This window comes from Centropristis striata, chromosome 7 (assembly GCF_030273125.1).
Source record: "Centropristis striata isolate RG_2023a ecotype Rhode Island chromosome 7, C.striata_1.0, whole genome shotgun sequence".
Classification (NCBI taxonomy): Eukaryota; Metazoa; Chordata; class Actinopteri; order Perciformes; family Serranidae; genus Centropristis; species Centropristis striata.
The window spans coordinates 18,768,275-18,912,453 of NC_081523.1; the positions used below are offsets into that span (position 1 = coordinate 18,768,275).

At 38.6% G+C, this 144,179-nt stretch overlaps 6 protein-coding genes across 6 annotated transcripts in view; 3 read left to right on the forward strand and 3 right to left on the reverse strand.

Annotated features, from left to right (window-relative positions):
• Positions 1-10,649: 10,649 nt before the first annotated feature.
• On the reverse strand, positions 10,650-70,824 carry stpg2 (sperm-tail PG-rich repeat containing 2). Its single transcript, XM_059336651.1, has 14 exons — positions 70,582-70,824; positions 70,046-70,149; positions 69,582-69,749; positions 67,425-67,586; positions 62,562-62,677; positions 61,031-61,142; positions 57,215-57,322; positions 52,196-52,355; positions 50,206-50,369; positions 49,999-50,085; positions 28,824-28,989; positions 23,094-23,209; positions 11,536-11,736; positions 10,650-10,854 (listed from the first exon to the last, which is right to left on the reverse strand). Exons 1-13 carry the CDS (start codon positions 70,685-70,687, stop codon positions 11,569-11,571), a joined length of 1,737 nt encoding a protein of 578 aa, XP_059192634.1. The 5' UTR covers positions 70,688-70,824; the 3' UTR covers positions 10,650-10,854; positions 11,536-11,568.
• Positions 70,825-73,260: 2,436 nt separating this feature from the next.
• Positions 73,261-79,234, forward strand: bri3bp (bri3 binding protein). Its single transcript, XM_059336657.1, has 3 exons — positions 73,261-73,591; positions 75,303-75,405; positions 75,503-79,234. The coding sequence occupies exons 1-3, from the start codon at positions 73,415-73,417 to the stop codon at positions 75,922-75,924; spliced, it is 702 nt and encodes a 233-aa protein (XP_059192640.1). The 5' UTR covers positions 73,261-73,414; the 3' UTR covers positions 75,925-79,234.
• A 782-nt stretch (positions 79,235-80,016) lies between these two features.
• On the reverse strand, positions 80,017-90,057 carry wdr31 (WD repeat domain 31). Its single transcript, XM_059336656.1, has 10 exons — positions 89,745-90,057; positions 88,875-88,945; positions 88,442-88,574; positions 87,891-87,965; positions 87,645-87,789; positions 87,430-87,530; positions 87,212-87,279; positions 85,581-85,722; positions 84,483-84,645; positions 80,017-82,910 (listed from the first exon to the last, which is right to left on the reverse strand). Exons 2-10 carry the CDS (start codon positions 88,919-88,921, stop codon positions 82,708-82,710), a joined length of 1,077 nt encoding a protein of 358 aa, XP_059192639.1. The 5' UTR covers positions 88,922-88,945; positions 89,745-90,057; the 3' UTR covers positions 80,017-82,707.
• A 3,307-nt stretch (positions 90,058-93,364) lies between these two features.
• LOC131974371 (guanine nucleotide-binding protein G(q) subunit alpha) lies at positions 93,365-117,174 on the forward strand. The gene is made up of 7 exons (XM_059336655.1): positions 93,365-94,453; positions 104,634-104,818; positions 107,759-107,913; positions 108,952-109,080; positions 109,878-110,007; positions 110,764-110,917; positions 112,426-117,174. Exons 1-7 carry the CDS (start codon positions 94,318-94,320, stop codon positions 112,614-112,616), a joined length of 1,080 nt encoding a protein of 359 aa, XP_059192638.1. The 5' UTR covers positions 93,365-94,317; the 3' UTR covers positions 112,617-117,174.
• A 1,503-nt stretch (positions 117,175-118,677) lies between these two features.
• Positions 118,678-128,613, forward strand: LOC131974374 (guanine nucleotide-binding protein subunit alpha-14-like). The gene is made up of 7 exons (XM_059336658.1): positions 118,678-118,807; positions 124,223-124,407; positions 124,496-124,650; positions 126,054-126,182; positions 126,313-126,442; positions 126,531-126,684; positions 127,771-128,613. Exons 1-7 carry the CDS (start codon positions 118,687-118,689, stop codon positions 127,959-127,961), a joined length of 1,065 nt encoding a protein of 354 aa, XP_059192641.1. The 5' UTR covers positions 118,678-118,686; the 3' UTR covers positions 127,962-128,613.
• A 95-nt stretch (positions 128,614-128,708) lies between these two features.
• The window catches only part of vps13a (vacuolar protein sorting 13 homolog A), a 40,249-nt gene continuing 24,778 nt past the window's right edge, over positions 128,709-144,179 (reverse strand). The window contains exons 55-76 of the mRNA XM_059336649.1: positions 143,013-143,081; positions 141,661-141,793; positions 140,573-140,630; positions 140,121-140,292; positions 139,700-139,853; positions 139,358-139,504; positions 139,107-139,188; positions 138,925-138,994; positions 138,399-138,513; positions 137,904-138,017; positions 137,499-137,644; positions 137,311-137,392; positions 137,056-137,169; positions 136,627-136,702; positions 134,711-134,874; positions 134,536-134,581; positions 134,197-134,320; positions 133,682-133,796; positions 130,694-130,779; positions 130,207-130,330; positions 129,684-129,758; positions 128,709-129,567 (exon numbers count right to left, since the gene is read on the reverse strand). Of these exons, the coding sequence (XP_059192632.1) occupies positions 129,517-129,567; positions 129,684-129,758; positions 130,207-130,330; positions 130,694-130,779; positions 133,682-133,796; positions 134,197-134,320; positions 134,536-134,581; positions 134,711-134,874; positions 136,627-136,702; positions 137,056-137,169; positions 137,311-137,392; positions 137,499-137,644; positions 137,904-138,017; positions 138,399-138,513; positions 138,925-138,994; positions 139,107-139,188; positions 139,358-139,504; positions 139,700-139,853; positions 140,121-140,292; positions 140,573-140,630; positions 141,661-141,793; positions 143,013-143,081 (2,317 nt within the window). The 3' untranslated portion in view covers positions 128,709-129,516. The remainder of the gene's footprint in view (positions 129,568-129,683; positions 129,759-130,206; positions 130,331-130,693; positions 130,780-133,681; positions 133,797-134,196; positions 134,321-134,535; positions 134,582-134,710; positions 134,875-136,626; positions 136,703-137,055; positions 137,170-137,310; positions 137,393-137,498; positions 137,645-137,903; positions 138,018-138,398; positions 138,514-138,924; positions 138,995-139,106; positions 139,189-139,357; positions 139,505-139,699; positions 139,854-140,120; positions 140,293-140,572; positions 140,631-141,660; positions 141,794-143,012; positions 143,082-144,179) is intronic.

The following is a 144,179-nucleotide window of genomic DNA, read 5'->3' on the forward strand; positions in this document are numbered from 1 at the left end:
CGCACAAAATGTTGGCTAGGTTTTCGCTAAGCTAAGCTGACTGGTTAGCTAGCATACAATTTACACTAAATATACGTAAATAAAGTGAAATTTCCTATTAATTAATTAAAATACTCAAATAGTAACTTGTTTGGTAATGACGCCTAATAAACATACGCTCAGATCAGGATGATCAGGATGTATAAAACATCAAATTACTTACATATGTGGGCATCAAAAAATCAGGCTACTGCCTCATGTCTGGGAATCGTCCTCTGGAGCATCTAATTTGCATGCAACAATGTAAGTAACTTTTTGTAAAAACTTTATTGCTCTCTAAAATGTTGAGTGTGATGGTAATGACAGATGTATGAGGGACAGTGATATTTAACTATAAATAAATTGTAAATTGAATAAATATATATTATATGAATTTAAAAAATGTCTTTTTAAGTTGTTATGAGGAAATACAAAGTAAAGTTTTAATGAATTTAGCACTTTTTATTGCTTTATTGAAGAGGGGATGTCAAAAAGTCTGGGTTGGGGACAAGCCCAAAACAGTGAAATTCCTGCCCATTTCAATTTTCAAACACTGAAAAAGTATTAAAATGTCATCATTGAGACACAGTTATTTTTTTCATAGCTACTACAACGTAACCTTAACAAATACAATAATTGTTTTTCCTAAAAAACATTTTTTTCTTGAAAATCTACCCTGGGGACAGAAAAACTCCCTTAATTGAAGAATCACCCAGTTGCAGCTTCTCACATGGGAGAGCTGCTTTAGTCTGTTCTATATCTTTTGAACTGAATATGTTTCAGTTTTGGAGTATTGGACAGAAAAACAAGGAATTTAAAGATGTCACCTTAAACTCTAAAATGTGCTAAATCTCATCACCATTTTAAATGATTTATTAATTAATCAAAAAATTAAAAAAGAAATCCGGATTTTATGTGAGAACATATAATAAATGCTAAACCCCACCACCATTTCTGGGCTGCAAACAAGAAGAGAGATGGACCTGTTACACTAATTATAATTTATTATCATTTTCAAGCAACATTAACCATTTCCTGCTTTTGGGCTGATAACAACACACTGGGCTCTGGGAAACTGCAGTGAGAATGTTTCAATATTTTCTGAAGCAGCATGGACAATTAAGTCGATATTAATGGATTATTTAAACACCAGATTATTAATGATTGACATAATCATCCGTTTGCTAATAAAACTTAACACCTAGAGATCAACACATATCCTTATTTTACATGTATCTTGTAAATACTTTGTCCTGAGGGATTTACTGTAGAAGATGCATCTTATAAAGTGAAGCATAATTCCCTGAAAAATATTAAACAGGTCCAGAACAAAACTCTACTATACAGTTAATTGAACTGATGATGAATAGTAATGCCAAAGGGGTTGAAAAGAACTGAAATACTTAGGGTAAAAGTAGACAAAGAGATTATGTAAACATATATTCTACAAAACAATATGAAAAATTACTTCTATTATGGAGAGGGGTACTAATCTAGTCATCAACAACTTTTAATATATTACAGTTTACAGTAATGCCCTGAGCCCTGACTCATAATGATAATAGTGAGAGCAGCAGATTTTATAATCATGTAGATTTGTTTGTATTTTGTTTTGCTGCAATCTCAACCCTACACCTACAAACAGAATCTCTCTCCAATGATTCACTACTTTGCATGATTTGCCATGATACAACGTCCTGCCATCAGTTTGAGAATGAGCCCTGATAATGACACTGAGATGAACGCAGCAAAATGTGGAAATGAAATCAGACATCTATTCTTGAACTACAATGCCCTGATGGGGAAAGACAGGGGGGGAGAGGGGGAAAGGGAGAAGGAGAGAGTGCACAGGTAAATTAGATTGAAAGGGAGAGAGAAGGACGGGCTGGGGAAGGAATAGAAATAAATCAAAAGTGTGAAAAAAAATGATATACTGTGGTAAGATGGGAAAAAGAGAGAAGCAGGGGGATGCAGCAGGGGAGGGAGGGTGGTGAGGGAGCTCTGAAGAGGAAATCAGCTGCTTTCTAATGGGCGCTGATTACATCTCCTCCTAAATGTCAAGTACATTTCCATTTAAAGTGCCTTGCTACTTAAAAAGGCATGAAGAGAGGCACACCCAGACCACACACACACATATATGTGGGCTGATACATATAGTCACACAGTCCACAGATGCACAAACACACAGGAAAGCAAACATGTGGGAGCAAATCACACACAGTTGACTTAATATCTGAACACAGACTGTGACTGTGTGCAAGCGTCATTTCTTCAAAATGTCCCTCTGTGTACGTGCATGAATCATACCAAAGTGACACAGTATCCGGAGTGCACCTTAGTATCATCAATAAAAAAAACCTGCTCGCACACACACACTTCTTTATCCTTCATTTCAACCCGCCCTCAAATCTGCTCTGAACCAATGAGGCGTGTCCTCCCACCGGGGTTCGGTAATGGCTGCCAATCAGGATCACCGTAGCTGTGCCCAACAGCAAAGACCAGGAAGATAGATGAGTAGCCCCCAGGCCCCCGCTGCACTGGAGCGGACAGAGCTTAGGGATAGATTCAATATGTCACAATAACATACACATGCTCCAGCACTCCCACACACACATGGATGAAGCCTGGTGTGTGCAGATGGACACAGAAGAACACATTCACACAGTGCCGCCAACATGCAAAACCAGAGAAAGACATTTTTCTTGCATCTTCACTCTCAGATATGCACAAAAGCTCACATGCATTCATGAATATGAATATTTACATAACAATTGCACAAATACTAGAAAGACCAGTTTTAAATAAAGCATGCGTTTGTGGGGACATCTGTTTTTTATAGTTATAGTTAAATAACTCTAACTGGAGAGGCTCATAAGCCAAGTCACACATGTCTCAAGAAAAATGAATTGGCATTTCACTGCGGTGCAAACCATACAATGTTAATATTATAGTTAACATTGTTAACAAATTGATGGATGATGGGTTCCTTTTTAAATAACTTACTTTTTTATCTTCTTAGACTTAGGGGAAGATATTTCAAAGTCAAAAGACTCAAGTCATTGGCGTTGAGGTCCAAGTCGAGTTCCAAGGTTCTTTGTTATTTTGTTAAGTGTATTGTCTGACTGGAATTCAGGTCATGTGACACTGTTTTTCACATCACACATCAACTGCACATATCATACATGCATGCATGGTTTACAGATGTTTCTTTTGCATTTTCTTAGCATACATGAATATAAACCACACAACAATGCTTATACTCTAGAGGGAAGACTGTACTGAATGCTAAGAGGACTGAACACATTTACAGATGTAAAAGGTTGATCAATGCATGTATCAGATACATGACTTACACACTCATATTTGCCTATCATACAAAAGAAGGCCTGTTTTACATTAGCGCAAACCTCACTTTAGAGCACAACTTAAATAATACGAATAAAAAACTCTAACAAGCAACAAGCAGACCTGCACAAGGTAATTTACAAATCACACAGTCAACAGGTGACTGCACAACCAATAAATGCAACATCTAAGAAACTCCAAATGTGTGTAGACAGTAGCTATAACACCACAGATCAGCGGCAGGTACAATACAGATACAGACATACATGCATCTGCAAAGAAACCAGCGAACCAAGACTGTATTGATAAGTTAACCAGACCGACCGAACGTTTCACATTAAAAGAAGCTCTTTGGAGAGAAATTTAATGAAAACTTGCTCTGACTCACGTTGTTTGACGTCCAAGTCCATTTCCTTTGGACTTGTTGAGATGAAGAAATGGTCCATTTGAAGATGATATAGATATATAGACATAGTCCATCATATTCCACTTCACATGTTGTTTGTTTGCACTCATTTCCTGTTTATCTTGCTAGCTTAAATCTGTCACATAGCTGTTACTATTAGCAACGTTGGAAAAACAAGCTAGCTCATGGGGTTTTCTTAAATAATTACTTTTTTTATTGTTTTTGTTGGAAGCGGGAGTGTGGCTGGCTTCAAAATAATTGAAGTTGGTGTTTCTTTATCAGAGTCCTTTCACAATTTCCAGCTGTGTCACCTCCTGCGTCAAACCATTTGATAATCAGCCAGGTATGTTTTCGTCAGTCTAAGGTTTTAATCAACATAAGGCAGTTTCACCTGGTGCCTTTTGGGTTGACGTCGGTAAGGCTGCAGTACCGTACTTGACCACATGCACTGGCTTAAATGGAATACCCGTTAGAACCCAGTGAGGCGCTGTTTCCTACTTCCTCTAGATAGATCTAATGTCAGACATTTTGGTAATTAACAAAAATAATAATGTTGAGCTAGAATAGTGAATAGTGAATATGTCACATGATAAATGTATATAACTCACAGTACTTTTTAAGATGTTTACAGATGCTTTATACACATAAGGATGTGGCATAAGAGCTCTGCCACAATCGCTCAGAGCAACTCGAGTTACAACACATTGATACTGATTTGATAATAATTTAAATAATCACCTCACTGGAGACATAGCACATTATTGTGGTGTTAGATCCAACATGAGATAACTTGGCACATCTGTTGACATGCTGCAAAAAGCTCACACCTTGAAGGTGCAGGCGATAAAAAAAAGAGAGGCACACATTAGAAATCTACTGAAATGTCTGATATTGAAGATCACAGAATAGACAAGAAAGGGCAGGTCCAGGACCATCACATTAAAACATGCTTTTATTACAGGCTTCATTATAAAGTTTACTAGCTTAAATTCATTGGCTTTATTTTCAGGACAAGTTGTAAAAGTATGAGCAAGGATAATAAATGAATTAACCATGTCCTCTCCCTGAGCGACCACTGTGTCTGGAACAGTCCCCAAGCAATCCAGCAAAGCCTCACAGTGGCCATCTGGGGTCAGACGATGGTAGTTGTTCTAGTTGAGCCGTTGCAGTATGATAGCCATAGTTAGCTTTTCCTGGAGAATATACAGGAAACAGCACACACAAGCGGTATTGGGCTGTAAACCCTTATTGCCAATAACTAAATGAAAAGATACTTCCTCACTGTAGTAACTGAAGTATTTTAGAGGAATCTTTAAAAAAATACTGTTCCTGTCTTTTTCAATTACTACTCTCCGTTTCTGAGGTCAGCAGGCAAAATGTACTGGAGACGAGTTAAAAACTTCCAAATGAGGGACACAGTTTGTCAAGACAAGAGTTTAATAATTTATCAGTAACTTGCAGCTATGGTGGAGAGTGGAGAGAGAGGGGGAGATGTGGGGAGGCAGAGTATGTGTGAAAGCAAATGAGAAAAATATTTTTGATGAAATGATTCAGAGATAATGTGTGTGTGTGTGTGTGTGTGTGTGTGTGTGTGTGTGTGTGTGTGTGTGTGTGTGTGTGTGTGTGTGTGTGTGTGTGTGTGTGTGTGTGTGTGTGTGTGTGAAAGAGAGGAAAGCCAAGTGAATAAAATAGATTTATTTTTTAGTTGAGATTTTTGGCCAGCTTGTGTTTGGCAGTGTGTGAAATATATGTAGATTTTTAACTTTTAATCATAAGATTGTTCCATGTACCTGCAATAACAACAAGCCGACAAAGTATTACAAGATTCATACAGTAGTTGATGGTGCAGAATGAAAGGTAACACAAGTAGTAATAAAACGCCTGAATCAAACAAGGAGCCAGAAACTTCATAGAAACTAAAGAAAAATATTATCTGTGTACAGAAATGTTCCTATTACAGAACCATCTTCAATTCAGGAGTTAAAGTGCAGCATGCAAATCTGGAGAAAGATAGTTGATTACTGAGTCACGTTCCCAGGTTGTCAAATACCGACACTTTGTGTTGACGTTCCTTCCCTATTAACAACCCAAAGCATCAGTATTTGACGACCTGAGATAGAGACTCAACAATTAACTATCTTCCTTGTCCTAAATGTGAAATAACTGCCAAAATGTACAGCATAACTTGATAGGTCTGTATGAAAATATCAATCAAGACGGGATCTTAGGACTTGATTCTGTATTAGAAAGCCAAGGTTTTTCCTATCTTGAAACTTAAGATAGAAAAAAACAGTTTGGATATTTTTCTGTAATGAGGCCCCAAGACATAACAGTAACATAAAAAAGTGACAGAGAAGAAGTCATCACACATCTTTACCCATTTGTGCCCAAAGACTATAAAAAGATTAAAGAAAAATGTCACAACATTTGTCCTGATAAGTATTGAAATCTGGTCGAGTGCAACTTTTACATTTTTAGATATATATTACATGGAATATGTGTGCACCTTTGATCTTAGCTTCCTGTGAGTTCATAGATACCAAATACTTACTTGTGCTCCTTGTAGTTTCTGAAGTACAGAAATGGTCTTATCATGATTTTTTTAGTCTTTGGGATCAAGGGACTACTATTTTTTTCCTTAAATATAAAAAATAAACAATATATAAAAGTTTTTAAAAATCCTGTGGGCCCAAAGGCTGAATACAATACAATAAGAAAAATGATTCAGCCAAAACACTTCCATCTAAATAAATTCAAATTTTCAGTTGTGGGTAAAAATGTGTTAAATTACATTCCATGCTATATACAACAAACCTGCATGTATTTTAAAACCTTTACTCTCAAGATTTAGAGTAATAATTTGATAAATCTCATTTCTGCAAAAGCCTCAAACAGCTGCCTGACAGGCTCCAAAACATGAAATACCCATAATACCCCTGTTCACTACAATAAGTAGAGAATTATCCACAGTCATGGATAATAGAGGTGGATGGATACAGGGAGTTCAGCAGTGACTGCCCCTGATTGTAACCCTGCCTGGCTCTTCTCACTGTATCTAAATGAAGCCTCACTGTCTCTTCTGCCCTTGTCAGCACTTGTTAACCTTCACATTGATTCTTCTGCACTACTGTACATCTTCTTTAATTAAAGACACCGGCTAATCTGGCTTTCACCAAGCTGTGTTTGCGAGCGTGAAGCTGTCATCTCAAGATGATTGTGGCTAAATATAGCACTTTACATTTACATGTATTGACTAAATGAGTTATAAAGGTCAGCAGAAGATTGATTAAACTAGTCTGACCTCTGGTGAGTTTCACCAATGACTTCTCTACGTTCACATACATGTGCAGAGAAATATTGTAGTTTGCAATAACTCATTCACATTAGAACCAAAGTGCTAAACAATCCACAGATTTGTTAACTCCACTGTCCCTCTACATGCTGCACCAAAAATAAATATATAATACTGCTTCCATCTCAATCTCTGATATGGTGTGGCACATTAGAGCAACTGCCTCCAGCATGTAAAGTATCTTTAAAAGTCTGTTGAAATCAATAGAAACGTGGGATGAAATGGACAAAATGTCATGGAGCAACACGTCATACTGATTTTATGTTAAAACTAGTCTTACTGAAACAAAATTCAATTAAATGTGAGATTTTAACTTTTTAACTTGTGCAAAAGAATAACACCATACTCTTTACATAATAATACTTATCTAAAGACCATTCTGATGTACTTAAGACTTTAAGACTCTACTTTAAAGGTAAACACAAGCTTAAACCTTAAACCTGCATTATTTCTAATGGCCAGCAGGGGGCGACTCCACTGGCTGCAAAAACAAGTCAGATCAATGAAAAATAAATGACTCTACTTCTAACTTGATTTATTGCCTTGGTGAACATTTTTCTAATGACTTTGTGTTCTTAACCGCAAAGTACAATTTGAAATAAATGCAAACTAGTACGAACAATCCCCTGAAACCTTATCTTACTGGGAATAAAACCATCAAGGAGAAATACAGCAATGCTCTCACAAAATCAAATTAACCACAACAAACATTGACATGTAATCTGTGGTTTGTCATTTAACAGTTAAAATGTTGAAATCCCTTCAAAAACAATGGTTATTATGGAATTTGAATACTAATTTCATGCTTGGTTTGGCTAAAAAAAATATACATTTGCTAACAACATATTTGGACAACATATGCCCAAACAATTATCCAGCAGAAGCCGTTATTTTCTGGAAAGAAAATGACGCTTTAGCAGCTGCTATTGTTTGCATGGTTTTCATGTATTAGAGTCCCTCTCAAACCGATAAAAACACTGATCAACTTACCTCTGTTTTACAATTATCAAGAGATCTCTCAGGGACAGCTTCAAGGTTTGGCAGAGCTAATTAGATTTAATAATGGCTCAACGGCAGAGACAGAGTGCTTTAGCGAATGAGGTAATAAAAATGCCTTTTGGATGCCTGGGCACAAAGACAATGAAAATAGCCATCATGAGGGGACAGTGTAAGGACACAGTGCAATATGTCTTCATCCCACACAAGACATCTGTAAGTGACGGCGCTTGGTGCTGCGTGAGAGATGAGAACAGAACAGAAAAAGAAGCCCATTTGAGCATCGATCACTTTTATGCCCCTGGTCTGTTTGCATATTTTAGACCTATAAACAACATGAATGATGTGCCGTGTAATGCACCATAATCGAGATTTATTCAATCTCGGGTGGAGAGGGTAGGGGGAGGAGATGTTCACAATCCTAGAATCAGAAGGGGCTGTTGTGTGTGTGCGCACTTGTGTGTATGTGCGCTGTGATTTATTTGATTTAATTAGATCGCCGATGTAAAACAGCTCGTGGGGGGAAAAAAAGGTAAAGACGAGCGCCAAGGGAGGCATAAATAACACCAGGCTCTTGCGCATTCCTCCTTGCCTCTTTTTCCTCCTCTGCCTCTCGTTTTCTTTCAACTCTCTGATCTTTTCCCTGCCCATATACAATCTCTAATTTTTCCTCCATTTTCCACTTGCCTCTTCCATTCACTCCCTTTTTTCTTCCCTTTCTTCTGTCTCCTTTTCGCTCTATATCTTACCCTCCTTTCTCTTCCCCCTCCTGTCCCTCTTCTTCTCTCTCCCCCCCCCTGTCTCTCTCTGCTCCACTCCCAGCTGAATAATGATAGGGGGTAAACACCTCATTAGGCTAAAAGGCCCACAGGAACAATCAGAGACATGGTGCTCTGTCGAACCTGTTACTGTGGACGCTCACAGAGACATTTTGAACACAGCAGGACAAGAAAGGATCCAACAGAGGAAGTAAGGAGGGGGGTGAGGAAATAATTCAATTGGAAAGGTTATTTCCAATCAGATGTGACTAACAACAACAAGATCTACCTGCAGTACCATCTCTGCATCTTCTGCTGATGCTTACACATTTCCTGTTTTTTCTTTCTTTGTCTCTTAGGGCTAAGAACACACACATTCATACACGGCCATGAATAGCTGATTTACAGTGAGTGATCAACAGAGAAGAGGAGCATAAATCTACACTCTCCAGTGGTTACCGCCAGTAAAACTGGTTTATCTGACACTTTGAACCGCCCGCATCACCCGGTCACAGCTAGCCATCTCTGCCTCCCTCATACCAGATGGACAAGGTCAGCGAGAGCTGAATAAAATATGATAATCAAAAAGACATTTCTTGTATTGTAACAGCTGTGTTTCTGTTCCATTGTCAAGTGAATTTTCAGCATACTTTCGAAATGTAGAAAAAAGAAATTAAGGCATTTCCATCAGCTGGTTTTGAGCGAAAACTTACCTGTAAAACTGACAAGTAATGGTTTTGTATAGGGTACTGATTCATGTGTTGGACTCTCTCTTGGCTGGCTGCTGTCGTCACTGTTTGGTTGTCAGGCAATCAGCAATGACTCACCCCAGTTGGCTGCTGGTTGAAGCTGTATATTTAACAGCCATATGAGATATGTTGATTAGACCTTCTCTCCCATCTATCGGCGAGAAAGCAAATAAGTGTTTTTCCCAAAATGTCAAACTGTTCCTTTAAGGCATATTTTCCTCCATTCCTGCTCTGAAAAACTTCTCTCACTCCTCTTCTTGACTCTCCAGCCTCTCTCCTCTTACAGGTGCGTCAGACCTCTTAATATTTCATGCTGTGGTCACACATCAGCTCTCTCCACTGCATGCTCAGTTAAAACCAAGTCTAAAGCACCAGATAATGCCACTGGCTCTTGCACCTAAAATCCATGTTTCTATTTATGAGCAGAATGTTCTTTCACATGTAGTCTGGTTTGGATGTGTGCTACTGTATGTTGTGCAGCATGTAAGTGTATGAAGCTAAAAGTGAGGTTTAATTTGATTAATGGGCAAAGCAAATGAGTGGACAACAAAACTGGAACACAAGTCATCAGTCTTCTATATGACTTTCACATCTGTTTCTCTGGTAGTCAGCATAAATATATATATCATGAATGGCCTCATGATTTATGCATGCTAAGCAATAATGTATAGCGATTAAACTTTTTCTAATTCTAATAGTATTTTTGATGCACTGATCCGTTGTCATTAAATAAAACATGATTTCTGACAGTCCTGCCCTCTGGAAGTAAAGACGCAGATGATGTGAGTTCAAATCAAGCTTCAGGCATGTGCTCCTGTGCCACCGTGTACACAGCGTTCCTGTCATTAGCCCATGAGCAGCACAGTAAAATCCATAAAGCAAAACCTTCCCATAATTTTCAATCTCTGTCTTATTTATGTCGGATTGGATCTTTTGATTGCTGCCTTAAGAAAACAAAGTGCCTTATGGACGAGACTTCCTTTTTAAGTGAAACATACTTTCCAAAGACCTCAGGCAACATTCATACTAATAGCTTTTTAATTGTTATTGATTAACAAAGTGGTCATGCAGGGGGAACTGATCCACAAAAACAGCTGAATCAGTGTGTCAAGCTTGTCATTACTGTGAGTAAAGAATGAGGGAACCATCAGCTGTAGATTCAGTGTCTGTTGTCGTTATTTCACTTTGCAACATTGAATAAAAAGCAGTCATCCTCCTCCAAACTGCTGCCTGAAACAATATCAAAGAAAAGAAGTTAATCAGTCAGTGGTTTGCTCCGATAAATTTTAGGTTTAAAAAAGTCACAAGTTATTAGCTGCTCTAATTTGTAAATTAACTGTGAAATTAACTGTGAGGGCAATTTCAAAAAAATAATACTGAAGACTATTACCAAAACAACAGCTCTGGGGATCTACTGTGTGTTGTCATATGATAGCAAATTTTGGGCTTAGAAACACTCAGACACACACACTTACACACACACGTACACACACACACACACACACACACACACAGCAGAAAAAACAGATTGGACAGACTGCTTCAGTAAGCTTTCAACAGTGGCAGAGAGTAGAAATATCAAACAGAGAAAGACACTAAAATGAGCGATAAAGTGCTTCAATGATAATTATCGCAATTTATCTAAAAACAGATTGTTAAGAAAACCTCAAATCTATTATCTTGAATTGCAATACATATTACAATTGTGATATCTGAATCTCTCTACATTTCTGTTAATTTAATAAAAAGCCTACAAAAGTTACAGTTCAATAATTGAAAATAAGCTCACTCATTATCTATTATACATTCAACAGAAATGGTTAGAACCATAAATATTCATGAAAAATCAGCTTTCCAAGGAATATGAATTGAAATGGGACGACCTTAAGATTGACCTTTTACCCCACTCACCTTTCACCTCTAAACTTTGACCCACAAAGAGCTCTAAGAAGTGCTGCTGGTGATGGAGGTGTTGGGAGCGACAGTGTTAATGGTCTTCTGGGCCGTGAAATGGCCAGGGGCCACACGGGGGGAACAGCAGGGACCCAGAGGGTTGTTGAGGGTCACATTGAAGGTGCCCTTCAGTACAGTGTTCATTAGGCCTGGACTCAACTGTAGGGACAAAAATAGAACATATGACGGATGATAAGAGGTGATTGGAGAGGTTAAATAAGAGCAATACAGTGTGTTTATGTAAAACATCTTAAACACTGAAAATGCAGTTTTTTGTGTTTTGATGTGGCATTATAGAGGACATGCTATGCTCATTTTCAGGTTAATACTTGTGTTTTGGACTTTAATACAATATGCTTAATGTTAAAAAAGCACTTTATTTTTCTCATTATGTCTGTCTGAATATACCTGTATTCACCCTCCTTATTCAACACACTGTTTAAGCGCCAGTCTGCTCTGATTGGCTTGGCAACTTTGCAAAATACTCAAATGTATGAGAAATATTAATATACAATTGAGGAAAAGGTGTAAACTCAAACGTGTTGTTTTCACAGGACATACTCCGTGGCATTAAGACTTAATGAATGGAGGCCAGCATGATGAAGTGAGGAGTAATGGCTGGCTGTCCTTTGACTTTACAACAGAAGTAATCAACAGTTCTTGGCATTTTCCACCAATCACCCTGTTTTTTACTGCATTTAACCGTCTAATAAAACTTCACATAAACTGTACATGAACCTGTTTACTAAAGCCAGCTGCCTCATATGGAACAGCTTTACAGTGTCTTCCAAGAAATGGACAAGCCACAAAAAGATAGAACTTTGTGAAGAATGCAGCCTTGCAGTATTTGAAGCAGGTATGGGAGTCATTTTGTGGGTTTTTTTTCGTGGGCTCATGTGGTTTGCACCCTTATTATTACAACCCCAGTTTAAAAAAATAGTTGGGGAGTTGACTAAAACATAGATAAAACACAATGCCATTATTTTCTAATCCTTTTTTTAATTTTTTTTTTACATATATTAACCTTAACACTTTTTTGTTAATATATACTCAGATTTTTTTATTTTATACATTCTGTTTTATTCATATTTAACACAGCGTCCCACCTTTTTAGGAATTGTGTATATTAAGCATTTGGTGGTTACTCACAAAAATGTATTTATTTATTTATTTTTTTTAAATCTTGACATGAGCTGGTTGAACTGAGGAGTTGTCTCTGACTTAATGTCTCACAAAGGATACATAAATGCTGTGAAGCACACATTATTTTCAACTAAGAATCGGCAGTGATTTTTTTTTCTTGGTCTTCTTTCTCTGGTATTTGTACAGCTCTTGATACTGTTGGGTGTTTGTAGAGTCAGCTGAAAAGGTTATGGGACTGGTACTTTCAGACTATTTATTGATTGCATTACAACCTAAAGTTTAAAGCCAACTCACAGCCAAACAAGGACGCATTTCTTTCTGCCAAACTTTAAGAGAAAATGGTCATTAAGGTTGAATTCACAAACTGTAACACGTTACTAACACATGCAAATCATTAGTCAGATCTACAAAAGAGGAACATGAGAAAAACGGTACCAAAAAACAAAAAAAGACAAGCGCTTTAAAGTTTGACCTTAAATTCACTCACCAAACAAATGTCAAACACAAAAGAAATTCTTTCCATCTCTCTTACACACAATCATCACACAGGCTAAGATGCAGACATACATGCATACATATGCTGTATGCACACACACTTAATCCGTCATCCCTCCCACCCAGGTACTGCCTGAGGAATCTACCTCTTCCATGTAACAAAAGCTGTCTCTTTTTCTCCCTTTCTTTCTCCCCCCAGCTCCTCCCCTAACCTCACAGCACACACACACATCAGTATGCCAGAGGTGCCACAGTAGGATTTAGGCGCATTGGCGGGGCCGCTCAGATCTCAGTATTGATCCTAATGGGAAAAGGGTTGCAGGTTCAACTCCAGGTCACCCTCAGGGTTGCCCAGGAGGTCGGGGAGATGGGGAAGAGCCCTTGGAAGTGACGACACCACCGGCATAGCAATAATGAAGGAGATTATGGGATGTTTTACTAGGTCATAGAGGGGAGATGGAAAAGGGGATCTGTTGGTTGGAGTTGGTGATTATGTTATTCGGTATGTATGTAGACGTGTAGACAAGTGCTGGATGCAAAGTCTTTCCCACAACACACATACAGTACACAGCACAAGAACAGAAGCTTCATCCCGTACATGCATACACACAAAGGATGCAAATTCTCTGTTGGAGCATACAGATATTTGTACATTCACCACATAAAAGTAGATGCCATTATTTTGCCACACATGCTCAAATCACTAGACAGCAACAGAGAGTCCTCATATACTGCAATCCTTAACAAACTAGGTGGTTCATCAGTGTGTCTGATCTGCCACCTCTAAGGTTAAGTTTTGGTTTAACAAAAGCATTGAAAACTACTTGATTAGCAAAAGATTGTGGTGATTATGAACCAAAAAATCCTACCTCAGTTTTACATATATTCACCTTAACACTTTTTTGTTAATATATACTCTGATTTTTTGATTTGATAGATTCTGTTTTTATTCATATTTAATAGTGTCCCACCTTTTTAGGAATTGTGTATGTTAAGCTGTTGGTGGTTACTGCACCAAAAAATCCTACCTCAGTTCTTATTTCCCCGAAAGGACATTCATGAGGTCGCCTGCCAGGAACATGTTAACATCAACTAATGCAGTATTTCTGGGAAACCACCATCAGAGAATGATCATGATGATTTTAGAAACAGATGGCTGGATTTTTTTTTTTTTTGTTAGCCATTTTCATGCTTTATTTGATAAGGACAGAGAGAATGGAAGGGGGAGACAGAGGGGAAGACATGCAGCACAGGAACCTGGGGCTGGATTTGAACACAAGAGCTTTTGCCAGATTTTACCTATGATTCCTAGTTGGGCAAAGTCTGCACCAGTTGCACTAGTTGGGGACAGTTGGCATGGCTAGTTGGCACAAAAATCTGTTTGAGGGGAACAGACATGACCCGCCTTCGGTCGCAGTCAATCAAACATGTTTGAATTTTTTTTTAGCCGAATCTGGACGCAATTGAGTAGTGTGAACTGATTACCGGCCCAACTGCAGAGATGGGTTGCCAACAGTCAATGAAAAATAGAGGTTGGGCAGGAAATAACGGCAGAAGACAAAGGGCGGGAAGTAGCTGGACTATACTGACCCAAACTCCATTTTTTATTATTATTACTTTTTTTTTTTTTTCTGAGCAGATAGCTGCGCAGACAACAGCAGCAGCGAGACGACTGTCGTCCATATTTGTTTACTTCTTGCTCCTCTTCTTCTTCTCCTTAAAGTTTTATTGGTGGTTGGCAAACAACAAACTGGTGAATTACGGCCACAAAATGGTATGTTCGTTTACCATTTGAACCGTCGCCTTCGCAAGAGTTTGATGTGTTCAGTTGGCTTTAGTCGGTTTAACAAATCATGTAGTCTGTGATCCCTCATCAGGCGCAGTTGTTAAGTATGTGATCCCCAGTCTTTCAGTTGTCATATAAAAATCTACTGAAACCAGTCATGTAGTGTGTGTACACCAAGTCTTTTAAAATCTGTGAAGGCTGTGAAGTATGTCCCCAGCTTTAGTGGTATGTGCTCTACCAGAGAGCCCTAGATGGCTTGATTTCATCAGCAGTTCGGCCAACGCATAAAGACATGAAGTCCTTGAAAGTTTGTACATTTGAGGAACAAAATTAAGGCCTTGAAAATGTTTGAAAAGATACATAAATAGACATGGGTCATTTAAATACCTCAAATTTATAATTTTTTTGCAAGAATAGAAATTGAAGTACTGTTGGTCAGCGACTAAGATATTTTGCAAGGATCAACGTGTATTATAATTCTCAGAATCATTTTCTCACTCTCATGCACACACGCACACACACACACACTCTCTCTCACACACACACACACACACACACACACACACACCTGAATAAATGCTAAGATATTACCTCACTTGCCTCATCAGAAAAATATGATGAGAACATGATGAGATGGAATTAGGTGGCAGTGAATTAAAAGTAGAACTATAAAAAATCTCACATGGAGGAAGCACATGTAGAGACAAAAAGCGCACACCCTGAGGAAGGTTTGATGAAATGTCAGCTGTGTTAAGGCCGCCTTCTGTTCTAACTCATAATGAACACCACATTAACCTGAGCTTATTTTTTTGGCTCAGTATTTGCTTTGCACTCCGCAGATATATATATACAGTCATGGCCAAAAATATTGGCACCCCTGCACTTCTGTCAGATAATGCACCATTTCTCCCAGAAAATTGTTGCAATTGCAAATGCTTTGTTATTCACATGTTTATTTCTTTTGTTTGCATTGGAACAACACAAGAAAAGCAGAGAAAAAAAAGCCAAATCTGATCATTCCACACAGAACTTCAAAAATGGACTGGACAAAATTATTGGCACCCTCATCTTAATATTTGGTAGCACATCCTTTGGAAAAAATAACTGAAATCAATCATTTCCTGTAACCATCAATGAGTTTCTTACACCTTTCTACTGGAATTTTGGACCACTCTTCTTTTGCCAACTGCTCCAGGTCTCAGATTTGAAGGGTGCCTTCTCCCTCTTCTGCTGTTTTAAGATCTCTCCACAGGTCTTCTATGAGATTTAGATCTGGACTCATTGCTGGACACTTCAGAACCCTCCAGTGCTTATCTTCAACCATTTCTGGGTGCTTTTGAAGTGTGCTTTGTGTCATTGTCCTGCTGGAAGAGCCATGACCTCTGATGGAGACCCAGCTTTCTGACACTGGGCCCTACATTGCACCCCAAAATTCTCTGGTAGTCTTCAGATTTCATGATGCCATGCACACAGTCAAGGCATCCAGTGCCAGAAGCAGCAAAGCAACCCCAAAACATCTGTGAACCTCCACCATGTTTGACCGTAGGGACCGTGTTCTTTTCTTTGAAGGCCTCATCTTTTCATTTTCTGTAAACAGTACAATGATGTGCTTTACCAAAAAGCTCTACTTTGGTCTTATCTGTCCACAGGACGTTCTCCCAGAATGACAAACAAAAGCAATAAACATGTGAACACCAAAGCATTTGTAATTGCAACAATTGTCTGGGAGAAGCGGTGCATTATCTGGCAGAAGTGCAGGGGTGCCAATATTTTTGGCCATGACTGTATATATATATATATATATATATATATATATCTGCAAAGATCACAACATCTAATTAATATTGGTTTCTGCTTGACATCTGTTTTCATATCCCCGTGTTCCATCCACTCACTGTTAAATTAAGCCCAACCAATAAGAGCAGTGCTGTGCATGAGAAAGGTAATCGAGTCTACTTTCCACAAGTAGGTGCCTCACATTGTGCATTTAATGGAAACACTAAATGAGCCTTCATGTGACCTGATGCTGCTCAAGTAGCTTTGTGGCATCACACGCACATGTATGCATGGACGATATACGAACACACTGATGCTGAAATAGCTGCCATTCCATTACGTGGCCGTCTGCTTCAGATTTTCGGTCCTCAGAACACATTTTCAGCTGTTGAATCACCCTCTTCAGCGGTTCCATTTGCTGCTGTCTGTCTCCCTGCTTCTCTTCCTCCACACGTTTCCTCCACATTTTCATCACTTTCTCACCTCTGTCTGTCTCTCCTTTCTCTCACCCCTCCCTTCCTCCCTCTCTCATAGCTCTCATACCGCCCTCTCTGCCTGCTTGTCTTTAACACTCTCTAACCTCTCTCTCTTTTCGCCGCAGTTCACACCATCTTTAACTCTGTATGGCTTATGATGTCGTATAGATTCACAGCTGCACAGCCAATTACTGAGATGAGAGCTCAGATATGCATTCCACTGTGAAGAAAGCGAACTGAACCTCCTAAAGCTAAATTGAGCCATGAAATACCACACAATGCAAGACATCAGTCTCTATCTGGTATCATATAGATATAGATATCACAAAATGCCTTTATACATATGTATGAACTCGATATAAACATCAAGTCAAGTCACAGAAAGGTTGAAAAAGAAAAGTGAAGGCTTGATCATTTGTCGTATTTCGGCTGGCAGGTTGCACAAGTTACATGAAGTAAAGCCCGACAGATTTATCGGTTGACAGATATTATCGGCTGACAGATATTATTGGCCGATATTGGCCTATCAAAGGCCTATCAATATCTGTGTATATGCTGTACAGAAAATGCTGCTTGGCGTGATTTAGAAATGGTGTTAGCTATTACTTTTTTATGACTTTTTTTAAATAGTCAGCAATTGACTGACACTGAACAGTAATGATGTTTATTTAGCCATTTATTTCATTGTTATTTATTATACATTGTTTGTATAATGTATAACAATGTAAATATGTCAGAGAAAATAGCTCTCTGGATACATTTTCCAGAGTGGTGAAAAAACAGTGCACAGTCCACATAATAAAAGATCTATTTTCATTCCAGCTCCAAATTAAAATATCTATTTTAAATATAATATTTAAAATATCAGCCGCAATATCAGTTATCGATAAATTTAACCCTGTAAAATCAATATCAGGATCGGTCTGAAAAATCCCATGTCAGTAGGCTCTAATATAGAGCAATGTGATTGTGAGGGTTGAGGTTCCTTGAAAAGGACTGAAAATGTCACAAAATGTAAAAAGGACATTGTTTGGATGAAGAGAATGTGCATTTGTGTTGTGCATTCATGAAGAGCACCACTTAGCCTAGAAAACAGCTGTATAATGTCTTCAGTGGCTCTGGAGGGAGCTTTTCAAAGTTTGAAAAAAATACCCAGATGATGTCATACACAACATTTGCTGCGCTTCCGCTTATCACCCACACCAATCTAGACTTTTAAAAATGTTGCTGAATCTGTTTTAATTTGAAAACTACAGAATTGCTTTCGATATTCGAAAACAACAGATAATGCGCTTGCTTCCTGACTGAGTCTTATCAGTCACCACATGATCTCCCCTGATTCGTTACACCCCTATCATATGAATCTTTCCAGAACAAAACAAACAAATCACAATCATGCCACTACTGCCTGCATGCACAGGAGGCAAGCTGTTATCAAAGCGATGTGTGACAATTCCCTTGTCGAACTGCATTATCAGCCACATGAGCGCCGGTCATGTGGTCCACATTTTCAGGCATGCAAGTACGGATGGAGGATGTGTCTGAAACAGTGTTGAAATGCATGTGTGGATGGAGATCCTTTCTTTTTAATTTGCAATTTAGAACTTAAATGGTATTAGTCTGGATGCAGGCGTAAAATGTTAAACAGAAAGTGATTGATACAAACCATGTAGAGTTTGAAAGTAAATTATGTATATCAAAGTGAAATAAACTATCATGTTGCATAAAGTCAAAATTGGATCCAGGGGATTCTGGGGCATCATTCATAATAGGGGCTAGTTGTAAAATTTGGCCTCAGCTGCTTCGAGATTTTAAAAAGGCTGTTTCTCAGAATCTCTTTGAGATTTAATTTGCAAATACATGGTTGCTCATAAAGTTTGAATAAAGTATATATTTTTTAATCTCTTTCCATGAAATGATTGTGACTATGTGATTTACTCTTGACAGATAAAGTGTATATCTTCTCAAAACTTTATTAATCAATCTCTGCCAAAGTGATTTCGGATGCATTTAAATAGGAATAAACAGAGGACTGTGTCTGAAAATAAAATCATTCCAACTTTATGGGCAACAATGTACATTTGTGCTGCCATTTGTATGTAAAAACTTTCATTTTACTACTCAGATGTATGGTGGGTTTTGCAGGATATGTTTCTCCATCCAACCATTATCTACAGAATACACACTTATTCTGTTGTGGGCTACTGGAGTCTCTTCAAGCTCACACTGGGCAGGCTTGACAGGTAGCCAGTCTATCAAAGGGCTGTAACATCGAACAACAACCATTCACAACTACAAGCAATTTCCAATTCACCACACTTATACGTCTTTGTACTGCGGGAGAAAACTGGAGCACCCAGATGAAACCCATCTAAGGACGGGAGGAACATGCAACTCTACCCAACCAGCCCCGGGCCAGTCAGTTCACTTCTACAGTAGATTGCATTGCTATTAGCGTAATTCTATAAACCAACCCATTTTTACTTTGAGCCAATTATCTCCCAACATTAACTCTACTCTCTTTCTTTTCTGAAGAGGATGCTGACAAACACTTGACAAGCCAAAATGGGGGATTTTAATTTCACTTCTAATTTAATGCCTTACTTGACTTTTTTGTGTGTGTGCTTTTACCTTCAGATGCCCTGGGAGAGGGGAGGAGAGGAGAGGAGAGGAGAGGAGAGGAGAGGAGAGGAGAGGAGAGGAGAGGACGGTATGAGATACTTGACCAGCTTTATTAGCTACAGTCATTGGAAAAATTCCCGCAGCTACAGTTTCCCCTTAAAACAGAGAGAAATGGAGCAGAGAAACAGAGTGAGACAAGGGAGGGATGTGTAGAGCAGATAAAGGGAGGAAAAAACACAGCATATGGTGATGAAAGAACAACCACAAGCATACATCTACATAGGAAGATAGAGGTTTTAAAAATGTATGTGGGAAAAATATGTACAGCATTCTGCCTACATTACTGAGGCTTAGTACTTACAAAGTGATACACATCGCCACACTCACACACTGGGACTGATGTTTAATGTTAAAGTAACTGAAAGCTAAACTAGGCATGTACTGTATATAACATAAGGACAACTGGCACGGATTATCATGCACAGAATTTGTTGTCTTAAACAGAAATATCTCACTTCCCTGTACCAAAACAGAAAAGGGTGACTATATTCAACATTTAAAAAAAAATATTTGCACAGAAAAGACAAAGAAAAGGAGAAAATATGCATGATTCAGATGAGATGGTGGATGGAGAGATGCAAGAAATGAGGACCGTAAGATCTGCAGAAGAGCGAGCTGCAGAGGAATGAACTTCATAAGAGTGAGGTGAATTTCAGGTGAGCTGTGGCTCTGTGCTGAAACCTGATGAACTGGAATAGAGGATGGGGGTCAGGCTGAGCTATGATGTGGCTCGAGCCTCAACTGCTTTGTTCATGCTTTTAAATCAAATCCTGCATAAACCCAAATTCTCACGTGTTCCTGTACCATTGACATCCATCAAAAACAGATTGCCTTGCTAATTTATGATACAATTTACATAGTAAAGAAAGAAAATGGATTAGAGAGACAGGCTCTAGATTCTGAGGAGAGAACTGCAAATAGGTAAACTTTATAAGTGGAGGTGAATTTCAAGTGAGCTGTTGCTCCGTGCTGAAACATAATGAGGTAGAAAGGAGCATAGTGAACGGAGCAATTAAAGGAGCAGTGTGTCGGATTTAGCCTCCTTAATGTCCTCCTCTTGGTCCTCTTCTGCCGAGCCTGCCATGTTTCTATGATATTAGAACATACAACTGACTCTAGAAAGGGCCTTTCGTGTTTTTACATTACCTGAAGGCCACCATAGGTTCTATACACGGTTACAATGTGAGGGGTAAGGGAAGGGGCATTTAGTCTAAGACCTCAAAGCCAGATGTGATTTAAACCTACTCTCGTCACCTTTGAGTCATGCTTGCATCATCTGACTCATTCGTTAGCAGTTTGGCTACAACCTTACTGGTAATGTCCAGTCATATTTATGTAGGTTTACAGCATTGCTATTACAGCATCTCATACATTGGGCAAATATGATGATAAATACTGTCAATATAAAAATTGTATATCGTTATATTTTATTATATATCATTTCTACCATGAGGTTGGAAATGTGTTACAGCAATAATTACATAATTTGAGAACAAAACGGAAACAAGCTATAAGATGCAGTTTTGCTATCCGAGGCAAATTGGGTTACTGACCAGGTGTAGGCCTATCACACGATGGGGTGGAGCTCCCCTAAAAGGCGTCCAGTCAGAAACAGTGCAATGCTGCAATACGTCCTACGTAAATAATGATATTTGAAAAATCTTCAAAATTGAGGATGCACACCTTTGTGCCATGTGCAAGCCACATACGAAATCTTAGGTCAGTCTGACTAACAGTCAGGGAGATATGCCCTAGACACACACACACACACACACACTCACACACACACACACACACACTTGTTGCTTTTATAGATAGATATTATCTGTCCACTGTCAACACCAACTAACCCAAATTGGTTTTATCGCCCAACCATGTTTATAATTAGGCTAATCATCATATGGCGTGTACCCGGCTATACGTACTGTAATCCAACAGCTGCAAGTTTTTCACTAAATAGCCAAAAATAATCTGGTAGAGTGAGAGAAAAGGACCCAGAGATGGAACCAGGCAAAGGCAGTGAGAAGAGAGACAGATACAGTGAAGCGCAGAAGAGAGAAGGGGAAAAAGTTGAGGAGATAAATCCACACAGAGAGACAGCAGACAGATTGGAGACAGGCAGACAGAGAAGAGAAGAAAGAGCCCTGTGATAACATTACACCCATGGACATGAACATGATGATGAACTCTGTAGCAAGGTTTAAATCAAAGTCAGTGGTTTTGTCTTTGATGTTCACCACTCAAAGTCAGCAGGGACTGGAAGCTACATTAGCTCTTTCAATCATCTCTCTAACACACACACACACAGGTCCTTGTACTTCTATCATTGTGAGGACCCGTCACTGACATCTATCCTTAACCATCACAACTCAACCAAACTTAACTTAATTTCTATCGTGAACTGAACCTTACAACCACATCCTAACCCTCAAATTTGTTCAAGTCCTCACTATGTAGGAAGTACAAGAACACACACACACACACACATCAGCAGATGTAATCCAAAACTGTAATTCCTATTAAAACATGTTGAATTGGAGCAGGAAGAGATTAGGATCTGGTTAGGTTTCATTACAACTGTATTATGCTTTAACCACAAAGTGCATTTGTCTCTGTCAGCAGTCTGAGGTTGCTGCATTAAACAACATTACACTTAATAAAAATGCACTCACTTTTCCCCGTTTAATGTAACCAGGCAGGTCAATTAAGAACAATTCTCCCACAAAGTGAAAAGCTGCCTTGAGCAGGAAACTGCATCATTTGGCCTCGTGTTGCATCAGTAGAGATTGGTCGGAACCACAGAATTTTATTGAAGTTTGGATTTTTCTTACAAAGCAATCAATTCCTTCCGCTCAGCTCAAGGTCAGAGAGAGAAATTTGATAGATTCTCTGAGGATCAAAACATGAAATAATGTCAGGCATATATTTGTGGTCTCTCATTTGAGACACACAAACAGTCTATATACACACACACTCAAGTCCCATCATGCTCTCGCTGTTATTAGTACAGAGTCACATAAAAATCCAAGGACAAACACCAAGACCTATGTCAGTGCATCCTTATTGAATGTTGGTATTTCAAGGAGTCACATAGACTGGGAGTGCGTTTGGAGGTTAAGAATGTTGAACCAGAGTAAAACTTTTAACAGCTTGTTTACCTGATAAGCGCCTGGTCCGGGGTTGGTGTCCATGGAGACTTTGAATCGATCTTCTCTGGAGGAGATCAGAGCCATTTGAGGGAAGGATTTCACTCGGGGGCTGTACTGGCCAGGGCCTGATGAGCACATGCACACATAATCCACACATAAATACATAATTTCACATGCAGCTGCTTCAACAGAGGCAGGAAAGTACTGTACTTCAGACACCCATGTACTTTATAGGAGCACATACCGTGACCTTCAGTGTGTGCAAGAAATCAGAGGTTTTAGCATCACTCCCTACAAAAGTATATTTTTCATGATATTACTATTTTTCGTCTAATACATAAGTTCCACCACAGCTTCAGTATGCATTCAATGTTACATTTGGATGGTGAGGTTGGTTAAAAAATCTGGTTTGAGTTGAAATCTCTGAGGGGCTTGGACACTTGTAGTTCGGCTCATTTTAGTTCTGGTCCAGTTACTTTTCACACTGAAATTTTACAAACAATCCAACAATCCAAGCTGTCAAACGTGTGTGTGTGTGTGTGTGTGTGTGTGTGTGTGTGTGTGTGTGTGTGTTTCACATTTGTTGGCCCAAGTAAGACAAAGGTTTTTTGAGTTTGGTGATAAACCTTAAAGGTTACTTGCCCGCCAGTTAAGACAGTCTCAGGCATCGCGGTCCATACATTCTATCAAGACGAATGATGGGACCCATGTGACGGATCCTGAAAAAATTAATGAATGTTTTGATAATTTTTATGAAAAGGTCTATCAGTCCCAGGGTGGATGTGATCTGGGGACTATGGAGGATTTTTTTGAGAATCTGGGACTGCCCGGATTGTCGAGTGAGTCTTCCTCCTCACTGGATCAGTGAGACATCAATTTGAGTGAGATAAAAGAAGTGATTTCCTCTCTCCCTAACAATAAGGCAGCAGGACCAGATGGCTTTTTATATTGAATTTTTCAAGGTATTTAGCCAGAAACTTTCCCCACTCATATTACGAATGCTGAATCGCTCATTGGTGATCTCTGGGTTGCCTCCCACTCTATATAAGGCCAATATTTCACTTATACCCAAACCTGGCCGTGATCCTGACCTGGTCTCTTCATATCGTCCTATCTCCCTGCTACCTATCAAAACCAAAATTCTTGGGAAAGTCTTAGCCAATAGATTAAAGGAGCACATTTGTTCTATTATCCATCCTGACCAAACAGGGTTCATGCCAGGCAGACATATGTACTTTAATCTGTGCCGGTTGTTCCATATTTTGTATACAGAACATACTGAAGAGACAGTAATAATCTCTTTAGATGCACAGCGTGCCTTTGATCAAGTGGAATGGCCCTATATGTTGTTTACACTTAAAAAACTTGGTTTTGGACCCTCCTTTATTAAGTGGATTGAGCTTATCTATTCACATCCAACTGCCTCTAATGCCCTTTTGCAATCAGTCGTGGAACCCGTCAGGGATGTCCCCTCTCCCCTTTCTTGTTCTCAATTATTATTGAACCGCTGGGAGTCAGTATTAGACAAAGTCATCTAATTTCTCCTATCAACATTTATGGACAAAAGCACCATATTTCACTGTACGCGGATGATACTGTTTTATTCATTACACATCCTCAAGCTTCAATACCTCATCTTTTGACTTTAATTAGCAACTTTGGCAGGCTCTCCGGATTTTCTGTTAATTGGGACAAAAGTGAGTTAATGCCTATTTCTAACAAAGTTTATATGACATATATACAGTCTACTCCTTTCAAAAAAGCTTTCAAAGACTTTTCGTATCTTCGTATAACTGTGACTAAAGACCCTGAGGACCTTTTACAGAAGAATTGGCATAATAAAATTGAGCAACTTAAACAAAGTATACATTTTTGGAAGACTCTTCCTATTTCTCTTGTAGGTAAGATTAATGCAATTAAGATGATTGCACTGCCACATTTCCTGCATCTCTTCCAGTCTCTTCCATGTTACATTGCCCAGTATTACTTTAAACAATAAGATTCAATTATTGTACCTTTTATCTGGAACTACAAAGCCGTCAGGATCTCCAAAAAACATCTATGTAAATCGAAAAATGCTGGAGGCTTTGCCTTACCAAATTTTAAAATGTATTACTGGGCAGCTCATCTGTCTATACTTGCTTGGTGGAGGAAAGGCCCCCTGTCCTCTTCATATTCCTGCCCTGCTTGGCTATGCATATAACGATTGTTTTTTAACAAGAAATCCTTGCTAGCATTGCTCAACAGCCCCACCAAAGTTAGGAAGTCACATTATAGTAGCAGCTTTATAATCAATGGCACATGGGAGCAGATAAAATTTCATATCAAGGCCCCAAGTTTATATACTGATGCTCCAATTTGTGAAAATCATGCTTTCATATCTGGCCTAAATGATATTGCTGTCTCTGTTTGGAAACAGAAAGGTATCAATAACATAGACGATTTGTATATTGGGGGAAAATTTGCCTCATTTACACAATTACAAGCCAAATATAGAATATCTGCCTCAAGTTTTTTCATATTTGCAGATTAGAGACTTTGTTAGAAAAAATATACCAAACGTTGAAGTTCTGAATAAACATGATACTCTTGAGGCAGTTAACAGATTTGACCCGGGCTCCCGGGGGGGCGATCTCCGTTTTTTATCGAATGCCTTATGATTAAGTTCTGATGAATACGGAGGTGTATAAACAGGCATGGGCAGATGAGTTGAATATGGAATTAAATTATGAAATATGGGAAGAATGTCTACGTAACGTGCAAAAGTGTTCAGTTAACACCAGACACAACCTAATACAGTTTAAAACGCTCCACAGACTCCATTATTCGCAGGAAAAGCTGCAGAAATGTTATCCTGATATTTCACCAGAATGTAACCGATGTAAATCGACGATAGCTACTCTAGCGCATTCATTCTGGACATGTAGTAAACTTCAGTCATATTGGAAGTGTATTTCAGTGTTTTTCTGAGGCTTTTGGTAAGAATCCCAGCCCCCTGGTGGCCATCCTGGGGTCCCTTTCTTCGGTCAATAAATTTGAAAGAAGAGCTATTTAGTTTGCGATGGTGATTGCAAAACAGCTGATTTTACATGTGTGGAAGATGAACTTTGTGCCTACATATAATTTGTGGCTGGGAGAATTGTCAAACACTTTACATCTGGAGAGACTGAGATTCTATAACGAAAGTAGAGGAGATAAGTTTGATAAAACATGGGACATGGGAATTATCTTAAAAATGTGATCTTATAGACTGGCTATTGTATAAAACCTCACAGTGCAAATGAGTATGTGATTTTGTATATGTCGAATTAACATAATAAACAAAAAAGCTACCCTGATGTTTTGCACTTTCACATGCATAGTGTACAAAAAGTCAGTGTGGGTGTATTGTACAGTATAAATCTGAACTCAGTTGCCAGGGTATGCTTTTTTTCATGGGCTGCAGTTTAATGTAGCTGGAACTGTCTGAACTATGATCAAAGCTCAGTCTAGTAGAATACTGAACCGCCCTGCTGTCCAGCACCAAGACATGGTATACAGTACAGAAGATCCTTTCTGTACAGCTCCATCTAAATCTCTGCAGGCATTAGACATTCTTTTTGTGCTTTTGAAATAAAAAGTGTCCATGCTATGAATATATTATGAGACAAACATACAAGCAGGTGTACAGAGATCCATCTACATTCACACACATGCTGATGTCAGTACTAACAAGCAAAGATGCACTGACAAAAAAACAACAACTACCACACACACACACACATGTTCACAGTGTTGCAAGTAAAAACAAACCTCGTACAAAGCCATTTTCATTCAGAGAAGACACATTCACACTGAATTCTAAAAAATGAAAACTGTTCTCAAAATGAAGAAGCTAAGCCTCAGGGGTTTATCCATTACACAACAATGTTTCCATAAACCTTTTTTATTTAAAACCTCAACTACCAACTTTTCATGAATTATAGAAACATCTTTTACAACCGATTTTGAAATGGTTTAATGGACCCCAGGGCTACAGATTGTATTCAGTGCATTAAGAGTTATGATGAAGAAAATAAGGGAAAGAATCCATCACTGGTACAACATGGTTTTACAGTAAGAAAGCAGTAGGTCTGATTTCACTGCACACTACAGCTCATGATTACATGAACATAGAGGGATTTTTAAAGCTACATAAAGAACAACAAAATGTGTGCATTAAAAACACCTTGAACCCACTGCTAATGTCACAGACCATTATATGGAACACTGTTATTCTGTAGGGACTTGTATGTGTGTGTGTGTGTGTGTGTGTGCGTATGAGGGATATTTTATACCAGCGACCTATACTATAACGCCTTAACCGAGTTGCCTTGCCTGCATAAAGACTGATGAATAGGCGTGCACACAGGCATGCGTATTGCGAGTACACCAGACAATGAAGGGGTGACGGGTGAAAAGTGTCATGCCATGTGCGAACGTAGCGGACGCCTGTGCGCACGCTCGTCTCAATGTAAAAACAATCATTTATTTTATGATGACACATTTTGAGTTTAACAGCCACTTCGCTTCACAATTAAAGCGGTCCATGTATTACCAAGAGAGACCAATGAGACAGTTTAGGCTATTTCAAGTCTACATGTACACACGTTAAGGCGTCTGAAGCGTTGCCTTTAAGACAATAACACACACACATGTCACGCGTGTACCCCTATAACAGTATATCAGGACTGGACCATTGCTCAGGCGCCAAACTGAGGAAGAGGCTGTGCGCATTTACGCACGAGGTCCACTGGATGATCAGGACCTGACGGTTATTCATTATCTATGTTCTGCAGCATTTCTACACAGATCAGCTGTTACACAGAGTCTCAGCTTCATACAGGATTGTTTATAAGAATGTAGAACTTATAGATGAACTCCAAACCCCAACAGAGCTGTCAGGATATTTTTATTTTCTGGCCCGTTTTTATTTTCTTGATAACAAAATAACTCTCTCTCTCTCTCTCTCTCTCTCTCTCTCTAGGTTAGAGGTTTGATGTCATCGCATAGGCGCTGTACACGCGTTTTAGTATAGTTCGCTGGCATAACATACCCCTCATAGCGTGCGTGCGTGCGTGCGTGTGTTTCAAAACTGTTGAATAGTTAAATGGTCTTACATTATGAGAAATATGATCACAGGGGACCCTTATGATGAGGAATATAATATTCCATAATGTTCCAGCAGACCTATTCATAAATGCAAATTCAATAATGGGCAAAATTATTGTATGTGTGTGTTGCTATGTGCATATTAATGTATGTCTGTGAGTCTGTACTTCATGTGCGCATGAGTGTCCATATGCTTGTGTCTGCATATCTGCTCCAGTGTGTATGTGTGTGTGTGTGGCACTGTGTGTACGAAGAAGAAACACTACCGCAAACAGTCCAAATCTATTTATATGCAAATTGGATTTTGGTTAAACGGTTTGGGGTGCCTCATGGGTTGAGTCCCTTGGTGAAATGGGGCTAGTCATAAATTATCCAAGTAAGTCATGAATCTATCAATTTTGAAACAACATTTTTCAATGGTAGTGTAATTGAGGTAAATATTAGGTTAGAAGCCAATAGTAATGGAGCTAATTGGACTGCATGATGGTGAAAGGGTGGAGCTGTATAGTTTTCAAATAGATGGATTGATTGATAGATCTGTTTCTCTTTATTCAATGCTGTTCAGAATGTGTTTGAGTGTGTGTGTGTGTGTGTGTGTGTGTGTGTTACCTGGTACAGCAGGGTCACATTGGAGGAAGAAATTATCCCGCGGTGCAGCAGAGAGGAAGCAGCTCTGTCGTTTCTTAGCTCCTTCGTTTCGGGGTTCTAAGTAAGAGCGGCCATTAGCCTTCTCAAATATGTGACTCACATTGTAACTGTTGGGTGCAGGGGAATCCTGAGAGGAGAGGAGAAAAAAAAGTTATCCATTGATTCACAGATCTCTTTCTCAATGTAAGCCTATAGGAAAAAGGTGCTAAAATTTGCTAATAATCCCTCAACAAAAAATACAGCTGAAAACAGTGGAACTATCCTTAATTTTACAGGCACCTGGTCACAAACCAAAGTATTTGACAAAGTTATTTTTTGTCAACCAAAGTAATTACTAGGGATGGGTGTTTGGAAGAAAGCTGCTAACTTGTTTATCTATAAGGTTAACAATCAAATAATCAATTAATCAATTAATCGCTTCATGCATACTTGGGCAAAATAAAAGATATATATACAGTACTATGCAAAAGCCTGTTTTGATAACCGACGCTTTCATTTTGAAAGGACGAAAAGAGACTTGATCCTGTAAATCGTAAAAGTAACTCAACTGAGATTATACTGTAAAGATAACTTCAAGGAGTTCAATGCATGTGTTTTACCACCCCCTGAAGAGGTATGGGGTGGTTAGTTTTCACAGTAATCTTGCATATTTAAATGTGTTTTGTGTTTAAACAGGTTTTGGATAAAATTAAACCTAGTAATTCATGCTCGCAAGGTTTGATACAGTATGCTAGTTTTGCTGAAAAAAATAATACTCTTGTATTTATGTGTGTTTTATAATTGTTACTGCAACTTTCAATGTGCAATCTGAAGCTTTATCCAACTAAATTCTCAGCTCATTGGCTTATTCACGTACGGCCGCAGAACTGAACGCTCGGCCTTGTTTCAGTTCAGTGAGTACTGATACGCAGTCACAGATAAAATTTAAATAAAAAAATACACAAATCGATTAAAAATTCCACGTGATGGACCAAATTCTTAACAACCATTAATCGATCATGGATTAATTATTCCCCTCCCTAGTAATTACAATACAGCTACCAAAATTACTCTGCCAAAAATGAACACATGAATTGCACATCATTTCTATATATGAAGAAAAAACACTACATGAGGATGAAGGAAACAAAAGGTTGAGTCAGAGTGTCACCTTACACTGGGAAATGTCTGACAATGTAACACACAGTGGTACACTCAACCCTTATTAGATTACACACGTGACAGGTCAACAGTATAACGGACACACACTCATTATAAATAACAAATGACCCATTCACCCATCTGTTATCAGAACACACTGCCAGACTTGCTACAATAACACCCACATATACACACACACACACACACTCATGCATGAATATCAGCGTGCAGACACAAGGACATGCCGTACATGTCCCATCATCTACATGCAAATGCAGACAAACACACACACACACACACACACACACACACACACACAAATGAGTGGTTGTTTCACAGCTGTCATTATGCTGCTTCTCCACCAAGGGAGGAATAATGAAAGAACTTATCACAGGAAATTTCAGATAAATAGCCTCCATAATAAAGACTTAACATTTTTAGTTGTTAATTAATTGCAAATAAATTAAGAGCTAATTGATGGAGGCACTCTTGTGGATGTTAACATGAGACGGATTGAAGAAATTGGGTTCTGAAAAGGGAACTTGGTGAATCATGTCACCTGGTTAGAAACTTGCTTTACCACCGCTGCAGAGGAATCTCAGTTACAGGGGATTTGTCTTGTCGGTGGGTCTTTGAATAATTGATGGCGAAGGCTGAATATAGCTGCACGATCCATTTATCCTAAACATAGCAGAGCTGTCATTTACCTCAAACTGTCATTTCCCGACCGCTGTTTTCTCCGTCTCCTCCTAGGTAGCCGTCCACCTTTAATCATTGCTAACCCAGGCCATTTAGCTTTTCATTATAGGCACAGTGGGAGGAAAAAAGAGGCAAGCACAACATGTGCACGACAACACAACCTCACACACACGATTCTGTGTTATGTTGAAAGTAATTGTGGAATTGCTGGAAAATAAGATGAATTGAATCATGGTGATGAAAATTTGTGTTGTTTCTGTTTCCGATGGTTTGATTTGGAGTGTGTCTCATTGTGGATTTGATACACACACACACACACACACACACACACACACACACACACACACACACAGAAACACACAGGCACCTGTAGGCACACATCTGTCACCGATCTATCTAACAGTGCAGAGCAATCATCCTACAACCTCTGCCACATAATGTGCACACATGCACACACGCACGCACATACACACACCTGTCGAGGGACCCTATTGTCTGTAATTATACCTGAACATGGGGCAAACCACTGTTCCCAGTAGCAGTCATCACATATTGACAGCACTCAGGTTGACTTTAATTACACACCCTCAACATTTGGACAGCTCAATGCTTATCTTGCTTCATACACACAGAGACACACAAACACACCTTTTCTTAACGATTCTGTCACATTGCCCTTGACTGTCTGAAAAATATCTCAGAGTGCATACAGTATACTGTAGATGCCAGATACACATTTGTGGCAGGCAGGCAGGCAGTGACACAGAATAACTGAAATTGAATATTGATGTGAAGCTACCACCAAGACGGGTTGTCAGACCTGACAGTATTCCTTAATAAAAGTAAAAGCAAGAGAAAAATTTAATAATAAAAAAAACCACAACCTTCTGTTTTTGATGAAGACAAGCTCTTCAATTGTTATGAACTTGAAGTTGTAGTTGTAGTTCATCAAATCAAGATTTAAAAAAAAAAGAACTACCAAACAAGCATACTGTGAGAGGAAATCATTAAGTCATGAAGTAAAATACTAAATAAACTAACAGGCAAACACTAAATTAAGTAAAAGTGTACAATGCAGTAAAAAGTCTATCCATGGACTGTAAGCAATATGCTCTAAATGTGTTGCCTTCAATACAATGTAAAGAGGCACACTGTGCATCAGTGTTGAATTCAGTGGAGATTGTTGATTTCTGGTTTTGCCAGTCCATACAGTGTACAAACCTTAACCAGTATGATTCCATGCAAACCAGCTGAACCAACATTTGTCATTATGACACATTCTGGCAAATTAGTATAAGTAGTATAACAACCTGATTAACACTAAATGGACTAACGGATCAACAAGAGACTAACAGGCAACAAACAGATTTGGGCAATGTGAAGGAGTTACTAGAAAGTTCATGTGTTTTTGGAGTGACAACACAACATCAAAGGTAAACCCTCTGCTTCCTCTTTTGTTTTTTTGCAGTCAACAAACCAGCTTAGATGTGCATTACTGCCTCCAAGTGGACTGGAGTCTCATTCATGGGCTCTCTCAGTCTCATTATGCTCCAAGTGGGAGCAGCTGCTGAGTCAAGTGCTATACCTAGTGGTAAAATCCGGCATATAGGTCCAGTCAAGTGCTTGGCTTAATATCAAACTGGTCTTTTACACTGGCCCAAACCTATAATTCTGCCAAAAAGCACTTTAAAACAGAGGCATGAGAGACTCTTATAAATCATAGATATGACTATACACGACTGTAGTCAAAAAAATGGTCGGCTTGATCTCTAAAATGCCACCTATCCATACAAAATAAACAACAAAACTACATATTCTTCTCCCTGAAGGTTTACAAAGCATAGCTGGAGGAATAGTTGTGCTTCTCAGGTTCAGTATTCATGGGTTGGATCTGACATTGTTGAGAGACTTTGAAAAACATGGACATGACAGATTCGTATAAATCCTAGATATGGCTATACACAAGACTGTTGTCAAAGAATTGACCTGCTTGATCTCTAAAATGCCACCTATCCAAACAAAATAAACAAAACTGATCATATTGTTGTCCTTGAAGGTTTACAAAGCACAACTGGATGAATAGATGTGCTTCTCAGATTCAGTTTTTGTGGGTTGGATCTGACATTGTTGAAGGACTTTTCTAAAACAATGTCAATCTGCGGGGTTCCCTGAGCAGTAAACAAACCAAAGTCAAATATCTCCTTCAAGAGTTTGTTCATGGAAAGTGTATACAACACAGCCGTTACCTTGGCCAAGCACAATGAATTTGCAGGAAACCATTTGTTATTGTTTGTTTAAAAAAGGTTCTGTTGTTAATATTTACCACGTGTTTCTTGATGTACTTTTCATTGTGTAAAGGTGATAAGTATTGTCAGATGCTGATACCTGTTGGACATTTTACGATTCATTAGGAAAGTCCTATTTAACACATCTTGTGTCCTTCAAAATAACTACTAAAATGTTTTTGAGATCAGATTTTCAGCCTTATATTTGTATTATTAACATCTTATCTAATAATCTTCTATTTCTGATTGAAATTCAAATTCAAATCACCACAAATAGATTCCAAAATAATGAGCCATTTTTGTAATGTATGGCCATTTATGTGCATAAGCCAGTGTACAATCAAGGAAAAAGAAAATTTCTACATGAACATGTTCCACTGTATTGTTCTCTATATCCGACACAAAGCATATTTTCATTAAATAGACCGTCTCATTAGAGTTAAAAGAAAACTAAATGCAAACACAAAGTCAGATGTTACTAGTTATCACCTTATGGAATTCCTTCCACACAAGTTCCCTGACACTAATGGCCACTCAAGAACCTGACAACCGCCATACTAATGATTTGGCTTAGTATGTACAGTGACAGCTTTGACTAATGACCAAGCGTAACACACAATGTGTGTCTATGTGTATGTGTGTGTGTGAGAGAGTGTGTGCAACCACCACATCTCATCCTTCATCCCCTCATTACTCTTAAAACCTTTCATTCTTCCTCGCAGAGCAGAATGCTATTCTCAGACTCTGTATTTCCATATTTCAGATCAGTGTACTATAGATTATATATTCCAACCGTGTCTGTGTGCCAGTGCATTGCATGTCAGTGTGTTTGTGCATGTTTGGACGTATGTATTTTTTGACACGACACTATGTACTGTTCACATGACGCCCATGACATGCTCACATATCCATTAAAAAACTCACAGCTGTGCTCAATCATTGATGTCTCAGAATTATTTTTATATTTCATCTCATCATTTTTTATTTTATCTTCTTGGGTTGAAAATACATTTTGTAATTGTTATGTGTTGGGAAATATTATTATTACTACTTCTACTGCTACTCAATTAGAATTCTTCTTGGGAACTACTTTGTACTTGTCCTCTCGCTTGCATAATATGCAGATAATGAACAGGTTGGATATGCCCATTTAGTCTAATAAATAATAATGGTTACTTAGGCTTTGCCTATTAACTTCAGCATCACATGAGTGTGCACTAATACTGCCCAATGAACCAAACTTGTGGTTACAACTTGGTGTCCCATGCAACTAAATATACATATGTTGGGATATCTATTAATATTCTCTTGATTTCAGTTCATAATTTTAGCCTTATTTGTGGTCCTGTAAACGTTGCTTCTTCTTTTAAAATGTTTGACCTCAACAAAGATAAAAGCCACTAACTATATGTCAAAATATGCCAATTGATGAAGACATATTGGGAAAAAACAGAAGAGCACCTTGTGTTGTGTCAATAAGGCTGGGTCTCAGTACTGGATACCTTTAGGTAATAACCCAGTATCAAGTAGTATTGGAACTACTCCGTGCAAATAATAACTGCATTCAATCAAAAAGACTATTTGTATAATTTTGCTCACAGCCAATCACCACAAGCATCCTACGATTTCATGTCACATGTGATTGGTCCACAACCGCAACTGGAATCGGTAGTACTATTATTTATTTTTTTAAACGATACTCAGCTCTATCTATCAATACCAATATCACTATAATTACTTATCCTTTTTTAATTCTTAGGAATTAACTACTGGGCCAGGCAATAGTTACTGAACATACTGTATTGAAAGCATGTATAGCATATATAAAGCATATATTTTGTAATTAAGCATTTTTTATGTTTGTGTGTTTCTTCATGTTATGTAACAAAATAGAATGCGAGTATATAAATGAAAAGTGAATACTGCATTTGTTTGCTTGTTTTCCTCCCAGAATAAACTATCTATGTCATTCTGTGTCATAAGCACAGCTGGTGTCTCATCATAGAGCTTGATAACCATCTGTCTGATTTTAGTAGTGGAGGTGTCAGAAGGCCTTAATGAGGTTTTAGACAGGTCTTCAATACAGATGGAATGACAGAGGGAAACCATATGGGTCCCATTTGCTTCCTATTCACACTTTATAGACCGCAGTTATTCCAACAATTTGCTGACAGCTACAGTTTTCTGCTGTGTTTTGTAGTCTTGTATATCTTGCTTTCTCCTTCATTTTATGTTACCCTTGCCTTATATGCTTATTATCACCTTGTCTCTCTTTTTGTCTTTCTTGTTCCCTATTTTCTTTCATCATCCTTGATGCCTCCTGCTCCACTGTGTTCTCTTTTTTCAACTCACACTTCTTCCAATGCTTTAAAAACTTAATCATCCCTCATGTCTATTATATCAACTGTATCTTTGCCGTCTCGTCTTTTTAGAGTAATCTCTCTTCGTCTCACAATTGCTGTATTCGTCTGCTTAAATCGAACATTTCTCTCATTTCCCCATGACTCATTTCTTATGCAGAGCTGATCTGATTTTGAGTCGAAGAATTGGATTCCAGTTTAGAACTGAATCAGCATGAATTTAAACCCATAAAGTTGAAATAATTTTGTCTTCAGACACAATCCTCATTTTCATTTTCATTGTGATGTGTTTGGAAGTGAATGACTAATACAATTTTGAGAAGATATATATATATCTATCAAGAATAAATCACATTGTCACAATCATTTCATGGAAAGAGGTCAAAAATATTTCATTCCAACTTTATGAGAAACTGTCTATATAAAAACGAGATGTTGGCTGCAATATCGGTCATTAAACCTCGCCCCCTCCATGACATGCCAAACTGAATCAAAGTACATACAAAGTGATACAATTCTTATCACACTGATGTTTGATCAAGTGTTCATTTTTCTGAGTTTAGTTATTAGTTATAATTATAGTTATAATTAGTTATTTGCTGCTATAAAATGGGGGTGTAACATCGTGATTGACAGCTGTGATTTACTTGCAAATGATCGGGCAGATGTATGGGCGGCACAGCCCTGCAAGCCCATCACTAATGCGCAAACTCCAGCTTCAGGGGCAATGGCTATAGGATATTCTGGCTTTACTTTTGTACAGTGGGAGGAAATGGAGAAGTGCCATCCATCTTTATATACAACCTATGATTTAAGACCCTTTTAAGCCTCGGCTTACTGTAACTGTCTTCCTGTGAGTGATTTATATACAGTAGTAATCAGTAAGCTGTCTGTGGAGTCTGGCAGGTTTAGAGTCGTGTATAAACACTGACACCCACAGCTGGGTCTCTCCTAAACCGCCAGCCATCCAGCTGAGGTCCAGAAGGCCTGGTTGTGTCAACGCCCAGCCCAGGCCACCTTACATCTTATTGGTCATAGCTTTCCCCATCGTCCCCTGCTTGGCTCCTAAAATCATCACCTGCTACCAAACAGCTGTCCGTAACCAAACACACAAAACACACAGCTGCTGCATAAAATGGGTACGTGCCCACACCTGCACATGGGCGCGCGCGCACACACACGCACACACACGCACACACACAATGCACTATTAACACAGCTGCTGGCCACAGCTGGAGCCCGTATGTTGGACAGAGAAATGAACATGTAGGCATGCACATGCAAACAGCAGAGACAACACAAGGAGAGGGTTAAGAGAAAGAAAGACAGAGAGAGATTAACTAACTTACACAGATAAACAAAATAAATGTATCCAGCAAAATCACAAGAAAAAGGCAGAAAATATAGAGACAACAAATAAGAAGTATAATTGGATGAAGGGGGGGAAGAGAAACATTGGCAAGGTAAAAATAATAGTAATATAAATGAAACTGAGGAAATTGACAGCAGAAGTAAAACTCAAGCCTGATAGAGTATCAAATTAAAGGACCAGGCCTGGTCACATTTCTCTTCCACTAATCTAATTTAAAAGGGGAAAATAAGTTTTTAATTTGTTTAAATACTGATCTCTATTCTGGGCAGTGTCACAGGTCCGCAGGCATCCGCTGACGATTCCATTATTCTCAGATAAATAAATTCAAATGGGATCCAATCTCTCACATGCTACAGAAGATTTTCAAAAGCAGGTCGATACAAATGAAATTTAAAAGACGGAGCACGTGGCTGCTCCTGACACTAGACAGAAAAGGTGCATCTGAAAGGCTTCATTTATCAGAATGATGCGATTTTATATCAGCTACTATATAAAAACTGCTACCTGAGTATATGTATACAATGAGTCTGTTTGTGCTTATCTGTTTCCTTGAACATGAGACTGAATTTAAAACAGAGTTACAGACACCACACGAAAGAAGAAATGATCTCCTTTGTTTATGCACCAGCTTTTTTAAGACACGGAGAGAGAAAAAAATAACAAAGCAGTTTAACTTACTTAAAACAATAAACTGAGTTTGCGCTGACCCAGATGTGGTTTTGCTTTTTTATGTGGTACTTTTGCAAGACTTTCTTCCTTTTGACTTCATCTTTGCTTGTGTTGAATTATCTCTCAAATGTACATCGCTTTGGATAAAAGCGTCTGCTAAATGACATTGTAGAATTGTAGAATTGTAGGACAGCAGTCGGTGCTTGTTTGATCAATTAAAACAGTCTAAGTGTCTTCTTTGAAAACAGTTTCACAGAAAGAAGTGCATGCAAACAATGTATGCTTGTCTTGTTGCCACCCCTCTCCTACCAACAGTTAACTTCACGACGACCGGTCAGAGGTCCAAACACACTGCTGCATACGCTGTTCGGTAGACACGAGCTAACATTAGCTAACGTTTAAAGTTGTTTTAATCAAACTAAACTGTGACTAACTGTTTTGAATAACTTCCTGCCGCTAAACGCATACAGCTTTCAAAATAAGAGCACAGTGTGTTAACAGAATCAACCACAGAATCGACAAGAAGACTGTCGAAATAAGATGCTTTCAATAAAATAAACAAGAACCCTTTTTCTCCTTTAAAATAATTCTTAAAAAAAGCAATCATTAAGATTAGTGTATATGATGGAATAGTAGCATTAGAATGTGTGAGAGGCCACCAAATTTGGGCTTTTATGGAAAAAAAAATGGCAGGGTATGCCCCCCGGACCCCCCGAGCCAGCTATGTTTCCACACTGGCTGTCTATTCCATGTCCTAGTGGAAAGCCTGTTGCCAGCAAGTAAAAAATGACACAGTAGGATAACAAAGATTTTATAATACAGTATCTCCCCACTGTGAAAAATGTCACGTGAGGTGTTTGCTCTCATTTAGCTCTCAAAGTGAATGATGCATTTTACTTATAAATGTAAACATTTTCTCCCAGGGGGGGGCATGCCCCGGACCCCCTAGAAGGATCCGTTGGCCCCCCCCCCCCCGACTCAATCATAAAATCCTGTAGGAAACACTGTTATGAAAGTTTTTTTATCGCCTAAACTTAAAGGTGCCGTGTGAGTATTTGTGTAAACAAGTAAAGGCTATGTTTACATTCAGTGTTTCTGGCCGTATCGATGCATTGTGTGTGTCTTTGGGGTCTAGTAAATGTGTTGAGAGCTCTTTCTTCCTCATTAAACACAATATTTTGTATCCTGCATTGCTCCACAAAGGCTTCCTCTGGAGTTGTGTGAATGTGAAGAGAAATCATGTAGCGTTTATCCACCTTCACTTGTAAAATTTCTTTTATTTTGAGTCGGGCTGTTTTTGAGGAAGGGCTGTTTTTCAGTTCACTTGTTTTATAACAGCAAGACAGCAGGGAGGTAACAATAACCAGGACTTCACAGCAAGAAGGGAAGACAGGGAAAGAGAGAAAAAGAATTTCACCGAGCGTATGTGATCTTTTCCTCCAAGCAATAACTTAGAGAGCATCCACAGATCATAAAATCTGAAAGTGCTACACAGACAAGTTCTCCATCTGTGCCCTATCACACATTTTAAGACTCACTTGTTCAGCTCTCTCCTTTCTCCGTCTTTTCCTCTGTTGCTCATGCATGCATCTGCAATTTCCACATTTATTCCAGTCGCTGAAGTTCTCCTTTTACTGTCTACGTGGTTATCTACTTTCACTTATCTTTTACTTTACCGCCCTTCCCTCTCCCCATGGTGTCGTTGTAAATCAGGACAGAGTTGAAACTATGTACTAGCTTTATTAAAAGATGATAACACTGTATTTTCATTAGTTATGAATCACTTAATGTGTATCCATCCCACTAAAGGCAGGAAATTAAACTTGCCATAACTCAATTACAGGACAGATGAGGTCAGAAGTCAGTCTGTTTAGCAAGTGAAGAAATTAAAAATCTTGTGAAGATTAATACTCAAACTATATATTAGATTACAGTTTTTACTTATACTGACAGTTCACAATAACATTAAGTTCCAAAACCTGGAATATCTACATGGGGTTTTTTTGTGTTTACTTTTGTTTTTCTCCTTAGCAAGATTACAATGTCCTGACAATATACACAGTTGCCCATAAAGTTGGAATAATGTTGTTTTCAGACACTCTATTAATTGTGGTTTCATTTTCATTGTGATATGTTTGGAAGAGATTGATTAATAAAGTTTTGAGAAATATACACTTTATCTGTCAAGAATAAATCACATTGTCACAATCATTTCACGGAAAGAGGTAAAAAAGTTATTCCAACTTTGTGAGTGACCGTGTAGTTATTAACATCTTATCAGCCTCTATCATTTCCTCCCAGCTCCCAAAATGCAAAATAGCAGATAGCAAAATAGTGAATATCAAAGGCGGGGTAGGTAGCGTCACTAACTACGTCCGCCACAGCTGATGGTGGGATGTAAACAACTACAAATATGGTGCATGAAAACTCCACTTAAACCCACAACACGGATGACAGAACCGTGACACGAGATTGTGGAAGTTTTACGGCTTCCGAATCGTTATACCACTACAAACTTGTTAACATTAATGTTTCCATTGACATTTTTTGGTGACTCCCTGACACTTTTTTTTGGCTTCACCAGCAAGCAAACATTTCTGTTTTGTAAACAACAAATATAAATCTCTCATGGGAAGACTGCCATGAAATTAACTGAGCACATTCGTTCATAGACAAATGATGTTTTAGGGCATTTACTGAAACAACTGAGCTGTTGCTGTTTTTGCAAGGACGGCCTCCAAATTACTGTAAAATTTGTTGAGAATATTCAAGCTCCTTGTGGGATAATCTGCTTTAAATTTGAACGACCCCGTGGCTTCTGAGCACCATTATGAGGACAAAGATTAATTAACAGAAGAAAAATCATGTGTTTTTATTTGTCGTGTGCAATTCTTTAGTATTGTGAGAGGTCAATGCAGCCTCTAGTCAGTGGCAGAACTCCAAACTTTTAGTCCTGTCCTTTTTATCTTTCATCATCTATCAAAGTCTTTTTCTATTCATCTGTAAGCTGATCTGGCCATTATATGATCTGAGAATCAAACCTCACTTAGACCCAGCAAACTGTTTGAGTTAGACCTTTTTTTTTTTCAAACAGTCAAAGACTCACACATCTTTTAATGGACAGCAATCTAACATCTATTTCACTGAAAAGTAAAACAGGAAAAGAGGATAAAAGCCCAGACAGGGGCACTTAAGAAGCTAGACAATGGCCTCAAATAGTCAGTAAATAATATGTCTACAAGTAAAAGCGAGATGTGGAGTATATCAGGCTAAAGCTTTGGATATGCAGCTTTTACTTCAGACACTTCTGTTTACTTACAGAATACGCAGAACAAAGTTGTGCTTAAATTATTTAAATGTAATATATTTTATTTGTGTTGCATGTTGTTGCAAGGCTTCTCTTCCTCAGTTTTTGTCCAATGGATTTTTGGAGGGGTTTCTTTCAAGTCTAAAACTGGACACACATCGAAAGACCTGTGTTGACAGAGTGTTGAGATGCAGGGCACTACTGAGACCTGCCACGAGTCAGCAAACACTTGTTGCCTCAAGTGTTTAACATCAAAAGCATTTTGTTTGATACCTTACACCCACTGCTTCACAAGCTGTGCAGGGAGGCTTACAATGATGTTGGTGTCGGTGTCACATGAGGGGATTGATTTATCGGGTTTTGTCCCCTAAACTTGTAGTGATAGTAACTCATTGTAACTTTAGCTCAATGATGCAATGTGGAGTCCTCAGTGACCCCGCTGCTCCTTTAGTTGCTGAAGACAAACGGTGAACGTGAAGTGAATTTTAGAGGCTTTGGTAGGGTTTATTCAAAGTCGATGGAAAGATGCAATTAGACGTGAATTAGCCCGAGGCCTAATGAATCTACTTCATAAACATACAGAGACAACGACACGAAAGGAGAGACTGGAGGGAAATAACAAAAACAACTGGGGGTTCTCCTTACTGTTGGCACATGTGCTGTGTGGGGTAAATAAACACAGAAGCCTTCAAAATTGTAACTTTAAGACAGTGCTGTTGCCCAGATTAGTGGATAAGGAGTAGTGTTGCTTTAGGTGTTTAATTGTGGGGCCTCTATTTGGCTTAAATCTTATCCTAAACAGCTGAGTTAAACCAATCAAAATCCAGTTTCATTGTGACTTTATGTTTTGAGGAACATAGCAAGGCAAAAGCAGACAGGTATAGCTAGGACAGGTGTGACAGTGAGGCACACAGTCACATCAACACATTGGCAAACTGACTGATTCATGCACAAAATTGCTTGTCACTTCCTCTTTTTTTTGCTTTGTTTATAGCCGAGAGCAAATAAATGAGAGTGCTGAAGGTGAAACAGAAAGAATGAAAGGGGGAGTAAAATGTTCTTGTCAGAAAGACTAGTCAATAAAGCTAGTGGGTATGACAACGGCACTGCTCTGCTCCCCCACTCCGTTCTTCAAATCTTTCTATCCATCATGTTTATGAATTGTTCAGGAGAATATTGAGCAGAGCATGATGGCAGTGCCACTGTCAAAGCCTCGGGGTGGAAGTGTCAATAAGCGCGTCTTCTTATTCGGTCATTTAATTGTGCATGTGTGTGTGTCTCCTGTGTATGCGGCTTTACAATATGCATTCATAAGCGCATGCATAAAAGTATACAGTGTAGATGCAAAAATATGTGCATCTATGTATGGCATATTATGATTGAGTTATTTTCTTAGTATGTGGCCATACTTGAATTCTCACAGGGACTCGCATCATCATCATTACCCTGACAGCTGACAGTAAAATCCATATCAAATCTATAACTCCATTTTCCTGTTTTGTTCCTTTCTTTCATCACCCGACTCCCTTGTCTCCCATAAATAGAGGCTGCACCATGACATGCCATTAGCTGTCTGTGGATATATCATAAAAATGCAATGAAACACAGAGACAAAAAGTCAATAAGTGACAAACCCTGGGCTGCTGCATATTTTCCTATTCCAGATACTTTAAGAATATCTTGCCCATGGCATTACCTTCCATGCAACTGTCACGCCCTTTTTCTGACTCACATGGTTTTTATTTATTTATCATCTTTATCATTCTAGAGCCACAACACAGCAGCACCTCTCCTCTCCTCATGGCTTCTGCTTTTCCATCTTTCTTTGTCTACAGGGTCAACTTCTCTTTCCCTCTATCCGTCTCTTCCTTCATGCCTCTGTCAATCTCACCCAACTTTCATTCTCAATATCATTTCACCTTGTGGATTTTTTTCCTTCAGTTCACTCTGCAGAGCAGGGGGGTGATGCTGAGCTTCAGTTTGATAAATGTATGTTTAGCAAACACTCTAATTATCTCAACCAGAGCTAATAGGATAGATAATTACACATTATACACAGAGGCTCTCTCTCTCATCCTCTTTGTCTTTCCTTCATTCCCTCCCACTGCTTCTTCCATTCAGTTTCCTCTCTCCCCTCTTTCTTCAGCCCATTGTGTGCGGTATCATTTTCTCAGAGCAATGTGGTGTTTTTCCACTTGTAATTGACATTAATGAGGTTTTCCATGCCTGCGTCAGGTCTTGTGAATGATGTCTGTCTGTGTCGCTGGACCAGAAACACAATAGAGCAGCTGAATATGATTTTATGTTGTATATGACTGTCAGGAAGGCAACTGGCAGCAGAAAAAAGTAGGAGGGAAACACAGCAGTCCAGTCCCCTTATAGCTGCTGAGGTTATATTTTTGAAGAGTTTGCACATTAGCAGTAGCTATATGTACCTATAGAGTTACCTCACATAGCAACCCTGACACAGACACATACTTACAGCCTTCACCACCAAATTACTGTAATTCTGGCACTTTTTTCCCTGTCAATCTTGGTAACAATTGTACAAAATTGCAAAGTATATATATATTTGTATAAAAAATGATTTATATGTCTTGCCATGGCATTTAAAGTCAGTTTATTTCCAAAGCAACACCAAAAGCTGCGAAGTGAAGGATGTATGAAGTGTCTCCTTTCTCTATTAATTTCATTGTTATTTTTATATCATTGGCATATTATGAACGCTGCCTGCAATCACAGTCAGCGGTACATGTAATTAAAGCCAAGTATTAATATTGGTCTGATTCCATCAAGCAGTTATATACTGAGGAAAGAGGATTGTTGTTATTTGTCAGCGTGACAGATATTAGTGCAGATAAAGTGAAATTTGTTTGACTGGCAGGGACATTATTGCTTGGTTACATCAGTTTAAAATGACTTGCATAGAGCCAACAGACCATCTCAAACAATAACTTTATATTGTCATGTATTTGGCTTCTTTATCCGAACAAAACTGAAAATGGACTTTTATTTACTGATGTTTTTGGCGGTTATATAAGATGCATGTTCAAAAGATGCCTCTCCCGAGAACCACGCATGCACACCACTTCAGACTTGACAATGTGCATCCTTGTGTCTAGAGCTGTAACAATTAGTCAACTAATTAATTAATGGATTGACAGAATAATAAGCACCAACTATTTTGATAATCAATTAATTGTTTGAATAATTTTTCATTAAAAATGTGAGAAAATGCTGTTTTCAGCTTCTCAAATATAGGGATTTCTTGCTTTTGTCTGTCTTAAACTCTTTCTCAACACTGCACTATATTATGTTAAAATGAATATTTGGGTTGATATAACAACACATGTAAGGACATCACCTTGGACTATTTTCTGACAGTATCTAGACCAAACGATTAATTGATGAACCACATGTAGGTCGAGGTCGGTATGTAAATATACTATAACTAGACATGAACATGGGGCATTTTTGTATGTGATTATGGCCATGATTTTTACTCAAAATGTAAGATTGCGATCGAGTAATGTGTTTTCAGACAAGTTGTGACATCATGGTTATGCTGATGCAAAGCTGATGCTTCTCTAGGTCACATTTGATACAAGTTAAATTCAGACGACTCCTGCAAGTTGCTCCTGCGTTGTTTTCCTGTTTGTGGTTTTTGTTGCTGCCATGGTCACACAGCGAGCCTACTCCAGTAGCACAGCTTCCGTCATGGTTATGATGGAGACATCAGTGGCAACCTCTCACTGTCTAAAAGTACTTTTATATCAATATAGATAATATAGTAGAGAATTGAGGCCATTATTGTTGGAGAAACAAATGTGTCTGCTCCTTTTCAGTTGGATTGTTCAGCAATTACAGCAATCTAACATGAAGTGAGAAATTGGTTGAATTCATAAGTATTCTGTACTCACATTATTTTTTAACATGTTTAACTCATGGATAACCTTTTGTTTCAGCTGATCCAAGGTTAACTGACAGTCAATGGATTGCAGTGTAAATTTAACCCTCTGCCCACGATTCAGTGAAAATGCACTTCTCATTAAATCTACTGCTAACACCTCATTATTGAACAAGTGCCCTTGCCACTGTCAATGACTCACTCTCACTGAGTATAACAATAACCATCCATCAAGACCTCTATTAATCTCAACATCATTGGAACCAGAACAAAATCGACAGAGGCATAACATGTATTAGTAAAAACCTGACTGACAGACAGACAAAACACTATGTCAAACCTCCTATTGCTTGAAGGGACAAGGCAATATTTCACTCATCTATAGGAGAGGAATTCCACTGCCTGGGGGTAAAACATAGATCCAAATGAAATTCCACACTCATTCTCTCCCAGCACTGCCTGAGGGTATCCCACGACCTCAGCAACAGAAAGGTCATTATCAGGAAGGGTTAGCCAGGAGGAAGGAAATGAAGGCAGGAGATGGAGAGGAGGGAATGTGGAAAACAAGGGAGGAGGAAGAAAAGAGGGAAGAAAGAAGAAGAGAAGAGAAGAGAAGAGAAGAGAAGAGAAGAGAAGAGAAGAGAAGAGAAGAGAAGAGAAGAGAAGAGAAGAGAAGAGAAGAGAAGAGAAGAGAAGAGAAGAGAAGAGAAGAGAAGAGAAGAGAAGAGAAGAGAAGAGAGAAAAAAGGGGATCAGGACAAAATAATATTGGAAAAGAGCACTGGATTAGACGTTAAAGAAAAGCAAACTCTAATTTAAGATATGCTCCACTCATAATCATCTCCTCCTGCAGATCTGTCGTTTCTCAACAACATGTCTGGTTCTTTCTTCTTCACAGACAGGTAATCAACTGCTATCAGATCCAGACCTGCAGCTGAAGTACAGATCCGACATAGCTTCAAATATTTGAACTAGTTGAGGTGTGTTTGATTCAGACTGTCAAAAATGTAAGCATCCTTGAGTGAGGGCACACCATGAGATAAGAAAAATCAACTTAAATAAATCATGCCATGCCTGTTATTCAATATGTGTTTAACCACTGTTTGGCAATCTGGTCTGTATAGAGTGGATCTGGGAATAGACAGATTTGTGCATAGAATAAATTATCATAAACTGCAACTGAAGAAACTGGACTGTGCCTGAAATCAAAACAAACACTGAGAAATGAAAAGATCTGGATAATAAAAGGCAAAGCAGCTAATAGCGAAGACAGAGGAAAAACACAATAAATATCTTCTGGAAGTCAGATAAGAGGTCTCCCTGTTGTGTTTAATGCACACCACAAGAGAGCTTCTATCATTTCAACTGACATGATACGTCTTTTATATTCCCAATTTCAAAAGCCATGCGGTGTGAATAATTTCTTGAACAAAATGTCGACCTCTACTACTAGATGAAGCTTTTAAGTCAAAGTACAGAAGAAATAAACTCCCAAACATGAAACCGATAACGAAGACGTACATTCTGCCTTTCTTTTACTTTCTTTCTTGTGTTACTCCCTTCTCATGATCGTGATTGTTTCCTAATTAGACACTTTTAATATCTGTCCCAGTGGGGGGGAGGGACGTTACCAAGGATACAGCTTAGGCTGCAGCACAGCATGTGGCTAACTGTTACAGCTAAGACGTCCCCGGGTGATTTTTCATTAACTGGCCATAAAGGGGGCTCTGTGTGGTGCTTTTACAAGTGGCCTCAGATGTTCTCCACAGAGCACTCAGAGGTGCTACCCAGAAAAATAAAAGAGCAAGACACAGAGGGAAATATGAAGGTCGTATTGTGTATCTTAAAAAAAAAAGTTTAAAAAGCAATTATTTTGTTCAGGGTGGGGTTTTATTTTGCATTTTTTGTCAATTTTGTCCCAATTTAGGAAGTCCAAACCCTGTCCACTACAGTCCAACTACAGCTAACCTGCTGTTTACCCGAGGACTGCTGCAGACAGACATGTGCTCCCTTTGTGTCACATGGTGCCGCCAGCCGCTTCTTTTCACCTTGACCTCGCCAGCTCTCCACCTGCGATTGCAGCCAATTATGTTTGTGTGAAAACAAAACCAAGCTGGGGGTGGTGCTACTGGGAACTGAACCAAGTTAAAGCCATTGTTAAATATTTAATCACCCTGTGTGTCCGGCATTGAATGGAAGAACCACTGATCATTTGAACTTGCAGACCTTCGACATCCAGATCTATACAGGACAATGTGAAACTCAGACATTATGTGGAAGGAGCGCAGTATGGCTGTCAAGTTTTCCACTGTCTAGCACACCAAGAATTCAGGGTGAGCCAGATCATCCATCACCACAATATACTGCAGCCTGACAGAAAACTACACAGAGCCATTGTCGTGAAAAATGGCAAACTGCACAGAGAGATATATGAGGTACAGACTATTACAGAGGTGATGAGCACCAGAATCCTTAATGGACCTTTCTTTCTTCTAATGAGTCTCATTACACTTGCATATGTTCATCTCTGATGTGCACAAAATGTGAGTGATCTGCATTATCTGAATGCATAAACATTAACAATAATGTAAACGTATAAATACACAAAAGTTAGTTACTAAGTTTGTCCAAACTGCCATATAAAATTCTATGAGTGTAATGACTGAAATTGTAGCAGATGTCATATTCTGCCTAGTGCTTTTTTTAGTTGCAGAAACATACAGTAAAACTCATGAGGACAGCAAATATAATATTCCTTACTATCCAGTTTTATGACATTATTATTCTGCTATGCTGGGCACAGCACGGTGGCATGAGGGAATTAAGTGACTGTCCTTCCCCGAAGTTGACCCTGACCTTTGACCTGACTACTTTGAAAGGCAAGACAATTTCTCAATGGAGATCACCGATGTATAACATTAGTAAACTCACTCACTAATGCAGGTGTATTCTGTGATATTTTCACATGTAACACCTGTATATTTGCATCCTCCTCCTCTGTACCCAGAGTCCCGCTGGCTTTATTTCCTGCCAAGTACTTAATTGCATTCACTTGGAGTCTGAGGTGTAAATCACTCCCTGATTAGACAGCAGGGATGAAAACCAGCAGGGCTCTGTGTCCTGACGGTGTGGACTGATAACTACTGGGCCCAGGTGAGACCTAAGTACAGCTGTGTTCCTGCTTGTGAAACATCATTTTCCCAAATGTGAAAATGAGACAAGTGAGACTTTTATATAACTTTCTGTGAACAAAAAGAGCATTTTTCATAGATGTAACAATTTTAAGGTCATTCAATACTGCATCACAAAGTGTAGGTAGAAATCTCCTCCTGCACTACTCTCTTTTGTGTTTAAACATCAAGTAAACTAGTTGTTTTCTATCACTGTGGTATGTAGGGCTGCATCAAACAATTATTTTCACTATCTTTAAATCTCCCAATTATTTTCAAGATGAATCAATAAATCATTTGGTCTATAAAAAGCCAGATGATAATGAAAAATGTCAATTTCACTTTATTAATGTCTTTAAATGTCTTGTTTTGAGAGTCCAACACCAGAGCCTATTCAGTTTAATACAACCGTATGATATAAAACAGAGAAAAGCTGAAAATCACCCTAATTGAGAGTAGTTCTTTATCCTTTCTGAATAAAGAACGGCTTTAACGATTTATCTATCATCAAAATAGTTGAGAGTTATTTTAGTTATTTTTCTGTTGATCAACTTGTCATTTAGTCAATGAATCATTGCTCTAGGCGTCGGGGAAACGAGGACTCTGACATCCCCTGCTGGATTTTTCCTTGATTCTCTATCCATGTATATGTGATAACAGTGTCTCTAATAAGCTACAGTGACTACCTAGTTTCTAGTGTGCATGTAAATTTGCTGCTGAAGGAGAACGCCTGCTGTGATGCTACTGTGAGGAAGGTAGTCATATCAGCAGCATAAAACTGAAAAAAGATTATATGTATGAAAGATAACAAACTAAACCCGGTGAGGTGAAGCAGTACAACTACAATTTTTTGCCCTCTGTGATAAGTGCCGAATTACCCTTTAAACTCTGTCCTTCTAGAACGCAGCATAGTTTGCAGTGTTAAGATCAGTTGTGGAGACCTTTGCCTCGGAATTTAGATAACACTTCTAACCTTTGGAGTTAATCAGAGTAAACACCAGCTGGTACCCAGAAGGGTACTTGAAAATACAAATTGTGTATCTTGAACATTAAAATGCTGTAGTATATACTTTAGCAGAAAATTTACATAATTTTCTCCAAGAACATTTTTTAAATACGAGGGTCAGTAAGGAATTGCTAACCCTCACGTGCAGCTGCTTCTCTGTGTTTCTTCATTAGCACATTATTTATATGCAAGTAAACACCGTCTTGTGTCATACAGGGCAAAGAAATCCAGCGTTCATAATACCAACACTGTCACTTTTTCAAATGTAGCACAGATGTTGCTGCTGTTGGTGTTGACACTAACTAATAAAAATATTGCATACATATTCTAGTGTAATTTAAAGGTGTAAAGACATGGGTTTAGGCAATATTTCCACTAAGCTCAAATTTAGAACAATGGTTGCAGTCAAAAAGCATGCAGCAGTGTTAACTTACATGTATGTTCACTCTGGTTGTGCTACCATCTCATAGCAAGATAAAGATAGTTAAAGCTCCATAACTTATTAGCACACAATCACCTTTGAAGAATATGGAATAAGAACCGTTTCAATATTATTGAACAAATAAACGCCCAGTGGTTATAGAAATACTCTGATTTTCACTGGAATATGACAGTTAATTATCTGTATGTTTAAATATAGATGTAAAATCATGATCTTCTTTTGTTTTAGTTTGAGGCACTACTCATAAAAGTTTCAAGATTAATTAAAAGGTAAAAATAAGTATTTGAAACACAACTAAATTAAGTTATACTTGGAGGTGGAAAGACTCACATCTGAAAATATAATATATTTGGTTCATATTTACATCAGTTTGAGAGGAATAAAGTCAGGAAAGTGGGCGGTGGAGGGGAACAAGGAAGACTGCCACAAAAGGGAAAGAAACATGGCAGAAGAACATGAAACTAATTATCACAAATTGTGACCTGTTTTCTTCAGCATCAATGAGCATTAGGAGGAAAAAAGAACAGAAGAAAAGAAGCAGTCAAAGAAAATTAACTACTGGAAAACAGGACCCTTGGCATAGTGGGTCAGATGCTACCGCTGCGATGGCCCATTTATGAAAGTAAAAAGTTGGCATGTATTGCTGTTTTACTTCATCTGAGACTCCTCTGTTAAGTAGGTTTTAACAGCTTTACAACAGAAACTCTGTGTGAGGATGAGAAAGAGTGAGACAAAGACAACTGCAGGGGATGCTGGGAGACAGAGGGGAAACAGACTTACTTTAGCCGGCAGTGCCAGACGTTCTGTGGCTGATTTGAAAACCGCCGTGTGCTGCTTTTTGTAGTTCTCCTCAGTCTTTTTTTCTGTCTAAACACAAACACACAACATTCACACACATACACACACACACATGAAACACAGAGCTTGATATTAACCTAATTAATTTCTGAAAAATGAATTAATGACTACATTGATGGATCTTCCTACCTCATACAGTCCAGGACTTGGGGCTTCTATCGATTCCTTGTTGTGAAGGAAGGAGTTGCGTTGAGCAGTGGAGCCAAAGCCTCCCTTCCTGGTTCTCTCTGAAACTGCCTTTTTAAAACTCTCCCTGGCTAAACCATGCTCAAACATATTATAGGACCCTGGACCTGCACAGAGTACAGAAAGGTGAGATTATTGTATGTATTTGTGTAGAGAATGGTTTTATATGGCCTTTTATTCCCTGTCCTGAGATGAACTGGTCAAAGACCTTTTAGTTCTGTCCTAACCTTGACAATAATACAAAAGGAATTTACAAAGACACAGACATTAGACACATGAAGCGTAGGTGTAACTTTGGCTTAGTGTCTTCAGTTCTGGCTCTCTCTGAAAATGACGCCTGCGCTACACCTGCACACTAACACGCAGTTCATATGGAGACTCACGTGTTACTGCTATTTTAATAGCTGTCTCCTCAACAGTACATTAGCATGTCTGCATGTGTGAACACCCACTTTGGTAACAGCTTGGAAAGAAAATGCCTAAAAACACAGAAGAATGATTCTTCATTTTTATAATACCATGGCTGAGAAATCCCTGTGTACTACAACTACAAGAAAAACACTCATAGGCAGTTTAGAGTCCCGAGCAGATGAAGGACACGTTTTCATAAATTTGACAACAATAATACAGTATGCAGAACTACGTGTGTTTTACAAAAAACAAAACTAAGAAGTCTTGTTTGCATTTTTTAATTGGACTTGAAATAAAATAATTACTAAAATTCTACAAAGGTTCTAAATTGAAAAAGAACAAAGCAAACAAAACACCTTCTGTATAATGTCTGATGAAATAATTATCAGCCATGGAGATGGAAAAATGACATTTTAAGAATAAAGTGTCTTGCCTGCTCCACAACGTGAGTGTCAAAGGCTCCTTCAGACCTGCACTTAACCACGACACACTAACATGTAATCTTTCCAGAAACATCATGGAATGCCCTCAGATTCAGTCATACTGAGAGACAATAGAAGAGAGCATAAAAGCAGCTCTAAATGTTAAAAGTCTAAATGGTTTTTGACATAAATGGCTGTATAAATAAAAATAAATTATTTTAAACCATTTTTAAACTCACACGCTGTAATTTTAAAGGCTAAACACAGGCCTTGGAAATGACTCATAGTTCTACAGTATAATGGTTCACTCTTAGGACAATTTGAGCACACACACACACACACACAAAGACACACTGTACAATAAATACAGCAATCAAGTCCCCTTCAGCTGATTTCAAAATGTTAATACAAGCTGCAAAGTACTACTTATTCTTAATTGTGACTTGTTAGATTGAATATAATGGCCATGCCAAGTTAAAATCTGAACTTTAAAAGAACATGGGTTGTTTGAAATTAAATAGAACATGATTCAGACTTTAAAACTACAGAAAGTACTGTCATCAGACTTTATAAAGTGACACTCCAGTGCTGATTCTGACAGGGTAACTCTTAAGAAAATTACATTGACATACATGCACCAACCATAGAAGCACAGAAAGAAAAGCACATCTATTCTTGGACACAAGCTCTACTGGGATAGTTAACGTTACAGCTTAGCCAAGGAGGATTATTAATTTTAATGTTTGTATCGGTGGAAAAAAGCACCACAATGCTTTAAGCACCACAAGCGAAGTGCAATAAAGTCCATAAAGTCCATACAATCCAACACGCAACTTACAGCAAAACAATTGAAAATGACAAATAGTACTACATGTAAGAGGAAAATTATGTATTTTTACATTTAGGGTGAACTGTCCCTTTAAGAACTCTATTTATGTATAAGACGTTGGTGCAAAGTAATAACATAATTTGCCAGAAGCAGAACAATGCCAAATCTATCTCAAAGGGAAAATATATATCAAGAGGAAAATCACTTTGAACAGCATCCAAACTGAACACAGCATAGACTGGCACACACTCAACCTCACACACATACTGACCTGGCGTGGAGTATTTTTTGTGGTTACGAGTGAAGCGCACTGCGGTGATGCCAAATGGGCTTTTCTTCACTCCCGTGGTCCTCTTCAGCAGCTCCAGGGCAGAACGTGGGTCATTATAAACACCAACAGGGGGCGACTCTTCTTTCAGGGGACGAAACCTCTAATGAAGGGAGAAATAACACTAAAACTGAAACACTGATATTGTACAACTCAAGGATTAGTATCACTTTCTGTCTGTTTTAAAATGACAAATAATCCATTTATTTTGTCTTTCCAGTGCCCATCTGGAACACCAAAACAAATCCAGCTGTGAATATTTGTTTTATCCACAGGAGCAAAAAGTGAGAGAGCAGTGTATGTCTTCACAGTCAGAGATACCAAGCAGAGACAAAACCTGAGCAAATACAGCCCACAGCCCACATGTAGACAAGTCTATAATCACACTATCAGCCTTGTGGGGTTTTACTGCTCATAACACACCAGAAAGCAAAATTGGGGGATGGCTGACGGATGGAAGGGGCCATATTTCTTTCAAGTGTTTATCCTTAGTGGCCATTTAAGGATATCTCAGGTTCAGTCTGACATTGTTAGACCTAGCTACACTTTGAGGTTCATATGAAACAAAAAGAGTCAATTTATTTCATGTGCAAAAGGTGACACACACTTGACACATTGTTTTGAAAAGCCTGTATTAAAGAGTGCAAATCCTTTCATAATTCTTTAATATTTCAGTCTGGACCAACGAGACAGAGCCACTGACAGAGAGACAGAAGGATTGCCATTGCCATCCACAGAGCCATGCTGCTAGTCTGCTGCTTTGCAATCCCAATAGCATGCAAAAACTTGAAAAGCATCTCAGAAAATCAAAACACAGTAAACTGAAGTGAGGCAAAACAGAAAAGGGAAAAAAAAACAGAAAAGCATGAGAGAAAAGAAAAGAGAGCAAAATGAATACAGACAGAACAAAGTGGTGAGATGAGGAGAGAGAAAATGAGATGGGGTAAACAGCATCTCCAACTCAAAAATAATGATGCACACAATCAGGTATGTAATGTTCTTTGACTATTTTGCTGATATCAGGGCTGATTCAGCTGCACAGTGGCTTGCCAGCATCACTTCCAGGGTATAAATGTGTTTATCTGATTGCCTATTATAACAACACAGGCAATCATGGGACCGAAGCAGATAAGTTGCCTTTTCAGTCAAAATTACTGAAGGTGAACTGTGTTTCAATGTACCTCCAAATTTCTCTTCAGTCCCTCACAACTGAACCATTCAGCCAGTTGTTATCAAAAGCAATAGATGAATAAAAAGAACTTGATTACTTTAAATACTAGCATGTCCATATTAACAATGCCATGTCAACACACACACACACACACACACACTGAGTCAGTTCAAATTAAACAATAAGAATGGTCTTAAATTTAACCGATTTTTTTTAAAAGATGCCAAACATTGACTGCACTCTCCATTTAAACAAAATGCAGCCTATGGAAAATTAGTTGTGGGGTAATGAAAATTGTGTTAGTAATGCACAGTTGAATTATTGAGCTTTTAGTCGAGAAGGAGAAATGAGAAGAAAAGAAGAATAAGTCAAGAGGTGTAGCTGAGGGAGGAAATGGAGAGACGAGAAGTGTTTGGGTTAGAAATGAAATGAAGAAAAAAATCAGACCGGGAGTTACAAGACTTGCTGTTTCAAGGCCAAGACAAACTGTGTTCATTCAAAGTCAGTTATAGAGCTGGGGTTTGTGGCCATCTGTCAATCCAATGCTGCCCAACTGGCTTTGATAACGTCTTATTCACTGGAACGTTTTTTTTTCTGCCAAGCATTGTTAGCATTTCACATACTGTATTACTGGTAAAGCCAAAGAAATATTTTAGATTATCATGCCAAGAGCCAACATGTTGTCCATGCAAGGTGCCTCTGTGGGTACTTCAGTGACAGAATGTCTTCACATCTGTTGATGTCGATTAATGACGCCACGGAGTGAAGAAACAATGAAAGTAGTGTAAGTGCCAATTTGCCTCTCTGGCACTAAACAATACAACAGCATAATGCAAAGACACAAATCCACCCTGGGATGCACAAAGAAGGTAAAGATGTAAATTGAAGGTTGAACAAGATTGAAATACACAACTTTGGTTCTATGCATTTTTAAATAGATAACAATGAGTTAACCTTTAAATTGCCTCTTTTTCCGTAATCCTGCTGACGGTCAGAAAAAACGAACCGAGCCTAAAGCATGATTTCTGGAGGTATTTGCATCAACACTGCACTAAAGCCTTCAGCTTCACAAAAAGCTAATTTGCAAAATGTTCACAGACAACAGCATTGCACTTCCTATTATACTACGATAAATATAAGATAAAGAATCTTGCAGCTTACATGATCATTTTGATGTATGATGGCCTTTGAACATTTACAGTACATTTTTCTTATTAAGATATGTGGGCTTGGGGCGTTCCCGGTGGCACACCTGGTAGAGTGTGTACCATAGAGGCATTGGCATGTCGAATCCGACTCGGAGCCCTTTCCCGCATGTCTTCCCCTTCACTCTGTCCTATCAAAAATGGCCAAAAAAAATCTTGTTTTTTTTATGCTCCAAAATTACAAATTTAAGTGCAACTGTGCTTTTCTTATTTTCTATAAAAGGTTTTGAAGCACCAATAAGGAAGATGGTCTCCAGGGACACAAGGGTCTCAAGGATGAAACAAGGATGAAGTTGAGAGAAAAATAACCATAAATGAGGGGAAAGTAGAAAAGTAGAAGGAAATGGGAAAAAGGGAGTAGAGGGACAGGAAACAGAATGATAAATAAGGGAAACAAAAGAGTCATATAACCCTTAAAAAGTATCAAGGATAAAATAAGAAATAGAATGACAGCTAATGGAGAAATGGGAAAAGGAAGGAACAAAAAAGAATATGGGGGATGAGTGGGGGAGTGAGGGCAAGGAGAATCGAGGAAAAGGCATGTTTTCACAAAGTGTCGGATTGATGCTTTGATACTAGGAAATTGGGAAGTCAAAGGGAGCAGAGAGGCGAGAGCTGGAAGATTCCAGCTGTTCCTCTTATCTTCCCCTCCCTCTCTCCCTCCTTCCTTCACTCCCTCCTTCCCTCGTTTCCTCTCCATCCCTCCGCAGGGTAACAGTGTCAGATGGAGCCGGACTCACGGGGAGACGCAGATCTAAGAAAACTGTCGTTCTTAGTTCTGCATGGGAGATGACTTGTGACACGAGCGCACACACCAACACACACATAGTTCTCCGGTGGGTGTCAGTGACGACATCACAGGGTCGACGCACTAACGCAGCATGTGGCCGAGGAAATTAGGTCAGAGCAAACTATGACACTCAGACACACATACACACACACAGATCAAATGAACCCAAGAATCTTGCATCAGTTGTTTACACCATGAAAATACCAAGATGTTTTATGTTTGAGACGTCATTAGGGTAACGAGCGTGTGTACGTGTGTATTTGTGTGTATGTATACATGAAAATGTGGGCGTGTTCATTTGAATGCGTGTCAGCAGTACTCGTCTGTCATGTTTATGTCTGTCTGCGGATAAAATCTGCACACGTGTACTGTACGTTTGAATTTTTGTCACATTGTGCATGTGTGTCAGAGTGATAATTAAAACATCAGTCAGAGAGTTTCACAGGAGGGAGTCTGTGGGGCGCTGCCACTGAGGAGTTCAACTATTCCTGAGACTTAAAACTACACATTTTCACATCCTTCATCTCTGCTCCTCTGAGCCTCTTAATAAACTCATCTTCACCCTCGTCTGAAGAAACCCTCCTCTCACAGCACATCAATTAAACAAGCAAAGCTCGGCTCAGTGTCTTGGATCTGTAACTTAATCTTAAATATTCCATATTAAATCCAGTCTTCTTTGAGAAATTGTAAATTGAATATATTTGCCATTTACCATAGATTACGTCTGAGACGTCTGTTCAATAGTCTGATTGTTTTTCTGTGCATAGTGCATTATGTAGAGTAATACCACTGTAGCTATGGATCTAAATTAATTTTTCTTCGCTGGCTAAATCAATATTTGTGCATAATGATATCCATTCTAGAATCGAGCCTGATCTGCATTATTACAGATACAGCTAAAGATGTTCAATTAGTTTTATGCATCGCTTCATGAGCTTACTAAGCCATTTGTTACAGATGGTCCAAGTTACTGCTGATCCTTAAAGCTGTATATTAACAATGAATCAAATGACTATGTGCAATGTGACAGGTGTTGCTCATAGTGACAAATCTACAGAGAATTATCAACCAAAAACGATGCTTTTATAAGGAGATAATATGTCAGTGTTGTGTTTACAGTGTGTTGCTCTGCCCCAAAGTGGCCAAAACAATAATGAATACAGGTTTAAACAAAATCTAGCCACATATGCTACAGTATAAGGGGACTTTTCAGTAATGAGGACATAAGCCGAGCAGATACTGTGCAGATTAAAAGCTGTTTCACATCAAGCACTAATTTTCATCTTAAAATATTTATGGAAATTTATGAAAAACATTTTGTGGGCTAATGAATTCTTGCACACCGCTGTGGAACATTCGTGCAAGGAAAAAAATATTTTCACGGACATCGATTTCAGCAGATATCCACCTGCGAAAAATATATTTGACAACTAAAAATCCTCTGTTCCAACATTCCACCATACCGCCAGGTCATGTTTCAAAGCTAGCTTACTGACAAAAATTGGAGGACGTCTTATCAATATAGTTTCCCGAAACACAATATTGTATGAAAAGCACCACAATGACTACCTCAAGAAAAAAAATGAAGATGCTGATGCAGACATTAAATCAATGCAGTAGGAAGATGAAAGCACCAAAACTTAAATAGACCCTGGTGAACAAAGCATAGCATGAGTTGCTTAAAAAAGAACCAGCTCTACACAGTACAAACTGATTAACCTGAAAATGCACCCAAGGGCACACTCTGCACTTAATGGCTTTACTGTGAACAATGTCTAGTTCTGTTTGCATTGTACCTCAGTCTGAGAGAGGAACGGGCAGGTGAGCTTTGGCAGGTTACTGCTGGATATCACAGGCTTCTCAAACTCACTTCTGATGTGATAATGGCCCGGACCAGGAACTCCCTGATGGAAGCAGAAAGCAAGAAATGTACAGTAAGTACAGGGTGATATTTTTAGAATAATGCTTTGGTTATATCAATTTCATGTAGCTTTTTCAACTCAAAGATAAGAGGAGAGCATGAGGAAGTGAAAGAGACACTGAGAGGAAAAGGGAGAAAAGGAGAGTTGCTTTGATTTCTTTCTGTTTTTGAGGTAAATTAAGGGTGCACAGCTGAGGTAAAGATTATTATAAAGATACACTAAATGAAAGACACAGCAGAGAAAAATGGAGCAATGCCAGACGTGTGAGCAATGTGTGAGCAACATGTGAAAACACACAGGCAAAGCATGGTAAGATGAAGCCAGTTTCTTTCCCTGGTCTGCAATTAAGTAATTTAAGAGGAACCAAACAAGTGTGCATGTTTGCTCTTTTCAGTCTTAGGAAACGAACATTTCATGTGCCAACTCAAGACTACTGCACCATTTCAGTGCAGTGGGCTAATTACTATAACTAGCAAACCAGCTAACAACACCAGACCCCACTCTCACAGAGATACTGACGGTGATACATGCACACACATTTCCACATTCTCTAGGGCAGAGCCACAACATTTTTTGTATTTGTGGTAAACCCAAAAGGATGCTGGTCCAGAGGTGGTTTTACTAGGTCTGCAATAAAACAGAATGGATTTTTCTGCGGAGATTGTAAGAAGTTACACACAGATCTTGAAACAACAAAATATGTTGCCTTGGCTGCCTAAGCCATCGACAAAAGAAAAAATAAAGAGCTCTTCAGAAAGGTTGTAATACTATTTTTTTTTCATGTCAGCAACTAATAGCCATGTTTCATGCTGTCTGAAGACGAAGACAAATAAATAAATTATTCAAGAAGACGCCAAAAGTGGAAACAGCTGATCAGTTGTAGCACATAAACTTTGCACATTGTTTCGTTTCCATTGAGCTTCTTCAAAAGACATACTTTAAAAAAAAATTTTTACTACTTTGAGCAACCCTTGACTACAAAATTAAACTACTGGGACTCTCCTCTTACAGTTACAAACGGGATATCTGTTTCATTCTCTTTAGCGGCACCTATGGCAATAAGTAGTTATTGCAGTTTTGTTTTGTTTTTTGGATCTCAGTTTCGCTTGTTTTTGAAGTTTTATCGTCTGTAGATAGTGACTTGACAGACATTTATTTAAATGAAAATCTTTGAGATTATTTCTTTAGCACAGCTTTTGGCCTGTCATGCTTTATCATTGCAAGGCACAACTATGTGGCTTTCAATAAGGGTTAATAAGATTTTGAGCTGGAAAAATAATCAAATTGAGAAATTAATAAAACATATTGAACCAAACAAAAAGAGTGTAATTACGAGACATTTAACTGAATGTATACATTCTGTCTCAGTGTTTGCTCCGTTTCAAAGTAGATAATACCAGATCCAGTGCTTGAAAATTGTTCCGGGCTTCTTTGTCTGTTTTTTTCCCTTGTGGGAGAAATACTGCTTCCCTGTTTCTAAAAATAACAAGTGCTGCAAAAATAACATCATCATCCATGGTAACGTTTCCATGAAATTCATAACATTTTTAAGATGAACTGACAGTGAACATTATATTTATACATCAGGTATTGCATTTGTACAACCCCAACTGCGTTTTTTTATTGCAGGAATACACACCATTATAGTTTGTTAAGTGTTTTATTGTTCTCAGTCATTGCCCTTGCCATGTCAGAATACCTATTTAATGGGGATATCCTACACACAGACTCTTAAACTCTATGGGACACCAGCAGCCCCGAGCTATTAGAGGCTGACTGTCTGCTGATCTCTAGGAAGTAAAGGTGTTTGTCCTGAGTGTCCCCACTGTGGGTAATGACCCATCTGGTCAGTGTGTGTGTGTGTGTGTGGGAGTACATGTGAGTTGAGGTGTCAGGTACTAATGATGACGGATGGAGGTGCAGCCATCACAGTAGGGGGTCCAAATACAGCATGGTACACACATACAGGCATACAAAGAAGGCGAAGCTGTTGATTCAAAGTCACAGGATAATTTATGGTATGTCAGAAAATGTTTTTGACAATTTTAATAGCCATATATTATATAAATAAAAGCAAACCTTAAAGAGAGGAGAGGCGGTAGAGCGAAATGTTCAAGGAAAGAGAGGATGAGAGGAGAGAAAGAAACAGGTGCAAGTCCTTGACAGAAGGGATACGTTCACCTCTCTCTCCACAAATCTAGTCCCACATTTTTCAGGCTCTGCCTCACCCACTCTACCCCACCGACTGCAGAAATAAGGCATCACAAAGCATTACTCTGCCAGCACACTCAAGTTCATATGCAGGTGAGTAACTCCCCTCCACTCAACCGGCTCCAATGTATCAGTGTGTGTTTGTATGTGTGTCTGGCTGCCAGTCTGTGATTAAATCTTGTGTTCTACTGCCCTCTATGGGTGAACTGATAAACCGATGAATTATACTGAGAGAGGGAGGAGGGGTTGAATCATTTCCTCTTTAATCGACTGTACTTGAATAAATCAAAAATAAATCCAAAGTACTTACCTTGACTCTGTTCTCACTGTAAATCACCATGCTCTATCATGACTCATTCTCAATCTGCAGTTTTCAAATCCTATTGTATTAAGAATTTATCTGAATCAAAGTGCAGTGAAGGAAGAGGACAAGCTGCTTAACTGCCCAAGAAAAATTATGTCTTAAGCATTAAAATACTCTTGAAACATGTAACACATTTAATAATTGGGGTTTTAGTGTGATTACAACTTCTGGATATACATAGTAGGCCAAATTAGACAGAATATGTTCAAAGGGTTAGAGGTTTCAGTAACAGAAGGGGCATGCAAGAAAATATTGCAAATCAGCGACCCCATAACTTGGCAACACAGAGCTGTACATTCAGTTAATACTGGACTTACAATCATCATGTGGACAGAAACCTGACTCAGAGTGAACGAAAACAAGTTCGTCATATCAATTTAAATAAAGTAATAATATGTCAATGCTGTGCTTACAGCTTCTTGCACTGCCTCCATGTGCTCCAAAATACAATAATGTAGGTTTAACTGCCACTTGTGGTCACAGTGGTCACTGTACAGCCAGTTACATAGGCTCACTTTAAAGGACTATGTCTCCACAGAGGCAGAGCTTGATATTGATCCCATTTCCTCTTTAGCTTTTATCTCTTACACTTCTCATTCATCGAAGCTTAGCATGTATAGATGTATAGCACCACTGGGACACAAACACCCACCAACACAAAGTGTGTTTCCAATCAATGATCAAGTCAATTATAAGCGCACTTTTGAAATGCTGCAAAAAAGAAATGGGAAGTAGGCGCATTTCCATCAACTGGTTTCAAGTGAATAAAACTAGGCCTTACACAGGGCCACAATCTGCTACTAAACAGAGTAGAAGAAGTAGAGGTGAGGCGAACCAGAAACAAAACCGTCTCCTTGGCCATCTAACCCATCTTCAAGAGAAAACTGGAGCGAGGTCTTCAGGATTTTTTTTTCTTCAATGTCATCTAGGAGTTTCCATATCCCATTTAGCACATCAACTCTTTATCAACAATGACGAAAACCACCACAAGCAACCATAAAAACTTTTTTGTGCAACTAAACAATTTTTTTCTAACTTTTGCATACTGCTTTTCTAATGAGGTATTTCAAAATGTGCATAAAATTGCATTTATGGAAACACAGCTACATACTCGCCTTCTTTTCCTCTAGCTTGGGCACCAGTTCATGGTAGCGAGGGATGACAAGCTCATCTCTCCTTTTTTGCTCCTTTTGAAGGTTCACATTCTCATAGTGCATTTCTACGTTTCTGAGACAGACAGAGATAACAACGACATCTTTGAAAATAGAAAGACAGGCAAACAAATAGACAATATAAAAATAGTTCTGTTCTCTATGTTTAAAAAACATACAAAATGGAAAAGAATCAAGTAGGAGAAATGGGAAGATGCAGTATATTGAATGAGAGTGGAAGAATCTGTGTAATGGGAAAGTAAATGGGACAAAATAAACAAAGCAAAGACAGATGGAAAATGGAATGAATGATTAGAGAATGAGGAGTAAAGGGGTGAAAAGAGAAAAAGACAAACAACTGCTCTGTAAGCAATTGCAACAGGAGGAAAGACAGCAGTTTTAATCGTTTTTAAATGATGTATCACAGACATGCTCATGTGGGCGTATAAACGTCTGCCTACACCTGTGTGTGTACAGTACGATTGCTCACATGTACACTTTCCCTTCTATTACTTAGTCTATTCCCTTTATGCATAGCTGAGCTGGGTGTGTGCCCACAAATGCAGAAGTGCTTAGTAAGGCCCATCGTCCGTGGCCGTCAATAGAAATGCTATGTGAGAAATGTCAAACATAATGCCCTGGCTGTGGGATCAAAGCAATATTTCAATTTGGTGGAACACAGTCTCTGTTCAGCTCACATCTCTATAAGAGCTCAAGAGCTGTGAACTTCTTAGGCTCGACGCCCTGGAGCATCTAATCTAACTAACCTTTATCTATTATTCAAAATGTGAATGATTTATACTTATAAATAATTTCCTGAACTGAATGCATCTAAACATAGGATATTATAACTTGTTATATTGTTTGCCAAGATTCCTCTCTGGTTACATTACATGGATAAACTCCTGGGCAAACTCATGCCCAGGATGAATAGTTTTTATGATGTACAGTCACAAAATAGTGTGCAGGGGATGCTGCAGGCGTGTAAAAAATATGTTGTCTCTCAGGTGCTCTTTAGTTTGGGGATCAGTTTAAAATAATTGAAAAAAATGTCAATTTATTATTTATTATTATGAAGTTCTATTGGCTGCAAGCAAGGAAGCCATCACGTGGAAGTGGCTCCAGACTAAGCCATCATCAAAGGACGACTGGATCGCAATTGTCAACGAAATTCACTGTGTGAAGAAACTGGCCTTTTCCTTAAGACTGAGATTTGAAGAATATATAAAATACTGGAAAAAATGGACTAAATATTCTCAACCTACTGTGTAGGAAGTTGAAAAGCAGAAACTCTGTGCCACTGTGACTCATAACAACCCTTGTTATTTTCTTTTTTTAATTTTTTCTGAAAACACCCATATAAAGTTCAAGAAAAAATATTATATTTCACAAAATGTGAATTTTTTCTATTGCTTTAACAAGTTGAAAGGCCACTGTTAGGAAGCCTATGGGACTAAATAATCATGTAACACTTACCATGGCATGTATTACTTACATCTCAGGGTAATATTGTCCTGGACCCGGTCCCTCCTCCACTGTCAGCTCACCTCTCTTCCCTGTCATGTTGCCAAAGTGGACTCCTTTATACTTCAGTGCAGAACTCTTCTCTGACTACAGAAAGAGAAAGAGAGAGAACAGACAGATACCAATAGAGAAGGGTGGAGCAGTGGATGAAATAAAGGATTGGCCAGGGAGAAGAAATGAGAAAAAGAAGATGGTAGAAGGGGAAAGAATGAGATAGCAAGAGAATAAATGGATGAACAAAGAGGGAGAAAATAGAATTGACTCATTCACACTTATCTGGTTTCTCTTCCAGCGAGAGCTCATGAAGTTGGGGTTGAATGAAATGTGAAGTCCAGCCAAATGCCAGAGTATGTCAGAGATCTAGGGGAGACCCAACGTCCTTTCTTATCTCTCTGAGTTTTACAGCTTGCCTTCTCTGCCTCCGGCCTTTCAGATAGGACCAGTCCACTCTGCAGCTTAACTACTGACAGAGGTTATGCCTGGCAATGAGCTGGCCAGGTGTCAAATGCATTTTGGAGATACTATGTGTGAGATTTTCTCAAAAATATATTGCAAGGGTGTTGCAAAATAAGGGCATTAAACATGACTACTGGGTTTTGAATTCCTGCACTGATTGTTCTAACAATATCCATGCCAGTGACACTGGGAGGCTGTTCCGAGACACACAGTGGTGCTGTGAGCTAAAGGCTAAAGCAACAATGCTAACGATGATGTTTTGCAGGTATGACGTTTACTACATGTATCATCTTAGTTTAGTGTCCTAGCATGCTACTATTATCTTACTAGCCCTAAACAGAAAGTACATCTTTCTGCAGTTATTTGGTCATTACCTAAATTGTTGGACAAATCGCAGAGAGAGGTAAAAAATACAAATAAAAATGATGAGATAACCAAATATTTCAATTTGCATTCTTGACTCTGCTGCTTACCCCTCAAAAATGAAAACACTAAAACCACTAAAATGAAAAAAAATTCAAAATTCTTCCCTTTCTTTTCAAAACTTTCCCTTGACCCAACTGTCAGTGTCTGTTCTGTGAGACAGGTTATGGAAGGATTGGCAGAGAGACTCATAAAGTTTTTAACTCCATGTGGTGCCTGTCTCCTTATCTCAACTTCAACAGTGACTGGAGGACGAGATCTGAGGCTCTCTCCCCTGTGATGTACCCATCCACTTTTGAGGAAGGGAGATAGGAAACAAGGATATTCAAATGGTTAAAGTTAAAAAGAAAAATATAACTGTTCTGCATTACACACAGGCACATACAAGCACCGTGATGGTATCGCAGCTGGCATTGAGTTCAAAGGCACAAATTGCCTATTTCAGTCAAGGAGAGCTTTTAAAAGCAAAACAAAAACACAGCTAGTGGGTATAAACATATTCATTCAGCTTTAATAAAGTGGAATGGCAGGCTATTTATTATTTAAATGAGAATACATTTTTGTCAGTACGGTAGTGTGTGGGCCAGATCCCGGAGGCTGAATTTGTTGATGTGCTTTTACAAACATACACAACACAGCATGGGTTTGAATCTGATTTAAGGCTGTGTTTAGAGGACAGTCTTGCCCGTGTCTCCATTTTCATCTCACATCTTCATGCTAAATACTTTGTAGAGACTGACCAATACTTGATTTCTGTGCAGGGATTTGAAGAGAAACAATGAGAGTGAAAGTAAAAGAAAAACATTCCTTCAAACAGATGGCCGAAAAAATAAAGGAAAAAACTGTATTCAACCTGTATGTATATGTTTAACAAGAATGAAAAAAAAATACGGACCCGGGGGAGGGGGGTAATATTTAGAGTAAAAAGTTGCAGATTTATGAGATTTAAGGTGGAAAATATGCGCGAAAAAAGCTGCAGATTTACGAGATTAAAGGTGACCACAACACACCACAGACACCTGCCCGGAAAGCAAGGGATGCCACCCTGACACGTTAGTGAAGAAGTGCAACAGTATGGAACATACGCATACAAATCAGCTTCCTAAATAGCTTTTAAATAGCTTTTTCTTCAGCCATTATGGAGCCAGTGAGGCTTACCCCCTCCCCTGGTTCGTTTTTTTTTTCATACTTGGCCCTAATACGCCGTCATACTGAGTGGTTGGATGAAAGACCAAACCAAATCATTAAATATGTACACCTACCTGATTGAGAAATAAAGTGGAAACAGAAACTCCAGACTAGTCACGTACAAGACTTGAAATACAAAGATTAACTAGGACTGCGCGCAGTACTGAACGGGCCCTCGCAGTACACGCGTGTCGGGGCATGCTGCCGTCAGGGTGTGTGCGTTACAGGGGCCAGTCTATAGCACCTCTATGAATTTCATTGCCTTAAGTCTTATGGTCTGGGCACAGTGGCACTTATTAAATTAAACTGCCGCCAGAGCGCCACCTAGGGGCCAATCAATAAAACCTTCAAGGGTTATCCTCAGGAGGACATTGACAATAAGTATACCAAGTTTGGTGTTAATCCGACCAACCGATATGGAGATATAAAATACTTATAAAATACTTATAAAATACTAAAAAACTTTGCAGAGAGCCTCAGGGGCTCATGGGGAAGGAGGATGTTGAGTTTCATGTCATTCAGACACACCAATGTGGAGATATGCAACACTTTGTGTTTTGTGTTGAAAATAGCGCCACCTGCAGGAAGTTGTTATTTAATAACTTGAGTATTCTTTGGGTTATCAAAATTTTTTTAATAACTTTTTGTCATGAGCTTCCATAGATGCTGTGTGCAAAGTTTGGTGCAAAACGATGAAATTGCCTAGGAGGAGTTCGAAAAAGTAGGTTTGCGACATTTCGCGAATTTGCAAAAAAAAAACTCTAGGCGAAAATGGGCGTGGCTTATATCACGAGATTCAGCACAACTCAGTGAACGCGTGGATGTAAGTTTTTTCAATGTGCGATAAAGTATGTGGGAGTTATTAGCCTAAACGCACTTTCCTTTATTATAGCGCCACCTAGTGATGGAAATTCAGGATGATAATAGATTATAAAATTTTTCACCATGTGTGACTTATATTCAAAGTTTCATGAGTTTTGGGGATATGCTCAGGCAGTGAAAAATGCGATCATTTGGGCACGAGAATAATAAAAATAAAAAAAATAATAATAAAGAATCATTCGAAATACAATAGGGACCTCGCAGGTCGTTGCCTGCTCGGGCCCTAAAAAGGCGAGTTTTCTATCATTCAATCAAAAGTTCTGCCATACAAATAACTGTTAGAAAACTAAGTTGTGATGTGCTAAAAGAGCTATGAGAGAAATCCCCCACCAGTATTCCTACTTATCGTTAGGAAGACATGACAAACCTTATTTGATGTATCCATACCTTCAACAGACAATTCCTTATTTAACCCACAAAAACAAGCTTTTTGGCAATCACCTCAGTCCAATAATTTTATTTTATTTCATCTTACCTCTTTTAACCATACTTGTCTTTTTTTGACTGGCAGTTGCAGCATGCGATAACATTTGAACGAGGAGCCATTACTCATACAATTCCGCCACTCAACAACAAAGCAAGATGACCTGGTTTGTTCCCACATGGATGGGGCTCATTCATTGACTGGCCATTTAGAAAGTGCTGCAATGTTTATTTTTCAAAATCTCCCTTTCCCAACTGATTCAGACACTCTGTCTCCTATATACTAACAGCCTGTGCTCCATATCACCATCTGGCCAGCTGTGTTATGATAATCTGACAAATCTAATACCACACAGTCTGAACTAACAAAATATCACATGGTGATACTGTTTCTAAATTAGCCCAGGAGCTTTTTACTGCATTATGCACAGTCATGTTGTAGCCATCATATGTGCCTGTACCAATGTATCTGTGATAAGCTCATATCAGCCAATAACTTCTCACTATTCCAGCATTTTCGTTTGTCTCCAATTCTGAGTCGTAAGTATTGGTTGATGCAGTAAAGTAATTGTTTTGTCAACACAGACGTGAACCATAAGTTTAGGGTCAGCGGATAAAACTGATTAAGATGGGGGGTTTTCTCAATAACATTCAGACAGAAAACAAAGTTAAGCTCTTTTGATTTATGTCTAATGTCTTATCATTAAGAGGCTGCCACGGCTACTTTGAAGTGACGTCCTCAGACAGCCACTTAATTCTGTCTCTCCACACTTTTGAACTCAGTTGGAGCATGGGGTGGGGGGGAAATGTTTGAGGTTAAAGAAATCAGTGTGTCAGATGGAGAGAAAAAAAAGGAAGAAAGACGGACAGAGACAGAGGTTGAACTTTCAAAGGGAGAGCAGCAGAAGTTTGGACAGAAAAAAAAAGCTGGGGATGGATGCATTGCTGATAGCCCTAAATCACAGAGCGCCTGTGTGCCTGCACCGGTGTGTTGACACAACCTCAGCCAACACTCAAGGACGCTGTTGACTTCCTCTGGTCATTAACAGATGAAAAATGAGTTAATTGAGAGCCAGACCAGCAGGCGTGTGCATTATTTTAAGTGAATATTGTAATATAGCTTGAAGAATAATTACTAATGGCTCTCTTTGTTGGCATGTAAAATGGATGAGCATTGGTGCGTTGTGGCTTTTTTTAAGTGGCGCTGCATTCATTAGCTATGGAAATGGGTTGTGGGCCAACTGAATCGGGTAAGGTGGGGGTGAGGTGGAGGTTCAGCAGTGCATTAGATCTGCCTAGCACTAATGGACCTTGCCTCGCGGGCTGAGTAAGTACACTCAGACACACTCATACAGACTAATGAAAGCACATGTGCATGCACAAATGAACACTTCATATTCTCTGATGGATGTACATTGAAACTTCAACATGAGTGTGCATGTGCATGTGTTTCTGTCCTTACCAGAAGTGGATTGTAGTAGGCTGGCCCCAGGGTTCTGTCCTTGGTAGGGGGTGGCTGCTTGAGGAGCACACCCAGGCCATCCTCCTCGTAGCCATAGGCCTGGCCCGGGGAAGGAATGGATGGGATACCTGACTGACGAACGAGACTTTTAGCCTGCAGCCACTGCAAAGAGAGAAAAAGAAGGAGGAAGACAGGGAGTGTGGAGAGAAGTCAGGGTTTGTGATGGAAAGGATGCCCTGGCTTACAAAGTAGCTGAGCAATTGCCTGGGGCCAATAAAGTGTGAGACAGAGGAAGGGACAGAGACAGAAAGAGAAGCAGTGAGGGTAGGCAGAAGATAAGGAACAAAAGAGGCAAAGGGCAAGGGATGAAGAAAGTAGAAAAGACAGAAGTAGAAAAGTAGGCGTTGGAACAATGTCTTCAGAGGGAGCCGGAAATGAATGCCATCTCAGTCATAATACAGATACAAACTGTGTGTGTGTGTGTGTGTGTGTGTTATTCAGATAATTACAGCACTGAAGGAGTAGAATGTGAACATAATCTCTATAGGGACTCTGTCATGATCAGTCAGGTCTGGACATAAACATATCAGTCCAGCTGAGATAAAAGCACCGAGTTCAGTTTACCTCAAAGCTTATCTGTGTGTGTTTATTCTCAATGTATCTGTACCATAGCAGGGGAAATGAAAGCTGAATATCAACTCATTAAACTGTAAAGCTGAACTTAGTAAGTTTCACTACTACAGTAACCCAGCTGATGAAGCTGGAGGCTACTGGACAGGCCACGTTATCAAAAATTAAATATATTTTCTCCACAGTGCATATATCGTGCAAGGTATTTAGTGAGCTAAGTGATAAAAGTGTTCGCTTGCTTTGCAAGAGCTTTGCCTTAAACCACCTGAGACACTAAATGTGTCTGCTGTGCCAAAAGTGGGTTTACACAGCTACACATCGTTTCTATTTGTTGAATTTTATGAATAGCAATGATAAACCCATCAGGGGTGCTCGCCAAAACCTCTTTGTGTCTGTTCATCAAACACAAAAGGCTGAGCAAAGTTTCAGGTGCTTACAAAGAACCAGGTTTAAAATGGGCACACTGTTGTCTTCAGGCTTCAGTCTGACTGTCCCTGAACAGAATGTTCTGTTACTGCTACTGGGTATATTATACCAGAAATATTCAACCTAATAAGACTTTTGTTACTCTGCAGTGGAATAATGAAAAACAATACGTGTCAGAAATCTAGCTCAAATTACAGGTGCCCATAAAACACTGTCAATCTGGTGTCCTTGCAGTTTTGGTCTTCAGTATCTCCATCATAACAAGTCCATGATGGACTTGTTAATGACCCCCTGATATTAATAATTACTGCTACACACATAAAAGGCTTTACATTGTAAAATTTCGATTGAACGTCTGAACTATTACAGACAAAAGATGACATGTTTTATTTCTTGTTTCGCCTCCCTTGTTTAAAGTATGCCTTGTGATAGGTTTTCGAATGTTACATTAAATAAACCAGGTGGTGTTCTTTTTTTAACAACAATAGAAAAGTGACTAAATTGACTAATGTCTCAAATAAACTGTTTCCCTCAAAGGTTTTAAAATAGCAGCCTCTAATTCCTGTTGATCAGTGTCGAAACGGTCTGCAGATGGCAGAACTGCCAATTGTAAGGGCTAAGGTACTGGCAAGGTACTCTGCAAGTATTGGCAGTCACCACTTTTGGAGGAGGTACTGTTGTTTACTTTGTTTGGCACAGAAACAACACATCATAGTACACAGTGCTGAGGACAGTTTTACATGTTATTGTATTTTTATCGTATGTGTGAAAATACAGAGTTATTAAGTGTGAGTGTGTGTGGTGTTAACAGGATATAAGATAGGGACAGAGTTAGAGTTATAAAAAAAATACTTCCTTACATAACTTACAACAGACACCAACAGAACACGAACAGCAGTCTCTCGGTTGAAAGCCAGGGTTTAAAGCAAAAGAGGAGGTTTCCACATATATTTCTTATATGTACAGGGAAGATATTGCATAAACACCAACTTACTTTGGATGAAAAACATAATAAACCAGAGGGAGAAAATATATAATAAATATTTCCTGTAAAGTGACAGCTCATTTACTTTGCCCACAATACTTCATCCATATGCCTACCGTTTTCCTGCCAAGCTTCTCAGCCTGTACTGCTTCAGCCGTCACGACCCTGTGTGTTTTTTCCGAGGCAGGCAGCACATTGTAGGCCCCGGGGCCCGGAACTATCGACACTACCTCATCAAAACGCTTGGAGCGGTTCTGAAGACTGCGGCCACCGTGGATGTTTAGCTGAAGAGACAAGCAGACACACAGAAAGTGAGACTGCACCAAATAAAGATTTCCTCAACATATTTTCCTCAACAAATTCTTCCCTTTGCTCTCATCCAGCAATATCAATTTAATCTGCTGTGTTACTAAATAAGTAGTTTTAGATGTTAGATGTGAAAAAAGCTATTAAAGAGATGCTAGAAAGTCACAATCTGACAGGGGGCGGGGGAGATTGTACATTCCTATGTACTTGAATATGATGACTTCATCTTCTGCTAGTATAGATCCATAGTCTGACCAAGCATTTTAGTAAGTACCTTGACAGCTGAGAAGTCATACTGTCCAGGTCCTGGAATCTTCTCACTCGACTGTTTGAATATTGACTGTCTGTTGGTCAAGGTCAGGAATGGAGCATAGCCATCTGCCACACAGAACAATCAAACACAGAAGAATGGAATGAAAATACAAAAGATACAGACACCAACACGCATTTACTGTAAGCCAGAAGTGATGATTGAGAGGAATTACTGTTGTATTAATGTAGTTTTTTATAAAATCCCACATAGCAATCTATCTATCGATATCTTGGGCTAGCAAAAGATAGATAGATTTTTTTTAAGTGGTGTGTACAGGCAGGATGAAAATGATTCAGACTACATAGAGTTAATATGTAGCTATAGCTAGCTAGCATTAGCTAACATAAAGTACATTAACGTTATAATAATGTCCATTTTGGCCTACATTTTCTCTTGAGTAAAAAAGGAGAAGCAGGTGCATTTCTCAATGTAAACGAGGCTCGAAGCCTACAGTTGTCCACTCAAGTTATATTTGTAATTTAGTCATTAATTCCTACCTGATATGTTACTATTGTGCAGCTTGACATCGTACGAGCCGGGGCCAACTGTAGATGAAGTGCCGCTTGTGGTCAGGAAGGTCACTCTAGGAGCTCGTCCATACATTTTAACTTCCCCTGCCTGCCGAACAGGCTGGTAGTTTAATCAAACTTCATCTAATACCTGCTGGAGTTGCCTCAAAATTGTATTGCAGCTCTAACTGCATCAAATGTTGTTAAGCCCCGAGGTTAAAACATTCCTTCACTGCTCTTTTTCTGTCTGCGTTACATTGCGTCCGTTGCTTAGATACCACATATTATTCACACAGCGACTGATGTCAGAAAACAAATGCAAACAGAAGGGACCAAAGTAAAAAAGCTCAGTATCTCTTGTGATAATATTTTATATCACTTGTATCACCTAAACATTGTGTAACTCTAATAAATTATATTGCGCGTATAGTTGGCGTAATTCAACCTATAATTGATTTTCACCTGCAGCAAACTGTTAACAAACAAACAATTAGGTTGTTTTACATGCATTTCATGTATCTCTTAATGCTTAGTGTTGTCAAGGTGCTACCATAGTCCATAGAAAAACTACTGTTACACATATTTCAGTAGCACAGCATGCTTGTTTCCTTATTAAGAACAACTGTTCCTGCATTTGGCCACTCTTGTCACCATTACTGTTTTCATTATTTGCAGTCTTGACCTACTTCCTCCTGCACTATAAGCCAGCTTGGCAATGTAGTTAGATATGGATAATGAGAACTCAGGGGAAAGCTATTCAACTAACAAGTGCATCTCTGGAACAGCAATGAAACTGCATCTTTATTCGTCTTATGAGCAGGAGGTTTGCTCTGCACACTGGTTTCAGTATGACACATTATTAATCCCCGAGAGGAAATCTTACAGGGCATCCAATGACTCAGCAGCAACACTAATAATCCTATATAGCCTACATTTGAGACAAATATTGCATTTTAATAATGACGCGATTACTGTTAGTACAGTGGAAAACTTCTCACTGGTGCATTCAATTACAATCATGAGTGTAAGAGAGACAAAATCAAACAATTTGTGAAATCTAAAACAATCAGTCATCCATATGCTCAAATTATATCCTATTTTCCTTAGACATTCCTTGGAACATTTTCCAAAATGTAGGTTAACACTTATATTGGGAAATGTTACACTAAAAATATTTCAGACATTGTGACTTAAATAACTAAACTTATTTTGTGGATAATTTGATTGTACATTTCAACATTTAAATGTTGACAATACATCCCCGCCTGGTTTAAACACACTATTAACCAGTAGCTTCAGGTAAAATCCCTACAATAACTGCATGCAGGTATCAAATAATGAATTTGGTCTTGACATAAGACATTATTCAAGCTTTGCAAAACACAAGAAATGCACCCGTTTATCAATAAGTACTGTACGTTACGTGTATGACAGATTTCAAAACATATCTGAAAAACTGTGAAGTGATATTGGTCATACTATATAACAAAACATATGTGTTATTCTCTCTCAGGGGAACTGGGTGCAAGCTAAGTAAATAAATACTTTTTGAATATATTTGTCATTTGAACAGTGTTTGCTGAAAAACAAGGCATGTAAATAACTTCAGCATCAAACGAGCTAATTTTCTTGTGAAAAAGTATCATGGGCTATGTCATCAATATATTCTTTCCCTATGAACACACAAACAGTAGATTAAATTGAAAAAGCATTGTTTATGTGGAAAATTAATAACATAAAGCTGAGGCCGAGACAATTAACTGAAGATAATCAGGTATTCCTTGCTGATTTCTGCCTATCAAATGTTGACCACTAAGACTTTTTTTAAAGCTAAAATTACAGCTAAATCAATGTAATGATTTTGGTTAGTGGTTTAATTATGCAGCTGTAGACACAGATAGATTAATGCAAAAATATGTGTTTGTCTAAGCCTGGTGGGAAAAAGTAGCTTGATGTATAGGAAACCCGAACAGAGTTTGAGCATTTATTGGTGAAACCAAATGCTGAATTAAGACCTTATACAGTCTATGATTAAGACAAATCAGGGAGACCAGTGAGACTATTTCACCACTGGAGGGCAGCAGCAAACATCAGATGATTCTGTCCTGCCTCTAATTCCCATTGAAGAGGAGCGATGCCTTCAATGTTAATCGGTAATATTGAAACTAGGGAGGCATTACACATAATACAAGTGTTTAAGGGAAAATTAATGAAAATAGAAGTAGGTAATACATAATGTTAAATATACTAAACACCGTATCTCTAACCAAATTATACTGTAATATTTAATGGTAACATATTTAATTTATGCAGCATTTATGAAGTATTTTCTAGTCAATTATATGGCAGAACAGCGTTTCTTTTGATGGATTTTTTTTTAATGGTAAAATATGGAATACAATGGCAATCTTAAACGTGAAATCAACAGTGCTAATATCTTTTTACCGTAATATTAGAAAAAGTTGCACCGTATTACGGTAAAGTTCTGGCAACCACAGCTGCCTTTTTTACCGTAAAAAACGTTTTTTTTTTTTTTTTTTGGGGGGGGGGGGGGGGGGGGGGGTTACAGTGTAGCTAAATATCGTTTGACTGATACAATAAAGCAGCAGCTGACAATCAACTGCTTTTTTCCAATTAAGGGCGCGGGACGAAGAATATACGAGGCGTTCATGAAGGCAACACGGGTTATCACCACCATCACAGCAAGCGTCTCATCCCCCACCAAGGTGTCATTTCAGGCAGCTAACTCCCAATCTTACCTTGCGTTTTATTGAACAATTTTGATACACATTTCTGCTCGACATCTCGGGACTTTGGGGCCATGAATGGAATCAGGGTTCTCGTGGTTTTCTTGGTGCTTTCCGCGTCTCTGTTGTGCACAGCCGAAGCGGCCAGGAGCAGGACCAGCAACCACAACAGCTTCCGACGGGCAGCTAACGGCATCTACCAGACCCTGAGCAGTGTCTTCGGAGAGGACAACATTAGAGGGCTGTACAAGGTGAGTGTGGGACATTTATTGTCAAAATATACACTCATTTTGTTCTAGCGGCTTGTAGAGGCGAGCAGGCAAAGCGAGGTTGTGGTCTGAATTTGGCGAACAGGAAACAAGCGCCCGGGCCTGGCCAACAATTTCACGGATGCCATTTTGAAAAATTAGCCATTATCCCATGTTTTATCCACCTATAGAAGGTGACAGCTTATCTAGCGTTTCACTGAAAAATGAAATTAGGTATTTGTTATCATTCAGTAAAACTTAAATCGTATAATTTGTTATGTAACCAATAGTGGCATTCATTGTTTTGAGCCCATCAGCAAGTGCATCAAATGTCACCATACAGATGGCAGGTAGCCCCGTTGGTCCGGGCCATAACAGCTCTTTCTTTGTGTCCAACGTTATTTAATTTGCGGAAACACGTTAGCTTGTATGCTGTCACTGCCCACAGCACTTCCTGCATTTTGAATTCTAATCTTATTTCCTGCATGTAGCCGCCAAAGAAAGTGACATATGTGGAGCTTCACACGTGATCACTGTATGCACTGACTGACTGCACTGAGTAGTTTTACTCTAGTTATTTTTGGAGAAGTGTAACCAAGCAGAGGCAAATCTACTGCACAGTTACGCACTATGCCCCAAGTTAAAACATTTCTGGACAGCAGTGTTTTCATTTTTCTCAAAGGTCTTTAAGACTACATTACGACCAGATCCACTCTTGGTCATACTAGGGGCATCAGGGAGCACTGGGAACCTACAGAATATACAGCGACGCCTTCTATCCTATGGTCTCCTCTGTGGGAAAAAACTTGTTCTCCTCCATTGGAAAAAAAACGGAGGCACCTACTTCCAAAGCATGGTTAACGGCACTGACTGAAACATTGCACCTTGAAAGGATTCGTTACTCTCTTAGTGGTAGGTTAGAAGACTTCAAGAGGATGTGGCAACCAATTATTTATTTCTCAAAACAGGATGTAGGACAAATTGAGTAGTACTGGGTGGGCGGGACGGGGTGGGTCAGGGAGGGTGTTATTATTTATTTATTTATTTTAATATATGTATTTGTTTACATTTTTTTGTATACTTTTTATATTTTTCTCCCATTTATTGTTTTTCATTTATTGCTTATTTGTAGGACACCTTTGTTACTTATAATGAAATTATGAAGCATTGGACAAACCAGAGATGGATGTATTTTTGATATACTGTCTGCTTCACAATAAAAATATTTGAAATAATCTAGTTATTTTGGTAGGGGGGGAAATGGCCTCATTTAGTTAAGACTGTTTTTGTTTTGTTTTAAATCACAGGATCAAAAAGCAGTCATGCCACTTCCCCAAATCTTTAGTGTCAAGTATTAATGCAGTATATATTATAGGCTTCAGAAGATATCACAATATAGTAAGCAGTTCACAAGAGTTGCTTTGAAAACGTAACACAACTTTTTGGCTGATTGATCTAAAGATAGCTACTGTGAGTTGTTGACAGTAAATTGGGGACTTATATGTTCGTCATGATTATTGTGCAACTGTACTGACTTTAACTACTACACTGCAGTCCTCTTCATGTTTTGGTTGACACTCCTCTTATTTTACCGTAGGTTTTTACTTTAGGCTTGTTTGCATTACAAGGTTCTGAATTACTCCTTTCTAGAAGGTAAACATTTAGTGCAATGATTACAGTCTTTACCCTACTCTTTGCATTTTTGGTTCTGTAGTTTTTCTCCAAAACAACGGAGAGGTTTGTCCATGGAGTGGACTCTTTTCTTGACACCATCTGGAAGATCTGGTCTGATCTGCTGGATGTGATGGGCATCGACTGTGAGTTTATTTAATTTATTATGAAATTTCTAACAAAACCCATGGGCACAAAGACAAATTGTAAGACCACTTGCTTCTCTCTCTCTTCCCTCTGTAGCCTCAAACCTCAGCCACTACTTCAGCCCCACATCTCTCACCAACTCTCCGGCACGTGCCCTACTCCTGGTTGCCGCTGTACTTGTGGCCTACTGGTTCCTCTCAATGTTCCTGGGGGGTTTCTTTTACCTGCTGCACGCTGTGTTTGGCCGCTTCTTCTGGGTAGCACGTGTAACACTCTTCGCCTTGTCCTGCCTCTACATCCTGCAGAAGTTTGAGGGTGACCCTGAGCGCGCGGTGCTGCCGCTTTGCTTCATCATGGCGGTGTACTTCATGACGGGGCCTGTGGGAGCGTACTGGCGTCGGGGAGGCGGGGCAGGTTCACTGGAAGAGAAAATCGACCACCTGGACACTCAGATCAGGCTGCTTAACATCAGGCTGAGTCGCGTCATAGACGGCCTGGAACGCACCGGGGACCAGTAGGTAGCGGCACGATGAGGGGGAGGGAGGGGATCTTGTACAACCAGCTGCAGTTGATGTCAGAACGCTGCTTCCTGTACACATCTGCAGCAACACAACTACTGGGTATTTCCAACTCTATTGTCAGATGGGGGACAAAACTAGATTTGAAAACCGTATTTTAACTGCTTGAGTTGATTTAAGTTACAGAATACCTAAAAATCCTCAGAGGTGTGGACAGTTGACTCGGAGCTTACGCAAATCAACCAAACAACTATTTTTCTTTATGTTTGTCTCAAGATTTTGATTGAAAGGTTTTTGCTACATCGGTGAGGAAGTTATCAGAGAGATGTACATGGTTTTCTAAATGCTGGGCTAATTCTACACCTCAGCCACTTTTGAGAAAGTTGGGGTTTGAATTTTTGGTGTTTGGATAAGCATCGTCAATGCTTTTGCTAAATGAATAATCATGTTTTATGTATGTTTATTTCTATCCTTGTGAATAACCTGGGGGCTACGATTCTTTACACAGGTTTATCGACAAACATTTACTTCCCTTTTTGAAACTATTGAAGTAGAAAAAGGGGTTGGGTGTGAGGCAGGGGCCCGATACCAACATTGTATTTCTAAAATGTAAAAATCCTCAAGATAATAATTGTTCATAGTAAGATTTATTTATTCCATTTCCATCCAAAATGTTGAAATCATGTAGATCTAGTTTGTTTCATGAAGTCACCGTCCCATAGTGGCAATAGTTTGACATCAGGACCTCTTTTTCATTGTGTGTATGCATCTGAGTGACCTACTCGAATGTGCAAATGCATTAATGTGTGTGTGTTCCAAGCTTGTAAAATAGATAAGCACTGTTTCAAAAAGTCAACATCAGACGAGTAGAAAATGCAGACAGGCAGCAATATCTCAGGGACTCAACCAACACACGTATAGAACTGGAAATGAGACATAATCAAGCGTATTAAAATTATGTCTGGGTCTCTTTGAGTCACTTCACAGTTTTTCAGATATAGTTTGAAATCTGTCTCAGTAACGTACAGTACTTATCGATAAGTGGGTGCATAGTTTGTGTTTTTGCAAGACCAAATCTATCTTTTTGATACCTGCATGCAATTATTGTCGGGATTTGAACTGCAGCTTGTGGTTTATAGTTTAAGCTGGGTGGGGATGTATTGTTAACATTTAAATGTTTGAATGCACAAGCAAATTATCTTATACTGGCTTAAAGCATCTCTTACTACATCTTTTAGGAGGAGAATTATAGTGTAAACAGATAACATTCTTAACTTATTACAGATTGAATTAGGTCTAGTGCCTTCGATCCTGTGGCAAAAATACTAGCCTGTACTGTACAACCCCATTTGACCATACATTGAAAAATGTATATTTGAAGCTCAACATTATTTTAAATTGTTTCATCTTAGTGATAACCTACCAGTAACATATTGCAAGATTAACAACCAGCCTGATTGATACATATAGTATATCATTATATTAAAACTGTACATCACTGTAGCCACCTCTTTGGGCTTTTTATGTCTATTATTTCTGCCATTTTTTTTTTAATTTCTCTTCATGTGTCCTCATAAAAGAGGACTTTCCCTGCCATACTTCACTATGGTTAACACACACTGTTTGTCTACATTGAGTCATATCCACCCTGGCACATTACCCTTTTTGTAATTTCAATTTATAGAATCTGGACTCTGTTAAAACGTTTTTATACAAACGACCCTAATGCTGTGCATGATTAAAGATGACATAACTGATCAGAGGGCTCTTACAGTTCATGGTACTACTGAGGCCAAAGAACCAACCAGTATTTATACCCTTGACACTCACATTTACAACATCCTGAACAACTTATTAGTATGTGTGAGGTGCTTTTTTGGCCCACTTCTAATGTTTCTCAGTGTAGTAAGGGCACAGTGTTACTATTCTTCTTTGAGAAGGAAATTGTTGCATCACCATAATACCTGATATGGACATATTGACTCAGCACATTCAGATAATTATCATTACATATACGTTTTCCTGTGTTCAGTACAGGTCTGACAGTTCTTTACTTCTCACTAGACCCTTTGACTTGCCTTTCATCTTTATCTTGGAGTTAAGTCCTAACTAAATCAGCAAAATGCAAAAACGTAGTTGACTATATGAATACAGCTTATATTAATGTGTACCAGATAATTGAAGCTCTCACCCCAAACACACCCAGTTCGCCCTACCAACCCTCCACCCCATAGGAAGCCCATATAGCCAAAGTAATCTGGGATTTTCATGCATGCTGTTTTTATGCCTATACTGTTATGTTGCATTATATACATGTTGTTGACTGCTTAGGTAGAGAACCCCTCCGAAATGTGATGTGTCCTGTAAAGAGTTGGAGGGATTTGTATTATCATAAGTCTAATTTTTCTGTACCATTTCGGTCAACATTTGCACTGATGACTGTACTGTATGGACCAAATTATCACACTTCCGTGGTCTGTTTTACATTACAAAACTAAAATGGACAAAAACCCACTGAACTAATCTCTGGCATGTTGTTACATTATTTGTTTTGTTTTGCAGAGATGAAGCTGGTGACTGGTTTATGTTTTCTAAATAACTGAATGTGGGATTTATGAAGGTTATAATTGGATAGTAATCATTTATGTTATTAAAGGAAAGTTTTTACAGTTTTCCAATGGATGATTAGGTAGGATTGAGTTAGACACTGAAAACTGAAGAACAAAGAATACTGTTTCTTCAAATTGCACACATTCTCTCACACTGTTTTTAATATTTCCAGCACCAGAAAAATCTGTTTGTGAGACTTAAACCAGCTTGATAACACAGATAAAATGTATACTTAAAGTAGATCTACTCATGTACCACCTGGATATTGAAAGATAGCAGTGGATCTTTCTGTTGACATCTCTCAGCACTTGATTGAATGCTACATTCAGATTATATTTATTCTCTGCCTGTTGAATGGCTAGTGAATCCATTGTTTTTAATGTACTGTATCCTACTTATTCCTATTATTCCATGTAGCCTGCTTTTTTATAACATACTGTGCCAATAATGTGTATTTTTGTTTAATTTAAAGCTACTACTTGTATCTTTTGTTTTTTTAATTTCATCAATATTTTTACACCTTTTTTCTATCAGAATATTTCTGTACTTTAGTGATGTGGCAAGCACCAAACTGTTCTGCCTGCTGTCGTCTGTGTGAGCGTGTCTATCGAAACCTGTTGATGGCTAAATGGTTCCTTTTCTTTTCTCAGTGAAAATGAGGTCCAGATTTGAATAAATTAAAAACCACTGTATGACAAAACCTTTGACTTTTCTTATTAATAATTTTATGCAGGATATCCCTGCAAAGTTTGAATGCATTTTGTCATAATAATCAATTATTTCAAGATATTTTTTAATGCATTAAATGTGTTATCAGCCTGTCTACAAGTATACCAAAGTCAGAAATCCACTGAAATTAATATACATGTAGCTTGGCCATTATGTTTCCTTTAAACTGGGTTAATCACTTTTAATAGATGTTTTATTTTGTAGTATTTGCTGGTAACTTTTTAACAAGGACAATTCTGTCACTAGATTAAAATATCATTAAAAATGATAAATCTTTTGTTTCCTAAAAGCCTATTTTGGAATACATGCGCATTTTTAAGTTTACTTGACAAAAAGAAAATCCAGCAAATCTCCAACAGGCTAAAAATAAAATGATCAGCTGTGTCATGAGACTTGCAGTTTACATATATATTAAAAATATATTAAAAGGGCATTTACATAAATGGTCACCCTTGATAATATCTGATCACCTTAATGTTAAGTGTCCTCAAAAACGACAATCCATTGTTGTTATGATTAGCACAGCAGGCAAGAACATTCTTGTAACAGTGAAATAAACAATCTTTAAACAGATTCTCAGGGTGCAATTAAGCAAAACAATGAACCCCAAGGAGCTCCAATTGCAGTAATAGAAAATTAAAGTTGTACACAATAGCTTTCAGGTTGTAACGTGTTTCTGCAGGACCTTTACTCACAGTAGGCACAAAGTACATTCTATTGATTTGTATTAGTAAAACGTCTTTCAGAGTGAGCTGGTATACCATGAATGATTTAATTTACCTGTAGTGCTCTACTGAATAAGATGAAGCAAGCATTCATATTTAATGACATACATGTGAGAGTAGTATTAAATAAACAGTGGGTTTGTGACCAAGTTAAAAATCTCAACTGACACAAGGAGCCACAACTAAGATTTACACCTTAGATATTATAATTAGTTTATTGCTTAATCATAACGTATCAAACAGACAGATAAAATCAGCTGGTGACGTTTTGAGTGACAAATACCCAAACAATAAATCATTTAATATAATGTCTGGTCACCTTTGGTTGCCTACTGCTTCTTGTGTTATCTAGATTTTAGAAAAATAATTACTGATGTGGATTGCTTGGCACTGTATGACAAAAAGTCACACATCACAGTTACCTTGAACAAGTAGATGTTCAGTAAGTACTAAACCAACTTATTTCTTAAGATTGATATCCACGAGTGCATTTGGACTCACCTGAGATTACATTACCGCTTGTTACTTTGATCTACTCCTAACCTGTCCATTATGTTTTTCTAGCTAGCGATAAATCTCTAAAATGGAATTGGCAGATGTAGTTAACAGTCTTAGGGAAAGATGGTAACCTGGATATCCAAAACAAAAGGAAAATATTGTACTTTTTTAAGCTGCTGGAACAGACAATATTAGTATAAGTTACACTTCAAATACAGAAGTGGTTAAACTCATCTATGATAATTGCATGTAGGAACATAATGTGCAGCCAGTTTTACTCACTTAGAGTAATGCTGTTTATGTTAAAGGAATACTTGTTAAAAGTTATATTCAATACTGATCGTGTGTTACCTTGAATTCCTGATGAAAACTTAATTGTTCTTGAATGACGCCAACAATAAAGGGATTATCTGAAAATGGAGAAACTCCTTCGAGTAAATGGGGGTCACATTTAACAACAGAAAAACTAAAACAAAACATCAGTTCGTAAACTCTCACACAACTCGTGCAGTATAATACAAATCTCAAATATTCATTGTAAGCTCACTGCTTCCCAAACACCAAATCTCACTATCAAAAACATTTCCCCATAGACCGTCTCACGCTTGCGCAGGCACGCTACTCATCTGTGCAGAGTTGTGTGGGAGATTGTAAATGGATGTTTTGTTATTGTTTTGCTGTGGCCCTCATGTACTTCAATTCTTTAAGAATCTTCTCAGTTTTCTAGTTTTTTGTTTGCTGTGGAGGCATGTGACTAAAACAAGGTTTCTTTAACAATTCAATGTAAAACAGGATCAGTAATTGATACACAAATTATCATTCTGGGGGTAATCTCGCATAGCTAGACCTGTCTCCACAGTGCTGTGTCAGCAACTATTATCATTCTGCTATGGGGAAAAAACACTCTTGGCTTGTTTGGATTTCTTTAAACCAATAACAGTCATCATGGGCAGTGCTGAGCCGGGGATGCAGCAACGGTGCCTCTGGAAATAGATAGCAGAGATAGCAGAAGGCGAGGGGGAGCATGCTGTGTGAGAGTTGTGTGCAATGACAGGCTTATATCCACAGGCTATCCAGTAAATCAGACTATTTTGGGGGATGAAGTATTCCATTTAGGCTGTTAATATTAACATTAGCATTTGCTGGCTAAACTACAGACTACCCGATTGTTAATCCTAACAAAGTAGTTCTGTAGCATCTGCTGTTAATAGTAGTCAGCAGTGACACCATATTGAGTAGCTTTCTCTTGTGTTTGCAACATATTTTATTACCATATGTTTTTTCAAAGAATAATTTCTTCAAAATTGAATTATTCTGGTATTTTGCATAGTAATTGTTAAATTTAAATATAATGGATATCGGCACCAACAGCTATCGGCAGCATCAGTTCAAAAAATATCAGCATCTGTATCTTTAGAAAACATTATGAATTGAATCCTACCAACAAATAAAGCTCATGTTTATACAGTTCTGTGTTAAGTATTAATTTGGTCTAACACTTGACAGGTTAAAACTATAGTACAAACTAATCAATGGTTAGAATATTATTATTAATTACAAACATATGCTCTGCATTTTTCTGTCTTTGTGATGAAAACAACTTTTCACATTGTGTGACTAACAAATCTGGCAGTCTAGGAAAAGTCACATACTCTTACTATACTAATCTATTTGGCTCCCACTTCTTCTGTCAGACTAAGGAAAAGTAACACCTGACCAAATAGATGATTTCCTGCTCTAACAGTGCTTCCATATTTTCAACACCACTCCTGCCACATTAAGACGTCCTCCAAATGTATTCAGCACCATTAATAAAAGCAATGTGCATGAAGCTTTCTGACAAATCCACCTAGCTGAAGTAGTGTATAAAACAGAGGGTGATACCCAGTTAATCTGGTTTGGTCCTAGAAGGCAACAATCGAAGCAGGAACATTTTGATGTTTACAATTTCATTAAGCAGCTATGATGGGCTTCCAGGCGGCTTTGCTTGTCATAAGGTGCGTCCTCCATACATTTCATTATCACCCACTCCTTTTCACTGATCTTTCTGTCATTCTTCACTGTATGACAGTCTAGTGAAGCAAAAATGTCGATAGAAATATGCAAAATTGTAAAAAAAAAAAAAGAATAAAGAACAGCCATGACATCCATATCCAGTGACATTGCTCGCTAAGTCACCGACTGTTCACAGTTATGAGTCACACCAGGCTCTCCTGGGCTATCAGAAGCGTGCCACAACTTTTATGTCCAGGCCACCAGCTCCCCCTGAACCTGCCCCAGAAACCTGAGCCTGGTTTGATCCGTGGCCCACCTGGATATGATGGAGGCCAGTGTTGAAGCTGGCACAAAGCAGATTGGTAGAGTCAGCGGGAGAAAGACAAACCAAAGGACCTGCACCATCCAGAGATAACGTCCCTAAACAGACTGAACAGAGGAGGGCAGCGGGAGGGTAGGAGAAGAGTTAGTGTACATACACAAACAGTGTCTGTCTAAGTGCATATACAGTAGTGTTCAATATAATAGCAGTCCAATGTGACTAACCAGATTAATCAGATTTTTAGTATATTTTTTATTGCTACATGGCAAACAAGGTACAGGTAGGTGCAGTAGATTCTCAGAAAACCAACAAGACCCAGCATTCGTGATATGCACGCTCTTAAGGCTGTGCAGTTGGGCAATTAGTCGAAAGAGGTGTGTTCAAAAAGATAGCAGTGTGGCATTCAATCAGTGGGGTCATCAATTTTGTAAAAAAAACAGGTGTGAATCAGGTGGCCCCTATTTAAGGATGAAGCCAGCACTTGTTGAACATGCATTTCTCTTTGAAAGCCTGAGGAAAATGGGTTGTTCAAGACATTGTTCAGAAGAACAACTTTTGATTGAAAAGTTGATTGAAGAGGGGAAAACTTATAAAGAGGTGAATTTCCCCATTGTGGGATTAATAAAGTAATTAATCTTAAACAGTTAGAAGACATATGTGTGAAGCTAATCTATTTACAACAATCCCCTGCATAGTCCCTCTGTTAAAAAAAAGGCATGTGCAGAAGAGGTTACAATGTGCCGAAGAACACATCAACTGGCCTAAAGTGAAATGGAGGAACATTTTGTGGACTGATGAGAGTAAAATTGTTCTTTTTGGGTCCAAGGGCCGCAGACAGTTTGTGAGACGAGCCCCAAACTCTGAATTCAAGCCACAGTACACAGTGAAGACAGTGAAGCATCATGATATGGGCATGTTTCTCCTACTATGGTGTTGGGCCTATTTACCACATACCAGGGATCATGGATCAGTTTGCATATGTCAAAATACTTGAAGAGGTCATGTTGCCTTATGCTGAAGAGGACATGCTCTTGAAATGGGTGTTTCAACAAGACAGTGACCCCAAACACACTAGAAAACAAGCAAAATCTTGGTTCCAAACCAACAACATTGATGTTATGGAGTGGCCAGCCCAATCCCCGGACCTTAATCCAATTGAGAATTTGTGGGGTGACATCAAAAATGCTGTTTCTGAAGCAAAACCAAGAAATGTAAATGAATTGTGGAATGTTGTTAAAGCATCTTGGAGTGGAATAACAGCAGAAAGGTGCCTCAGGTTGGTTGACTCCATGCCACACAGATGTGAAGCAGTTAAAAAAAACTGTGGTCATACAACTAAATATTAGTTTAGTGATTCACAGGATTGCTAAATACTAGAAACAAAAAAGTTTGTACAAAATAGTTTTGTGTTTGGAAAGTCTACAGCAGACACTGCTATTTTTATGAACACACCCCTTTCAACTAATTGCCCAATTGCACAGCCTTAAGAGCGTGCATATCAGGAATGCTGGGTCTTGTTGGTTTTCTGAGAATCTACTGCACCTACTGGTAACTTGTTTGCCCTGTAGCAATAAAAAATATACTAAAAACCTGGATTAATCTGGTTAGTCACATTGGACTGCTATTATATTGAACACTACTGTATGTGTGCAATGTTTCCAACCATAAGCTGTTGTTACCTGCTGTGTTCTGATCCCAGACTTTGACTGAGCTGTCATGGGAGGATGTTGCTACCTGAGCTGAGCCACCAGGAGGCGTAGGCAGAAACATACAGCAGGCGGTGGTCTGGAGATGACCTCTGTACTCCACAACTTTACAGCCAGGCTGACGCAGATCCCAGAGCTAGTAACATAGACATAACTCCACTTAGAACAAATGACACAGTCAGAAGATTCAAATCTAATTAAATACCACCAGAGAGACACAAAGCTATCTCTGGTATTCTCTGGTATTAAAATATATATAGTATGCCTTTGAAAATGAAAAGAAAACAGTCATGAGATAAAATGTTTGTTTTTTTAAATTATGATGCTACAAGTACATCTTCAAGGCTCTGTTGGAAACAGGGCGTTCCCACATGAGGAGCAACCTTGTGTAGCAGCCAGGTGAGAGGTGTTCAATAATAATTTTTGTTCCGAATCTGAACAATGACAACTAAAAAAATGCCTTCTGCCATCAATTAAGGACAGTAATGTGATAAAACCCATAAGTGCCAGTCATATATTAGAAACAAAACATTTCTTGTGCTTTACTTTTTACAAGATTGGACTTTACCAAAGTACCACTGGTAATGAGTGAAATAGGATTAACTTCATATCGTCTCTTGTTACTTTTAGAAGACAGATTAGACAGGAAGAGAAAACATTCAGAGACCATCAGCACAAGGGCAATGTCTAATTATTGTTTTGTTTGAGAAAAATAAAAAGAACAAGCCAGTGGCCTTTTTGCTTCATGAGTGCATAATTTGGCATAGCAAAAAAAACATATTGAACTATACTAGAAAGAAAACACTTGCTATATGAAACTGTGTGTGGATTATCTGGAGAAAACGGGTCCCAATTTCTGGAAAGATAAAGTGCTCTAGAGATTCCAAATTAATTTTTTGGAGCTTTGAGCCCCACACACTAAGTGCCATCTAGTTCCTTTATATTCAAGAGAAGGCAAGATCTGTCCCTTTAAACAAACCCAGACAGTAGGTAAGTGCTACAATCTGTTTACAATCTGTAAATTTGCATCCATACCACCAGCAATTACACAAACACCTCAAGTGTTCTCACCGTGGCTTCACAGCCCTGGCCTCCAAAGCCATTGCTGCTGGACACCAGGTAGTAACCATTTGGAGAAACGTCACAGTGGGTCTGGATGTATTGCTTGGCTGGAAAAGTGTTGGTCACCTGCCATGCACGGCTATCCCACACCCTGTGCACAATACACTCAGACATTACTGTAGAAATACACCCTAAAACATAGAATTAAGACATCAGAAACTATGATTCAGGAGTGGACACATCTGAATTTCAGATAGTAGTATTAAAATACTTGGAAAACTTAAGGTATTGTGATGTTATGTTGATTCTTTAAAAATATACTTTTTAAAGAACAAAGCAAGTTTTTTTGTGTCTCCGTGTTGGGCAAATACTGCTTAAATACATAACATGATCTTTCCTCCAAATCAGAGCAATGAATCAAATATTATTCCATCATGTGATGATGACTACATTTAGAGAAAGACACCTAAGTTTTACAAATGTAGAAATTACATGTTTAGTATTATTTATTCATAACAAACAGTTGGCTGCATGAAGTGATGTCAGAGGGGATTCAAGGAGCTGTTAGGTTAATTGTAAAGATGTGCAGTCACTAGATTCCCCCATACTAACAGATGCTAATGTAGCTGCCATAAAGCACAACTATGTTGACCTGCTGGTTTATTATCTTAATTCCCAAGTGTGAGAGTACTTAGTCCCAGTGTGTGTATTTTGGCCGTCACACCTTGGTTTCTTGAACCCAGAAGTAACCATATTATATATACACTCACCGGTCACTTTATTATGTACACCTGTTCACCTGTTTGTTAACGAAAATATCTGATCAGCCAATCACATAGTTGCAGCTCAATGTATTTTGGCATGTAGACATGGTTAAGATGACCTGCTCAAGTTATACCTGAGCATCAGAATAGGGAAGAAAGGTGATTTAAGTGACTTTGAACATGGCATGATTGTTGTATTTCACAAACTGCTGATCTACTGGGATTTTCACACACGACCACCTCTAGGGTTTACAGAGAATGGCCTGAAAAAGAGAAAATATCCAGTGAGGAGCAGTTCCCTGGGCCAAAATGCCTTGTTGATGCCAGAACTCAGAGGAGAATGTCCAGACTGGTTAGAGATGATAGAAAGGCAACAGTAACTCAAATAACAGCTCGCTACAACCAAGTTTTGCAAAAGAACACCTCTGAACCCACAATACGTCGAACCTTGAACCAGATGGGCTACAGCAACAGAAGACCACACCACCACTTTATTAGGTACACCCTGAAGCTGATAAAGTGGCCGGTGAGTGTATTTATATTCCCAGCTATACCAGCACCCTGACTGCACCTGGCTTACAGCTACGCCATGCAAAGTTGTTGCTAACAAAGTTAGCTTCCATAATTCGAGGAAAACAAAAAACAAGTTCACAGCTATTTAAATGTACACAGTGCCATAGATACCAATTGCCATGCCTATGTCCTGATTAAAAGGTCACCATGGTAGCGTTGTGTAGTGTAGCACTGGTATCACACCCCACAAAACGCTATATATTTTTCTAGCAAGTAGAAGCAAGTCAGCATATTCATACTGCAAACAAAGTGGATTTCTGTATTTCAAAACTAATATAGTTACAGTAGCAAATCTTACAGTACCTTATGGTTTTATCCTCAGAGGTCTGCACAATAGAGGAGCTGCTTGGCACCCAACATACATGAGTCACCTGGACAGAGAGGAACAGTCAGAATGAATGGCTTATTATTTTATTATTTTTCTGACATGCTCAGTTACACACCCAAGGAAATTCAGTGTGCTTGAAACAATTCTTAGTACCAGATTGTGTGTACACAAGAACACATAGTATCATTCTCACCAGGTTTCTAGAAATGTTGTGTCTCTGTTCACATTTTGCAGATTCTATATCCCACAGGCACATCCAGTTATCACGGGAACCAGTGCACAGCTTTCTCCCTTCTGAAAACCACAACAAAAAAAACAGTTCCAGTGCGTGCGTGCGTGCGTGCGTGCGTGCGTGCGTGCGTGCGTGCGTGCGTGCGTGCGTGCGTTTGTGTGTGTGTGTGTGTGTACCAGGGCTGATAGCTAGTCCATTGACCACCAATTCATGGCCACAATATTCCTGAATAGGTTCATCCCCCTGGTTTAGGTCCCACATGAGAACAGTCTTGTCCCGTGAGGCACTAAAGATCCATGTACTCCCTGGATAACACACCACCTGGTAGATAGATGGGGGCAGAATTAGGAGTGGAAGATGTGTAACAGCTCAGAACAGCGTCACACCTTTATCAGTTTGTGCACACACAGTATTGGCGTTACCTTGGTAACCTCTCGGTTGTGACCCTGGAAGGACTGACACAGCCGGCCTTGCTTCCAGTCATACACCACCACAGCCTACAGGGGCAAACACACACATACAAAAACATGTTCACACATTTATCACATGTTGAAGGATTTTTCACAGAAATTAGGAAGTAAATGGCTACATTTATGTTGTGATTTTATCCAAAGCAGTGTACAAAGATTTTTCACCCATTCACTCACACACAGATGGCAGGAAGCTACCGTTCAGGGTGCTGGCCTGACCATAGGGAGCAAAATTTCAGGTTCAGTGTCTTGTCCAAAGACAGTTTTACATGTGGACAGCAGAAACGCCAACCTTGTGATCCATGACTTTTTATACTACCTAGATCAATTGCATAATTTCAGTCTTTTTCTCGCATTAGTTATTCTATTGATCTATAAACATATATTAAACTTGTTTATTTATCATCCTCTCAAAAAGCCAGAGGAAAAAACTCTAAAAAAAAAAATAATAGTGTAATTAAAATTCTAGCAGAAATCTACTGCTTGTACAAAGAATCATTTACCTGGTCACTCCCGCCAGAAACACACAGATCTGGGCTGAGATTGGTGACAGTGTTGGTGGAGCCTTGATGGGCAGGTTCATACTGCACCACCTGACTGTCGAAGGTATTATCTGCCTTATCCCCCTCAGATGCCCTGCACAGAAAACACCAGTAAAACAAACAATAACAACAAATTAAACACAGTCAGCCAGTGTTTTTGATAACCGATTCAAGCCTGCAGTATATATCGATGTTATTCTCATTTTATAATTCCTTACAGGCTGCTCAACTAAAACTCTTCTGCTTAAAATGAATTGTTGAGATGGAAACAATCCTCAATAAATTACTTTCCATGTTGACATGCAATACAAGCAGTGTATACACTGAAATCCTGACTCTAATTAGTATGTAGCACATACAAGTGCACAAGTTGTTTCATTAGTGCACATCTTACTTGTAGAGGTCAGACCTCTTGCGAAACTTGCTCTGTAGTTTGCCCATGTCTGCTAGGAACCTGCAGCCACACTGACATACACACACACACACACACACACACACACACACACACAAATGCTGTCAAACAGGACAAAAACCATGGTTGTATTCATAAATGTCCATCCGTCTCTTTAGAGATTGGTCATGTTTTGGTAGTCACAGATAAGTTTGTATGAATTGTATCATAATAGCAAACCACATTCAGCACAACGAATGCAACAACACCACATGGAATGTTTCAAAGTATATCAATGCAATTAAATACACTCAGGTCATAGCTGAAATCCTTAATAATCAGATTGAAACCACAATACTTTGACTTGAGAAACTAAGTAAGGCTTTGCCCTTCGCCTGCTGCAACTGTACCACTATATTTTCAACCCTCTGAAAAATACATTGTGCATAATACTATTTAAGGCTGACCTGCATATGCCACACATTCTTACTTAAGTAGACACAGCCTCTTACTGCAAATTATCTTGCATAAGGGTATATGGGTAGGATAGACCAGTCTAGAAAGTGAGATTAACCACACGTTCCCACGCAAACACTACTGTCTCACACACACACGCACTGCTAAACTCCTCCCTCGTTATCCTGGCGTACTCCTCAAACAATCGACAGGAAGGAGAGGGCTCAAATCCTATTAGAGCCGCATCATTACTGTCACAAGGAATTAGTCGCTCGAAAACACCTGCTATGAACTGTACGGGCAATCATTATGTAACAACACCGATGGCTTTTAACTGCAGTTACTATAGGTTTAAAAATACTTAATGACAAAGTCGTGGTACACAGTCCTGGAGATAAGTGAAGCAAGATTCCTTACCTGTCACCGGCAGGTGTGGTCGCTGTGTGATGCGGAGGCTGTGCGGCTAGCTCGCTAGCATGCTAACTAATCTTTATCGGTCATGCCAAGATGGATTAATGCACTAGTAGCACCAAAACATGGATATACAAACGTTAAAACTTGGAGGAGTCGTTGTTGCAACGACCAAGAAGCGTTTCCCACAGAGTGCCATGATAGTAACTAGTCCTAACTGCGTGGGAAAGTCCACAGAAGTATCTTTTAACTACAAGAGAGACCCATCCCTCTCTCTCCGTAGCGACCATGGAGCGACGCTTTCTCGTTTCTAGGCGAGGGCGAGGTCACGTGACATGGGGCAGGAAGTAATCCAAAGCTTTCTCTTACAAAATAAAAGCCTGGTTTACCATTTATCGCTGCATTTCTGGTCGTGTACCTTCCCCCATCTAAAAATCACTTTGCATTTAATACATGTGCACAGTTTTTTTAGTCGTGTGTCTACGGCGGTGACTATTTAATGTGCACACCATTTATTTGTATTTTTTACTCCATTGGCACATCTACACCCATGGCTGGATTAACCTGCCCCTGGGGGCACTGGGAACACATGAGCAGCTGAGCTTCTCTCCCATCAACCCCCTCTCACTCTCTATGCGTTGTCTCCAGTATTAGTGATTGAACACATATACATTTCAAATTATCCCCCACCATATCAGATGGAAATAATTAAGACCTTAAAGCCACATTTTGACAAAAACACACTTCTGGAGTTTTGACATCTGACGTTTTCTGCTTGTCCCATTTAGTAATGACTGCCTGCATACAGCATATTAGCCTATACCCATCTGACACTGTGTAGCTATTAACACTTATTTTACATCCATTGTTTCTGCTTTTGTTCAAAAAATGTATTCATGTTTCCCCCCAATAAGTTATTGATAAATATTTGAAAGCCTTAGTTTTCTGTAGCAGAACCGGCAACCAAAACCTTTCCAGATACCATCAATGTCTCAGTGCTATGACGTCTATCCTCACACTGTCCAAGGTCATAGAAGGATGCAAAAATGTTGTTTGCTTTTTATTTGGTTTAAATTTACATCCAAATAACAGGTTTTTCAGTATATACAGTATATCATAATTAATTTGACTTGAGACACAATACCATAGCATTTCAAATTTACATGGTTTTCAGCCAACAACATTCAAAGGGGAATCTTGGTTTTAAACAACATTATGCTGAGCACCACATGACAGGTTAAAATGTTACTGACCTGTGGTTGGGTGTCCCTCTACAGAGGTGGTTGGTTGACCTTCATTACAGGCACAGGTTGAATTGCTCCCCAAGCTGGAAATCTGGGTCAAATCAGACAGGTCCCTGGACAGCTCACATTATTTCTACTAAAACTGTTTTACAGTTTTGCTTTTCATATCATGTTTTCATGTGCTTCATTGTAGCTCTGATATTTTTCAGATAAAGTAAGGAAAGATAAGACTGGATTTGACTTCATGACCTGGATTTAAACAAATGCATTACAAGTGATTAGGCCCTGAGTCACTGGGATGTCCCAATTTAAAAGGTTTAAATGGGCCACTTAGCTAGGTTACACTCTACGCTGTTCAATACCTATGTGAGATGACCTCAATTCTAACTTTTTGTTCACGGCAAATGGTTTAATTGAGTTTGACTTCAACAGTTAAACTGTTGAATTAGTGTGTCAAGCATATGAGCATTTGAGGATTATATCAGTTACATGTTGTACTTAAGGTATTTTTTTGTGTGCACAGTGGAGACAGTTATACAAGTTTTCCTACACATGTCCCTGCCCAGGTAGAAAAAAAACAGTGTCTTCTGCAGGGTACTTCACTCACTGTAATATATCAGTGAAGTAAAACAAAAGCAGCTCATGAAGACAAGTGCTCTCACTTTACTATAATCCTCATCTCCAACTTGATCCATTTGCCTCACCCACACTGTCACCAGAATGTATGTAGAGATTTATGCGATACGCTGCTGAAAGCACAGAGTTTGCTGTAGTAATGTAGATCTTTTACGATGCAATTAAAAAGCCCTGAACTTTGCCCTGCAAATGTCCATGTGTTTCCATTTAAATGTTTCAGATAATATAAGTGCAGTGTGGCTATTACCCAAAATTTTAAAGCAGTGCCAAGTCAGTCAGTATTACAGGTGGAACACAGCATGTGACCCACCTCAAAACAAAGCTGGCAAGTTTTCAGGCAGCCTTAAACCAAAGCAAGCAGGTCAGCACTTTTTCTACAGCCATGGCCCTGGACCTTAATCTGGACCTGGGATCCAAATGGGAAATTATAATATTATAATATTAATAGGTAGCCCCTAAAAAGGCCTCTGTAAGCCCTGTATCCACTTAGAGCCCCAAACTCAAAACAAAACAGCTCACACAGTAATGTGTTGACTTATAACATGATTGACTGTCCTTCCAATAATGAGTGTGTAATGATAGCCAATTGTTTGGTTGTGGAAAAGGCAGAAGTAAAACGGACACTGATTCACTGATAACACTAATGGCTCCGGCAACAGTGGGGATGATCATAATGGAACAACTGTGGATATGTGATACGGCCTCTAACATCCATCTATCCATCCATCCACTTATCATTTCATCAATCTGTGAGTGTGTGGGCCTATTGTTAGAATGATGTGATTAACAACTGCTGTGTAACTCTCCAGTTTGTTAAAGGCATATGGCACAGATGATTTACATGTAACAATGGTTACAATTTAAAACAAAAATTACAAGTAACAGATTTGGGAACAATGAATCACTTAACAAGTAGGCATACAGAACACTTTAAAACAGGATTGTTGTGGAACTAGGAAAGTTAACTGTACTAGTCTATGCACATCAAATAACAAAGCACATAAACTGCAAATTAAGCCAAATAAATCAAAGTATATCATTATGGGATCCTTAACTCTCATAAAGGCACAGTTTTTCAGCTTGCCTATATGCAACAACAGCATTAAGAATTCCTAAAATGGAGTTATAACTTTTGGTTTTCTACCGAAAAACAAAGCATTCACTTGAGAAACAAATATGTGCTCTGTTTTTCTGAATTGATGAGATATTATCAGACATTTTTTCCATGAAAACCTTTCTCAGAATATTGAGATAATAAACCTGTAAATTCAGAAAAAGCTATTACTATTATTAACATTCTATAAGGTTCCAGAGATGTTGGTGTGCCACAGCAAGATTTTCAGTGGCCCCATCCAGCCACCCTATGAAACATTTCTAGGTGTGCCACTGGGAATATTTAGGCTACTGGACAGCATACAGATGTGGGTGACATGTTATTGTTCAATGCACACTCGAGACTGTGCTAGACGACCTCCACTAGGTGGTTAGGCAATCATGCAAACACAAACATAACAAGAAAACGATTTGCAGAAAACCATAAAGGTTGTTGTTGTTTTCCAATGAAATACGCCATATTTACCGAGATCTATTGTGTCTGTGAAGGCTCTTCCACCAAAGTCAGCGCAAATACTGAGTTTAAGTGAAATTGTCCTCTATTACGCCTACGCCCACGGAGATTTGAGTTCAGCTTCTCCATTCATACACATTTTCTATTCCACAGGTTGGGGCATAAATACTTGTGTGGCGTTTGTTTGACGTGACACTCCCCCCTTGTCGATGGGAGGCCGACGTCACCCTGCCAGCGGAGGAGTGGATGGCCTCTGTAATAAAAATACATGAAGAGAATTGAGGAAAAGGAGAAGATTGTCCGGGGAGAAAAGCAGCAACAACACGGCATTTTATTCCTTTCTTCTCGCCCCGCTGATGAGCCATGGACGTGAACGTCTTTTAAGACAAACTGGGATATATTTCGGTCGCGGCATCGACAGCTCCGGCTGAAATGCAATGTTATGTGTGGCTTTCTTGGTTTTTTGAGCAGACGGAGAGAGATAACTGTACTGTATCCCAGCCTAGCGGATTGGAGTGAAAGTCCGCCATATTCTGCCTTACCACGCCCGGGAGTCGAGCCACTGGAAAATAAACGGAAAGCTTTATTCATGTATTTTTCCCGTTGCCCTCACCCACGGACGATAACTTGAACACAAGGGATTTTGTAGATTGAAAAATAACAACATTGAAGACTTTGAAGAGAGGGTGGCCGGGCACGGATGGCAATGCTTAACGAGATCACACAGAGCAGTACGGAGGATGTGTCTTAAAAGGATCTGTTGATCATATTGAGAAGGAAAAGCAGATTACACCAATTAAGATTGAACAGATATTCAACTCAAACCGCTTTGGACACTATTTTGAAGCTGTCAGGAAGCACAGAAAGCGAACCGAAACGGGGGGAGGGGGGTCAATAATTTCTCAAATATCTAATTTTCCTTTTCCTCCACAATCTGTGTGTGGACTGTTCTAGCTCATTATAAGGGCGTCCACGCGTTATTTCAACACTTGTAGGCCTGTATGTGGACGTTATCTGGTATTCACAGGCCTCTGCTTTTTTTTTTTTTTTTTTTTTTTTTTTACCTCGACGAATCTGAATGAATCTGTAAGAGGAAAAAGCGGAAAAGTGCGTGTTTCAAAAAGGAGAGAGAATGACCCTGGAATCCATAATGGCGTGTTGCCTCAGCGAGGAGGCGAAAGAAGCCAGGCGGATCAACGACGAGATCGAAAGGCAGCTCCGCCGGGATAAGAGGGACGCACGCCGGGAACTGAAACTGTTGCTTCTCGGTAAGCTCGGCAGGGAGAAACACGGGGAGGGAGAGTAGTAGGGGGAGAGACATGCAAAGCACAAATTCCTCTCACCAAAAATACCTTGTTGGGCAGGGGGAGGTGGGGGTCTATTAATGGGGCTTCCCACCTGAGTGAAGTTGGGGAGTGGGTGGTTGAAATACCTCAGTGTTGTGAGTCGAGTGCACAGATTGGCAGGTCAGCAGAGGGAGGAGATGCTGCCCAGTCAGGCCTGTAGGGCTGCCAGTGTAAAAACCACCTGATTTGAATAACTGCGACCGGCTAGTGTCGAGGAAACAAATGCTCTCAAGTCACCATGGGCCTTACCTCTTACCTTTTTCATGCATTCACTGGCCTGGCAGCAACCTGTGCAGCCAGGCCTAGAGGGCCCATCCAGGTGGTGTGCTTATGAGTGTGTCAAACACTGGCTGGGCCAAAGTCTAGCGTTTTATTGGGAGTAATCAAAGCAGTATTGCCGCTTAACACATAACCCTGGCAGTGATTATATCACAGGTTTCAGTCTATGGAGCAAGGCTGGAAGCATGCTGTCCTATCATATATAGGCTTGTGTGATGGTATGCTCATGCACCCACCATTACATACATTCATTTGAATGAATTCATCTCAAAATAATTGAATCAGCAATCAAAATCATACAGCAGTAGCCGATACACAGTGACTTGAAATAGACCAGAAATCATCAAATTACAATGCTGTAAAATCTTAACTTTTTAAATTATCTTGTAGGGCTGGGCGATATGTGCAAAATCTTCCATATCCAACATAGGTCATATTATATCTTGATGGCTAAACATATTGCAATATAAAGCATGCTTTCTGGTAATAAAAAAGTCTATATAAAAATAACCACATGATAAAGCTGATTTGTATACACCATACTCCATGTTTGCAAAACAACGCATGTATGGTTTGCTACATCTTCGCTGTGGTGTGATTAGAATGTAAGACGAGTCAAAATGACATTAACATCGTTGTTACTCAGTTCCGCTGCTGTTTTTGTGACATCACCACAGAAACTATATGGAAAAACATCTGATTCTATGTGTACAATATACATTTTTATATCGTTTTGATGATTATATCATCATATCGCCCAACCCTAGCGGGGGCATAATGATTTAAAATGGTGCCATAAAACCTTAATACTTTTAAATCATCTTATGGTACCTGTGTAGTTTTACAGTGTGAGGTTGTGCTATGGGGTGGGTGTTAATCCTGTTGAAAAGTATTTGTCATACCGGATAATTTTGAGGAAAACAAGTCATCTACTCACCATCCCGTTTTTAATTAGATTTGCAATGAAAAGCCCATTAGTTGTGATGACCGTGGCTGTGGAGAGCAGTGCCAGAAACCTCTCTTCCTGATCCAGTGCCCTCCTCTCTTAGTCCTTTTTAGAAAATAAATAGGAGAAGGGGTTGGAGCAGGTTTGGATTTAGGATCCCATCATCCAGACGACTGTCTGAAGCAGGCCTCTTTAGGGGCTTTTTAAGAGGGGTTGAAAGAAGGAGACAGTTTTTCCCCTTGCCCTCCTGTTAGTACAACATGATGAAATGAATTCCCCTTAACAGGATTTAAAAGGAGCTGACTGCCACCTTCCTTGTTAACTATGGACAAATAATTGTGTTGTTGTTTTCCTCTAATCTCTTTTAATACCCAACAATTCGCCTATTATGCAAACGCATAAACAGCCAATGACCCAAACCAAAAAGTGGTGATGTGTAAGTCTGAGGACGTAACTGTATTTCTCATAAGACAGTATATTGTATTTATTCAATGATTAGTCACTAATCTTGTGAAATAAAGGCCCAAACCCAGTTGATGGTTATGATTCATATTCAATAATTATTTTTTTTTGTAGAGTAGCTGCTTATCAGTAGGTCCTATTAGTATAGAGTGTTATATTTCTGAGTGGTTTAGTAGCATGCCTCTAATGACAGGATGCCTCCAATTAATGTCTTTGAATATTTATCGCGGTGAATGCAATCCATTAAGCAGCAAAGTAAAAAGTTTCCAGTAATATAGAAACTATAGTGTGATGTCACACAGACCTGCTGGTGTCTGAGCTCACAAACAATTATGGCTCAATCAGCCGACTTTATCTCATTAAATATATGATCTTAAACACCTTGAGATTGCTTTTAACAATGAAAAGTGCTTTACAAATAAAATGTATTATTATTATTATTATTATTATTATTATTATTATTATTATTGGCTCTGAATTCACAGTTAAAACATTTGTATGTGTATGTCATACACATTCCACCCCGCGCACTACTAGTGGTAGAGCTTACCAGAGTACTCTGTGCGTGCTCTACATGACTCTATTAACCCACATGCTATCTGTGTATTGGGGGTTTTCAAACTCACTAATTGCTCAATATCCCATGGGTTCTAGCACAAAACTCTCCAGTCAAGTTTAGAAGTTTCTCAATTCTTCAAAGTGTACATCACTTGGATTTTCACAAATTGTCTTGGCTTTTTCACTTCTAGTCTTTCAAATCCACTAATTGCTTTGTATCCAAAGACACTGGGTACATTGAAGCCCACACAACACAACAAATGAGCAAGTTTAAAAAAACATTGCAAGCATTTAATCCGTCCATCTCGTGCACCTAATATCCATCAAGGCGTTGTAAAATCGCAAGAGAGATGTACTGAAAATTGTTGCTCATTTAACCTGGGCAGATGACCAAGAATACATAACGAGCAATGGAGTGGAAGGCTTCTTGCAGCAGTAACTAATAATAACATTGCCAACTGATGCATTGTAGGGCAAAGGAGCCAGAAGCATTATTCACATTGTTTTTGTTAGTGCCACCTGTGCTTTTCTTGTGATGTCAAATCAAAGTATCTGCTGGGAAAATGTTCTTCCATTCATTTTCTTTAACAAATATAACAATATGTAGGTCAACAAGAATTATCCACAGTAAAACAAAAATGTGGTACAGCAGAAAAAGTTATTGAGCCACTGACATAACTCCTGGATATGATATATATCATAACAGTGTACCTCTGTAGCAGCCACACTGCAAAAAAGGGGTGTCTAAAAACACTAAATCTGAGGGAAATGAACTTGCTGCATGGATAGATAATTTCACTTGACAATATTTCTTGAATTAAGATTCTTAAATCTAGAAAAAAAGCATGTTGAACACTTAAAATAAGAAATTAACTCTTAAAACAAAATAAATTATTGAACACTTCTAAATCTAAGTTGTTGTTTTTTATCTTGGTAAGAACCAAATAATTTGCAGCGCAGGTCATAGTTTGTTACAGCACATAAACAAAAATGGGTACACCTCCCAACAAGGTTACATTTTGTCAAAGTAAAGTGGTGCATAATAACATGCAGAGCTGGATAAGACCTTTGACTTTGACATATTTCTGTCAGAGAAATAAGACCTCTGTGGGTACAGGGAATTAATCTGAGACGCTCCCACTGAATACCCTGCAAATATCCACTAGGTGCAGTTTGTTGATTTGGAGTTTTGAACTCTTGTTTTCTGGTCAAGGCTTGTTGAGTGAGCTGCTCGGCTGCAGGAGTGGACAATGCTTAGAGGGCACTTGACTAGTTGTTGAGATAAAGAAGAGCACTTCTCTTTCACAAGCTGAACTTTCTGCAGTGTGCAGGCGATGGGGGCATTTAGCTTTAAACAATGTTTATTTGATCTGCAACACTTTGTTTGAGGGAATTAGATGTTCAACTAGAAGACACTCCGAGAGCACAGACCTCCGTCAAGGCCGTGCCCTATCTTGCGATGTTAACAATCATGACATATAATAAGTGTACATGTCTGGGGCCTCAAATCAGCTGCAGCATTTAAAGGGTTCTTTTTGGCCCATGCTAGACCGTTTGGCCAGGTTTTATGAAAATTGGGGCAGTAATTTTTCTGTAATCCTGCTGAGAAACAAACAAACCAAAAACATAACCTCTTTGGTGGAGGTAAAGATGATAAATATGATGAATACCACCCGACTTAGACTGTTGTACAGCGATGGGGGAAAGAAGACCAGGCGAAGGATCCATTACATTAGCTGAGATTCCAAACCTGTGCAGTCATGGGAAGTTCAAGATGAATGGAGAAGAGAGGAAAGCAGCAGCTTAGCACAGGAATGGTGACATAGCTACTGGAGACTGGAAAGTAATAGAGACTTTGGTTTTTTTTTAATTTAAGTTTTAGCACAATAGCTACAAATATCATATCTTGCTTCTGATGGTCCTCCACATGTATGTTTTTGATGTTGATGGACTCTCTGTAGATGGCTACTAATCAAACATAGTAAACTATTGACATCTTTGTTGAGTTAAGTTGAGTGCATTGATGTTACAACTGAAGTTATTGGAACTTACTTAGCTCAAAGGATCCTCTGACATTTAAAACTATAACTTTAAAAGAAATCCTATGATCAAATACCCTTGATCCTTTGCATAACGCTCATGTTTGTGTAGCGTTTTTGTGGATCATGAATACAATACTTGTAACTAGAAACACTTTGCCTCATTGGAGCATGTTTACTGTACATACACAACAGAAAAACTGAAACTACTGGAAGAGCTCATGCACAGTGTAGGACCTCTTTAGATGAGTTTACCTCTCAGAGTGAGTTGAAATATTGTTTTATGCCCTTGAGCAAGATCAACTATCTATATTGTCACCTGTACTGAAACAATCTTGATTTTATTTTACACAAGCTGAAATGATAAGTCATTTTTTATTTCGTCCATCTGTAGAAAATTAACCTCGAGAGAGATACAGTATCTAATCGTTGCGTAGTACTTCCTTGTTGCATTCCTACATGTATTTCATACAACTTGTTTCTGTTTGCAGTTTATTAGCAGTGAGGTCTGTTGACAGACAAAAGGGTTGAACATGAATAATTATAAGGCTTGCCTCTATTTGCTAAATTGATTAAAACTGCTCAATTACAAAAGTGGCACAGGCTAACTCCAATCCTCAAGAGACCTTCAGACCTAGTTTAAGTTGCCTGTCCCCCTTTACACACTTACACCTACGCAGAGAAAAGCATAGATAAGTGGGATGATGGTGTTTGAAAGTAAAGTTGTTCAGAAAAGTTCAGCCTGATCAGAAGTTTAGAGTATTATACTAAAGTCACAGAAATAGCTGCTACACTATTGCAGCAAAATCATATCATATCATATCTGCACTTTTGACTCTCAGATTTTGCATATCATCTGTCCAGAACATTTGCAAAAGTGTTGTTCTACCCAATCACTGTCAGCTGCTTTTATCGGCCATATGAAAGCTGTGGGAACTTTGTCAAGGCTACGACTGAACAAAGTCCACCACAACTTTTAACAAGCTTTTAGCAAACACATGGTTGTAATTGTGAGAGGAAGCACTAAAGATGTCTTATGATTCTTGTGTGAATGCAGCCAAGTTAACAGCGTAGCTATCGAAAGTGCAGAATTAAGAAGGAAAACTTTTTTTCCCAATATAATTTGATTCCAGTATAGCAGGGCATAGTTCATTGTAATGCAGTTAAATAGTCAACATAGTAACTGCATTTTTTTCAATATAATTCACGTCTTGCATGGCAGTGGCAGCAAATAAAGGTCATATTTTGAACATGTATGATTGTGCATTATGACATCCAGCTGTCCTAACTAAATTGACTTACATTAACATGGACATATACTGTGAATGCTGGTGCAAAACATCACAATACTGTCTAGTTAGGTACGTTGTTTCACCGCACTATTTTTACTGAATTCATATCTTTGTGTTTTGCCTTGGGATTGCTGGTGCTGGCTAAAGGCTGCTTGCCATTAACATTGAATATGTTTGACACCCACAGGAGTGAGTTTCCTTTTGAAATTGAAAACCAAAACGTGGCTCCTTCAGACCAGACAACAGAGTTGTCAACTTTCAGTTCATGAAAGTCCAAAAACTCTAAGTCATGTTTAAGTAACTGAGATGGAGAAGAGCAAAATTGATGGTTGAGAGATTGACATTCCTGCCAATTAAGGCTGCAAGAAAATATTGAAACACTTGAGTATTGCAATATTATGTTAGGGTTACTATATAAATTCTCAAAAACACTCATTTTTAATTAATAGTTTACATGCAAAGATTTGTGGCAGGCAGAGTGCACAGAAAGTAGTGCTGTGATTAGGGTTGCAAAGGGCTGAAAATATTCCAGTAAATTTCCAGGAACTTTCCATGGGAAAGTAAGCTGGGGAATTTTGGAAATATTCAAAATCAACAGATTTATTTTAAAGTAGAACTTTATCAAGTTTCAATTATTTTATTGAAAAAATCAATTCATGAACATAAATGTTGAGTTAAATATTACTTAGAATGATCCAATAGCCATTAATAACCCTACACTGTAAAAAAAAAAAAAAAAAAAAAGATAAACAATAGCTACTCAATAAAAATGAGGCAACAGATTGCACGCAATATTATTTATTAAATCTAACTATGTTACAAGTTGAGTTAATAACTTAACAGGAAGTGTTAAGTGTCAATTAAAATGGACTAATTCTATTGTGTTGGATTCCTTCAAAATTCTCTTGATTTAGAATTACATACACATAAAGATTATATTTAACATGATCAAAATAAGTAGATTGTATCTCAAACATTTTTGTATTAAAGTTACTTAAACAACTGCCTCAAAATCAAGGACGCATTTATATTTAATACATTTCAAATATATTAAGTAAAATGAAATGACTACAGAATAATTTATTACAGTGTATAGTTCATAATAAGATCCAAGCTGTGTCTGACCCTTCAAATGCTATCAGAGGCGAATTAATGTATGGTTAAGTAGAATAACTCTAAAGTAACCAATAGTGTGTTGTTTTTTTAGATGTGACTACTGCAGCAGTACTACAGACTATAGTTAAGGAAACACATTGTAAGTTAGAGTACAGCATTTGTAAAAAATGAATGCACTGTGTTTCCCTTTTCTCTGTGTGTTTATGCTCTCCTTGAGGTGCTGCTCAGCTCTCAGTGGTGATTTCATTTCCTCTTCTTCACTCATGCATTTTTTATAATGATGTTCAAGCATCATAGTGTTCCTGCATCCTTTATCCCATTTGGTTTAAAAAGTCAGCTGCAGGCGTCTCTTGTGCACAGCTGACACTGATGCTGTGGTGCATTCAAGGGCTGTTGAAATGCCCAGCTTCCGAGACTTTGTCTTGTGGCCAATGAACATAAGTCTTTTAGTGGAAAAAGCAACCACATGCACATAATCCTTTTGACAGCCTTTTATTGTGTGCTTATTGTTTGTTCGACCAGTTTCAACTTGTGACAACATAAGTTGTGAATATTTGGCAGCTGATAGTCAAGTTTGAAATGAATGTGCCAGACACAAAGCAGCCTGCCTTTTTTTTTGTCTTTTCTTTTATCCTTCCTCTCAATCCGACTATGTTCATGAGTCCTGGGGCGGATCAGACGTACTCACCTCAGATGTTATGTCAAGCCATTCATGCCAACCTCAAACACGGGGTTAATCCTGGGTCACTGCATTGGTTTGAAAGGTGACTCAGCAGCCTCTAATGGCCAGCATACGCAGCAAACTCTCTGTCTCTCGTGCTCCTTACTGTCTGTAGTTGGTGCGATAAGAAGATCCATTAGGACCCAGTTGCGGTCAGGCGATCCTGGAATATTTGGAGAAATTGTTGTCATTAATATTTTACAGCTTTTGAATATTTTTTTCTTATTATACGTTATAAAACGCTGTTTAACCTTCTACTTTTTCTAGAACCTAAGGTAACATATGAAATGCTGCAGTCTTTTAAGGATAGTAGATCATAAATTAACTTGTAATTATTTTCTTGACTGTCCTGGAATTCATTAAATTACAGCTTTGTAACCTCAGCACCAAATTATCAGGTGAGACGTGACAAATTAAAAGCAACTATAATCATAAATGTTTTTATGAGCCACTCACAAGCCTCTTCTTATGTGAGGGCTTCAAGTTCTCTCCAGTTTTCTGTGTTTGAACAAACCATGAGGAGATCAGAAGTGTGCCACACAAGAGCAACCCACATCCTTTGTACCGTACAAATCCAGAACCCACTGGCAGTTAATTTAAGTTTTTGAGATTACTCACTGTTCCACTTTGCCTGTTTTAAAAAATAGAATGAGTCTATTTTTAGGGTGGATGCCGTCAGCCATTAACTCTTGTGAAACACTGTTTGTAGCCTGCAACCACTACTGCTTGTCACTGAGGTAGGTGTAATGGTTAATTATAGGTGTGTGGGCGGAAAGCAGGTAGTGACAAGTCTCACCCACCCTTTGGTGCTACAAGAGGGGAAATTTTAAAGTACACCAACAGCATTAGCATGTAGTGCTAATAAGCAACTGAAAATCTAATTAAAAATCAAATAGTGTGTTAAATGGTAATGATGTAATAATGTGATAATTAGTTTTAATGTATTTTTTATACATTTAATTTTATAAAATAAATTAGCAAGTTAGAGCTGTAAAAACACTTAGTTGTCAGCTGTTTAATTAATTGGCAATTATTTCTTGTTTCTGTACTACTCTATGACAGTAAACTGGATAGCCTTGAGTTGTAGACAAAATAAGACATTTGAGGATGTAATATTTGACTTTGGCAACTATTAATGAATTGATTTAACCTTTCTTTAACCAGGAGATTAAAATATATATTTTTGAAGGGAGACCTAGCCAAGATAGCACACTGTCACAAGGTTACAAACATTATAAAATAAATTGATAAATTGAGAAAATAATCAACAAGGAAGATTGGTTTCAGCCATTTAGCAACGTAAGTGGCTAAAAGTAGTGTCGCCATTCTTTGACATTTCAAAGCCAACTTGTCCAACCAAATGCCAATGTGAAAACATCTGCATATCTACATGGTAGCATTTCCTCACTGTATCATGCACTTTAAATAATACATGAGTTAATAGGATTTTTAAGGGTTAAGTGTTCTCTCTCGAGCACTTTAGGGGTAATTGTGCTAACTCCCGCCTTCTAAATTGGGAACCCTACAATAGAAAAGCTGTTTTGCTTGAGGTTCTGGTATTTCAGCACTGGTTAAGTCTTTAGCATGGTTTTGTTAAGTACTTGGTCTGTGTTGTGGGCCCTCAGTAGAGAGGCTAAATTGGCTAAAATAGAGTTTATAATATACATTATAAAGGAGACTTTTATAACAGAGACTTTAGGTTATACTGGAATGCAGCACGCTCGTCTTGACATGTAAAACACACACACACACACATACACACACACACACCACACACCACACACACTTGTATACACTCCTTCCTGCCAAAGTTATTCAAGAGTTAGTGGTGAGGTAAAGTTAGTCCTTTCAGCTGCTCTGCCAAGATTCTCAATGAACCAAAGAGAAATTACACCCCCGGCTCTTCACACCCAAATAGTCCCTGTCACCACTGAGAGGAGAATGATGTTGTTCTTGGTCTGTCACCAGACCAAGCAAACGGGCTGAGAGGAAAGGAACCAGCACATAATATTGATGTGTGAGTGAGTACATACCGTGTGCTGTACATCTGTGTGTATGTGTGTGCAAGTTTCATCCCAGACAGGACGTTGTGTTACAGTGAAATAATATGACTTTAGCTGCATATTGTTGCAGTTCCTCTTCTGTCCATTGAGATGCAGGAGAGTCATAAATGAGTATGGCATGACTATCCACACATTCTGTGTGGATATTTACTGGTACCTTGTTTAGTACCACCTTGGTTGAGGTTCCAAGCAAGCTGAGCCGATACAAGAAAGTGGAGTTAAAACAATGCAGACAATGACAGCCTGCAAAAAAACGCTGTACGCTCTACCATGTGCAGTACAATTATTCAAGTGCACCCATTTTTCTATTTTTTGCAGGTGAAAGGACTTTGTAAGTGTATTGCATTTAGTATAATGTCACAACAGTGTCACACGGCGCTCAGCTGAGAATCCTGCCCTCACTGAGAGGATTCTTTCTGCAGTAGAAGATAAAATGCAGAACAGGACCTGATACCAAATCTAAGTTGAGCTGAGCCAAGCCGACGTGTGTCCATTTTGCAGCCTGGCTGCTGACACAATACATTAAGTGTGTTGTCTGGTTAAATAAAATCCTGACTAAAACTACAAAATGATTAATCTCTCTCCATTTGGTCCCTTTCCTCCCTTTCCTTGTCTTTTTTCCTCAGGCACTGGGGAAAGTGGGAAGAGCACATTCATAAAACAGATGAGGATTATCCACGGCACCGGTTACTCTGACGAAGACAAAAGGGGTTTCACCAAACTGGTCTATCAGAACATCTTCACAGCCATGCAGGCCATGATCCGAGCCTCAGAGACGCTCAAGGTCCCCTACAAATATGAGCACAACAAGGTAAATGAGATCCTTTCACTAAAGCTGTTTCAAATTTGTCAACTGAATTAACAACTGCTGTGAAGGGTGACTAATAGTTTGAGAATAAAGACGCTACAAAGCGGCCACAGTGTCCTTGTATATTTTTAGAGTGCTGTCTATCTTATTTGGAACAGCCATCCATAATCGCTTCCTGTCCTTTTTGACACTTCCTGTGTCCTTAAAGCACTCAAGCCCATGTATTTGTGTTTCAGTGCACTCAAATCCATGAGTGCAAATACACATATGCAAATACACATGAGAGACCTGCCCTACGCTACTCACCCAAATTTGACCTCACTTTTCTGTAACCAGAATACCAGCAGCTCCTTTTTTTTCTCCCTTTTCACTTTTGTGGTCCGAGCTTTGGGAGCTGTTACAGTAACCTCTGTGACTCACAGTTTTATTCCCTCTAAGAGTGACAAATGAAAGGCAGTGGAGCATAGTCATCCCCCCTGCAACCTTTTTTTTTCTTAATAAGTCAGAGCATTTCAGGTGACAGCTGACCATGCTGCGTCTGCTCCTCTCTGCATGGCCACAGTCCAGTGAGGCGGAGCACGCTGAAAGGTTTTTGAGATTCAGTTACGAGGGGTTGATAAATTATTTACAAGATTTTAGTGTGATATCCTGAAGTCAGATCATTATGATAGGATGTCAGGATCAGGACCCAGTAAGTGTTTTTATTGATAATACACAGAAGAAAAGGGGGGTGAAACATGTACTATTCCAGGTGATAACTCTGTTAGAAATGCTTTGTGATTAATCACCAATTTATAAGACCAGGTACCATTGCCTCCCATTTATTTCATTAGAGGAGCGAGTTCCTAATATCAGTGCCATTATTTACATCAGAAGTATTTCTAGTATGTGTGATATCATGTGTCATAGTATGTCTTTAGTTTTAAGTATTGGGTCTGTATTTCGGAATGATCAAGGCAGACCTTATAGGATTATGTTCGTGCACATTGTCAGCACTGAGACTCTAAAAAAGCATCCCAACTTGGATTTAACTTGAGCTTTTGCTTTGTGTATCTTTGCTGTTGTGGCAACTCACCACTGTCCGTGTTAGCTTTCGCTTCCGCTCACGAAGAATGAAACGGAATGTGCTGTTTCAGCCCAGACATTTCACCGCTGTTTTAACCACTTTGAACACAATACAACCGGGCACATCCCTCAGATATGATGAATGAAAATAATACTACCGTAATCCTTTTTCATAAAAAATATACACATGTGTACAAATGACAATTTGTAGATTCACGTTTTCTACCAATATACATTTTACTATACATGAGTTACAGTTTACTGCCAGCTTCATCATATTTCATAATCAAGTGTATGGTCTATCAAAATAAAAGGCTGTTGTGGGATTATAGTGTTTACAGTTCAAGTCAAGTCGGTTTTATTTATCTAGCCCAGAATCACAAATCACAGAATCCCTGGGAAAACTCTTCAAAAAAACCTTTTAACAGGGGAAAAAAAAGAAGAAACCTCAGGGAGAGTGACAGAGGAGGGATCTCCCAGGACGGACATAAGTGCAATAGATGTCATTGTACAGGGCAGATCAACAGAGTAGAATAGGGTAGATAGAGTGTGAGGGGGGAAGAGAGAGAGGGAAGATAGAGGGGATGTTTTGTATTTGACAATTAACTACTCAGTGAAAATATTCTTGAATACAAGTATTGTACTATGAAAATGTGATATACTGAATGATGTGGGGAAGTAATCTAATTGCAATTCCTTTAGACCGATATCGCGATTCAGTAAACGATTGTTTTTGTAAGTTCCTTATCCTCGGTATTATTCACCGTACACAAGCAAAAAATCATTCAATAAGATGATCAACACAACATTGGATACAGTTAACAACCAGTCATTCATGTAGGCCAGGACTACTTGTCGCTGTTTAAACACATCTTCATTTAGCTCTTGAACTGTAAAAGCCTTCAATCATAGTATAATATTATAACTTGTACATTCAAGCATTGTAATCGTGTAATATCATCATTATGACATACCGGTAATTTAAAGGAGCAGTGTGAAGGATTTACTGGCATCTAGTGGTGACGTTGCAGATTGCAACCAACTGAATAACTCGCAGTTGTGTGCACGTAAAGCTCACAGAGGCAAGTGTCTCTGACAAGTGAGTGTTTCTGTTTTGTTTTAATTGCAGCATTTGCAATTTCAAAATGACATTCTATTTTTAACGATGTTGGTTTGAATACGATTAATCATTCATTCCTATGATTCTATGAAGTGAACATTATCCATGCAACAAAACTACTGAATGACTGTCATACTGTGTGCTCAACATCCCCGTGCTCTCATGTACAAAAGGCTAAAATGAGAAGTACAAGTACAAAAGAGTTCACTGACAACGCAAAGGAAGTGAAAATGAAACCTGTCAATCTTGTTTACACTGGCTGTCTGGGCCCTCATAGCAGGCTAAATGTCACAATTGTAGACTTGAAGTTGTATCTACTACTACTTTTATCTTCTATGGCATCCTACTTGTTAATTTATTATATTTATCATATTTTATAATTGGTGCAGTACACGAAAGAGGAACAGTTTCCACATCCAGGCTCATGTTGATCTCTTGTCATGGGACACAAGAGAGTTTTAATGGGAATCTGGGGCGGCAAAACTTTCCCCTTAATAGCCCCAGTGGGATTTGAGCTTCAGTTATTAGGTCTGTGCAGAGCCTGGGGTTGTAAAGTAATTTCTGGATATAGAATATGTCAGTGAGTGAGAAAATACACCAGTGATATTTAGGGCTACTTAACCTGTATGTTGATTTTCTTTCACAGTCCTTGTGTTTTTGGATTATCAAAAAGTTTTTTTTATAAATTAAGTGTTATTTTTGTCTTGGGTGTGTCTCACTTAGTCACGGTAGTTTTTCTCTTTGTTTCTTTTCTCCAGGGCAACGCCAACATTGTGAGAGAGGTGGACGTAGAAAAGGTCAGCATGTTTGAGAATCCTTATGTAGATGCAATCAAGAGCTTATGGAATGACCCGGGCATCCAGGAGTGCTACGATCGAAGGAGGGAATACCAACTCTCAGACTCCACTAAATAGTGAGTAGAGCTGTTGAAAAAGTATTAATTGAACTAAGGCATTTCAGAGATTTAATGGAAGACTTTTCGAAATGTGCTTAATGTTGGGTTTAGTAATCTGCACTGTTTCATATCAGTCTTTTCCTAGTCTTGGGTTTGTGATCATATCAAACATGTTTAATATGATTGCAAGTCAAAGTGACATAACACAATCAGCAACCAATAGATGAACAGGGGAAAGGTCCCCGGTTCCAGAGCGGGCAGTAAAACCACTTCCACAGGAAAAAGTGACAACACAATAATGCTAGTAAGCTCAGTCCTAAATTAAAATACAGTGATGTTATATATTTACGGCCACAAGCGGGATTTTTGGGGTCGCTGTTTCTTAGTAAAGAGAACAGTAAGGAGAGTAAGGAGTTATAATTTATAAATAAATGTAAACATAAATAAGGAATAAATAATCAATGATTAATGTATGATTAACTAAATGACTAATTGAGCTGATAAATATAATTATTCAATTAAATAAATTATAATTAAATAGGACATAAATGAATATCATGAATTCATTTCTAAATTTTCCTTTCCTTTATTCTTCCTTATGTCTATTTTATTTCAAAACAGCCCTTTTGTTTCCACAAACCACTGCACAAACTAGAGCAGCTGTAGCCAAAAGCTGCTTCTCCTCCATTTTGGAAGTTTTTACTAAGAGCATGATGAGAAAAAAATGGCATGGTAGGAAAAAAGCTAAAAGAATCTAGTTGTAGTCGTGCAAATAGTTACCCTGCAAGATTCACAGTCTGTCTAAAATCTCAGTCTGAGACTAGGCTGGGACTAAAAACTCTTAACACTTGTCTTTAGATGAGCAGGTGTGAGCCTGTAGTTTTCCGGGAGTCTTTTCCAAATATTTTCAAAGTCTTCTGATATATAGGTAGCATAAGATGAAATACAAGACTGTCTAGAACGTATTGGAGTTACATATAGGATAGTTTCCGTGAAAAATGCACACCCTAGTTCATTCCCTGTGTGTGTGTGTGTGTGTGTGTGTCTGGTCTGTAGTTACCTGAACGCGTTGGACCGTATCGCTGAGCCGGCCTACCTTCCCACCCAACAAGATGTGTTGAGGGTTCGAGTCCCCACCACGGGCATCATTGAATACCCGTTTGACCTGCAGAGTGTCATATTCAGGTAAGTAAAGAAACTTTAAAAAATGCTTGAGTAGCAGTGCTTTTTGGAATATAAATTAAGTTTGTTTAAATGATAGGAATAATATACATAAATGTATGTATTTTCAAAAAAGTTAAAACTCTGCCATTCGCCAAACACTGCAAGCAATTTGTTTATTCTGTGTTTGAAGATATATAAGCATTGTACTTTAAATCCCTACAGTTACATGTTTTACAGAAGTACATTCAATTATTTTTATTCTCTGAAGGTAGCAGTTGTCAAACTTTCCTCTTTCATCAAAAATACAGAAATATTACTGTGCTCTCAGATCTAGTCTCTACGACGGCGTATTAGGGCCAAGTATGAAAAAATATATATATATGTATGTGGATCCGGGGGAGGGGGGTTATATTTAGTTATATTTGTGCATGTTGTAGATGAAAAGTAAGAAAACACCCTTACTCAATTGAAATGTTCAGGTATTGGCAGATGTCTGGGATATATTGTACTTTACTTTACACCACTACCTTTATCCGATGGTGTCTAGAATACATTTTGCTGCTGCCCTCTGTCTACAACAATACTTAGTGTAGCTTCTGTGTCTGTACTCCTGCCTGCTGACCGCCTTCTACTCTACTGTCCCTTTGAACTCAAAACATCTTAAATGAAGCACTGAAATGGCACCACACTATACATGCTGTTTCACTTTTGATTCCTCAGTATATATTACAGAAAATCTCCTTCATCTTCAGTCTCACTTCTGTCATATTATTAGCTCATACTGACTCATACTCATACTGTTTTCTTTGCCATGGCAGAATGGTGGATGTTGGAGGTCAGAGGTCGGAGAGGAGGAAGTGGATCCACTGTTTTGAGAACGTCACATCCATCATGTTCCTGGTAGCGCTCAGCGAGTACGACCAAGTCTTGGTGGAATCGGACAATGAGGTGAATGCTAAATACACACAAAATTTAAAAGTAAATCAACTCTGCGATTATATTGATTGTGTGAAAAACGACCTTGCCTGCTTTATTATTTCATGTGATGTGGAACATAAGTTGGCCCTGAGGATGAAAAGCTATTCCTTATTTAAAACAATGGAAATCAGATTCTCCTCCTGCCTAGCCATTCTCCACCTTTTTTTCCCTTGGAAAGCATTTGTAAATGATCAGCCAGCTGTTTTGAATACCGCCTCCAGTCACATCTCCTCCTTAAGAGGATAAAGCATGTGTGTCAGTTTGTTAAAGTGTATTAATGAGCAGGTGTGTGTGTCATCTGTCCATTTGTTTCTCTTTCTTTGCCTGCAAACTGCAGACAGAGAAGACTGACCAGCTGCATGTCCTCTGTATTCTACAACAATTAGATTAGTTTCTACATTATACAGGAGATATTCTGTTTAGCATTCTTAATACACTGTGGTGTTGACGGTGTGATATGTAAGGCTTGCTTTCAGAATGGTTGTTTTGTTCAATTAAACACTGAAATCAAGTGCAAGGGAGAAATTAAACCCTTGAAGAGGACATGGCTGCCCTTCTCTCTCATCGTTACTGCTCTCCCTCTGGTGCAGTAAAGCGTTTATTAAAATCTGTACTTAATGAGTATGAAAGACCGTGGTTTAATTAAGTGATTAACTCTCTCTCTTTCTCTCTCTCTCTCCGTCTTTCTCCCCTCCTCACGCACACGTTCACACACTCCCTCTGCAGAACCGGATGGAGGAGAGTAAAGCTCTGTTTAGAACAATAATTACATACCCCTGGTTCCAAAACTCCTCAGTCATTCTCTTCCTCAACAAGAAGGACCTGTTGGAGGAGAAGATCATGTACTCTCATCTGGTCGACTATTTCCCAGAGTATGACGGTGAGTAACAGCCGTGTCGTGACAACATCTCAACCAAACACAAAGCTCTTCTAAGCAGCTAGTTAACATAACGCCAAAGTGATACAAGATGCAAAACAGGTTAAGGATTTCAGACATACTTCTCTCAGGGGTAACAAACTTATAATAAAACTAGGGCTGTGGAACTTTTGTGTGAACTGTTCTGCAAACTCAAAGCAAGTTCTGTTACCTCTGCTGCTGCTCTACAAAAGTAAAATTCAACCCTTTTCTTTACCATGATAACTGACTCAAATAAGAACAAACTAATCTGGTCGTAGATACAGACCTCTGTCCTGAAAGGTCCCCTCTGCCATAGCAATTATCAACTAAACACACCACTACCTGTTTGTGTCTAGGTTCTGTGTGTTTCCATATGCGTCTATAGGTGGATGTTTCGGGAGTATTTCATGTAGTTATGTATGTTGTGTTGTATAATGCATTCATGTATTTATGTGAGGCCCTGTGAAGACTGTGGCAACAAGTTTACTTGAAAAAGGACCACAATCTATAAATGGCAAAATGTCAATTCAGCCAGATATCAGAATAACATTGGACCAATACTGATGCACTTTTTAAAAGATGTTATTATTGACAGATCAGTAATATGTTGTATAATGCTGGCAAACAAGCACCTAAATACCAAAACTATAATTTCTTACAAATATGAGACTGCATGATATATATCAGCTTATCAGTGTCTGAAAAGAACTGCTTAACATGTCAGGCTGACACCAATATGCTCTCTGAGACATTATACAGTATATGATATATCAGTGATTTAGAGGTTAATTACAAGTGTAAGATTAGATTTCTTTCAGCCGTGACATAACATTTCTCTTCAAATGGGACAATTATCATGCACATTTAATGCACCAAAGGAGGGTTTCTAGATTTCAATTCAAAATCTAACACGTTTCCAGCTCCTGGACTAATAAAGGATTATTTGATCTTAAATCAAAAATTGATCAAAATGAGCCATTGCTGAGAAAAAATGCTTAAGTGAAAAATTAAATTGAGTCATAACCTTAAAATCAAAAGTCAAATGGAATTCTATAGTTGAAGAATTGTGACAGGCCTAGATTAAAGTAATGCCTAACTACCTATCGGTCCATTTCTGTAGTAATTTGACCATCAGACAAACAATCAGCTTCTAACAGGAAAGCTTTAAATAATCCCCCTGATGCTCCAACAGTAAAGTAATTTCTGTTCATTTTCTTGAGTGAGGGTTAGGAAATATATTGGGACAGTAACCAAAAAGTATCTGCACACTTAAGAGTAGAAAGTAGACATATTGTGCTAATCCAGTAAAAAAAATATTAAGTATCAAGTATTGAAATATTTTTTTGCTATTTCAAAAAATATGCCTCCCCATGGATTAAAATGCACCAGCCTGCAACAGAATCAAATCCTGTGAGGTATTAGACCTTATTGGTACTCTAATGAAAGAAACTTGCAAGTGCATTCATGGAGCGCTTTCTTCCCCTCTCCAGGTCCACAGAGGGATGCCCAAGCAGGGCGAGAGTTTATCCTCAAGATGTTTGTGGACCTGAATCCAGACAGCGATAAGATCATCTATTCTCACTTCACCTGTGCCACTGACACAGAGAACATCCGTTTCGTCTTCGCCGCCGTCAAAGACACCATCCTGCAGCTCAACCTAAAGGAGTACAACCTGGTGTAGAGTGGAGCAGGGCTGACAACAGGAGGCCCTCATCAACACACTGACTGACGCAATCTGTGAAAAGATAGATCATATACACACACATGAAAAGAAAATCAGAGAAAAAAAATATAATGGTTGCATAATACTAATTTATTTGCCATTTTTTGATCTCTTGGTCTCCAAGGGGTGAGCAAAGTAAATGTTATCTTGCTATTTAAGGAGGTGATGAAATATAGGGAGGTGGGGGACAAGAGATTCGGTAGAGGTGGGGAGGGATTTGCTGTTGAATATGTACAGCAATGATCCTCATTTCTAGGCTTTGCGCATTGTGAAATTTTGTTTTGTTTTTTTGACAGAAAGAAAGAAACTACTTTGTGCACTTGAGGTTTGGGGGCTTGTTTTGTCTGTCAGTCTGATACATCAGAGCTGGAATGAATGCAATGTGCTCCCTGCCTCCTGCCTTTTTATAAACCAGAAGAGAAAAAAAAGTTTTCATTCCTTTTTTTGTGTGTTTCACCCTCCCTCCTTACCTGTCAGTTCATTCTGAAGCTTCATCCTGGCCGTTTAGGAAATGATGTAACAGATCTCTAATTGACAGCTTCCATTTTCTTCCAAAGGACTGATTGGCAAGTCTCTTGATAAATAGTGTGATTTTGAAATTATTTCACGTTGATTTGGTTTTGATTGACTTAAATCATTGTTATTATTACATTGCATTGACTTCGGTACCATTCAATGAGTAGAGCATGTGTGACCGTGGAAGTACATTCCCCACACTTTGGGGGCAAATTGCCTGAGTCTTGACAGCATCAACACAACCATGAAGTTTTAGAGAAATTGGCTTTAAAAATGCTTTCTGAGCTTTGAGTGAGCGGGTGAGGAGGCACACGGGGACCTCTGCTCTGTCATGTCATGAAAACCAGGATGGTTGCTTTACACAGACTGAAATGAGTTGAGAAGGTGATCATTTATGAGACAATGTTGTTAAATGACTATGTTCAACTGTGCCACATTAATGCTTATTATTATGGTAATACGTATATTTATTGCCAATGCCAAAATAAGTCAAGCACCGGACTCCACTTTGCGCTGTTTACTACTTTTAATGAAATAAAGTGTTGAGGACATGAAAAGAGCAGGGCTAATGACTGCAGACATACTGATCGACCGACTGATTCCTGCAAGTATTCAAGAAAGTCAATGGTATTCTCCCACCATCCCAAACACACACACACACAGCCTGGACCAACCTTAAACTACAGTTAGTTAGCAGGCTGTGAGCAGAAAGGAGGACGCCTGTTGTGCTGAACTGCTCAATCTGTCCAATCACGACCTTGCGTGTGGCTACAAGCCCCGCCCCTTGGCCTACAGACGATCCAGTTACATCTTAGCTGTGTCTTCATACTCCAATCACAGCCCGGCTGTCTTGACTGTTGTAGTTCAATAGCAGTGGAGAATAAATTAGGCTAATTCCTATGTAAAAGGGCACAGTGTTGATGTTGAGTTTGTACCAAAGTAAGCCCTTCTCCTTTCTGATTTGCAAATCCCCTCATTCCTAAGTTACTTTAAGTATTTTTTGTAACAGTTCCCTCGAACATAAGCCTGTAATTTACATTTATTGAGGCATAGTGCAATTATGAATGCTATAATCATTGTACATACATCTCTATATATATGGCAGCATCTTTGTTGGCTTTGTAATCATTACTTTTTTGGCAGATTGAATGTGCGGTATTGAAAATATGTATCTATGTAATTGTATTGTATGTCTAATGGCTAATTCATTTTTGGAAGAAAAAAATTGTTATTTACATGTTTGTTTTTGTTTCCCTTTTTTTTAAGAGGAGAATGTAAATTTTGTGTTTTGTCATTTATGTTTCTCAGCAAGGAAACATTGTTCAGCTTCAGAACTGCATTAAGAGGAATATTATTATCCAATAACACACTGATTGGTATGCCAGTACTTACAGTAGCCGGTTTGTTAAATTTACTTTTATATGAAAAACTGCAGACTGAATCCAATCAACAGGGCTAATTGTAATAGTTTAGTTCTTATCTGGTTTCAGGAAAAGAGCACTTGTCATATAGGTGTAATCACATCACTCATGAATTCTTTTATATTAAATTTAATCACACAGTGTCTCGATAAGTATTTATTAACTTTAGATCTCTTAGCGTACCGCACATCTTGTGATCCTGAGCACTCCGTTCCCCTCCACCAATCACCTGAGTATGTTTTATTTAACAGGTAGAGCTAGAACAAGGTGGATGGCAGGCAGGTTAAGTGTTGCTTTGGCTCAGATTTTGTATAAAATCTTGTTAAGGATGAGATGTAATTATCTGCTTGTTTGTGCTAATAGATGGGAATCCCCCAACACCCCCTCAAATGAACCTCCGCCCTGATAGAAACTCAGTATTGGCAGAGTCAAAAACAAATCACTCAAATATTTGACCTAATTGGAAAGATTAACAGGTGCTTTTATAGTTCTTTTTTTTTTTACTTCATTTTCATCTTGATTGCCACCATTTCATTAGAATGTACAGTATTATTTTAGATTTTATTTATGAAACGACAACATCGGTGAAAACTCACAACAGTCCACATGTACATATTGCCTTATTGAATAAGCTGTGCCTCTGAAGTCCCATGCAAGGCACCTGTGTTTTTATGAGAAGTGAAGCTAGTGCGGCCAATAATGTCCCATTGTGCAGCTGGAGGATTGTTTGGTTTTGGCTCGGTGGTCTCTCTTTGTTATTCTGTGCTATAAGAAGCCCTGGGAACAGCTTTGAAGTGTAGCTAATATGACATCATTACAGGACATCATGAGTGAATTGTAATCAGAACACTTTCCATTGTTTTCATAATGTTGTCGCGTCATATTCATGTCTTAAAACCCATGCCGCTGTGCATTATAATGCATTGAACTGCCTGATGTGATGCTGATTAAGCAGCAGTGTGTGCAGAATGTGCCACAATCTGGACTCTAATCCAACAACAGCCACCTGCAGAGTGTTTTTGCTACATTTTGGCTGTGGTTCGGCATCTACCAGCCAGTTTGGCAGGTAACCAGCCCTCACTCCGAGGTCCTGTTGTGTTCAGATATTTCAGCTGGCTGGTGAAATTTATTACAAGGATGATTGATTTTGGCAGGCAACAACCACTTCAACAAGTCAAACTCCAGTCCAATTCACAGTGTACTTGAAATCTTACAATAACCACTTATCAGCAGCAGGGCCTAATAGAAAAAACACTGCGGGCCAGATTTCACTGAATGTTAAAACGGTGTTAGCGTGATTCTGCTTGTTGTCAGAGGAGATGTTTTGAAGCTGGACTATAGTTTCAACTTATCAGTGTTGATGATAACTTGTGGAGTTGCAGTGATCAGTAAAGTGTCTCCCTGCTGTTGTAGAGTGCTTATTTACACTGCCCCTCCGTCTTAAAGGGAAAATCCTTGTTTAAACAATTCACACACTGCATTTAAGGCAGTGAGCGGAGACCGCCTCGCTGCCTGTTTGGGAGACTCAGAAAGCTAAAGGGATATAAAAGTGACTAACATTAAAATTTCACTTTATTGTATGAAATTAAATTATAATGGGAAAAATACAAATTATAATTGAGTCACAAGGAACTGTTCTCAACTTTTGTGAGCAACTTTCATTACTCTGAGTGAGCATGTGTGAGTTATATTCAGGCTGGATTTTCCCTTTAAGACAGCACAGACTCCAGCTGGTGTTCACCTCTGCTGCTGTTCAATTTCCATGCAGTAGGACTGCATTATGTAGAACACGCAGGGTTGAATTTTTGAAAAATAACTTTCTGTACTCTGCTCTTTTACTATCTGACACGTCATCTGATTGCTTTCACCCTGCAGATATGAAGTTAAAGGATTAATCTTGAAATATTGCTATTATCATGATCTCCAATCATAATTTTGTAAAATTGTTCCATCCATCCATAAACTGGCACTCCTTTAACATATTTCTGAATGAAATTCTTGTTAAAATCCTGATGTTCATTGTAAATTTAGTGATAGAGCTATTATTTCTACAATGTTGGTGTTTTTCCAATCTCATTTCTCCTCATCAAACTTCCTGCCAGATGTGCTAAGTCAAATTGTATTTGAACTCCAATTTGTATTACAAACCTCTGTTAAGCACTGAAAATGTAATGACAGTGAATTGATTCTTGCTAAGTAAAATCATATAGATGTGCCCCAAGCATGTTGCCAAGCAACAAGTTGGGAGAAAATCATCAAGATAAAAAAGCAACACCAGAATACTTAAAAAGAAAGATAGAAAAATATGCCTGGAGCTGACTTTGTTTACTTCTTTGTTTAAAATTCCCAACACCACCATAAATAAAGTGTATTTAGACAAAAAGAAATAGAGGAAGTCTATTTCTATGTTTAGATGTAAGACAACTTTTGATTGTAAATCAAGGCAACAACTCTTAGAAAATGCATTACATTTCATAAAACTCACTTCTTTTATATCATCAAAGGACTGATGTTCACATTCTGAATGATCTTTCCCAGAAAACAAAAAGTCAAAAGCAAATTGTCCATTGTAAAAATGTGAGTTGAGGTATTGCATTGACATTAATACGACAAATCCTCCCTGGACTACTCAATAGAAAAGTCTTTGTACTTGACTGTCCCAGTTGATGATAACATGTTCAGTCTTTCTGTTTTTGTAAATGTTCTTGTTGCAAAGCAATCATGATGATACAGAGTAAACTGGACTTCTCTAAAATCTATGTATTGAGAACACTGTTTAAAAAGAGGACACAAGTGTGGATAAACAGAAAGTAAACTGCACAAAAAAAAAGCCTGAAGACTGCTTGTGGTTTTTTATTTGAGTTGTTCCCTACACCATCATTATCACTTGTATGTTTTAACGTGTGAATGACAATTTGGTTAAGTCAGAGCACACACACATCATCTTACTGTTTATCATTTGTGAATTTAACCTTAGCGCAACATTTTTTCCCACGAAACAACAATGTCTGAGGCAAACTGTCACAGTTTTCAAACATTATAGTTACAATCTTTTACCACTTTTCTGTACCATAATTTGTGTGGATTTAAGTCAAGTGCACAATATTTGTCCATTCATGCTTTCCTGCTATTCTGGATTATACCACTGCAGAAGAGGAAAAGGGAAAATCTCTGTATTATTCTCACAGGGTCGTATTTGCATGGCTAGAGCGAGGGAGAAATGACAAGTGTTGAAAATGCAAAGTCCCATAAACCAGGATACACTGTAAACTCAAACACTCGTTTATTTATTTATTCACTCACTCACAGTTGGCCCTCCTGACCCCTAGTGGCCTTTAGGAAACATGGCAGTGTCAGAGGATGCACTGGGGCAGGGGGATACTTCACTTCCCCTCACAGTGTGGGGCTAAGAAGCTCTCAGGGATGTTTCACGTCCTGAACACCTTGTAAAATATAACTGATGTGTACAGATTTGACAAGAAAGGTTCTTGTAGCTGCCAATCACTTCCGTTATCCAGGTTAAGTCTAGAGCACCTGTTTTTATTTGGTGGCTTTTAAAAAAAATTACTATTCATTTCGCATATTTCTTTGATTAAAGCCCTTCTCTACCAATCCTAATTCTCATTATGCATCCATTTGTCATGCCACAGACATCACTGTGGGGAACTGTCAATACAGTCTGCTTGCTGTAGATGTGAACTTCCCATTTTTATCCCTTTCTATTTGCGGCCAGTGCCACGCCCTCCAGAGCCGGCAGGATAAAGTTCAACAAGTGTCCTCCTGCTCCAGACCAAACCGCAGTGCCTTATCAAAAAGGATCAACGACTTTTACTCCCTGGACTTTCTCTTTAAAAGAAGGATTTTAACCGCGGGATATTCAATAGTTTTTACTAGTCACATAGGCTACTTGTCTTCCTCTATAAACTGCTTTTCTCACTAAAGAGGAAATAAAAACATCACTTTTAAAGATGCTCTGCGACTTTTCACTCTGACTTTGTGAAGTGTGAGAGGGGAGCGAGAGGAGAAGACAGAATACCTGCAGCTTTTTCACGTCGGCTCATTGGAGAGTGAGGTGTGTGTCGGTCTGAACGATGGCTGGATGTTGTGTGTCTGCGGAGGAGAAAGAGAACCAGAGGATCAACGAGGAGATCGAGAAGCAGCTGCGGAGAGACAAGAAGGACTCCCGCAGGGAGCTGAAGCTGCTGCTGTTAGGTGAGCACCACTGACCAGGCATCAAACCTGGAGGGGAAAATCACATTAAATCCCTCTCTCACACACACTTAGTGGCCCTAAGAGACATTATGTGGTCAATTACAGAATTAATGTGCTCCATCCTTATTTTTTCTGTGCATTTACGCACACAATACCATACAATAGTCTTTGAAAGCTCTTAAAATGTTCCTCTGGTGCAATACTTAACTGCTTCCTGACCGACACCTGGCCATGCAGGTATCATGGCAGGTGAGGAAGCACTCAGCAGCGTCTCGACCAAACTTTATTTGAAATACAAACACTTTTTCACACAGGAATAAATGTGCATATATAAGGGATATTACTATTTTCAGATGCTTGTTGGGTTGGATAGATGTGACTGTGCATCAATGATTAAAGTCAAGAGGAGGCACTAGTTTCCTATCTAACTGTTCTCTACATTTCCCTTCTCCTCATTCCTCTTTCTGCCCTCCGGATGTTGCGCTGTTTTCCCACGGACACACAATGACTGCGCGCCATAGTGGTGCCATTCATTTTACGCACCATGGAGAGTTTTCAACCTTGATTTTTTTTTTTTTTTTTACCTCCTAGGTTCAATTAGTTCACTTCTGCCACAGAAATAGTGAAAACAGTCACATGCAGAGACAGATTTGACAGTTTAAGATGTTACTGTGTTTATACGTTTCCAGTTCAAATGTCATATAGAAACCGAAACAGCGCGTTTATTTCCAGTGGAGTGGAGAGATATGGGTGTTTTCTCTCCATCTGTTGGGATAAATGTCAGCCTTGTCTGAGCATACGTGGGATACAGAAAAATTAGTAATGGGAATTATTAATGTGAAGTTCAAATATCAGTAAAGCTGACAGTGGCGGTAAACCTAACTAAGCTGGCCTGCTTTATAACTGTGATGTTAGGGACTGTTAATAATGTGAAGCTTCTGATGCTGTTAACAAAAGTTTTTCACTGTGAAGGAGGGTCAAACACAGCATGTGTTCACTAACTTGCTCAAGGACACTTCAGCAGCTCTGATGCTGGTTGAGAAAGTGTTTGAGCATTGAGCCCAAGAATTTAACTTTTAGTGGATGTGTCAATGTGAATCCAGTGAATGTGAAACAGGGTGTTGCCACATGACCACTGTTGTGGACACAACCCGTTTTACTGCAGCAGTGTGGGAGTGCTTCAGGGACAGGAGCCACTGTCTTCGGTCAGCGGCGTATTAGAAAGCCATAACTAGCTGCTGCGGGCGCGCCCCATGCAAAAGGCATGCAAATCCAACCCTGAGCAGGACATGGGAAGTATGTTTGCATCCACTGCTAAAAGAGGCGAGAACCAATTTATTGTAACCATTTTAATTCGCTGTGACAATTATTTTCTCTGCTCACTGGACTGAAGATAACCCACCATCTAAAAAGGTGGTAGGCATTAACATTCAGTATTATGTGGATTCTGGTACAGTGCTGCTTCAGCTCACTGCTGACCAGTATTACAAAGTTAGTGTAGTAGAATTTATGTGGTGTGAAAAAACAGAAACAAGTCAATGTGCTGGTGAAATGGATGAACAGGTCTGACTGTCTGATGAATAGGAACAATTGCATCAGGTTACCAGAAAAAAAGAGAACTCAGTTATCAAAGCTCACGAGTGTAACTTTTGATAGGCTTTAGGCATTGAAAAAAACTGTTTTACAGAAGTCGAACTGATGTGCAATCAAAGTTGGCAGAAACAGTCAAAATTACACAATACGTGTCCTTACTCTTTGTATCTAACTCTTTAGATTTCAATTATTAACACAGGCCATCATTCAATATTATAATAACCTAACATCTTCAATTGAATTATATCAAAGATCAAATAATGTGGAATTCTTTTTTTTTTTCTCTATAATTTCACTGGAAACCAGTTTGCTCATTTTGCACTGAAGTAATTTATTACATTAGAGAATACTTTTTTCTTAATCAATAATTTAATTCACACAGTGTACAAAAATAAGCTTTACCATTTGGTTATTTCATACAGACCATTTATTTTTGCATATATAATATGAATATTCAGTATTGAGATATAAAAATGACCTATATCAGGATGGAAGATTTTGACCAGATCTCGCAGCCCCACTTAATAACAACATTTACCTGAGTAACTCAGAGCTCTCAGTGGATTTCATTATGGTCACAGTGAGGCCCCCTGAGAGGACGAGTGGGAGTGAAGCACAATGACAGATCAACACGTACACTTTCTGTCCACTCGGTAACCAAGCTGGAAAAACTTGGACAATGCACACATGTCGACACTGCTCTATATATACAGTACAGTATAGGAGAATTGGTTATCTGTTTCAGCTGCAAGTTCACTGCACCTGGATATCATTAGAAAAGCAGTGAGCATATAAAACATGAAAGAAAGCAGGAATCAAGCATTTTTACAGACTATGTAGGCATATACATTTGAATAGATGTAGTATTTATATTAAATATTAACAACATAAATGCAAGCACAAAATACACAAAGATATTAGACAACTATAGTTCTTATTCATTAAGAGGAAAATAGAACAATTTCCTAGAAAAATTGATCTAGATCGAGTTTAGCTTTATAATTCTGCAACATATTTAGATTTTTATCGTGCCTGATAAGAAATCAACAGAAACAGTAAAATGGAATGGATATGTAACTAGTTAGTTAGTTAGTTTCAGGTGCAATAAAAGAATGTTAAGAGTGTGACAGGTGATAGTAGTTCTTATCTCAGCAACATTGCCAACACATTCATTCACAAAGCTGGGGTCGAGTCACGAGTGAGGTAATGTGTTGGTGTGAGTAGGTGTTTATGGTCAGTTCGTGTGTCATGTCTACTCACATGTGTGTGTGTGTGTGTGTGTGTGTGTGTGTGTGTGTGTGGAGACCTCTGTGGTCAATGCTCATCACCCGCAGGAAAACTGTAAATCACCACCCTGACATATGCACACATATGCATGCAGACGTGCACAAAGACACAGTTGTAAGCAAATTAACACATATTAATGTACAGAAACAAACATACGACCCATAGAAGCAACCAAAATGCAGCATGAACACTTTAAAATACCCTTTTCTCTGTTTTTTAGCAGCCACAGTATCTCACTCAGTGAATATGACATCACTTGGTCAAACACAACACTTTGCACAGGATGAGTAGTTCTCCCCAAGACAGATCTCCAAAAGAGAGGAAACAAAAAGAAAAATCTCATGTTCAAGCTACTGAAACAACATCACATATTAAAGACAGACATGTCTCAGTAAGAATACACTTAATAACCTTTCATGGATCCTACAAGAGACTTTAAGTCATAAAAGAGTAAGCTCATTTAAAGCTGACTCTCTGAACAAGTAAACGTGTGGGGTCATGATTTGCATCAGTGTTCTAAGTGTTCACCTGCCTGTCTTGCCCACACCCCACTCATCTCCAAGAAACTTGACTTGTAAAGAAGGTGCATTCAAATGCAGTCAATTTGTCTAGGCCTTGTTTGCCAAGATGTAAAGATTCAAGCATTCATAAAGCCATGCAAAACAGCCAGGAAACCAGGACATTGCTGGCACCACTCTGAGTCATCCCAGAGCTGACAGGGATACAGATACCTGGTGTATTCTCACGCACACATACACACACTTGCATACGTGGCAACTTCCAGTGCTCAGGTCTGGTGACAAACACACATTTGTTAAACAAATGCATTCAGCATCATGTGGTCTGAATGAGAAAATTAGGAGCTTGTGCTGTAAAAACTGAAGAGGAACATGACAGACTGTGTGTGTTTGTGCATGCATATGTGTGTTTTTGTGTGTGTGTATGCGTGTGTGTGTGTATGCGTGTGTGTGTGTGTGTGTGTGTGTGTGTGTTAGTGAATTTATTGTCATTAACTGTAGTTGACCAGCTTTTAAGTAGCATGTTTGTTTGACTGTCAGTGGAAAACGTGTATGTGTTCAAACACACATCGCTGACACTCATATTCTACAGAGCCCAGTGAAACTATCAAGCACACACAGGTTTCCACCCTGTGAGTCTGGGTGTATCATCATGGCAAAATGTTTCCCTGGCCACACGTACTGTACGGGAAATACCACAGAAGTGGTTTTGAGCACTTTGCCTGGTGTTAATGATTGTCTGTCTGTGGGGAGATTGCGTGCAGTCAGGAATCTTGACAGGTGTGTAGATTAGATCAAAATTAAGGCCAAATTCGGAGACATTTAATATTCCCAGGCACCCTTTTTTGGGGTATTTACAGGTTAGACATTGTGTGTCTTCACAGACCACCTCTTTCTCTACTAACACCTCCTACAGTGATGCTGAGAGATTTCTCCTAGAGCGCAAGAACAGAAGACATCTTATAGCATAATTTTACTCACTTCTGGGTTCTTCCGTTGCATACCATTTACCAGACATCTCTCATAGATGGGAAAAAGACTTGAACAATGAATATATTGAGGATGATTGGCTGGCAACTATACGCCTGAGGTCTACATCTACTTGTAACCAGCTGTGAGAAACTCAGTACAAGATACTTCACAGGCTGCATGTTACTCTATTTTAAACAAAGTTAACCACTCCATATCTCCTCTGTGTACCAAGTGCAACTTAGAAAGGTGGATGTATTTCCATTACTTTTGTAATGAAATTAATGTACACTAATTTCCAGATTTTGGACACTTATTTCAAAGGTAGTCAGTGGGATATTTAAATCAAGAAAGACCCTGGGGTTTTCCTCCTAGGCCTTCCCTCTAGGGATTTACATCTCACTACGTCACATCATAAGCTCCTTGATAAACTCCTTCTAGTTGCTCAAAAGTGTATATTAAAAAACTGGATCAAAACTCTTCCACCTAGTGTCACCCTTTGTTACAGGGAGATCCTTGATATCCTCTCTCATGAAAGATTACATGCTGCTGTAAAGGGTAAGGACGAGTTGTTCTTAATTGTTTAGACACCCTTCCTTGATTGTATACCTGCAGATCTGAAAAATCTGCTGTTGATGGGCAGACGATTCTCTGACTGGAAATCATGAGTACATACTGCAGACAAATTATTTTTTATAAATCATCATGTCATTATTATTGTCTTGGTCATTATGATTATTTTCACCTTTTTTTTTTTTCTTGCCTAACTCTGTATAGCTTGTGCTGTCTGACGGGATGGGGTGGGAGGGTCTGTTTCTGTGTTTTGTATTGTTAATGTGTTTAAAACAATAAAGTGTGTTTAAAAAAAAAGTAGACTGTCAGATTTCATTCTCCTCCCCTCCACTATCTATTTTGCAGGGGCTCTATTGCTATATCAAGCGCTTAGCACTGCCCTAGAAAATTGTGATCTGTAATTCTGCACAGATACAGACAGATGAGTGTGAAAAAAATATGACTGGTTTTATCCCTCATTATATCATACCAACAGGTACTGGAGAGAGTGGAAAGAGTACCTTTATCAAACAAATGAGGATTATCCACGGGGGAGGATACACAGATGAGGACAAGAGAAGCTACGCCAAACTGGTCTACCAGAACATCTTCACGTCCATGCAGGCCATGATCCGAGCCATGGAGGCCCTTAGTATATCTTTCAAGGACCCCCAGAACCAGGTACAGTACAGATAGGGTCTACAAACTGCGTCTGTTAATGTTATTATTATTGTAATTTTCTAATTGTCTTTTGTCGGTGCACCCATAGGACCATGCAAACTCAGTGCTGGACGTGGAGGTGGATAAGGTGGAGGAGTTTGATCAAAGCCTGGCGGCGGCTGTCAGGCGTCTGTGGGACGACGGAGGAATACAGGAGAGCTACGACCGACGCAGAGAATACCAGCTGTCTGACTCCACCAAATAGTGAGCACAAGACATTCAGCTTGTAATTTGTTGCTCAATAATTATGCACACAGAGATTCTACTCTTTTCAGCTCTACCGAATACTCAGCACAGATATTTCAAAGGGTAGACAAAAATAAAAGGAACAAGGCAATAACTCAACTCCATATAATAATGTCTAGAAAAAATAAACAGGTCAATTAAAACTTCTCATACAATCTCAATGAATGGAGAATTGTATAAAGATAAGATGTGACTTTATTTATCCCACAGTGGGGAAATTTAGTTGTTGGATTGCATTATATTAAGCAGTCACTGTCCTCAGTATTGTTTCCTGTTTATTTAGGGGTTTTTGCAACTTGCAGGGAATTTACCTTCAATTCCAAACTGCACATGATGGGAATTTTCATGCTGATTCCTGCATTTTTTTATTCAGAATATTAAAATAAAATAAAATAAAATAAAATAAAATATATATATATATTTTTAAATTGGCCATCTGTATCTTGCCGTGTCAATGTTTTGTTTCACAAAGAGACACTGTAATGAGCACAGGAAGTGTCCCTTCTGACCATACCGATGAGTACCTGCTCTTAGTGGAACAAAAATTAGCATTAATATGGATCCTGTTATGTTTTTTTCGTGAAGCTAGTGATGATCCAGATAAAAAAGGGAAAAGAAAAGCAACTATTTTTAGCTTGTGGCTGCTATTTTTAGCTGTGCAAATGAAGTGTGCACTAAAATACCCTGTGTTTGTACATCTGGAGCAAATATCTCAAATCTGATGTTTCCAGTTTCCCCTCTATGTCTCACTCACCAACAGACATAAATTCAATGTGAATATTTACTTGTGTGACTGCATGCAATCCACTCTGATATGTACTGTTTTGATCACATAACTTCATTTTACATGGTTTCTCATGTTGTTCTCTTTCTACCTGCTTTAAATGATGATGATGAGAGTTGTTGTCTTCATTGTTAAAGAACCATCATTACTGATGAACGGACGTTCAGTTCAGATCATTTTGGTATTTATTTTATTTTATTTATTTTTTTAACTTCATGGTTTCAGGGTTTATTAATTTTTTTTTATTTTTTATTTTTGGCCCACCACCACCCCCCCCCCCCACTTTTGGAGGACAACTTTATTTTTATTTACAGAACAGGAAAAACTCAAACAACTTAAACAGAAAATAAGGTAAATAATTAAATATAAATAAAAAATAAAGAGTAGATATTTACAACACCAGTTGTTGTTAACGTTGATTTCTGATAGTTAATAGGTAGGAGGAGGGTTATTGTGTGGCCATACATATATGCTGATAAGCAAATCAGCAGACAGACAGACAGACCAAAGGGGGGAATTTTATGTAAATGCTACAGCTTCATTTTGGTATTTATATTTCCTCTCCTCTTATTTTCAGCTATCTTAGTGACCTGGACCGGATTTCACAACCCTCTTATATACCTGACCTGCAGGATATCCTCAGAGTCAGAGTGCCAACCACGGGTATCATCGAATACCCCTTTGACATGGAGAATGTCATCTTCAGGTGAGATATATCTATATACTTATATCAAAGGTAACCACTTCAGTATGTTGCATCGTTCCAGGAGGCATCACAGGTGACGTTGCATACCTATTTCTGTTGTTGTTGTTGTTGGGACTGGCTGTTATGACAGGATGGTGGATGTTGGGGGTCAGAGGTCAGAGAGGAGGAAGTGGATCCACTGCTTTGAGAACGTCACGTCCATCATCTTCCTTGTGGCGCTCAGCGAGTACGACCAGGTCCTGGCAGAGTGTGATAACGAGGTGAGAATTCAGCCTCACAGCAGATCAAGTTCCAGACTTTGACCCTTTAAAATGTGTCTTCATTGTTGCTTCTTTTGTTGTATTTCAGAACCGTATGGAGGAGAGCAAGGCCCTGTTCAAAACCATCATCACATACCCCTGGTTCCAGCGCTCCTCTGTCATTCTTTTCCTCAACAAGACTGACATCCTCAAGGAGAAGATCCTGCACTCTCATGTAGCCACATACTTCCCTGAATTCACAGGTTAGTTTGTGCTTGTGATGTACAACTCATTGCATACTGCATATACTAACAGGTGTTTTAATTATTTTGTCCACCCCATTTAAATCAGTTGCTGTATTAGAATACATTAGCTTTAGCTAGCTGTACCTAATAAACTGGTATTTTGCAGTTGAAGTAGAAAGGTGGCAACAGTGAAAATGTGTATTCAAACAAACCCAGATACCGTGTGTCCCAAGAGACATTCTCAAAATCAGCATGCCTTTTATATTTTTCACTTGACTCGTTTTTTTAAAAATCTTTACAAGGTGGAAACAAGAAATAACAGGAAAAGACATAGTAATTTTAAGATTACTGGGCTATTTTGCCTCTATAACTTGTCTACTTAGACCTGTGGAAAGAAAACATCATAAATACACATTAAGGTATATATTTTAGAACACATTGTCTGTTTTGGGTCTGTAGATTTCTCCTAAATTCACTGAAAGTTAGCATTAGATAATGCCTCATTAGCATATTTGACCATAAAAAAGAAAACGTAATGTTAGTAATCAACTGAGGAAGTTTCACTGGAAGTTCTATAATTTTTCTTTTCTTTTACCCTATTCACCTCTAGTAATTTGCATTTTTTTTCTCACACTGAGCCATAAACTTCACTTCAGTAGCAGAGTATAGACCTTCCAGTCTATATTTTTACACAGGGGTTTGTCCATTCATGGCCTGATCCATATAACATTTTATTCCTTTATGGCTGTTAACAGTATTTTCTGATTTATGGAATGATAAAAACAGATCCAACATTCCCTGTAAAACAATTGAGTATATTGATTATATACCATCAAAATGAAACTAAAACTTTTAACTTAGCTTTATCAAATGTTCAGATTTATGTTCTGGAAATTCAAATAAGCACATATTTAATAAGATACCTCATTTTCATATTTAAATGTGACATTTTGAAAAACGTACAATTTACAAAAAATAATTCAAGTAATAAACCGGGGATGTTTCATGGTGATATCTATTTGTAAAAATTTTTTTACCCGATTCACCCAGAAACAAATTGAATTTACTTAAGACATATTGAATGGTATCACCTTTAAATTGCAGGACCTCAGGGGGATCCGGAGGCAGCTCAAGAATTCATCCTGAAAATGTACCAAGAACAAAACCCTGACAAGGACAAGCAGCTGTACCCTCATTTCACCTGCGCCACGGACACAGAAAACATCCGCTTCGTCTTCGCGGCCGTCAAAGATACCATCCTCAGACACAACCTGAAGGAGTTCAATCTGGTGTAAAGAGGAGTACAATGACAGACACAAGGAGAGCCCAGATATGAGAATTAAGTGAAAAACAAAACTTTACAGTGCTTCTTCTTGGCTGTCTAGAAAGAGAACCAGCAGATCCACTGACAAAATGTACTGTTTCTTTTATCCAAAAGGTTCAAATATTTTCATATTTTGTGCGTGTAAAAACCAGCTAAAGAGAATATGAACATGTAACGGATAAACCCAAACTGCTGTTCCTGTTTTTATGTATTGTGTGTTATGTAGTTTCTATTACAGCCTTTATAGCAATGTACTGAAAGAAAATATAGGAATGTGAAAATAAGTGTGAAGTTATGTCATATTGACCAATTGTGTGAGGTAGGAATTTCATTTATTTTCAAAACAGCTATCAGGAAAAGGATCCAAGTATACCATTTCTTCTCATGCAATAGCTGCAAGGGTCCCTTCAGTCCTGAGTTTTGTGATTTATTATTGTAAAGATTTCTTTCTAACACTGAGCCACCTGTGTGTGCTTCTGCCTGCAAGTGCGTTATTTACTCAGGACAGTCAGCACGAGTTGAGATGTAAATAATGCAAGTTGTGGTTTTGAAAACTCTACTCAGCTGTTTCTCCTCAGGAGAAATGGAAATTATATTTATGGTAATTTTCAATAAACAATTATAGTTCCAAATGAGGAGTGCAATGTGTGTGCGTGGGGTTTTCTGGGTCCAAGAGATAAATTTAAAACACATATTTTATTTATTTTTGAAAACAGTTGGGGAAAGAAAAACAAAACAAAACGTTAAGCCACTGCAGTGAACACTTCGGCAACAGAAATATTTAGTCTTGTTAGACTGCGATGCACCCCAAACCAAAAGCAAACCTTTAAAATATACATCAGAGTAAACAGCAGCTGTTAATAATTAGCATTCATTTCTTTTAAATATACTTTTTTCTGCATAATTATTCAACATAGTTGGCATTGCATATGTGTGGTATAAAAACATAAAAATCACAAAATTACAATCTGTAACGCCATAATACAGACTATTGTGTGAAGATGGATATATATACAGATAGGATACTATATTAGTTCAATATACAGCAGACTGATACTCGTCAGTATGGTATAAAAATAGCATGCGGCTCTAAATCACACACCGAACAGTCTTCATCTTGCAGAGAATTATAAAAGAAATGAAAACTAGAGAGTGAGAGTAAACGAAAACAGCACATTTTGAATTATATGCGTTATAGAGCCATACTCAAAATTTAAATTAGTTTCCCTTTTATATAATCCAGTAAAATTACAACATTAAATGTGCTACAACAACTATGGTTGATTTGGCCTCAGCGTTATTCAAGCTGTTTTGACTCTTTCTAGCTGTTGCACTGTGTCAGTTCAACACCACTTGAAATAAGTTCAATATAACTGAATGAAGTTAGTGACTCAATGTGTGTTTGTCACACACACGGAGGTTAACAAGTAGCATGCAGTAAAGAACAAAGGCACTGACACACAAAGACTTTGTGTGAGTTTTTTTTTCTTTTCTTCTTTTTATCGTTTCTCGCTCTTCTTGATGAGTCAGTATTTGGGTAAACTATCTCTTGCATCGTCCAGTCGGGCGAGAACCCACTGAAAAGACATAAGAACCAAAATTAGAGCTCTTTTTGTTATACTATATTTACTGTGACTGCAAATGGACTCAGACTGGATGACACAAGGAAACATGGTCCAAATGGTCAACTTACCTTTGCTATCTCAGGAGTTTTGAAGTTTATGATCTTCCCAAACTCCTTGGCATGGAAGACAGACTTCACTCTCTCCTGCAGGACAAAGAACAACACATTAAGTCCAATAATCTGTGGAATAATTGTTTAAAACCTGCTATAAATCTGTAAAAACACAAGTCTCTGAAGGGGAACAAGTCAGCTTCTGATGTGGATTTCAGTTGTAAGTTTGCTTTGGAACTTTTAGAGCGTCAAATATTAATTAATTAGTTGTGAACTATTAAATTAATCGCCAACTATTTTGATAATCGATTAATCAGTTTAAGTACATTTTGAAGAAAAAGAAAAATTCTTTGATCCCAGCATCTTAAATGTGTTTGCCCACAACTGAATATCTTTGAGTTGTGGACAAAACAAGACATTTCTACATTGGGAGAGACTGATTCTACACAATTTGCGACATTTTATAGACAAATAAACGAATCAATTAATCGAGAAAATAATCAACAGATTATATGAAAATCTTTAGTTACAGTCCTCGTACCTTGGCCTCAATGCGAAGTCGTCGGTCCTCTATGATCATTGGATCCTTGGTGAACTCTTCAAACAGATACTGCCATTCGCAGGTCAGCTGGCCGAACGTCCCTTTGGTCACAAAAAATATTCCCCTGGAAAAGAAAACCCATAAAAATGATTCAGGAAAAGGAACAAACACCTCCATTGAGGCTTTCTTAAAGGTAAAGGACAGTATACGGTTAGAGTGATTTATATTTATATAACATTTAAAGTGGAATAAAATGGAATTGCTCCAGGAAAGTACAAGTACTGCAAAATTGTACTTATGTCCAATACTTGAGTAAATGTACTTAGATACATTCTACTACTGGATCTGAGATCTTATTATTCGTACTTATTTGACATATTAATGGGTCGTGAACATGTTATGAAAACAAAATGTAATGCTCTTCTCCAACACAACTCTGTCTTGAATATGAGAAAGCAGTTTCTGAGCGAGATGCAGAAACACTCACCTCTTCGTAATCATGAGGAAGTCTGACTCATTAACTTTGGCATGAGCAAAGTATCTGTACTTGGCAAAACGTCCATTCTCAATTTTCTGAAAAAAAAAAAAAAAAAAAAAAGGACAAAGAATGACAGAAAATTATTTTTTCCAAGACTAATTAGAAAATTAGATTAAAACATGAATGCCAAGATGTTTATGTTCTATGACTTTATATATGAATATATGCATTATATACCTATTCAAAACATTTTTAAATAACTGTTTACTTTAAACAAATAAGCACGGTCCTCTGCAAAAAGAGTGAAAATGTGGGTTGATGAGAAAGGATGGGATTAAACAAAGACAAAGAAAGTGACAGGTATACATTCGAAATGTGAATATTTTATTGAGAACAAGAGGGCAGTGATTGACAGACTGAAAACACGAATGATTATGGGAACTTTGACAGTGAATGAACGTCTAAACAATGAGGAGGAAGGTTTCCTTTGTGAGGGTGAGAAAACAAAAGTTTTGCAGAAATGAGTTAAATTATACAATTTAAAGAATAAGGTATAAAGAAAAGACAAATCAAGTCAATAAACTAAAAATATAAAAACACATTTCTAAAAATTACTCAAGAGGCCTTCCTTTGGTTTGAAGTAAACTTGAATCAAACTTGAACTCCAGTAAAGACAAAGCACTAACGCTACACTAAAGCTGTCACTTCTACTAGTTCTCCTCATCACCCTCATCGTCTGAGCCAGCTCTACGTCTTTCACTGTAGGACAATCTCCTCTGTGGACACGACAAGAGAGAAGAGTCATGGTCAGAGCAGAGAGAACCAAAGTTTCTACCCACACAGCTACTGTCACATAAAGACAAATCAAAACCACTCAGACCGAAGTGAGAGTGTGTTTGGCCTCGTCTCTCTTCTATCAAAGAATTCTTCTGTAAATGTCACACATTTTCTTTGTCTTTTGAATTATATTCATTTAAATTTGCATCCATTCATCTGCTTTCTCTGTTAAGAGTTTACTGCCTGAAATATAAAGTAAATCAAATTCTGTCAAAATCAGCTTATTTAACCAGCTGCAACAGAAATATAATACACGAGCATTAAATGTGACATTGACATGTTTGTAGTTGTATTACTTGTGTCATTATTCATAATTTGGCAGAAGAAGAATACCGGTAATGTTTCACTAACACATCAACGTATACAAAAACCTAAGCTAGGTCTAAAGCTGGTGATGCAGATGGGTGACAAATTAAAGGAAAAACCTGAATAAAGTGATGGGAGAAACAAGCATGAGGGGTCACTGAATGCTTTGATGAGAATGAAAATTATGTGAATCACATGCTTCATGTGGCCTTCACAGGCACCAGACCTCGAACAAACAGATGTTTTTGACTGCGCTCGCCATGTCAAAACACAAAATAAGGGAATATCTCTGCAGGAGAATTCAGATATTCAGATATTTACAAAGCAGCAGTAAAGCTGTTTCGGAGGCTCGCTGTGGCCCAACACCTTAATGAGGCACTTTAATTTGTCACCTATCTGTAAAAACTATTTAGGGCTGTACCGAATCTTTTTACATTTTTTAATTTGTTCAAATGAAGCTTCTTATGTCGGTCGTCACATTTTATGATTTAATCCTCAATTTCGATTACATGATTTATCGGATTAAATTAGTTTAGCTTTTTTTTTTATCTAATAATTTTCTTTAATTTATATAACTGGTCAGTTTTGGTGCGTAAATACAGATGAATGTTTTGTTTTTGAAAAGCTGAATGGCAACAATAATGGACTGAAACAGAATTTTAAAAAAGCAGATGGTGTTTTTTTCTTCTTTTTTTTTTTTACTTATTGCATCCGTTTTTTCTCTAAGTTTTAACTTTTTGACTTTACAACGTTCTGAAGTTAGTGGAAATGTTTGGACCACACAAATCGGAAACTATCCTACACAGCCAACATTTATATTTAATTATAATAATATAAATAGTTTTAATGTAGCCTCATCTTTATCTGAAACGGTGCAGAAATAACAAGTTTGAGCACAATGAATAGACATGCAAAAAGCTCAATCAAATATTGATTTTTAATTCAAATGTCACTGTTATGAATGAAGCTTTGAATTATTCGGTACAGCCCTAATCTTTACTATTAACCAATCAGTGAAGTTCTGACCTGAGACTCGTAGGCTGAAACTTCAACCCACTCCATCCAGCACAACTGCTACATAATGTCAGCACAAAAAAAGTGACCCACAGTTTAAAGCTTATCCCTTAAATGAAGCAGAACCGAAACACTTAAAGCAACAGGAGAACCTACAAATGCAACAAACCCATTTTACTGACACAGCGGCTCTGAACCACATTCAGCTTAAAGTGCAGATATTCAATATGTTTATCCAAATAGAAAAACAGTCCAAAAACAGTGCAGTAGCTACACTGCACAGAAGCTCTGCTGCATTAAAATACAAAGCATAATATTCCTATGAAAAGGTGAGTGAACACCACATGTCTCAGTAAATTTTTACTTTGGATCTGAAGGTGTTCTGAAATTGCATTTTATTTTTGCTTGTGTTTATTTACCTTGGCTGTAAATGTGTTAGTTTACTGTCTTACAACACATTTACAGCCACAGAAGTGAATTAATAACTGAGAATTAAGCATAACTGCTCTCTATAATCTATAAACAGGAAATTTAATGGATTAAAATAATTTTAAATACAATTAAAATAAAGAAGGAGACAAACAGAAAGAAGGTTTTAAAAGATTTGCCTATTAGAAATTAATGTCTGTACACCCACAACTCCACAAACAAACCTGGACAAATTGTTTATAGTGCTTGGCGGATGAATTACCAAACTCACTATTATGCTAAATAATGGCATGAGTATTCAGTTGCATTTAAGTGTATATCATATAGTTCCTCATCTCAGTTAAATGAAGAACATGTGTAATTTGCCCAGGCCTGACTGGAGAGCTGTTGATGCAGAGATTTTTGTCCTACCTGGAGCATCTGACTGCCGATGCCCTCCCTCTCCTTATATGGTCGTATGACACCATCCTCGTGGATGAAGCGAGGAGGACGCAGAGAGGCGATATCTTGTGAAGTCTCTGCTGCCCTGAAAAACAAGAAATGCAATTTGAAATGCAGCTTCCTTATGAACAAACACAAAACAGGGAATACTGCATAACTGCATACACACAGTACAACTATAGCACACAAACATTCACATGTATGAACACAGAGCTGAATAGCTTCTGCCAAAATAGTAAGAAAAAGCAGTTTTTTGTTTGTGCACCTACTTTACGTGATGTATTTCTGAAAACATAGCATCCCACAAATAATAACCTTCTTACTTTTACTATGTAAGTTTCTTTTGATGTAAAACACCCCCTGTGGCTCCACCCCAGATCCAAATGAATCGTTTGTTTGAAAACTGACAAATATACTTTGTTGTAAACACATGACCACCACTGTAGCACATCATTGGAGCATACATTCACAAGAGATGAACATACCTCTTGATCCCTTGGAAAGTACTGCTGGCCATGTCAATAATGCCTCCAGTGGGTCTCGCTACTGCGCCAACCAGACCTTTACCAACACCTTTAAAAAATCCCGCTGCACCTTCCTTCTGGGCTCCTGCCAAACACCAAATCATCACATTTATGAAAACTGACATGCAGATCTCCTGAAATAAACACAGCTGGTTCAATGCTCCACCAACAGGATAAATTCAACAGCTACACAGTAACCATTATTTACATTTTATGCTATTATTTTGGAGATTAAATGATCATATCAGCACATGGTAAATGTTATCACTAAAGTCTGTGTGAGGGTCCAATTCAACATACCTTTAATAGGTTTGGTAACAATCCCTGTGATCCCACTGACAAAACCCTGAAAGAAAAACACAATATTAACCAAGTGGCAGCAATTCATTCATTATGGCAGACCCTCTTTCAGACCAGCTGCAAATCTACATTATAATTGCAACAGACACGTTCTTTCACAAGTTTGAGTACGCACAGACACTAATCCTTTTCCACCCCTGGTCAGCCCCTCTCTCAGGCCACTGGGTTGTTTGTTCATAGTCTCTCGTCTCTTCTGCTGGTATTCCTCGTCCATCGTTATGGCAGCAACACCTTTTGCCATGGCACCTGTGATCCTGGAGGCCGCACCTGCAATACCCCCTGCAAGGCAAATATAAGCCGTTACAGTTACTTTATTTTTTAATATATCAATTTCTGCCATCCCTCCGTCACTTCATCTTTTGTTCATAAGGCAAAGCAATTTAATCTTTACAGCATTATAGTGGGGCGGCATAGCTAACCTATTGTTCATTTTTTGATAAAAGCACCAAATTTGGTACACATATAGCTTAATATATTTAGAAAAAGACTGGATATTGGGCCATCGCATATTTGCATTCTGATGGCCATGGCCGGCAATTTTCCAAAATGGTGGCTGGCTGTTACAAGCAGATAGAACCTGGGCCGCCTCCAAGCTGCTGTACTTGTTTACAACACCACAAATATTAATTACATAAAAATTCAAGTGAAAATATGTTTTTGGACAATGTAAAACAATAACAAATTAAAGAAATCAAAAAAATATTCATTTTGTGATAAAAGGACCACATTTGGCAGATACAGTTGCAAGAAAAAGTATGTGAACTCTTTGAAATTACCTGGTTTTCTGCAATAATATTTCATAAAATGTGATCTGATCTGCATCTAAGTCCCAAGTATAGACAAACACAACATGCTTAACCTAATACCATGCAAACAATTATATGTCATGTTTTTATAGAACACATCCATTAAACATTTATAGTGATGGTGGAAAAAGTAAGTGAACCCTTGATTTAATAACTGGTCGAACCTCCTTTGGCAGCAATAACCTCAACCAAAGGCTTCTGATAGCTGCTGATCAGACCTGCACAACGTTCAGGAGGAATTTTGAACCATTCTTCCTTACAGAAGTGCTTCAGCTCAGCCATATTCTTAGGATGTCTGGTGTGAACGGCTCTCTTTAGGTCATTCCACAGCATCTCTATTGGATTGAGATCTGGGCTCAGACTGGACCACTCCAAAAGGCAAATTTACTTTTTTGAAGTCGAGGTAGATTTACTTTGATGTTTCGGGTCATTGTGCTGCTTCATCAGCCAACATTAACCTGTAGAATACCTTGATTAAATTGGGAATTCATTTTCCCCTCAATGATAAGTAAGTGGTCCAGGCCCTGAGGCAGCAAAACAGCCAAGCCAAGTCATGATGCTCCCTCCATCATACTTCACTGTTGGGATGATGTTCTCAGATTGGAATGCACAGCCGTTTTAAACCGTTAAATCACACCTATTGCTGGGAGGTGAAAAATTCAGCCTTTGTTTGTGTACTGATGAAACATTTCCCCAGAAGTGTCATGGGGTGTCAGGTTGCTCTTTGGCAAACTTCAGGCATGCAGTGATGTTTCTTTGGAAATCAGCAACTTCCTCCTTGGTGTCCTGCCAGACTCCTTTTTAAACCATACATAGTCAGGGCTTGCAGGGGGGGGTATTATATATTGAGCTATACCGCCCCACTATTACAGACCTTACAGACCATTACAACCTTAATATGCTTATATAATATAAAGCAAGAAAACCCCCAAAAGACACAGGCAAACCTACATACACACACATACATAATAGGCCATCAAAAGCCTGAGAGAACAGAGAAGTTTTCAGTTTACTTTTGAATGTAGACACAGTTGTGAGAGATCTTAAGTCTCTTATTTGTTAGAACAACAAAGCTCTGAATATAGCAGTTGTCTACACAAAGACACCCAACAAAAGGAGGAAAAAAGTGTTTATGTACATTCTGTAAGTACCACAGATATTTAATTCAGGTTTCTCCTACTGCGACCACACACAGATATCATTTTTATATGAGCCCTGTACTCACCTACAGCTCCTCCCACCAGAGCCTTCACCCCAAGAGCCATTCCTTCAACAAACTCCTCAGGCCCCTGGATGGCCCCCTAGAAAACCACAGATAGCAGTTAAACAGGACGAAGACAGGAAGCTCACTCTGTTTTAATAGCTGTATACAGTCTCTGGAGTCCTATATAATATCAGGACAAATAACAAAAAATGTACAATTATAAACATTTTCATTTATTTTCACATTTATTTCTATTTTTTTAATCATACATTTATTTTCTGCATACATGTACTTGTCTTTTTCTGTATATTTATATTTTTTATTTAATGTCTTTTTTTAATCCTTAATGTTTTCTTTATTGTTTTCCTTTTATTTTATTTTATTTTATTTGTCTTTATTTTCCCACATTTATGTTCTTGATACATATTACTACTTGTACCACATTTCTACCTGATAAGGCTCATAGAAGAAGGCTTCCACTCCCTCCGACAGTCCTCTGATCAGTCCAAAGGGATTTCCGAGTACGTCCAGGCCCAGCACCAGCACATACATCTGTTTAATAGCCTGAAATGTGCAAACATAGAGACAGTTAAGCTGAGTTTTAACCAGGCTCCGGCTTTGAGGGATACATTAAACATGAAAACACTTCCATAGATTCTGAGTATATTCTGAGACTATGGCTTTATTATTGTTTATGTGTGTTACCTGCTTGGAGTAATGCCTGATGACCTCCCATTGTAGCTGTTGGGTGGTACAAAACTGGAAGGTCAACTCGAAAAAGGCCAGCCTGAAAATCAGTGACAGAGTCAGCAAAATAGCAGGGACTCCTCCAATTACAAATAACACAAAATAAATAAATGAATGCTTCTGTGTCTGATGACATGCGTTCATACTTGAAGACGACGTCCTGCACATCAGTGAGTGTGGCGCCGATACTCTTCAGCAGCAAGTTAAGTGACTGGACAGGAATGATTTCTTTGTCTCGCTTCTCCTTCAGGCCGTCTTCTCCTCCCGTACTCAGAGAGAAACTCAGGTGTAGCTGCAAATAAAAAAATAAAAAACAAGTCTAAGTGCGGCTGTTTTTCGTGTTAAAGTCACAACAGAAATGTGCTTTGTAGCTGTGCCTTGTGAATAGATGATGCAATTTCATTCAATATATATATTGCATCATTTGCTGTGTTGTTGCAGAGATACAGAAGGCAGTGCTGAATTAAATTAACAATTTGCTGCTTATTATTTGTTATCATATCATGATCACAGCATTAGCTAGATACACAAATACTTTGTACTGTACAAACCTTGATGGGGGAAATGTGGAAGTACTCGTAGAGGCTGATTGGAGTTGTGTCAGCAGCAGAGGCATGGTTTAGTTCTGTCTTTATGTACTCAATGTCCTTCTCAAACAGTTCCACCTAAAGGCAGAAGACAAGCACAATTAAACTGGCACAGAAAACAAAAGTCAGAATGACTCCTCCGTTCCTATGAGGCCAATCTCTTTGCCCCTCCCATCAGGACCAAGCACCGAACCTGGGGCGAGAGCCTTTTCTATCGCCGCCCCCTCCCTCTGGAACTCTCTCCCCAAAGTCATCAGAGACTGCTCACATCCACCCACCTTCAAAAACTCCTAAAAACTCACCTGTTCAGAACTGCTTTTAAAGTGTGAACTTTGTTGTTGATTTTAATTGTTTGTTTTATCTTTATCTGCATTTTAACTGTTTTAACTGTAAAGCGTCTTTGTGTACCCTGAAAAGCGCTCTATAAACAAAATGTATTATTATTATTTATTATCTGACCTCCTGTTCTGAGCTTGAGATGCTGGCATTCTCAGGTGTAAACAGGTCCAGGATGGCGTACAGGAAGCCCAGATCCAGCTTCAGATCCATCTCCTGAATCAACACCTTGAAGTACCTGATGTGGACAGACATTCCATCACAATTTTGAATTGATCAAACACTATCCCCTTTTACACAGATCTCTCTAAACTATTATAGAGAAGAGCCACTGTTACGTGAGGCATTCTGGGAGAAAAACAGGTGCGACATGTAAACCAGCCAGCAAGACAGGATAATGGCACAATATTCTTGCCTTGAACAGATGCTATTTAATCCAGGAATGGGATGCCACAATGGGGCTGAAATTTAAAGCATTTCAAATACAAACGTTTTTCAGGGCAATTGGTTTGAAGAGTGCAACTCAGTATAAAATCAATTTGATGATGAAAAACAGAGCATAAACACAGTACAGTGTATCACAAGACATAAAAACAGTTGAAAGGCACTGGAGGAAAAGTGAGAGAAGATTCAAATGGAAAATAATTACTTGATGCGGGAGATATCAGAGTGTCCTGCTGCTCTGGTAACAATGCTGATATCAGTAAGAGGTTTGGGTTCTGTGAGAAAAATAAAATCATATTACAGACTTAAACAATGCATATAAAAGGCAACTAATTATAAAGTAAACATGACATACAAAGTGTTTGACACTGACAAAGACTGACAGACCTGCGTCCATGGTGATGGATTTTGGTAGTTTTACAGGGTAAAAAACGTAGGGGAAGATGGATCCTGGCAGCTGATTCTGAATCTGTTGAAGGAAAAGATGTATACTTAAAGTGAAAAAAAAAAGGAACAAAGGACTTAAGATGCATTCATGAACAAATGCTAAGAAGGCATCTGGGTGACTTCTAATACTGTAATAAGGACATGGATATATTGATCTTTGCGGATTTTGTCGATATTTGACTCCTTTTCACCTGAATGCGGTGGATTTGGACACGGTATGCTCTCTGCCGGGGCGAGACACTGTACTCCACCTTCACTCCAGGCAGGAAGTGCCTCCTGAGAGGAGCATCACATGGCTGCAGCATCCGCATATCCACGCCATTAGGAGTAAAGGACACCTGGAGGACAGTTATAAACACCATCTGATTGAACAAATTGCCCTGAAACAATTACATTTATTTATTAGCTGCAGCCAACAACTTCCTAAAGTCAGTTTTGCTGGTATAAACCCTTCAGTACATGGGTAATGTAAAAAAATCACTTTTTACTAGTTCAAATCTGGAAAGCTGAACTAACAGCATTTAATCTCTAACCTGGTAGCTGTTTTCCAGGTCGACGATGCCGTTGTCTACGGGTCCAGAGTCAGTGTACTCCTTGTAGCTGTTCTCCAGCATCTCAGCTTCTTTAGTGCTCATAGTCTTCCACCGACTCTTCTTCTTAGGCTTTAATTCCCACACCACATCAGAACTGTGACAGGAAAAGAGAAACAAGAGAGTGTAAAATCATTACAAGTATAAAGCTGTAGAATTGGTGGTCTAATGTCGGTGTTTCTTTTACAATCTCAACAGCATTTCAGAGAACAGAATGTTGACTTGTTATTTTATTTACAAAGCACACACTAGCACAACCTCACTATCTTTACTACAACACATTTAAGTGTATTGAATCGGCTGTGAGCAAATGTCATAACATGAACCTGGCCAAGTTTTGTGCTTTTTATTGCTGGTTATTTACCTTGTGATCCCAATAAAGGAGACCTCCTGGCCAGAGCTGTTGTTGACCAGAGATACGCCCACATTCTGCAGCGACAGGATGATTTCCTGTTCGGCCAGCTGCGCCTTTTCGCTCTCACAGAGCACCTTGTAGATATGCTGCTCCTGGGTGAACAGCACAACGCGCTGGAGACCTTTGAATCAACAGTAAACGCAAAACACAATGACTTAACACACCAAAGGCAAAGTCTTTTTTATCTATTCCCCATTCAGGGATGTCAGAAAATGTGTCCCTAAACCTTGTTGTCTATTTGTTTTTTGAAAGTGTGCTCTACATTGCAACATTCATGTACTGACAAAAACTGGCAAATGTAAAGATTGTGAAGCTCATTCAAAGTAAATAAAAGACTAGAGCAAAATTGAAAAATATTTTTTAGGGTCTGGGCATTTCATTTCAAGCTCCTTGTACTTTACCTTCATAAAAGGAGATCACAAACAGTTTTCCCTCATTGTTCATGTCCTCACGCAGGTCCTAAAAATGCAACAGCAGACAAAATAATACACATACTGTTTTAACAAACATAATTTGTGTTCACAGCTAAAACACAACAAAGTTTAAACTGTGATATCATTATAGGCAAAAGACTATATATAGAAAGAGTCATTCAAATGGATCAACTAGACTCTATTTTGACAGATTTTTCAGTAAAAGCATACATTATAATCTAGCCCATGTAGCAATATCATCCACTGCCACGATCATTCTGGCCTCACCTGAAACAACGCCATCTTATAAAGGGAGACTAAGTAACAGATGGCTTGCAACAAAGTGAATTCAATCCCAATATTAGTATAGTAGAGCCATTGAGGTAGATATTAGGAATGTATTTACTTAATAATTTAAACTACTGTTACTTTTATTAACATTTTTTCATTTGTTTACTTTAGTGCTTGAAAAGCACCTATGTTTAAGATTTGTATGTAAAACCTGAGCATTGTAATGACAATAAAAAGCAAGCAATTCCTGCTATCTGCTTAAAAAGCAAAGTCCAAATCATCTTTGCTTTTGACAAGAAAAAGGTTAAGTTAAAGGCACAATAAGTAGGATTGTCCTAAAAAGAATGTATAGACTCAGACAAAAAGAATGCCCCATCCACATTCATCACTTATGACCCCTAGAAGTGTGTCAGTATCGGCAGAGACCCTGCCCTCGGCTTGATATTTTTAAATGTATTTTCATCTTGTTGCGTGTTGGATGTTTCTCGGCATGGCCTGGCTGACACTGTAATTGATTTAGTCTATGTTGGAAAGTCATGAAGCTTTCTCCTGTCTGGAAACAGAATATGGTGATTATTAGCTAAGTGCACTGAAGATTGCTACACCCCCTGGCTAGTTAGAGCTGAGGACTACGTTACAACTTTGAATTTTGTGTTTACAAACTACAATGTACAAATCCCACTCATTCTGCCTTTAAAGTGTCTGTTGAGTTAACTAATACATTGATAAATACTTTATTACTCCTTGACCATAAACATTATTGTTCCTCAGGTAGAGCACAGTACCTCCTCACTCTTCAGTTTGCCACTGTAAGTACCACACTTCCAGCAAAGCTCTCGGGACCCAGTGGGTTCAGTCCAGGTGTAGTGCACAGCTTTCCCAGCCTCCAGCTCCTCCTGCTCCGTTTCCCTCTGAGAGCTGCACGCACAAGAAACCCACCCAGATACACAGACATACTGTAAATATCAGCAACGTCACAAAAAATCAAGACATAATACTCTACTGATCTGAGATGACAGAAAGCAAATGATGAAAGACGACAGTACAGTAAAACAGAGGACAATATAACAGAGCCCAGCCACCAAGAACCGCCATGACAACCATCCAATCCAAAGTACCTGTCCAACAGAATACACAAACAATTCCCGTCGACAGACAGAAATATGACAGTATGTGACAGCAACACAGAATAGGCCCCAATACCTCCACTGGAGAGATAAGGTTTAAATACGCATGTTCACTCCGATACTGATCTCGATTCGGACGAGACAAAGCAGACGTAAGAAAATTAAAATAAGCCATAATCTACAGATGGAGATGGAAAATAAGAGAAAACTAGTCGAAGCAACAGAACTACTGGAAGAAGCAGGAGGTGCGATTCCACTGGCAGAATCCCATCCAGTCAGCAGCATTCAAAACTAGTGTTTCTACAAGTAAAGATGATTTAACACTTGAGAAGAGATCAAAGGAACATAGTAATAAACAGGGAACTTGGTTTAGATGTCTAACCTGCTCCTTTCACTCACAGTCACATTTAAGATTTTATAAAAAGATAAATTAAAACAGATAGGTGGGTAATTAAGCATGTCCTTTATAAATAAATAATTTGGGAAATAGAGTGACAAAGTGGTTGTCAGTTAATAATCACAGTTCGTTTTGTGATGCACAATAATTACAACGTATCAATCATATTTTTATATAATTTTCAACAAGGCTGATGCTGTATGTACTTCTCACTGGTAATGGTAAGGAGCAGATTACACAGACAAACCAGAATCAGAGCCGTAGCAGTCTTCTTCTACTTATCTTTACCTGTACTCTTGATTTGACCACACTCTGCACTCAATTAAGCCTAAAAAGTTAGACCAATTCATATTCACATGCTGCATCTTTTGAGTGTTTCAGCCATCTTGCCTGCCCCAAAAATCGCTTGAGTATTTGGATCTTTCTTGATGTTTAGAAAGTGGCATCATGCCATACTTAACTCTACCACCTGGTGTCATCCTCCCCCCTCCATCATGCTGCATAAGACAACAGCTATATGTTACCAGCTATCTGAGGCTGTTCTTTTTGTTTCTTTTGTCTTTTTTGAGTTCAGAGTGTGTCAGAAGAGTTTCCCCTTTTCAGATTGTTCTACCTGTCCTCCTCCACTGAGAAGGAGAGGTCAAGTATCTGGTCAGGCACCCACGTGGTTTCTGTCCGGGCGCTGCATGACCCACAACACACAAATATAAATAGCCATCAGAAAAACAAACCCTGTTAGTAATCATGACTTTAACTGTTTAGGGCTGCTGCATCAAAAGAAAAGAGTATTATTGTTCAGCATGTATGCAAAATACATCACAATGAAATGTGAATGTGAATGTTGTGCATGAAAAAATCTGCATTAAAACTTGCTGTTTACAAAGTTCAGTGAACTGATTACAAAGACTTCAGTGACATAAAAAAACAGAATAAAGGAGAAAACCTAAAATGCAAATAAAACACAGGCCAACACAGGAATGAATAGACATGGCACAACTGGAAAAACATCTTAGTTTAAATTTGGAAGATTTTCTGCTTACAATTGTCTGTACAATTCTTCATCTTAAAGCTGGGATGGGCACTTTTTTTCATTGGTGAAAAATCCCATAACCTATATTGCATATTGTAATTAAAGTGATAGTGATAGATTTTGGCCAATCACAGGTCATTTCAGGAAGAAGGTGTTCCTACTAGCTGTTCTACAAAGCAGATGCACATGCATGTTCTTTCAGATAGTAAGAGCCTGATTGAATAGCAGAAAAAAAAAAAAATATATATATATATATATATATATATATATATATATACATTTTATTGAGTAGGATAAACCCCTTGAGAGGAATCCTCTCGTTTTCGAGGGGGTCCTAAAGTACATTACAAAACAAAACACTCAACAATTTACAGACATACAACAACAAAAATCCTGCAGAAAATTTGGTATTTAAGCACTGGTAACACAAAAAAAGGAAAACAAATGTATAAACAGTTGCAAAAAGTAAATAATTGTGCTATAACGGTAGCCAAAGGCACATGACTGTGACTGATTCAGAAGTTGAAATTTATTTAGCTAGGTAGAGCCTTGAATCACAGTTTGCCATCTCAAAGAGCTTTACAAGCCCTAAAGTTTGCAAAGAAATAATGGTACTTCACATAGAATTGTTGCTATATAATGGCTACTTGAAATGAATGACTCGCACAGGTTTCTGTAGGAGACGCACACGTTTTCCCGTGCTCGTCAGGTGGGTTGGGCTTAAGACAAAGAGGGGAGAGCTGCAGGAGG

Excerpts from the sequence above, each read along its gene's own strand:
- stpg2 (XM_059336651.1), bottom strand. The coding sequence starts at position 70,687 with ATGTATGGACGAGCTCCTAGAGTGACCTTCCTGACCACAAGCGGCACT. Across the intron at positions 69,750-70,045 it reads ATGACTTCTCAGCTGTCAAG|CTAAACATCCACGGTGGCCG; the intron begins GTACTTACTAAA and ends TTGTCTCTTCAG. Across the intron at positions 23,210-28,823 it reads ATGTGACCCTGCTGTACCAG|GCCCTGGCCAGTACAGCCCC; the intron begins GTAACACACACA and ends TGTGCTCATCAG.
- LOC131974374 (XM_059336658.1), top strand. The coding sequence starts at position 118,687 with ATGGCTGGATGTTGTGTGTCTGCGGAGGAGAAAGAGAACCAGAGGATC. Across the intron at positions 124,651-126,053 it reads CTGTCTGACTCCACCAAATA|CTATCTTAGTGACCTGGACC; the intron begins GTGAGCACAAGA and ends TCTTATTTTCAG. Across the intron at positions 126,685-127,770 it reads ATACTTCCCTGAATTCACAG|GACCTCAGGGGGATCCGGAG; the intron begins GTTAGTTTGTGC and ends TTTAAATTGCAG.
- LOC131974371 (XM_059336655.1), top strand. The coding sequence starts at position 94,318 with ATGACCCTGGAATCCATAATGGCGTGTTGCCTCAGCGAGGAGGCGAAA. Across the intron at positions 109,081-109,877 it reads CTGCAGAGTGTCATATTCAG|AATGGTGGATGTTGGAGGTC; the intron begins GTAAGTAAAGAA and ends TTGCCATGGCAG. Across the intron at positions 110,918-112,425 it reads CTATTTCCCAGAGTATGACG|GTCCACAGAGGGATGCCCAA; the intron begins GTGAGTAACAGC and ends TCCCCTCTCCAG.
- wdr31 (XM_059336656.1), bottom strand. The coding sequence starts at position 88,921 with ATGGGCAAACTACAGAGCAAGTTTCGCAAGAGGTCTGACCTCTACAA. Across the intron at positions 88,575-88,874 it reads AAGAGGTCTGACCTCTACAA|GGCATCTGAGGGGGATAAGG; the intron begins GTAAGATGTGCA and ends TTTTCTGTGCAG. Across the intron at positions 82,911-84,482 it reads CTGGGATCAGAACACAGCAG|TCTGTTTAGGGACGTTATCT; the intron begins GTAACAACAGCT and ends TCCTCTGTTCAG.
- bri3bp (XM_059336657.1), top strand. The coding sequence starts at position 73,415 with ATGAATGGAATCAGGGTTCTCGTGGTTTTCTTGGTGCTTTCCGCGTCT. Across the intron at positions 73,592-75,302 it reads ACATTAGAGGGCTGTACAAG|TTTTTCTCCAAAACAACGGA; the intron begins GTGAGTGTGGGA and ends TTGGTTCTGTAG. Across the intron at positions 75,406-75,502 it reads GGATGTGATGGGCATCGACT|CCTCAAACCTCAGCCACTAC; the intron begins GTGAGTTTATTT and ends TTCCCTCTGTAG.